General features: G+C 47.9%; 2 protein-coding genes across 6 annotated transcripts; one reads left to right on the forward strand and one right to left on the reverse strand.

Annotated features, from left to right (window-relative positions):
- The first annotated feature begins 1,109 nt into the window (after window positions 1-1,109).
- MFSD2B (MFSD2 lysolipid transporter B, sphingolipid) lies at window positions 1,110-37,621 on the forward strand. Of its 2 annotated transcripts, XM_083178627.1 has the most exons (14): window positions 1,110-1,199; window positions 13,542-13,664; window positions 15,738-15,862; window positions 22,173-22,296; window positions 24,977-25,055; window positions 25,424-25,611; window positions 26,141-26,231; window positions 26,847-26,968; window positions 30,286-30,372; window positions 32,457-32,537; window positions 34,727-34,836; window positions 35,686-35,829; window positions 35,934-36,110; window positions 37,196-37,621. In XM_083178627.1, exons 1-14 carry the CDS (start codon window positions 1,119-1,121, stop codon window positions 37,230-37,232), a joined length of 1,569 nt encoding a protein of 522 aa, XP_083034753.1. In that variant the 5' UTR covers window positions 1,110-1,118; the 3' UTR covers window positions 37,233-37,621. The 2 variants fall into 2 exon arrangements, with proteins under 2 accessions (XP_083034753.1, XP_083034754.1); XM_083178628.1 differs by lacking the exons at window positions 1,110-1,199; window positions 13,542-13,664; window positions 15,738-15,862 and adding an exon at window positions 16,944-17,317.
- Window positions 37,622-45,547: 7,926 nt separating this feature from the next.
- On the reverse strand, window positions 45,548-60,948 carry LOC146064775 (WD repeat and coiled-coil-containing protein-like). 4 transcript variants are annotated; one of them, XM_083178631.1, is made up of 6 exons: window positions 60,816-60,948; window positions 59,894-59,955; window positions 59,654-59,750; window positions 54,431-56,346; window positions 49,075-49,186; window positions 45,548-47,867 (listed from the first exon to the last, which is right to left on the reverse strand). In XM_083178631.1, exons 4-6 carry the CDS (start codon window positions 56,324-56,326, stop codon window positions 47,704-47,706), a joined length of 2,172 nt encoding a protein of 723 aa, XP_083034757.1. In that variant the 5' UTR covers window positions 56,327-56,346; window positions 59,654-59,750; window positions 59,894-59,955; window positions 60,816-60,948; the 3' UTR covers window positions 45,548-47,703. The 4 variants fall into 4 exon arrangements, with proteins under 4 accessions (XP_083034757.1, XP_083034755.1, XP_083034756.1 ...); XM_083178629.1 differs by lacking the exon at window positions 59,654-59,750; XM_083178630.1 differs by lacking the exons at window positions 59,654-59,750; window positions 60,816-60,948 and adding an exon at window positions 60,664-60,774.
- Between the last annotated feature and the right edge of the window lie 47,949 nt (window positions 60,949-108,897).

Genomic DNA, 108,897 nt, shown 5'->3' on the forward strand with positions numbered 1-108,897 from the left:
GGGCATAGCAAGGTAAAAAATCGCGTCGGTCGCATCGCATGCGACCAAAAAATCGCATGCGATGCGACCGACGCGATTACCGTGATTTCCCATAGGGAACAATGTTAAATGTCCCAATTGACCCGATTTTCCATAGGGAACAATGTTAAATGGCCCACAGAGGCCAAATAGGCACCCTGAAGTGTGAAATGGCCCCCCCAATTGTTAACGCCACCCCACGATCAACGTGAACCCGAAGCGTGGTGAGCGCAGCGGTACGCGTCCTACGACCTTTTCATACCCCCACTATCCAGTTGAGAATAGAAAGTGTGGCGAGCGCAGCGAGGCGAGCGGACGCGGACACCTGTGAAGCCCGCGAGGGGACGCGGATACCTGTGAAGGTATCCGCGTCCCCTCGCGGGGCTCGCCACGCTTCAGGCTCGGTGGCTCGCTGCGCTCGCCACACTTTCTATTCTCAACTCCACACCGACGTGGATAGTGGGGGAATGAAAAGGTCGTAGGACGCGTACCGCCGCCGCTCGCCACGCTTCGGGTTGACGTTGATCGTGGGTTGGCGTTAACAATTGGGGGGGCCATTTCACACTTCAGGGTGCCTATTTTGCCACTGTGGGCCATTTAACATTCCCTATGGAAAATCGGGTCAATTGGGACATTTAACATTGTTCCCTATGGGAAATCGCGGTAATCGCGTCGGAAACATTGCATGCGATTTTTTGGTCGCATGCGATGCGACCGACGCGATTTACATTTTAACATGTATTTCTATGTAAAATCGCGGGCATTGCATCGGTCGCATCGCATGCCATTATAATGGCATGCGATGCCCGCGATGGGCGCCCTTCTAGGTAAAGAGTACTAAAAATCAAAATAAACTTAATTTTCCATATGAAAATGTAAGATTTGTTATGAGCTGCTCATTCCTAAGCCACACTTGTTGAAATATATAAACTGTAGTGTAATAGACATTTTTTTTCACACTTTCCCCGTAGCAGCACTGACAGCTGTGGGAAGAAGACAGTTCAGCCTCACCGTTGTCCCTTTAAACCTTCTTTTGCTCAGCCCCGCCCTCTAGTGGTTGCAGGACTCGCTGCACGCCTCAGGCTCACACTGGCTCTGACATGGAAGAGAGAACCCCGGAGCTCCCGCTGAGCACACTGACAGCCAACACCAAGAGGCTTCCCCTGTATGCGGAGCAGCAGGTAAGCGCCCCTGCCCACCAGGGCTAGACCCACCCCACTATGCACACCTTGCAGGGTCAGGCAGACAGGGTCTCTCTATCTGCTTCCTCAGGATGTTGGGACTTGTAGTTCTACAACATTTGCAGAGCCACTGTCCTTGATAACTCTATGAGAGCCACTTGGTTTATTTGGGACAAGTACATAGTAACTAATATGTTACCTCAAACCATATTTTTCTTTGTAAGGATATCACTATGCCTATCCCAAGCTTGTTTACATTGTACTACTGTATTTGCCTCTACCACCTCTGATGGGAGGCTATTCCACTTATCTACTACTCTTTCTGTGAAGTAATTCTTCCTCACATTTCCCCTGAATGCGCAGTCCGCCTGTCGAATCTCGCGTCTCATGATCTTATGTTATATTATGGAGTTGTACGTGCGGTCGAATGCTGTTTTGTGCGCATTCGATTTTTCGAAATGCGATCTTCGATTCCTGAATATTTCTCCTCACTTCCCGGCCACTCCCCCTCCACCCATTGTGCACAGATCTGTTCAATAAACTGGTGCGTTTTTTATACAGCATTTGATGCATTTGCATTCGATCCCGCCCAATTTTTTTAGAGGCATTCGATAAATCGTATGATTGTATGCACAATTGTAAGCCAAAAAAAGCATTTCTGATGCGATTTAGCAAAAGGTGAGCTTCAGGGGAAATGGAACCGGATATTGCGTCGAATGCAATTGCACAAGTGTATGGGTAGCATTAGGAAAGCACGTGAGGAGAGAGGGCCCTGCTCGTGAGAGCTTGCATTCTACAGGGAAGGGGGACATGAATACATTATGCCATGTGATATGTGTATAGCATTGCCAGTATGATGCACATTCCCCACACACTACTATATATGACTGTATATTATCAGGTATGGTCATTTTAGCTTCTAAAGATCAAGTTGTTATTAAACTATTTGACTTGTGTGTGTGTGTAGAATCCAGGTATCACTGTGACAGTACACAGGCGATATCTTATTATTATGCGTCCCTTATACATATGTTCTGTACATTTATTTATTAACCGTTTCTTATATATCGCACACATATTCTGCAGCGCTTTACAGAGTATAGTTGAACACTCACATCAATCCCTGCCCCAGTGGAGCTTACAATCTATATTCCCTACCACATGTACACGCACACACAGACAGTCTAGGGTTTATTTGTTGGGAGCCAATTAACCTACCTGTATATTTTGGGATTGTGGGAGGAAACCGGAGTACCCGGAGGAAACCCACGCAAGCACGGGGAGAATATACAAACCCCACACTGTTAGAGCCATGGCGGGAATCGAACCCTTGACCTCAGCGCTGTGAGGCAGTAATGTAACCATTACACCGTCTGTACTGCCCGTATATATAACACATGGTGGGGATAGAACCCATGGCCTCAGTGCTGTGAGGCAGTAATGTAACCATTACACCATCCGTACTGCCCGTATATATAACACATGGTGGGAATAGAGCCCATGACCTCAGCGCTGTAAGGCAGTAATGCTAACCACTACACCATCCGTACTGCCCCGTATATATAACACATGGTGGGAATAGAGCCCATGACCTCAGCGCTGTAAGGCAGTAATGCTAACCACTACACCATCCGTACTGCCCCGTATATATAACACATGGTGGGAATAGAGCCCATGACCTCAGTACTGTGAGGCAGTAATGCTAACCACTACACCATCCGTACTGCCCCGTATATATAATACATGGTGGGGATAGAACCCATGACCTCAGCGCTGTGAGGCAGTAATGTAACCATTACACCATCCGTACTGCCCCGTATATATAACACATGGTGGGAATAGAACCCATGACCTCAGTGCTGTGAAGCAGTAATGCTAACCATTACACCATCTGTACTGCCCCGTATATATAACACATGGTGGGGATAGAACCCATGACCTCAGCGCTGTGAGGCTGTAATGTAACCATTACACCGTCCGTACTGCCCCGTATATATAACACATGGTGGGGATAGAACCCATGACCTCAGTGCTGTGAGGCTGTAATGTAACCATTACACCATCCGTACTGCCCCGTATATATAACACATGGTGGGGATAGAACCCATGTCCTCAGTGCTGTGAGGCTGTAATGTAACCATTACACCATCCGTACTGCCCCGTATATATAACACATGGTGGGGATAGAACCCATGACCTCAGTGCTGTGAGGCAGTAATGTAACCACTACGCCATCCGTACTGCCCCGTATATATAACACATGGTGGGGATAGAACCCATGACCTCAGTGCTGTGAGGCAGTAATGTAACCACTACGCCATCCGTACTGCCCCGTATATATAACACATGGTGGGAATAGAGCCCATGACCTCAGTACTGTGAGGCAGTAATGCTAACCACTACACCATCCGTACTGCCCCGTATATATAATACATGGTGGGGATAGAACCCATGACCTCAGCGCTGTGAGGCAGTAATGTAACCATTACACCATCCGTACTGCCCCGTATATATAACACATGGTGGGAATAGAACCCATGACCTCAGTGCTGTGAAGCAGTAATGCTAACCATTACACCATCTGTACTGCCCCGTATATATAACACATGGTGGGGATAGAACCCATGACCTCAGCGCTGTGAGGCAGTAATGTAACCATTACACCGTCCGTACTGCCCCGTATATATAACACATGGTGGGGATAGAACCCATGACCTCAGTGCTGTGAGGCTGTAATGTAACCATTACACCATCCGTACTGCCCTGTATATATAACACATGGTGGGGATAGAACCCATGTCCTCAGTGCTGTGAGGCTGTAATGTAACCATTACACCATCCGTACTGCCCCGTATATATAACACATGGTGGGGATAGAACCCATGACCTCAGTACTGTGAGGCAGTAATGTAACCATTACACCATCCGTACTGCCCCGTATATATAACACATGGTGGGGATAGAACCCATGACCTCAGTGCTGTGAGGCAGTAATGTAACCACTACGCCATCCGTACTGCCCCGTATATATAACACATGGTGGGGATAGAACCCATGACCTCAGTGCTGTGAGGCAGTAATGTAACCATTACACCATCCGTACTGCCCCGTATATATAACACATGGTGGGGATAGAACCCATGACCTCAGTACTGTGAGGCAGTAATGTAACCATTACACCATCCGTACTGCCCCGTATATATAACACATGGTGGGGATAGAACCCATGACCTCAGTGCTGTGAGGCAGTAATGTAACCACTACGCCATCCGTACTGCCCCGTATATATAACACATGGTGGGGATAGAACCCATGACCTCAGTGCTGTGAGGCAGTAATGTAACCACTACGCCATCCGTACTGCCCCGTATATATAACACATGGTGGGAATAGAGCCCATGACCTCAGTACTGTGAGGCAGTAATGCTAACCACTACACCATCCGTACTGCCCCGTATATATAATACATGGTGGGGATAGAACCCATGACCTCAGCGCTGTGAGGCAGTAATGTAACCATTACACCATCCGTACTGCCCCGTATATATAACACATGGTGGGAATAGAACCCATGACCTCAGTGCTGTGAAGCAGTAATGCTAACCATTACACCATCTGTACTGCCCCGTATATATAACACATGGTGGGGATAGAACCCATGACCTCAGCGCTGTGAGGCAGTAATGTAACCATTACACCGTCCGTACTGCCCCGTATATATAACACATGGTGGGGATAGAACCCATGACCTCAGTGCTGTGAGGCTGTAATGTAACCATTACACCATCCGTACTGCCCTGTATATATAACACATGGTGGGGATAGAACCCATGTCCTCAGTGCTGTGAGGCTGTAATGTAACCATTACACCATCCGTACTGCCCCGTATATATAACACATGGTGGGGATAGAACCCATGACCTCAGTACTGTGAGGCAGTAATGTAACCATTACACCATCCGTACTGCCCCGTATATATAACACATGGTGGGGATAGAACCCATGACCTCAGTGCTGTGAGGCAGTAATGTAACCACTACGCCATCCGTACTGCCCAGTATATATAACACATGGTGGGGATAGAACCCATGACCTCAGCGCTGTGAGGCAGTAATGTAACCATTACACCATCCGTACTGCCCCGTATATATAACACATGGTGGGGATAGAACCCATGACCTCAGCGCTGTGAGGCAGTAATGTAACCATTACACCATCCGTACTGCCCCGTATATATAACACATGGTGGGAATAGAACCCATGACCTCAGCGCTGTGAAGCAGTAATGCTAACCATTACACCATCTGTACTGCCCCGTATATATAACACATGGTGGGGATAGAACCCATGACCTCAGCGCTGTGAGGCAGTAATGTAACCATTACACCGTCCGTACTGCCCCGTATATATAACACATGGTGGGGATAGAACCCATGACCTCAGTGCTGTGAGGCTGTAATGTAACCATTACACTATCCGTACTGCCCTGTATATATAACACATGGTGGGGATAGAACCCATGTCCTCAGTGCTGTGAGGCTGTAATGTAACCATTACACCATCCGTACTGCCCCGTATATATAACACATGGTGGGGATAGAACCCATGACCTCAGTGCTGTGAGGCAGTAATGTAACCATTACACCATCCGTACTGCCCCGTATATATAACACATGGTGGGGATAGAACCCGTGACCTCAGTGCTGTGAGGCAGTAATGTAACCATTACACCATCTGTACTGCCCCGTATATATAACACATGGTGGGGATAGAACCCATGACCTCAGTGCTGTGAGGCAGTAATGTAACCATTACACCATCCGTACTGCCCCGTATATATAACACATGGTGGGAATAGAACCCGTGACCTCAGTGCTGTGAGGCAGTAATGTAACCATTACACCATCTGTACTGCCCCGTATATATAACACATGGTGGGGATAGAACCCATGACCTCAGTGCTGTGAGGCAGTAATGTAACCATTACACCATCCGTACTGCCCTGTATATATAACACATGGTGGGGATAGAACCCATGACCTCAGCACTGTGAGGCAGTAATGCTATAACCATTACACCATCCGTACTGCCCCGTATATATAACACATGGTGGGGATAGAGCCCATGACCTCAGTGCTGTGAGGCAGTAATGTAACCATTACACCATCCGTACTGCCCCGTATATATAACACATGGTGGGAATGGAACCCATGACCTCAGTGCTGTGAGGCAGTAATGTAACCATTACACCATCCGTACTGCCCCGTATATATAACACATGGTGGGAATGGAACCCATGACCTCAGTGCTGTGAGGCAGTAATGCTATAACCATTACACCATCCGTACTGCCCAGTATATATAACACATGGTGAGGATAGAACCCATGACCTCAGCGCTGTGAGGCAGTAATGCTAACCATTACACCATCCGTACTGCCCCGTATATATAACACATGGTGGGGATAGAACCCATGACCTCAGTGCTGTGAGGCAGTAATGTAACCATTACACCATCCGTACTTTATACACTGTAGAAGTTGGTATCCGATGGCTGATTGGCAATGGATCAAATGCACCAAGCTTTAAAAAGTGATAAAGTGCAAAGAGATAAAGTACCAGCCAATCTGACCCCAACTACCATTTTTTCAAACCAAGCCTGTAATGTGACAGTTAGGAGCGGATTGGCTGGCTGTTTATCACTTCATCACTTTTTGAAGTTTGATGCATCTTGCCCAATGTCAACACAATATGGTCGACAGACATGTGGTCGATGGTTGGGCAAAAGGTTGACAAGTAAAACGTCAACATGGTTATTGCAAACTGTAAAGTTCCTCGGACATGGAGAGTGAAGCGGGACGCTCCTTGAGAGATCACATGCTCAGGTGTCGACACTTACACCAAAAAAGGTGACGTGACAATCTTTTCTGTGCCAGCCTTTTGCCTGTGCTGTGTTGATCTTTTTCCAGGGTCAACATTGTGCATGCCGGCCTTTTGGGGTCGATCTATTGACTCTTGTACTCAGAGGTGGATTTTCCACAAGGTAACCCATGTCCCTGTCTAGGACCCAAGGGGCACCATAAAGATATCCTGGCAGTCTAAAATATTCCCAGAGGAGCATTGCGCTACTGTCACGTCATGACATCACATGGACCATGACATCACATGGACCTGATCACACTCCCAAAGTCCGTTTGATGTTCTCAGATAGGATGAAGAATGTGTGAACACACAGAATGGTGTCATCCACTGAATGTGGGCAGTCAGGTTACATGTGACACAGGTAGTAAGCTACTTCCAAAACACCTAGAGCCTGATTCAGGTTTGTACCCAGTGCCGATGTTCACGCAGCTGCGCATTTATTGGTAGACTGGGCAGGCACCAAGGTTCTCTGTCCATGCAGGCTGCAGTCAGCAACATTACAGTATATTGCTACAGATATTGGCCCTTATTCTAGTTGAATCGGACGGATGCGTATTTTCAGACAGGAACCGAGTGTTCTTAGCCCCGCCTACCGTCCGGATCGCTCACACCGTCCGAATGCGGTAAGACGCCGACCAAACGGACCGCGAGTGGATTTTTCATACGAACGCCTCCTCCATCTGTGGGAACCTCCCTCGTCCTCCGATGGTCGCCAACCATCGAATGCTGGACCGAGTGGTCAGGCAGCACCGAGTGCTCCAGACCACTCGGACATTTCTCTGTGTGAAAGCAGGGATACAGGCGGGCAGCTGTCATATGTCCGCCCCCCACACGTGCATCACGGCCAGATTACCATACATACGCCCAGCGTTTTCATGGGAACGCCCATGAAACGCGGGTGTACGCATATGGTAATGAGCAAAATCAGCCCTTCACGCCCCTCTCCACCCCCTGCTTGGATGGTTCCATACGATCATTTTCTTCATGGATCTCACGCAGTGTTCGGACGTGTGAGGCGTTTGCACATGCGCAGATACGCCACCGCACATGTGCAAACACCAACCATCGGCCGGCCGGCCGCATTCGGAGCCATCCAACTCAATCAGAATAAGGGCCATAGATTGTTTGATGAACCGGTACCTTGTCTAGGGGACCATGAGGACTAAATCTGGCTTTTGTCGACCTATACTATAGGGCAGTGGTAGCCAACCCTAGCCCTCGAGAGCTACCAACAGTTCACATTTTCCAGACAACCTAGCTGCTGCACAGCTGCACTCATTAATCACTGACACATTTTAAAAGATCCACAGATGGAGTTAATTAGCTCACTTGTGATTCTGTGAGGAGACCTGCAATACATGCACTGTTGGTAGCTCTCGAGGACTAGGGTTGGCTACCCCAGCTATAGGGTATATTTAATTAGAGTCGAAAAGCCCTATTCAATGAGCGGCCAGCTCCCCCTGTGTCAGCCCCAGGGCCGGGTGAGCAGCAGCAGGGCCACCAAATGTATTTTCCTTTAATTGAGTGTATATAAAACCAGTAGGTGGCACCCCTAACTGTCACTGTGATAATGTAAATCACACAGAACTGGTTGCTGTATATTCCTCCATTGTCAACAGGGGCGGGCTGGGCCGGGGGACAGGGTGCCATGTGCCCCCCGGGCCACTCTGTCACATACTGCTGCGGGCCGCCCGGTGGTCCAGCACCAGCATATTGCTCACCCCCTCTTTCATTCTGTAAACAGCGCCGGCCGTGGCCTTCAATACATGGCCGCGGCTACCAGAACATGGCCGCCATCCTCCTGCTTGAGGATATGTCCGGAGTCATTAGGGGAGGGCCTCCTGGCAGTGACCGAGTAACAGGATGCCGCCGCCGCCTACCCATGCGTCTGATCTGACATGGAGGAAGAGCTGGCGGGCAGAGGATAGCGGGCGGAGGGCAAGAGAGTGCAGTTCAGACCTGGAGACTGGAAAATTTGCGGTGAGATTGGTGTCCTGCCATTATTATGCAGGGGGAGCAGCCTGTGGTGACCTGTTATTATTATTATACAGGGGCAGCAGCCTGTGGTGACCTGTTATTATTATTATACAGGGGGTGCAGCCTGTGGTGACCTGTTCTTTTTATACAGGGGAAGCAGCTTGTGGTGTCCTATTCTTTTGATACAGGGCGAGCAGCTTGTACTGTCCTATTCTTTTTTTATACAGAAGGAGCAGCCTGTGCTGTCCTGTTCTTTTTATGCAGGGGAGCAGCCTGTAGTGCCCTGGTATTATTATAGATGATGAGCAGCTTTTGGTGTCCTGTTATTATATAGAGGGAGTAGGGTTTTTTTCCCAACCCTCAGCCGCCACCCACCTCACCTCTGAAGGGGCAAATGTTTTAAGTTTTGTTTTTTGACCATGGGTCACGATCTTATCTCTGCCCTCTTACTGAATTATTCTCCACCCACTAACGGCAATGTGTTATTTTTGGGGGGGGGGGCTCCCCCGGGTCACCGCCACCTCGCCGCCGGTCCCCGCCGCATTCCCCAAACAGTCAGATGTAGCGCCGCTCACCAATGGGGGTGGTCTGGCGAGCCCCGGTGGATGAGCGGCGCTACATCTGTACAAAGCAAACGGATACGGCCGTGCTGCTGTGCATAGGCCGTATCATAGTCAGTGAAACTTGCTTGTGTGTGGCTGTTGTGCTGCAAGTGACAGCTGAGCTCATTCAAGTATCTACAGTATAATCAACTCCAGGCCTAATCTTTTTTTATTAATACAGATTTTGTAAACAAAAAAACTCAATTTAACGATGCACTGTTAAGGCCCCCATACACTAGGGTAACTTGTCGCCTCCGACTTCCCCCTGAGCTTCCCCGCTTGCTCCCCGGGGGGAGCTTGATTAGATTGGCACTTGATGTGCCATTTTTTACATGTGATAAATCGTCTCGATTTATCACATGTAAAAAACGTGTGTGTGTGTGGGGGGGGGGGGGGGGGGGGGGCTACAGAGCAGGGCTGCTGGTGGGAGCAGGGGGGGCTGGGGACACTGCGGGGGACACAGGCGGTATAGAGCCGGGCAGAGGGAGCCGGGAGCTGTCAGTGCTAGAAAAAAAAGCCTATACAATGAATGGGCAGCCTGTGATTGGCTGAGCACTCTCTCTGCCAATTGCTGACTGGCTGAGAGAGCGCTCAGCCAATCACAGGCCGCCCATTCATTGTATGGGCTTTTATTTTTTTTATGCAGTACTGACAGCTCCCTGCTCCCCCTGCCCGGCTCAATGCCGCCTGTGCCCCCCGCAGCGTCCCCAGCCCCCCCTGCTCCCTCCGCCGCCCCACTAGGTCCCAAGTCGGGTGGTCGGACGTGCAGCAGGTCCGACCACCCGACGCAGATCCGATGCGCACGGGACCGCGCATCGGATCTGAGGGGACATCAAAACTAGCCGATTTTGGTCCGATTTCGGCCAGATCCGACTGATCTGGCCGAAATCTGACCAAAATCGGCTAGTGTATGGGGGCCTTTACTTATGGGCCGGTGCTCTGGACTTGCCCCCCAGGCTAAAAGTTGCCAGCCAGCCCCTGATTGTCAATAATATGGACATGCCATCCTAGTGCTGGATTTTTATTATTCTGTGGTATTTCATTCCCTATCATCCACTTGGGCGAGGAGAGAGAATAAAAAAGTGCATGGTGAGGGGACGCTATGCACCGACACGCTGTCCATGAACATTTATGTCTACATAAAAAAAGTCAAAAACTCACCATTGCCGACCAAATGATTGTGTTGACCTTAGCCATTCTCGACCTTAGTCATGTCAACCTTTTTTCATGTGTCGGCCTAAGGCCTTTTCGACTTTCAATGGTCGATCCAATGCATGTCGACCTTAATTTGGTCAACCCAATGACCCACACCCAGCCACTCGGTGTCTCCAATCATTCCCCCCAGATTTTACATATAAATGTAGGCAGGTCCAAAGGTTTGAGGCTCTGGAATCCCCGCCTTACAGAGAACATATGTACTGTACACACTGTACGATACGCGGCACCACTGATAACGGCGGTGCCGCAAAACAAATAATACGCGGGTCATATCTGAACAATATCATTAAGTGACATCACCAGGATCCCCTCCGAAACAAGCAACCGCTAATGATATTGTTAGATAATGATCCGCGGGAGCGCACGTTATTAACTATATACGATATGCACGATAATATCATTATTAACGATTTCGTTATCATGCATGTCGTTAGTGTGTACCTAGCTCAAGGATCAAAATGGGTTGAGGTTACCTTAATGATAAAAAAGGGGGCAGACAGATGGGCCAAGTGGTTCTTATCTGCTGTCGAATGATATATTTCTATGTTATTATTATGATCCTTTATTTATATGGCGCCACAAGGGATCCGCAGCGCCCACTGTATTATTGTTGTGTGTATGTTCTGGTGAGGGAGCGCCTGTGACAGAAAGCTCCTGACCAGGGTACAGCCTGGAGAACCGAGTGGCTGAGTTTGCTTACTAAGGGCTTCTGGGAAATGTATGGTGGCAGATAAGTGGAGCTCTTCCCTTATCTGGCCGCTGCAGTTTCCCATAGACTGACAGACCCAGGGCAACTTTCTCTCTATGTCTGTCAATTAGCTGCTGACTGCTTGGTGGGATGGACAGATAACGGCGGCTCTCAGAAAGCCAAAGACTGTTTATAGGAAAACTTGTGTGGTCACCGCACTATCGCACCAAAGATCGCAATCCCACAATGCACGTCTCTAGTGCTTATGGGTACAGTGAGTAACTGAATCTACAATGTGTCTTATTAATATCATTGTTAAGCTGGAAAAACACTTAGGGACAGTTAGGGAAACACTTAGGGATGCACTAAGCTTCAACAAGCGATAAAATGGAGAGAGACAAACAGCCAGCCAATCAGCTCCTGGCTGCCATATTAGGATGGATTTGAAAACTGACAGGTAGGAGCTGATTGGCTGGTTGTTTATCACTTTCCACTTCATCACTTTATGAAGCTTGATTTTGACACTGTATAGCGGGGAGCAGAGCCAGACCCCTGACTGTACCTGTATACTTACTGTAGTGCTGTGATGCAGCCACTGGGATTTGTACCTGTATATCCAGTGCTGTGATTCAGCAGATGAGACTGTACCTGTATACTTAGTGCTGTGATACAGCAGCTGAGACTGTACCTGTATACTTAGTGCTGTAATGTGGTGGCTGGGATTTGTACCTGTATACTTAGTGCTGTGATACAGCGGCTGAGATTTGTACCTGTATACACCATTTACGAGCGTTAGGATGAAGACAGGTTAGGCGGCTGACATCCTGTGACGTCAGCCGCCTGCCCCCGGTGGATATCGGCCCAGCCATGCACCCATGGGAGAGCCCTGTTTTTTCTCCTCCTGTCCACCCCCGGCCCTCCCTCCCCGCTGCAAACGGCTGCCGGACGCGGTCCCGACGTCGGGATCCCGACTGTCAAAACGCAGACAGACGGATGCCCGACAGCCACCCGCTATTTTCCCTCGTGGGAGTCCACAACCCCCATAGAGGGAGAATAGATTAGGTGGCTCGCGTAGCCCGCAAGGGGCATTGTTGCGCTCACCATGCTGGCTGAGTCCGGGCAGTCGTGATCCCGATGTCGGGCTAGTGACTGTCGGGATCCCAACTGTCGGAACCCTATACCACACCCCCTGCTAAGTCGCATGGGACCTTGTGCCTCACTTGTGCAGCTTGGTATATTGAGGCTGGGTAACACACCCGTATGCACTAACACTGTTGGTGAGAGCACTATGTATGCAGACAATAGATCACTGTGTAGGAGGACTGTCTGTGCTGCACTGCGCATAGCCATAGGAGCTTAGAAGATCTCAGAAAACTGGTGGTAATCCTGTTACCCCTTTGTCTGAGCTCCGTGGGGTATAGTGGTCCAGTAGCCTGGATTTCGATGGTCAGTATAACAACATCAGTATCCCGACTGCCGGTACTCCAACAGGGGAGCGAGCACATTGAAGCCCTTTACGGACTCGCCACAGGTTCTATTCTCCCTCTATAGGGGTCGTGGACTCCCACCAGGGAGAATAGCCCCTGTAAGTTGGGATCCTGACTATCGGGAGGTCATTCGGCACCCGTGTGAGCTCTGGGGGTTGTTCACACCTGATCACATAGCTGCAATCAGGTCTGAATAACCCCCTCTGTCCCATTCATTTGAACGACATTCCCTTCTTGCACTGAGGCTTAGGAAGAGAACATATACACTGGTAGAAAGAACCATTCCATTATACAATTGTCGCCGAGAGCCGCACGTGGACTCCTGGAATATAGTCACTGTTCTGCCACAGATCCAGCCGGTTCTTCCACTACCACGGGGACGATGTCACTGGCACAGACAGAACTTGTGTATTTCAGATCTCTATTAACAATGCTTCCGTCTTCCTCCAGGTCAGGCACTGCAGACTGTCTGTGATCAGCAAGCTGTGCTATGCCGTAGGGGGGGCCCCTAACCAGGTGGCAGGGAGCGCCTCCGCCTTCTTCCTGCAGATCTACCTCCTAGATGTAGCTCAGGTAAGGACAATGGAACCCTGTACAGGCTGAAGATATATTTTACATTTGTACCTATGGGCTGCGTAGGGCTGCAGTCCCCCTTATCTGGGCACATCTATAAAGTGGTCTCTATCGCTCTCCACCCCCACTGCGGGGGCAGAGCAAGTGGTGCTGACAGGTCATCCGGGCCTCGGTAAAATGGAGGGGGCGTGGACAAACCTCAGTGGAAAAAAAAATAAACAAAAGGGAGAGAAAGGACAGGCTGCCGCTGCTGCTTTCTCTCTCCCCAGCGCAGCACACGGCACTGAGCAGTGTGTGCTGAGCTGGTTGGTGAGGCTGTGCTGCGGTGGCAGCCTGACCTCTCTCTCCCCACTGCCCGGCTCCCTGCAATGGGGGAGCAGGACCTGGGACCCTCCAGTAGACCCGGCCCCGGGTAAAAAGTACCCCCCTCTTGACGCCACTGGACAGAGCATGCACGGATACAGGACCCATTCCGCACACGTAAACAAAAAAACAATATGATGGTTTCTCCAATGGCGCTCTAATCGCTTACTGTCCACAAAGTAAAAAGGATAAATGAGTTTTTCCTCTTCTTCTTTTCTTCCTCTCCTTGTTTCCTCAAGGGCATATAAAACCAAGAAAGAGAAGAGGGAATATAGTTTAGTAAAATAATATCCAATATGGGGAGAAAAAGTTATTTCTTTTTTCCTTATGGGTGGGTGTAAACTTCTTTGTAAAGGGTCACCACAATGTGCAGACACGAAGGGTAGCTTACATCAAGCTTACATTCTTTCCAATTTTTATACACACATAAAGGTATCTTTATGTAATTCCACCCCAACCACAGACCAATAATAGTTGCTCACACAATTGCTTACACCAACGAGATGTGTCGACTCCTATCAGGGTTTCTTTAAAATAACTCCTCCTGGCTCCAAAACAATGGTCCTTTTATTTTCTTTTTATTAAAAAATCATTTCAAATACAAGATCCACATATGACGATACACAGTACAGAATGGCAAAAATGGGCTGTAGTCAAGGCGACCAATGAACCCGGACAAGCTCACCTCAACCAGCGCCCAGACTGTATATGTGGACCTCCTAAAAACACAGACACCATTCCGCACACGCACAGTGCACTCACAATTGTAGTTGTACACAAACTGTCAGGTCCTATGAGGGTTATTCTAAATCAATCGTCTCCCCACGCGTTCGCACGGGGGACCGATTGTTTGCGACTGTGCATGCGCATAGGGTTTTATGCGCATGCCCTCGCACACAGAAGTCCGGGCTGGGGATGCGCTTAGGGGCGTGGGAGGTGGGTCAGGGAATTTGCCTATGGGAACACTCAGCGTTTAATGGGCGTTCCCATGATAATTCCCCGATGATGCAGGTGCGGGGGGCGGGCTGCCTGCCCTCTCCTCACGCAGGGAGCCCGCAGGTCTGAGACACCGCAGAGGGATGCGATGTTGCTGGCATGACCCCCAAAATGTCGGCATGATTGACATCCTGCTGACTTTTTGGTGGCAGCGGCGGGGAGCGTTCCTGGGAACAGGGGTGTTTCTGAAGCCAGTGTTCTGCGTGTGAGACTCAGGTGACAGCATACATTGGTAATTATGGGGCCCATTCAGACCGATTGCTCAGGTCCGAATTCGTCTCTGTCCCCGATGGTCGGCGTTTGCGCATGTGACAACCCCAGGAGAGAACAGCTTCGGCGAGTTCTACACTGGCCAAGCCGTCGCTCCTGGAGGGGCGGGCAGGGAGCCGCAAGGGGGAGGAAGCAAGGCGACGTCTGGCCTTTTATGGGTGTTCCTGCAGAGGCAGGTGTGACAATGCCTGCTGGGGGTGGGCGTCGGACATCACATGACACCAGTGCCCGCCCCCTTTTCAGCCATCTCCGTCCCGAATAAAGGTAAGTATAGACCTACGTTTATCCAGGAATGGAGGAAAAATCATTCGATGGTGAGCATCCATCAACTGATTTTTCCTCCGGGCGTTCGGTCAGGCTCCGTTAACCTGTTCGCTAGGTCTGAATCAGGCCCCACGTACTAGATTTTAGGAACAGTAATTCATCGCTTCTTCTTTATTCCAGATCACGCCGTTCCAGGCCTCTCTGGTGCTGTGCATTGGGAAAACCTGGGGTGGGATTACAGATCCCATCGTGGGATTTTTAATTAACAAAAGCCGATGGACGGGAATAGGCCGCTTGATGCCATGGTAAGATAACGAGCCATCCTGTCTGTATGTCGGCCTCTACAGGGATAACACTGTGATTTATATCCTTCTATCTATGTTCTTAGGGTCACCAGGAGAATATCAGAAGGAACCTGGGGTTTACCTAAGATGGTTGGCTTTGATCTATATTAGGGATGGGGAACCTTCGGCCCTCCAGCTGTTGTTGAACTACACATCCCAGCATGCCCTGCAACAGTTTTAGCTTGGCCAAATAGCAAAGTTATAGCAGGGAATGATGGGATGTGTAGTTCAACACCAACTGGAGGGCCGAAGGTTCCCCATCCCGTATCTATAACTGACATATAGATAATTACATTTGTGTTACAATCGTGTTCTGTCATGTTGCATACAATGACATATTAATAACCTAAAGCGGAAAACCCCATGTCGACCTTTTGACCGTCGACCTTCCCCATGTCGACCTAATGACCATGTCGACATAACCCATGTCGACCTTCAGTCACGTCGACCTAGTGGTGTCGACCTAGTTCTTGTCTATCCTATGATCCGTACCCGTTGAATGGTATTATTATTCCCAGTAGAGGGCGCTGTTGCTGCAATGCTTTATAAAGTCATTTAGGGCCTGATTCAAGTCCAAACTTACCTTTCTGAATCCGGTCTGGGGTCCGATGGTGCGGGTCTGCGCATGCGTATCAGTGAAAATACACATGTGCATGTCCGACGTATGAACGCCTTCAGTGACTATCACAGTCGCCAAAGTCTTCGCACACATCGGGAGGGTAGTGGGTGGGCAGGGGGCTGTCGCATAGGGATGCCCAGAGCTTTCTGAGCGTGCCCACAAAAATGCTGGGCACTCCCATGCGAACACAGGCGTGGCGAAGCCGTCACGGGTGGGAGGCTGATGTCACGTGACATCAGTGCCCACCCCCTGCTCTCCCATCTCAGGTCCAGATAAAAGTCAGATCAGACTGCGGGTGAAAAATCATTTGATGGTCGGTGAACATCGAATGATTTTTCACCCGTACGCCCGCATGCCGGCAGGCGGTGTTTACCGGCTCGCTAAGCAGCAAATGTACGCTGCTTAGTGAGCCAAACCGAATCAGGCCCTTAGTTTGCGGCTAAAGTTGTTTGTAAATGACGTAAGGGGAACATCACCGCCAAGACAAAAATATGGTTCAAATATAATAAAAGGCTGAAGGTCCTCACCTCTTTGGGGGGAATTTAAGTGTATTGCTCGCAGGCAGCCACTAGATGGCATCTGACGAAACAATGCCATCCAGTGTTGCTCTGTTCGGGCGCGCACAGTTGCAGGCGCTAACATTATTGTTATATTATTTCATCATTTTGACAGATTGGTAACTAGTTAGAATTATTTGAACTTTTTTGGGATCTACCCAGGACAGGGGTGATTCTTGTATCAGATGCCGATTACTATTGTGTCGACTCCACGTCGGTAATGATTACCAGCGCTGCACTGTAAGTGTTTTAGCTTCGTTATCAGCACTTTACTAAAGATGGGACTCGGCCGCGCAGATGTAGATATACAGAGGACTAGCCCCACTTATTATCCGCAGTGCATTGGTTAAGACCTGTCAGAGCAGGGAATCTATATGGGACAGCTTTTAGGCAAACACAGGCATCCTGTGGATCTATAGTAGGAATTACTGCAGCATGTATGAAAATGTGACAGTAATGACTACAGCTGTGCGCCAGCTAAGTGATCTGGGGAATGTGACAGTTAGTGATGACTACAGCTGTGCACCAGCTAAGTGATCTGGGGAATGTGACAGTTAGTAATGACTACAGCTGTGCACCAGCTAAGTGATCTGGGGAATGTGACAGTTAGTGATGACTACAGCTGTGCACCAGCTAAGTGATCTGGGGAATGTGACAGTTAGTAATGACTACAGCTGTGCGCCAGATAAGTGATCTGGGGAATGTGACAGTTAGTGATGACTACAGCTGTGCACCAGCTAGGTGATCTGGGGAATGTGGCAGTTAGTAATGACTACAGCTGTGCGCCAGCTAGGTGATCTGGGGAATGTGACAGTTAGTGATGACTACAGCTGTGCACCATCTAGGTGATCTGGGGAATGTGACAGTTAGTAATGACTACAGCTGTGCACCAGCTGGGTGGTCTGGAGAATGTGACAGTTACCAATGACTGCACCTGTACACCAGCTGGGTGGTCTGGGGAATGTGACAGTCATTGATGACTACAGCTGTGCACCTGCTAGGTGATCTGGGGAATGTGGCAGTTAGTAATGACTACAGCTGTGCACCAGCTAGGTGATCTGGGGAATGTGACAGTTAGTAATGACTACAGCTATGCACCAGCTAGGTGATCTGGGGAATGTGACAGTTAGTGATGACTACAGCTGTGCACCAGCTAGGTGATCTGGGGAATGTGACAGTTAGTAATGTCTGCACCTGTACACCAGCTAGGTGATCTGACAAATGTGACCGTTAGTAATGACTACACCTGTACACCAGCTAGGTGATTTGGAAAACGTGGACCGTTGGTAGATCTCGAGGACCGGTTTGTCCAGCCCTGGTGCAAAATAACAGGAACTCTGGAGGAAAGAATGCAGCAGAAATCACTGTTGCGGGATTTTAACCCTTATCCTGGTGGCAATAGCATTGCTTAGGTCAAAGTCTGGCACCATGAAGCCAAAGGACAGAGCAAACATTCTCTTTATAGAAATATAGATCATATTCTATTGGCTGCTCTGTAAGGTGGATCAGTTCAGCACCCGAGCTTGCGGACAGCGACAGTGGTGGTAAACCCATTAGTTTATCTGTATCACTGGAACTGGATGGCTGATGTCTCAAAAGTGATAAAATGGAGAGTGATAAACAACCAACCAATGAGCTCCTACCTGCCATGTCACAGACTGTGTTTGAAAAATGTCATACAGGAGCTGATTGGCTGGCTATTTATCACTCTCCATTTTATAACTTTTGAAGCTTATTGCATCTGGCCCTCAGTGAGCCAAGAGATCTGTCAGTGTCGAGCCCTGGGGAGAGGTGGTAGTAGAAGTATGAGGCCGCTCTATGCAATGCATACTCGGAAGGTGAGCAGGTGAAGGAGGCTTGGTCCCGCACTCTTGGGTGTGTGGTTACCCATCCCTGGCAGGTCTTTCCCCCATTTTTGTACCCCTGAAAGTGCCCTATGGAGTGTGGCCGACCGAGTATCCTGTGTAAGGGTATCTGGGTGATATCTCAGCCATGAATGGTCCACTAGAACAAGAGGTCAACATGCACTATGTCGACCTTGCCAGAAAGTTGACACAAGCAAAAATCATCATGGCAATGGTCAACACCTGAAAAGGTCGACATGAGTTTATCACGATTTTTTAGGGACTTTCGTGCTTCGGAAGTGCAAGGGTACGTGCTACACCAAATCAGGGTCCATGTCAACAGATGTTGACATTGACAAAAATAATAGGAAAATCGCATGTAGACCTTTTTATTTGCTGACATTTTGACCTCTTGATTCTGTCGACCTAATGTTAACGTTGAGCTAGTGCATGAGACATTTAGTCGACCTGGACACTGTCGACCCTATGGTTCGCACCCTGGCCCTTATTCAGATCTGATCGCAGTACAAATTTGTTCTCAAAATGGGCAAAACCATGTGCACTGCAGGTGGGGCAGATGTAACATGTGCAGAGAGAGTTAGATTTGGGGGGGTGTGTTGAAACTGAAATCTAAGGTGCAGTGTAAAAATAATGCAGCCAGTATTCACCCTGCACAGAAACAAAATAACTCACACAAATCTAACTCTCTCTGCACATGTTACATCTGCCCCATCTGCAGTGCAGATCTGAATAAGGGCCATTGTGTGAGGAAAATAACAGGTGGCTGCCTCCACCTTACCGCATGCTCTAATTCAGAGTTCCCCAAAGTCTGCCATTACAGTTGGGAAACTCTCCTATTATTTATACCTTGTATGTAACGTATGCTCTGTATAACCCAGTTACAGCTCTGTACGTCCCTCTCCTGTGAAAGCCAACCTGGCTTCCTCCAGGACCTTAAGGCATAAGAGGACCGATCCTTGTGAACCAATAAGAATCCACCCATAGCTTCCCCTTCTGTACGTAGCATCCTTCCTGAGCACTGGGGCTGCTATCACACATTACATGTCCCCCCATGTGGCACAGGGTGAGCTCCGGCAGGCACTGCTAGAACTGTCTATATTCATTATCACTGCACATTCAGCCGACGTAAACACGCTCACCCCGACTCTACCCATTATTCTGCAGAGCATCATGGAACTTCCCTCAGAGGGTCTCCATTGTGTCACAGGTCTGGTGACCGGCATTGTCCATTTGTTCTTTACACAGATTGATTTTTTTACAGCTCACTATTTGCAGAACAGTCAGATTCCAAAAATCTGCCAGGGGACGGCTGTGATGTTGTCTGACACGGACATTATTTACATGAACATATATAATGTTGTATAGTTGTGTATGGGGTTGGTCTACAGAAAGTTGGTCGACAGTCATTAGGTCGGCAATGTTAATTCCACATGGGGAAAGGGTGACATGGGTCTAGGTCGACATGGGTTTAGGTCGACAGGTCAATAGGTCGACACAAGCATTAGTTCGACATTGTCTAGGTCGACAGTCAAAAGGTCGACATGGGGGTTTTCACAGTTTTTTTACTCAAATGTCGTCACCGTCACCATGGACGCTGTTTTCAGTGAACCGCAGCCCCTCGCAACGCTCGCTTCACTCGTGATGCTTCAAACACGGTGCATCGCTACGCTCGGCACACTATTTTATTCTCCCACCACGCCCTAGTGGATGGTAGAGCATGAAATACCGCCTGTCGGCACATGTCAGCTAAAAAACAGTGAAAATCCCCATGTCGACCTTTTGACTGTCGACCTAGACACTGTCGACCTAATGCTTGTGTTGACCTGTCGACCTAAACCCATGTCGATCTAGAACCATGTCAACCTAATGATTGTCGACCAACTTACTGTAGACACAATGACCGTATCCCTATGTATGGGCATTGCAGTTATGATTTAATTATATATTGGGGGGTTTAATGACATGAAGTGAGCCCAGTCCATTTTTGGCCCCTTTTTGTACTAACTGCCAGGGTACAGTGGAAACATCATGTTGTATAAAATAGTATAAATTAAACAGGGCACTAAGTTATTGACACAGTTATAGCAACAGCGTATGACCATCCGACCCCCCCTGAGCCATACCGGACCTTCCCGGGCAGCAGGATCGCATGCAGTCCTTTCATATGCGATGTATTGCACGTGACGCCATTCCTCAGTGCCGGGAGGTGAGGCCGAGTCGGAGGTCGGACAGGCAGCGAGGATGGGCACCAAATTTAGAGATGTACACAAACCTGAAGGCTTCTGTACATCTCCAGAGCCAGATGCACTAAGCTTCAAAAGTGATGAAATGGAGAGTGATAAACAGCCAGCCAATCAGCTCCTGCCTGACATTTTTCAAACACAGTCTGTGACATGGCAGGTAGGAGCTGATTGGCTGGCTGTTTATCACTCTCCATTTTATCACTTTTGAAGCTTAGTACATCTGACCCCCAATGTTTAACAATCTGTGCAGTGTCCCTTAGTTACAGCATGACTGCGGCCTTTTGGGGGTGGGGGAACGGTGGTGACGGTCAGTGTTACAGAAAATGGGCGCATCTTCACTGGCCCTGGGAATATAAAAACATTAGTTGTATGATGACTTCTAGGACAGCCGCAGATCGCGCAGATGATCTGGTTCTGCGTCTTAAGATGCAGCAGCAGAGCTGACAAGGTGGCAGGAGGCATCTGTTTACACAAGATGCCTCCTGAGTAATTAGCATATGATCCCTCAGCCGCTGCGCACTGGCGCACATCAGAGGACGACCGTGCTGCACTGGAAGAGAATCACGTTGTCCATCAATGAAGTACAGCAAGTGTCATTTTGCTATATTCAAGTGTTGCGTGGAGGACACGGCGGTGGGCCGGACATGGAGAATGTATATACCGGTTCTGCATGAATCGTGAGTGCCAACTATACCCATAAGTGTATATAGGAAACTACTGTTCCAAGGTTATAGTACAGCCCAAGGAGGGAAATTTGGGACTTCTATTTCAGATGGGATGTTGCTGTAGTCAACCAATCAGATACTATCTATTATCATCTAGAATATGCTAAAAAAATCGAATTGGTTGCCCATAGCAACAGCCCATGTAAAATAGAACTCCCATCTTAGTAATTTCCCCCTAGGAGCCTGACGGACTGTTCTACATCAGCTCAGCAGGAGTATGCTGGAATGTGCGTGCAGTTATTCTTGTCTCTTTGTGCCGCAGGATGCTGGGGTGCACACCATTCCTGGTGCTCTCCTATTTCTTCTTGTGGTTCGTCCCCCCCTTTGTGACCGGGAGAGTCTTCTGGTATTTGCTCTTCTACTGTTGCTTTCAAGCTCTGAGCACGGTGAGTAACCAATCAGATCCACAATAGTGCCCGCTACGTGCAATCTCTTGTTCTATCGACTGACTCCATGATTTGCTGAGACAGACCCCGCCCACAGCATTCTCTGAAGTGGGTGGAGTCTTGGGATCAGTGTTGGCTCAAGGTATGGGACCACCAAGTGAGCGATAAAGAATATCCTAGGTCAAAGTCGATCTAGGGTATGTCGACCATTCTTAGGTGCCAACCATAGACCAGCGCAGCCCATTCGCTGTGGGTTGAAGGCTGGATGCGGTGTCGGAAGCAAGGGTATGTGGGTGTGTTGGGCAGTAGGGGGTGCCTGGGCACCCCCCCCCCCCCCTGGGGACACCTATGTTGACATGGTGACTGTCAACCTAGACATTGTCAACCCAGGGACTGCATACCAAATACTGCACATACTGTATTACTCTGGTCATGGAATAAAAAAACGGTACTTGTTTCCTAGAACGGCCACAATCGTGAGTGATCGTGGCTCTTAATTAAGGGACACGATCCTCACGATGTGGCCGATTTTTTACAATTTTTTCCCTTTGATTGACAGAAATCGGGTCAATCGGTCGGTCGCGACCAATTAAAATCGGCCGCGATGCGACCGACCGATTGACCCGATTTTTCCATAGACTTCAATGTTAAAAAATCTTTTAACATTGAAATCGGGAGGATCTTGTCGGTCTTGTGCCATTATAATGGCACAAGATGAGATGGACTTGATTAAGTCCATCTCACATAGGGAAAAATGATAAAAAAGGTGAAATGGGCCAATATGACCCATTTCACATTTTTTATGTGCCCGCCATGACCCCACGATAGACGTCAACCCGAAGCGTGGCGAGCGCAGCGAGCCCGCGAGGGGCGGCGGTGCGCGTCCTCCGACCTTTTCATTCCCCTACTATCCACTAGGGCGTGGAGTGAGAATAGAATACGCGTCCCCTCGCGGGGCTCGCTGCGCTCGCCACGCTTCGGGCTCGGTGGCTCGCTGCGCTCGCCACACTATTCTATTCTCACTCCACGCCCTAGTGGATAGTAGGGGAATGAAAAGGTCGGAGGACGCGCACCGCCGCCCCTCGCGGGCTCGCTGCGCTCGCCACGCTTCGGGTTGACGTCTATCGTGGGGTCTAGCCCACTTAGTAACATTTGGGGGGGCAATTGAAAATAATCAGGTGAAAAAAAAAAAAAAATCGGGTGAAAAATCGGTCGGTCGGATCGGTCGCATCGCATGCGACCAAATCGCATGCGATGCGATCGATCCGATTTTTTATCTTACGACCACAACGATCTAAATCGTTGTGGCCGTGCTAGGAAACAAGTACCAAAAAAACTTTGTAAAACCCTAGTATACAGTATGCAGATTCTACTTTTATAATTCTCTGCTGCCACCTGGTGGGGATTTAGTAAAAAAGCATTTTGAACTTCAGACTTTGGGCTCAATACGTACATTTACACCACACTTTACAGCTCGCTGCCCTGTAGGGCTCTGAGTGTTTTTGGGCGAATTTGGGCTGATTTTGCCTCTAATTGCATTAAGCCCTAAATTGGTATCAGTATGAACAGTGGCAGCTCTCACCAGTATAGAGGAGGGGATGCCTTGAGTGACTGGCAGGTCGGACTTTCAATAGGAAGTTATTGCCAGTCACAGTGAAGCCAGAGCAGTCTCACAGACTACATCTGGCTTCACTTTAGGCAGAGAGAGTGGCGGATCTTACCTGGCGGGGCTGCAGCCCATAGGTAAAAACCGCCACTGAGTATGAATAATAAACATGACTTAGGCGACTATTAATCCTTGGAAATATCAATGTTTTTGTACGGACGAATGTTCCGTGTTTCTACAATGCACATGCTGCGTAGCTGAACACCCGCATCTACAGATCACATCCGCACCCGCATCACTGTGCAATTACTTTGCATCTCCACTGGCAGCAGGAGGATGTAACTGATTGGTCTTGGGTGATTCGCATGTGGGTTACATATTGATGCAGACCTGGGGATTAGGTGGAAGCTGGAATGGTCCGAACCGGACAAGCTACCAGCAGATGTGCACTCCCTGTGCACATCTGCCATCACATACAAGGGGACACACACTAGGTAGACATTGATAAAAAGGTTGACACACACACACATGGAAAAGGTCGACACATGAAAAGGTCAACATGATTTTTTTCATGTTTTTGTTGTCAGTGTCGACACCTGAGCTTGTGTAACTTCAATCACCATGTTTCGTCACACTTTACCATTCCCAATCGTAGCCACCTCGACATTTTGCTTGTGTCGACCTTCTGTCAATGTCGACCTATTAGATCTCAAAGTGCAGAAAGAAGATAGAAAATAAGTTATATATTTTGTCAAAGTTGCATGAGGGCACAAACATCAAACATGTCAGTAAATTAAAGTCACCTGAAGGTGTACATCTATACCTGACTTCACTAATGGCAGGATTAGAGCTCCACAGTCTTTGTGCAGTATGTGGAGGGAGTTGTATCAAACCTTGGAGAGAGATAAAGTGGAGTTGCCCATAGCAACCAACCAGTTTTGTCATTTTATAAACTGTGTCAGACAAGTTAGAAGCTGTCAAGAGAAAACGTCTCTTTATATATTTATATATATTTATTAAATGAATAGTACACCTTTACATTTGTACTAAGTAATACTTCTGTGTTTCCTGTAGATTTATCATGTTCCATACACAACTCTAACGATGTTTCTTAGCACAGAACAGACAGAGAGAGACTCAGCCACTGCATACAGTAAGTGCCATACTCTCACTGTCATGTCCGTTACACGCAAGCCCATAAGCTATCGGCGGCCCTGCACCTAGCTCGGCCTCTATAAATAAACCAACTACTACTACTACTCTATCACTGTCCTGCTTGACAGCAGACATCTAGTGAGCCCATTGGGTTCCCCCACTGTTAGCGCCAATCCTGTCTTGTAGGTTCATGGAAAAGATTGGGGTACCCATTAGACTCAATTCCTGGGATTTAACTTAGGTTACATGCATAACGCCTGTGATGAATGTGCACAATCCCTTTTTGTGGAGTAAAAAATAATGTCATACAGGAATGAGTTCAAATGGAATTTCAGCCCCTCTGTGGCGCCCTGTGTTTTCCTGCAGGAATGACAATGGAGGTGCTCGGGACCCTTATTGGAGCAGCACTGCAAGGGCAAATAATTGCCAGTGCCCACACTGCCCATCACTGTCATGTGACTAACGGGACTGTAAACGTCACTGTGAATGTCACAGACTCTCTGGTAAACACCACGTTCTTGGTTCCAGGATCAGCAGATTACCAGCTTCACGCCGTAAGTAAGAGCTTGTCTGACAATAGCTTTAAATAATGCATATGCGCCAATGCAGATTTGCTCTATTCTGGTGCTTATGTTTGCATGCACCTTGAAGGGTGGGATGGAGGAGCAACAAGGCTGGAATTACACAACCTTGTAGTCCAAAGTATGATTACTTATAGTAAGTTTGGATAATTGTGAAACATTTTCCTTTTTCTCTGGGGGGGGGGGGGGATAAGAATTTCTTTATAGAAAAGTTTAGTTTAGATTTGGGTCAAAGGCCAACCTTCTACACTTTGCACTGCCACATAAAAGTTCACAGTTGTTGCTTTAGTCTTGTTTTATTGCAGCCAGGAGAGCAGGGTCCGAGGTATATTTGGCGTCACGAGCAGGATGAGTAACTTCTGTGCAGATAGTATATTAGAGCAGATTGGTCATATGATATGTTCCATCCATTCATAAAGTGTTTGTATTTATGAATAATTAATTAATTTACATTTCAATTATGTACTAATGGATTAAATGTTTAAGTGGTATTTACTTGTAGAGAAATGTCTACATGATTGCTGCCGGTGTGATCGGATGCGTGTATTTATTCTGCACAGCTGTCCTCTTTATAGGAGTCAAGGAGAAAGATGGTGAGAAATATTTTTTATCTCCATGTTGTTCAAAATAGGATCTGTCATTGATAGAGATTGGAGACAGCCATTTTTTAAATGGCTTCCCCGCCTGGTGCTTGGGCCTGGTGCTGGTTGTCATTTTTTAAATTATTTATTTATTATATTTTTTAAACAGGGCAGCATTGCACAAATCTGACTGCTCCGTGCGATGCTGCAGCTTCATACGTATTTGGCGGCCGTATACAAATTGGATACGAATACAAACGTGTACAAACGTCTACGACATCGGAGAATACAAATGAGGATTATACGGCAGCTTTGTAAATTTGTTGTATTCTTCATTCGTATTTTCGGGTCATATACGGCCAATCCCGCTCGTATGAGGATTGGCCGTATACGATTCAGAGATGTACATTAGCCCGGTTGTGGGACTGCGTAAGCAGAAAAAGTTCTGTGTGATGGCATGCAGTGCCCTCTGATTGACAGGCTGATGCCATTCGAGGTCATAGAGGTGGTGGTGCTATCACAATGTGGGCAGACATTGCTGTAACTTGTATATACCTGCAGTAAATGTATATTTTATAACTGCAGTAATCACTGTATATTACAATTTCATTTTTTCTTATTTTCCAGATCCATATGCATGGCTGTCGGGGAAGGTTTTGCCATTTTGTAGCGGTTTCAAACAGTCCATGCAGCACGGCCCATACTGTTACCTGATAGTCTCCTTCCTGCTAATCTCCGCTGCTGTCCAGGTAACTCGTGGTCTGTGGTGGAGGAACATGTTGCTGCAGCAGGCTGGCTGGAGGCTCCAGGCTGTGACACTAGTGAGATTTGGGGTCAGATGTACAATGGAGAGTGATAAAGGAAAGATAAATACGCTACCAACAATAAGCTACTAACTGCCATTTTCTAACACAACTTGTACTGTGGAAGTTAGGAGCTAGTTGGCTTGTACTTTATCTCTCTCCACTGTATCTCTCTCCAAGGCTTAGTACATCTTTACATTAAAGAGATTTTAGTAATTCACTACTAGTTACTGGTACACAAGTAAAAATGTGTAAAGCAGTATTTTCGCATTGAAGAATACCCTGAACACGTAGCTTATACCTTGCACACTCAACACATAGAACTACTCTACCATTCAAAAGCTTAGGGTCATCCCGTCAACTTCGTGTTTTACATGAGAACAGAATTTATGAAATAGAGTTGCAAAATGAATAGAACATATAGTGAAGACATTGGCAAGGTTAGAAATAATGATTTTTATTTGAAATAGTAATTTTGTCCTACAAGCTTTGCTTTCGTCGCAGAATGCTCCTTTTGCAGCAGTTACAGCATTGCAGACCTTTGGCCTTCTAGCTGTTAATTTTGTTGAGGCTGAAGAAATTTCACCCCACTCTTCCTGGAGCACCTCCCACAAGTTGGATTGGCTTGATGGGCACTTCTTGCGTACCATACGGTCAAGCTGCGTCCACAACAGCTCTATGAGGTGACTGTGCTGGCCATTCCATTACAGCCAGAATACCAGCTGCCTGCTTCTTCCCTAAACAGTTCCTGCATAGTTTGGAGGTGTGCTTTGGGTCATTGTCCTGATGGAGGAGGAAACTGGCTCCAATCAAGTGCTGTCCACAATGTATGGCAAGATGTTGCAAAATGGAGTGATAGCCTTCCTTATTCAAAATCCCTTTTATCTTGTACAAATCTCCCATTTTGCCAGCACCAAAGCAGCCCCAGACCGTCACATTAACTCCACCATGCTTGACAGATGGCGTCAGGCATCTTCCAGCATCTTTTCACTTGTTCTGAATCTCACAAATGTTCTTCAGTGTGATCCAAATACCTCAAACATTGATTCGTCTGTCCATAACACTTTTTTCAATGTTCCTCTGGCTAATGTTTGTGTTCTTTTGCCCATATTAATCTTTTCCTTTTATTGGTCAGTCTCAGATGTGGCTATTTCTTTGCCACTCTACCTAGAAGGCCAGCATCCCAGAGTCCTCTCTTCACCGTAGACATTGTGGGTACCATTAAATGAAGCTGTCAGTTGAGGATCTGTGCGGCGTCTATTTCTCAAACTAGAGTCTCTAATGTACTTGTCATCTTGCTTAGTTGTGTATCAGGGCCTCCCACTTCTATTTCTACTCTGGCTGGAGCCTGTTTGTGCTGTTCTCTGAAGGGAGTAGTACACACCGTTATAGGAAATGTTCAGTTTCTAGGCAATTTCTCACATGGAATAGCCTTTTTTTTTAAAGAACAAAAATAGACTGTCGAGTTTCACATGAAAGTTCTCTTTTTCTGGCCACTCTGAGAGTATAATCAAACCCAGAAATGTGATGCTCCAGATACTCAACTAGCTCAAAGGAAGAACATTTGTATCGCTTCTCTAATGAGCAAACCCATTTTCAGCTGTGTTAACATAATTGCACAAGGGTTTTCTAATCATCCATTAGTCTTCTAATGCAATTAGCAAACACAATGTACCATTAGGAGTGATGATTGCTGGAAATGGGCCTCTATACTCCAATATATTCATTTAAAAAACAGACGTTTGCAGCTAGTATAGTCATTTAGTACATTAACGATGTATAGAGGGTATTTATAATTAGTTTAATGTTATCCTCATTCAAAAATAAGGAAATTTGTAAGTGACCCCAAACTTTTGAACGGTAGTGTACATCTCTGCGCTTATCTACTCATAGTAATGTACCTCCACACTTATATCATGCCCAGTGCACTCTACTCATAGTAATATATCTTGCTTACCAGATTATGGATGTAGGAGCAATTGCATTATTTCTGGAGGGGGCGTCCAAATGTTTGATTTTAGAGCGATGGTCACCAGCCCATGACGGATGCATAATTAGTATGTAACAAGGTATAGAAAAGAAAAGGATATAGATGCCCACTTCAGCCATCGCTAAGTCCTCAGCATTAGCGTACAGGAACATCGGCTACTCCAGTAGGTCTACGGCAATTCAAAATGGCTGCGGCAGTAGTGACATTGGTGCCATGTTTCTCGGCGTACATGAGCATAGCTGAAGGCAAATAAAGGTGTAGCCTCTTTCTTCTTGGCCTTTAATAGGATTATTTGGGAAAGACCAGTCACACTAATCCCCTGTTAATCCCCTTGCTTTATTGTTCTCTCTATTGTAGTGCAGCTGAGAACAATAGATGACAGGAAGCATTTTCTGTGCCTAGGTGCAGAAGCTTAAGGTGCCCATACACGTTACAATTATTGTATACAATATTGTATACAATATCGCATCTCATAGCATATCGGTTTAGCGATGAGTACAAAAAGTATGTGCAGCACATACTTTTTGTACTAGATCTCATCTAATCTGATCTCATCGCAAAACCGATATGCTATGAGATGCAATATTGTATACAATAATTGTAACGTGTATGGCCACCTTTAGTCAAGATGAGCTTGGCCCTATCTGTACATTCCCCAGAGACTGGCCTGCGTTTTTGCTGCTGTTCCCCGTTATGGTCCCTACCTCTCATTTATTCTTGATTACGCTTGAGCGAAATCGCCAAAGCACCTCGTCGCTGCGCAATTGTGGTGAATGCGCAGTCTGCCAATCTAATAGCTCCCTTGCGTGAACATTGGCATTGTGTACAAACATGAATTAGGCCCGTCATTCTGAAATCTCATCAGCCAAGTAGACTATGTATTCTAACTAACAATTCTTGTAAGGCAGGCATGGCCAAACGATGGCCCTCCGGCTGTTGTGAAACTACAAATTCCATCATGCCTTGCCACATTTTTGCTATTAGGGAATGCTAAAACTATGGCAAGGCATGCTGGGATGTGTAGTTTCACAACAGCTGGAGGGCCACAGTTTGGCCATGCCTGATGTAAGGTGTACGTTCAAGTATCTGCTTCAGGAGCGAATGTCACTAATCACAGAGCTTATAATTATTACTAGGCCTAGTTTTGGAAGGATCCAGGTGTTCAATTCTAAGAATCCAGATGAGGTGATGGCCAACCCTGCCGATGGCCATACACACTGCCCCACTGCGGTCACTGTTGGCGCTATTCACTGTTTACCTTTTCATTTATCAGCTTCAACAGAGCAACTTTGTGCTATTTTGCACCCATGCTGCGGCCGACTTGCGTGACCACTTCCAGAACCTGGTGCTGACCATCCTGGTAAGTGTCTGACTGCCGTTAATGTCAGCGGCGTAACTATAGCACCGCAGCCCCCGCCACCGCGGGGGGGCGCTGTGCATGTGGGGGCGCCGGGGCTGCGGTGCTATAGTTACATCCCCCCCCCCCCAATCCCCCGCAGACTTACCTATCTCGCTGGTCCCGGAGGCTCCGTTCTTCTGATGAGGACCACCACAAAATGGCCGCCCCTATATAGCACACTGTTCTCTGAAACTGTCTGCTGTATGGGGGCGGCCATTTTGTGGTGGTCCTCAGCAGAAGAAGAACGGAGCCGCCGGGACCAGTGCGATAGGTAAGGCTGCAGGGGATTGGGGGGGGGGGGGGTTTGCATGGGCGGCGGGGGATTTGGGGTGTGCGGCGGGGCGGCGGGGGGGGGGCGCCCCCACTAACGGCGGGGGGGCGCCCAAAACTTAGTTACGCCACTGGTTACTGTTCATGGCCCAAAGGGAAAATGAGTAATTTGGGCGAAGTGCATTGGCGCGACCACTAAAAGTCGACAGGCCTAAGGTCGACACAAGTATTAGGTGGACAATGAGAAGGTCGACAGTCAAAAGGTCGACAAGAGTTTTTCACGTGTTTTTTTTTTTTGAGCTGACATGTGCCGTCAGGCGGTATTTCATGCCTTGCCATCCACTACGGCATGGTGGGAGAATAATATAGTCTGCCGAGCGCAGTGAGGCTCCGTTCCCCAAACATTTGAGGGGACGCGGTACACTTAGACGGTGTCCATGGTGATTGTGTCGGCATTCAGGACAAAAAAAAACTTGAAAAGCTCATGTTGATTTTTTTGACTGTCGACCTTACCCATTGTCGACCTATTTCAGATGTCTAACTAAGGCCTGTCGACATTCAGTGGTCATCCAATGCATGGCAAGTTAAATTGACCGATACTCTGCAGCACTGTCCTATCTAGTGACCGGGGGACTGCATGTGGCTGTCAAGTTCACTTTTATTGCACATGTATCCAGAGATGAGCTGCACTAAGCCTGGGAGAGTGATAAAGTAGAAAGAGACATAAAGTACTAGCCAATCTCTTCCTAACTGCCATGTTACAGGCTGTGTTTAAATAACACAGCCTGTAGTTGTCACTCTCTGAGGCTTAATACATATGCCCCTGAAAGAGATAAAGTTGAGGGAGATAAAGTACCAATCACTTAGCTTCTGCCATTTTACAGGCTGTGCCAGATAAATGACAAAGATGCACTAAGCTTCAAAAGTGATAAAATGGAGAGTGACAAACAGCCGGCCAATCAGCTCCTGTCTGTCATGTCACAGACTGTGTTTGAAAAATGTGAGGCAGGAGCTGATTGGCTGTCTGTTTATCACTCTCCATTTTATCACTTTTGAAGCTTAGTGCATCTGGCCCACAAACTGATTGGTTGCTATGGGCAACTTCTATACTTTATTACTCCCAAAGGTTTGCTCTTCCTACTACAGCATTGGCTAAGCAGGGGCAGCTGGGTCCTTAAGTGGTCCATGATTAACCCTGGTTCCAGTATATGGCTTATCATTTAAGATATATATAACCATGTCACATGTGGCAGCTATGATAAACTAAGCTGTAGGGTCCCCTAATTTCCACCCTACCCCTGCATCCATGTACCTACCCCTGCGTCCATGTACCTACCCCTGCGTCCATTTACCTACCCATGTGCCCATGTACCTACCCCTGCTTCCATGTACCTACCCCTGCACCCATGTACCTACCCCTGCACCCATGTACCCACCCCTGCACCCATGTACCCACCCCTGCGTCCATGTACCCACCCCTGCATCCATGTACCTACCCCTGCACCCATGTACCTACCCTTGCATCCATGTACCCACCCCTGCGCCCATGTACCTACCCCTGCGCCCATGTACCCACCCCTGCGTCCATGTACCCACCCCTGCGTCCATGTACCCACCCCTGCGCCCATGTACCTACCCCTGCGCCCATGTACCTACCCCTGTTTACTTATAACATAGAGCTGGTTATAATTCCAGGTGTGCGTTCAAAGCAATAACTTTCCTATGTAATAAGGCCCCTCACTTTCCTATGTAATAAGGCCCCTCACTTTCCCCAGGTCTCCGCTGTGCTGAGCATTCCATTCTGGCAGTGGTTCCTGCAAAGGTTCGGCAAGAAGATCGCAGCCTTTGGGATTTCGGTGAGTTCTGTTGCCCCTGGTAACTCTTCCTGAAATTCACAGTAATCAACATTTGTATTAGACCCGTGCCTAATTATTGACTCTTGAATTACAAAGCATGCTGAGAACTTTCTATATATCCTAACATTTGTCACTGATCAGGGACACATTGCTTTCCGTGTATCGCTAGTTATTCATTATATATATTATTTTATTTTATTATTATTAAGCAGCAATCCCACCAAGAAGTTTTATCCGAATTATTATGCATCTTGTAGTCTTAGCTATCCAAAAAATAATATTCCACTTAATGGCAAACAAGTATAGTGCCTGATACAGACATTGGGGGGTATTCAATGTCAGGGGCACGGCTGTCGAGCTAGCGCGACAGCCGTGCCCCTGGAGCTCGGCAGTCGGGATTCAATGTCCCGGCCGCCGAGCGGCGAGAAGGGGGCGTGGCCGCGAGTTGCGGCCGGGAAGTGACGAGTTGCAGCCGGCAGCTCGTCACTTCCCGGCTGTTCTCGGCAGAACGAGCCCGACAGCTAGAGATGTCGGGCTCGTTCTGACAGGAAACCCTGTTCAATGCTGTCGGGGAAGACAGCATTGAATAGGGCCCGTCGAGCATCTCCCCCACGGGAGATGCTCGATGGCGATTGAATCTATTGACTCAGCACATGATGGCAGAAAAGGAGGAAGCCCCAGAGAGCTTAGATGGGCATTCCAAAGTGCCTCTGCTTACTAGACCACATGTCATGTGACTGTGGTTGCCATAGTGGTCAATTCACACTGTGGAAGCTGCAACATTTGAGATGAAACAAACAAGGGAAAAATGTTTAGTAGCATCTTTTTTATGCCCTAGCACAGGGATTTATTCTTTATTTTGTCCCATGTGATAACTGCTTTAAGACTTACAACTACAATGGCCATGTTTGAAGGCCCCATACATTCTACATTATTAGTTTCCACACCACTATCCAGTGTTTTAACCAAAATTGATGTCATGCCAGGTATCCAGATCATGTTGTTGAACCCGGTGTCAATGTAGGGAGCAGATATAGATGGAGGAGCATCACAGTAGGGAGCAGTTGCATGTTGGAGGAACTTCACAGTAGGGAGCAGTTGCATGTTGGAGGAGCATCACCATAGGGAGCAGTTTCATGTTGCAGGAACATCCCCATAGGGAACAGTTGCATGTTGGAGGAACATCCCCATAGGGAGCAGTTGCATGTTGGAGGAACATCCCCATAGGGAACAGTTGCATGTTGGAGGAACATCCCCATAGGGAACAGTTGCATGTTGGAGGAACATCCCCATAGGGAACAGTTGCATGTTGGAGGAACATCCCCATAGGGAACAGTTGCATGTTGGAGAAACATCCCCATAGGGAACAGTTGCATGTTGGAGGAACATCCCCATAGTGAACAGTTGTATGTTGGAGGAACATCACCGTAGGGAGCAGTTGCATGTTGGAGGAACATAATTGTAGGGAGCAGTTACATGTTGGAGGAACATCACTGTAGGGAGCAGTTATATGTTGAATGAGCATCAATGTAGGGGGTTGTTGCATGTTGAATGAGCATCAATGTAGGGGGTTGTTGCATGTTGGAGGAACATCGCCGTAGGAAGCAGTTGCCTGTTGGAGGAACATCCCCATAGGGAGCAGTTGCATGTTGGAGGAACATAATTGTAGGGAGCAGTTGCATGTTGGGGGAACATCACTGTAGGGAGCAGTTACATGTTGAATGAGCATCAATGTAGGGGGTAGTTGCATGTTGGAGGAACATCCCCATATGGAGCAGTTACATGTTGAATGAGCATCAATGTAAGGGGTAGTTGCATGTTGGAGAAACATCACCATAGGGAGCAGTTGCATGTTGAATGAGCATCAATGTAGGGGGTAGTTGCATGTTGGAGGAACATCACCATAGGGAGCAGTTGCATGTTGGAGGAACATCACCATAGGGAGCAGTTGCATGTTGGAGGAACATCACCGTAGGAAGCAGTTGCATGTTGGAGGAACATCACCGTAGGGAGCAATTGCATGTTGGAGGAACATCACCGTAGGGAGCAGTTGCATGTTGGAGGAACATAATTGTAGGGAGCAGTTGCATGTTGGAGGAACATCACCGTAGGAAGCAGTTGCATGTTGGGGGAACATCACCGTAGCAGTTACATGTTGAACTACGCTGTCTTCCTTTTTTCCATTGCAGTGGATGATCCCATTTGGCGTCATGTTGGTAACCATCCCAAACCTCATTGTAGCGTATGTGGTTGCCGTGACATCGGGATTCAGCATCGCTGCATCTCTGCTCTTGCCATGGTCAGTGTCCTGAGTAGTACGTATGTCCCTTGTCTGTAATCAGAGCTCTCAGCTAGAATATATGAGACATAAATACCAATTAAATTTCCCTGTGTAACATCTCCTTCCTCTGATGATTGAAATGTTCACAATAAGGATCCAACCCATTGTAGGGGTGCTTGGAGTTGGGATCATGGCCCCTTCCCCTTAGCTTTGCACAAACCATATTTTCCAGGTTAAGATGCACAACCATCAGACACGATAATATTAATGGTGAAAGGTCATCTTCTGGGTGATGCTCAGAGCTGGAAGTAAAACCAGGCCCCATTGCCGGTAGAATATTGTGAGCATCTCAAGCGCAAATAAGTAAACGTCCTCTAAATATGCCCGGTCCAATCCTTTATAATCTTTTAAGAATTTGGTTCTACAAAATGAAATCTTGATTTTGTATGTGGGTGACTCCATCTTGTCCCACAAATTTATGAGCTTCACCATAACATAGAGTACCACAAAACATTTTGCTTGCAAATGAGCCTTAATGTAAACTACTTGATGCTGTTGTAACTTATCCAAGCTTTGTGATGGTTATGAAAGACTCCAATACCATATACAAGGCTCTTCCAATACAAAGACCACACATAACCTGAAAACAGTGGAGGCAGCCATTTTGTAAACCAGTGTCTAACCTATAAATTACTTAGGATGAGTGGCATCACTGAAGCATGAATATGTATCTAGGCTACAAAATGGCTGCTTTCACTGCGTGTAGGCAGTTTATCTCACATTGTGCATTAGTATACAAATAAAAGACCACAAATATTTGTGTTAGCCTTGTTTGGCATAATTCGTCATCTTATTCAATCTCACAAGGTCCATGCTTCCCGATGTTGTGGACAATTTCCGTCTAACAAATCCTCATGCCAGGGGATTGGAGGCCATTTTCTACTCTTCATTCGTCTTCTTCACAAAGCTGTCTGCTGGGATTGCGCTAGGAATTTCCACCATGAGCCTGGAGTAAGTTATTGTATTGCTATATTCTCCAGTGGTCATTTATCTCCAACTCATTTGCAAGGACTTTATACAATGAATAATGTGTTTTCTCTGTTTGCACGCCACAGATTTGCTGGTTACAGCAGCGCGGCGTGTAAGCAGTCCTACCCGGTGGTGCTGACGCTCCGCGTGCTAGTCGGCGCAGTTCCAGGTGTCCTCATTATTATAGGATTAATCGTCTTGATCTTCTACCCAATCACAGAAGAAACCAGAAGGGAAACGGAGCTTGCGCTAGATGTGATGAGGTAACAGTCATTGAAGACACAGATTTCATTTATATTTGTCTTTCCCTTTTGATCTAGCTTTTAAGGCAGCCATTTTGTTGACTGAATCCAGTCATTTCACAAAGATGGGGGGGGGGGGGGGGGGTGTGTGTGTTGAAAGGACATGACCCATTTTTGAGCTTGGGGTCCCAGATTTTAAGATCACATATATTGGCAGATTTGGACATGGATCAGGTCCACCAGCCCTAGTGATACCACTGATTCACATCGAACACTAGTCTAGCTCACAAATTGGCTGCCTCAGCTGTGTGTAATGGGCGAAAAAGTGCATTTTCTACAGTTGACATGCAGTATCCCATAGCAACCATAACATTTATGCGCCATGGTCACACAATTTGGGCCTTATTCTGGTTCACTCTTAGAGGCAAATTCCTTCTCAAATGGACAAAGCCATGTGCACTGCAGGTGGGGCAGATGTAACATGTGCAGAGAGAATTAGATTTGGGTGGGGTTTTTCTTCAAAGTGAGATCTATATTGCAGTGTAGAAATAAATCAGTCAGTATTTTCCTTGCACAGAAACAAAATAACTCACCCAAATCTAATTCTATCTGCACATGTTACATCTGCCCCACCTGCAGTGCACATGGCTTTGTCCATTTGAGAAGGAATTTGCCTCTAAGAGTGAACCAGAATAAGGCCCTTTGTCCTAGTGTAACATTAGTGTAACCCAGCCTACTAAGGAGATGACAGAACATATATAAACAGTAAAACTAATGAAAACACAGTGAATTTACTTAATGACAAGTTTTTATATTAAAACAGTGGTTCTCAAACTCGGTCCCCAGGACCCCACACAGTTCACGTTTTCCAGGTCACCAGACAGGTGCACTCATTACTGACTGACACATTTTAAAAGATCCACAGGGGGAGCTAATTATTTCACTTGATTCTGTGAGGAGACCTGCAAAACATGCGCTGTGCGGGGTCCTGAGGACCAACTTTGAGAACCTGTGTATTAAAACACAGAAAAGCTCCTAGTCTTCCTGGAATAATAAAGAACTAGCATCAAATAACCTCACTACCATTGTTTACGTATTTTTACCAGGTTGCGAACACGGCGTTCAACCCTTATTGTCATCTGAAGTGACATTCTTCCACCATGGAGTCATAACCACCACATACCGAGATCTTCTCCAGCCAGACGCTGAATGCCACCCACTGGACTGTTCAATAAACTTGCCAATGGCGTCAGCTGGGGTAGACATCTTGGTTACACCAGTGCCGGCGGCCTTTGTAGCATGAGAGCGGTTTAACCAATCAGATTCCAAGCTGGGATGTTGCTTTTATAAAGCTGTGGTCGCAATTCATTGCATTTCACTTCTGCTTTTCATGACCATGTTCTCCTCGCACTGATGCAGAAATTAATTTATCAAAGAAACAAAACTGTTACACTTGTAAAAGGAAGTTTATTTTAATTTAAATTATGTCTGAAACTTATTTTTAAAACAAAATATATCTTATTAACGCATCATTCCGACACATGGATGTTTGTGTATAGTAGAAATGTGCAGTAAATATGGAAAAATGTGTATAAAGGATACTGCCATGATATTTTTTTTTTCTATACTTGATTGAAATGGAGGCAGCCATTTTGTAGGCGTATCCAATTTTCAAGACAATTGCTCACCAGGAGCATTATTGAATTCATTTTTAATGATTTTTAATTATTTAGGTCTTCATGCCCTATACTATGATGTGAGGTAAAAGTTATTATATTTATGGTAAAAGGATAACCTTAGTCACAGAATTATCAAGCTTCATAAAGTGGAGAGTGATAAACAACCAGCCAGTCAGCTCCTACCTGCCATTTTTCAAACCCAGCCTGTAACATGACAGTTAGGAGCTTACCACTCTCCATTTTATCACTTTTTGAAGCTTGATACATCTGGCCCTTAGAAGTAGTGGTAAACCATGGTAACCTTTACCTGCCAGTTTATTATAATGCACCAGCTCTAGTTGGGCATTTATACCAGTGCTGTTGTAGAATGAATGTCAGGATGTGACATATATTACACTATAGGGCTTGTTTATCAACGAGTATTAAAACTCGTTGTGTATGATAATGCTTCGGCCAATCAGCTGACAGGAATGAACACGACAGTTACAAGCTGATTGGCTGAAGCACCATTTATCAGTCACACTGGGGCAGATGCATTAAGCCTGGAGAAGAGATAAACTGGAGATAAAGTGAAAGGAGTTAAAGCACCAGCGAATGAACTGTGTTTGAAAATGACAGTTGGGAGTTGATTGGCCGATGCTTTATCTCCTTTCACTTTATCATACCTTCCAACAGTCCCGATTACCACGGGAACATCCCGGTTTTTGGGGACGTTCCCGCGTCCCTCCCGCGGCCGGCAGTGTCCCGCGGTGGGGGGGCTGGCTTTTGGGAGTCCCCCCTGTCAGCTGCTGGGCGCATGGCTAGAGGCCTCTGGGCCATTCCCCCCACAGCGTCAAAACGGGGGCGTGGCCTTGCGGGTAGATGCAATTATAGGCCACGCCCCATTACGCATAGCCATGCCCCCTAATCTTCGGGCGCACGCCTGTGTCCCTCTTCAAGCAGCTTCATAGTTGCAAGGTATGCTTTATCTCTTCTCCAGGCTTAATACATCTGCCCCAATGAGTTTTATCACTCATTGATAAATGAGCCCTAGTATATTAGATTGCACTTTGTTTAGCCGATGGTACTGTACACACTGTACTGTAGATAATGACCATGACCATTTTCTTCCTCATCTACATTATGACCCTCATTCAGTTAGGATTGCACCTGATAAACTACCCCCAGCAGCTTAGCATATGTGATCCTTAAGCAATGCAAATGCAACATGCCCCCGTTTTGAGAAATGCCAACCACCCCCTTCAGACAAACGCCTCTACCTGTCAGTCATAGGTGATTGCGATGTGAGCCCAGGACCCAAGTGTGCAATTTCCCAGTCATCTGGAAACTGGTCAGGGTGTCGCAACACTCCTCCATCACCCTGCCATCAAGTTCATTAAATATCTATATTTTACATCTGCCATGGAAAAGCTACTTTGAACAGAAGCCAAATATTGTACCTTCATAGCCGCCATCTTGGAGAACTGAGCCGCGCATTCATCCGTGTCAGTCTGCCCAACAATCAATATAAGAGGTCACAAAAGATGACAAATATCATCTATGCTGATGACACACATGTCCCTGTTTCTAACGCACCCTTTCTGTGTGGCCACAAATATTTCCCATGAGTCTACAGAAAATCCTAACATAGCCCGATAATAGGATCTGTGCGGCCTAGTCATCAAAATCCTAATGTACATAATGAGAGAGTGAAGGAGCCATTGCACAGACGGTAGGATGTCACCCCGCTACATCCACCTGTACAGCGTAATAGACAAAGAAATGTTTTCCCTTCAGCGTATGAATTCTCTCTGAAGATCAGTAACTGAGTCGTTATTTAATTGAACATGTGAAAGATTCTCCTCATACATTTAACATGAAAGCAGCGCTATTGCGGTCTGCAGAGACTCTGATGTTTGATGAAGAATACATTTATACACACGTGGTAATAGAAATACCTAAGGAACCATCTATAGCTGCAAGAAAAACTATGTGAACCCTTTGGAAACACCTGGATTCTGCATAAATTGGTCATATCATGTGTTCTGATCTTCATCCCACACAAACAATTGTATGTTCTCATGTTTGACCACTCTGCACGGTGAGTGTGTACATGGTGTGTGCAATAAAAACATGAGAACATACAATTGTTTGTGTGGTATTAGTTTAAAGAGACCGTGTTTGTCTATTGTTGTGACTTAGATGAAGACATTTTATGACTAATTTATGCAGAAATCCAGGTCATTCCAAACAGGGCCGCCAACAGGGGGGTGCCCTGGGTATAGCTGTCTCGGGCCCCGGCCTCAGGAGGAGCCCGGGCAGCTACTCACAGCCCCCCCCCCCCCACACACACACACAGCCTCCCCCCGTAGCGGCACCGGCGCCAGGCACGCACAATACATAGTGCAGCCTGCAGAGCGCCGAGCCTAGAACACAGAAGGGCTCGGCGCTCTGCAGGCTGCACCGTGCAGTGTGCAGTCCAGACCGTGGAGGCTGAAGGATACGGAGAACGTTGCCGCGGGTGATGGTAAGTAATCGTAATGGGGACGGGGTAGGCGGTGGAGATATGGCGCTGTGCCGCTGGTATGGATCATTAGGGCTACAAGAAGATGGTCGACAAGGATTAGGTCGACATGGGTCTACGTTGACAGGTCATTAGGTCGACATGGGCAAGGTCGACATAGGGTTTTTCACTGTTTTTTTTTACCTGAATGTCGACACAGTCAACATGGACACTAAAACGTAGCACCGTGTCCGCTCGCCATGCTTCGAGCACGGTGCCTCACTACGCTTGTCACACTATTTTATTCTCCCACCACGCCCTAGTGGATGGTAGGGCGTGAAATACCGCTTATCGGCAAGTCGGCTCAAAAAAACTGTAAAAAAAATCCCATGTCTACCTTTTGACTGTTGACCTTGCCCATGTCGACCTAATGCTTGTGTCAAATAAATGACCTGTCAACCTAGACCCGTGTCAACCTAATGGTGTCGTCCCAATGCTTGTCGACCTAATGACCGCGTAACGAAAAGAAATCCTTGTCCATTCGTCATAAGATGCTGCAGTACTACTATACAGTGATAGGTACACGAGGCAGTACTACTATACAGTGATAGGTACACGAGGCAGTACTACTATACAGTGATATAGGTACACGAGGCAGTACTACTATACAGTATAGGTACACCGAGGCAGTACTACTATACAGTATAGGTACACTGAGGCAGTACTACTATACAGTAATATATACACACGGAGGCAGTACTACTATACAGTGATAGGTACACTGAGGCAGTACTACTATACAGTGATATATACACACTGAGGCAGTACTACTATACAGTGATATGTACACCGAGGCAGTACTACTATACAATAATATATACACACTGAGTCAGTACAACTATACAGTGATATATACACACACTGAGGCAGTACTACTATACAGTGATAGGTACACACTGAGGCAGTACTACTATACAGTGATATATACACACACGGAGGCAGTACTACTATACAGTGATAGGTACACTGAGGCAGTACTACTATACAGTGATATGTACACCGAGGCAGTACTACTATACAATAATATATACACACTGAGTCAGTACAACTATACAGTGATATATACACACACTGAGGCAGTACTACTATACAGTGATATATACACACTGAGGCAGTACTACTATACAGTGATATATACACACACGGAGGCAGTACTACTATACAGTGATAGGTACACTGAGGCAGTACTACTATACAGTGATATATACACACTGAGGCAGTACAACTATACAATAATATATACACACTGAGTCAGTACAACTATACAATAATATATACACACTGAGGCAGTACTACTATACAGTGATATATATACACACACTGAGGCAGTACTACTATACAGTGATATATACACACACTGAGGCAGTACTACTATACAGTGATATATACACACTGAGGCAGTACTATTATACAGTGATATGTACACCGAGGCAGTACTACTATACAATAATATATACACACTGAGTCAGTACAACTATACAGTGATATATACACACACACTGAGGCAGTACTACTATACAGTGATATATACACACTGAGTCAGTACAACTATACAGTGATAGGTACACACTGAGGCAGTACTACTATACAGTGATAGGTACACACTGAGGCAGTACTACTATACAGTGATAGGTACACACTGAGGCAGTACTACTATACAGTGATATATACACACTGAGGCAGTACTACTATACAGTGATATATACACACACTGAGGCAGTACTACTATACAGTGATAGGTACACACTGAGGCAGTACTACTATACAGTGATATGTACACCGAGGCAGTACTACTATACAATAATATATACACACTGAGTCAGTACAACTATACAGTGATATATACACACTGAGGCAGTACTACTATACAGTGATAAGTACACTGAGGCAGTACTACTATACAGTGATATGTACACCGAGGCAGTACTACTATACAGTGATATGTACACCGAGGCAGTACTACTATACAGTGATATGTACACCGAGGCAGTACTACTATACAATAATATATACACACTGAGTCAGTACAACTATACAGTGATATATACACACACACTGAGGCAGTACTACTATACAGTGATATATACACACTGAGGCAGTACTACTATACAGTGATATATACACACACTGAGGCAGTACTACTATACAGTGATATATACACACTGAGGCAGTACTACTATACAGTGATATATACACACTGAGGCATTACTACTATACAGTGATATATACACACTGAGGCAGTACTACTATACAGTGATAGGTACACACTGAGGCAGTACTACTATACAGTGATATATACACACACACGGAGGCAGTACTACTATACAGTGATAGGTACACTGAGGCAGTACTACTATACAGTGATATATACACACTGAGGCAGTACTACTATACAGTGATAGGTACACACTGAGGCAGTACTACTATACAGTGATATATACACACTGAGGCAGTACTACTATACAGTGATATGTACACTGAGGCAGTACTACTATACAATAATATATACACACTGAGTCAGTACAACTATACAGTGATATATACACACTGAGGCAGTACTACTATACAGTGATAGGTACACACTGAGGCAGTACTACTATACAGTGATATATACACACACGGAGGCAGTACTACTATACAGTGATAGGTACACTGAGGCAGCACTACTATACAGTGATATATACACACTGAGGCAGTACTACTATACAGTGATATGTACACTGAGGCAGTACTACTATACAATAATATATACACACTGAGTCAGTACAACTATACAGTGATATATACACACTGAGGCAGTACTACTATACAGTGATAGGTACACACTGAGGCAGTACTACTATACAGTGATATATACACACTGAGGCAGTACTAATATACAGTGATATGTACACTGAGGCAGTACTACTATACAATAATATATACACACTGAGTCAGTACAACTATACAGTGATATATACACACTGAGGCAGTACTACTATACAGTGATAGGTACACACTGAGGCAGTACTACTATACAGTGATATATACACACTGAGGCAGTACTACTATACAGTGATAGGTACACACTGAGGCAGTACTACTATACAGCGATATATACACACTGAGGCAGTACTACTATACAGTGATATATACACACTGAGGCAGTACTACTATACAGTGATATGTACACTGAGGCAGTACTACTATACAATAATATATACACACTGAGTCAGTACAACTATACAGTGATATATACACACTGAGGCAGTACTACTATACAGTGATAGGTACACACTGAGGCAGTACTACTATACAGTGATATATACACACACGGAGGCAGTACTACTATACAGTGATAGGTACACTGAGGCAGTACTACTATACAGTGATATATACACACTGAGGCAGTACTACTATACAGTGATATATACACACTGAGGCAGAACTACTATACAGTGATATATACACACTGAGGCATTACTACTATACAGTGATATATACACACTGAGGCAGTACTACTATACAGTGATAGGTACACACTGAGGCAGTACTACTATACAGTGATATATACACACACGGAGGCAGTACTACTATACAGTGATATATACACACTGAGGCAGTACTACTATACAGTGATATGTACACTGAGGCAGTACTACTATACAATAATATATACACACTGAGTCAGTACAACTATACAGTGATATATACACACTGAGGCAGTACTACTATACAGTGATAGGTACACACTGAGGCAGTACTACTATACAGTGATATATACACACTGAGGCAGTACTACTATACAGTGATAGGTACACACTGAGGCAGTACTACTATACAGTGATATATACACACTGAGGCAGTACTACTATACAGTGATATATACACACACGGAGGCAGTACTACTATACAGTGATATATACACACACGGAGGCAGTACTACTATACAGTGATAGGTACACTGAGGCAGTACTACTATACAGTGATATATACACACTGAGGCAGTACTACTATACAGTGATATGTACACTGAGGCAGTACTACTATACAATAATATATACACACTGAGTCAGTACAACTATACAGTGATATATACACACACACTGAGGCAGTACTACTATACAGTGATAGGTACACTGAGGTAGTACTACTATACAGTAATATATACACACTGAGGCAGTACTACTATACAGTGATAGGTACACTAAGCAGTACTACTATACAGTGATATATAGACTGAGGCAGTACTACTATACAGTGATATATACACACTGAGGCAGTACTACTATACAGTGATATATAGACTGAGGCAGTACTACTATACAGTGATATATACACACACTGAGGCAGTACTACTATACAGTGATATATACACACACGGAGGCAGTACTACTATACAGTGATAGGTACACTGAGGCAGTACTACTATACAGTGATATATACACACTGAGGCAGTACTACTATACAGTGATATGTACACTGAGGCAGTACTACTATACAATAATATATACACACTGAGTCAGTACAACTATACAGTGATATATACACACACACTGAGGCAGTACTACTATACAGTGATAGGTACACTAAGCAGTACTACTATACAGTGATATATAGACTGAGGCAGTACTACTATACAGTGATATATACACACTGAGGCAGTACTACTATACAGTGATATATAGACTGAGGCAGTACTACTATACAGTGATATATACACACACTGAGGCAGTACTACTATACAGTGATAGGTACACACTGAGGCAGTACTACTATACAGTAATATATACACACTGAGGCAGTACTACTATACAATAATATATACACACTGAGTCAGTACAACTATACAGTGATATATACACACACACTGAGGCAGTACTACTATACAGTGATAGGTACACTGAGGTAGTACTACTATACAGTAATATATACACACTGAGGCAGTACTACTATACAGTGATAGGTACACTAAGCAGTACTACTATACAGTGATATATAGACTGAGGCAGTACTACTATACAGTGATATATACACACTGAGGCAGTACTACTATACAGTGATATATAGACTGAGGCAGTACTACTATACAGTGATATATACACACACTGAGGCAGTACTACTATACAGTGATAGGTACACACTGAGGCAGTACTACTATACAGTAATATATACACACTGAGGCAGTACTACTATACAGTAATATATACACACTGAGTATTGTGGAATCATTCTGTAAGGACAGACATCTGCATGGATCACTCTAGACCAGCTTTATTTATGAAACGGAACCAATAAGAACGCCCCCCTTACCGCCCTCAGGAAGGGGGTAGAAAAATCAGAAGACATGGATCGGAAGACAGCAAATATCGAAATAAGAAAATCATTACATGTTGAGTACATTCAGTTACATTCTCCTAGTGGATACATTGTTATACATGACAAATCACAGCACCATGCCAGTGCTTACAATCAGCGTCACAATCACTGCTGTCCTTGTACCTGCTTATGCCTTGCCCAATTACTGCTGGCTGTGTGGGCTCCAATCGCCTACAGGTTGCTGAAGTGCAGAGATTTCGGCTATTTAGTCTCCAGATATAAAGCAGCAATTTTGTTTTTATTTTTAATCAAAATCAACAGAATTTTTGCAATTTCTACAACCCGCCGGTTATTACGTATGACCCCAAGTCTTAAGACTGGGTTACATGAGACGTGGTGCTTGCAGTGCGCTCTAGAACAATAAAAGATTGTCTATCGGACCACGTACATACAGTAGCTGGTAGTTCCAGGTAGCGGACCGACTCAGACCCGCCAATACTTTTTGCCCAGGAGACAATCTGAAAGTCAGTGCTAGGTCCAATCTCCCAGGTGAAACGGGTCAGGCTGCCATCTCCGTTTCCTTACCAATCATGTTGGGTTTGATGAAGCCAAGACTTTTTTCCTGTAATCAGATTTAACACTTGGGCACAACTCTACATTCATGACAATATAAAGCAGTTCGCTAAAACGTGTAACATTATTGAGGCACGAGCCACAAAATGCCTCATGACTCAATAACTTTTCTTGTTCCTAGTAATCAGTAGGCTGCAAGCAGATAGAGAATACTGGGTACAACCTGGTGGCCTGCACTGGACGTACTTTACAGAGCAACCGCGCCCATCGCAAATTGCCTTGGTTTTGCACTGCGTGCCTCGATGTGCAGCACAGTCCAAAATTCAAAAATCCAACTGCCAGTGAGTCCCGGCCAGTGATGTTTAGTAGCGTTTGGGGGGATACTCCCCTATTTGAATTTTGGATTGTGCTGCAGCCCCACATCTGGTGCCACCACTGCTGCAGACCAAGGGGTCCATTTTTTATGGCTCACATCATGGGTCCTCAAACTGCGGCCCTCCAGATGTGGTGAAACTACAAATCCCAGCATGCCTTGCCACAGTTTTCCTATAAGGGAGTGTTAAAACTGTGGCAAGGCATGCTGGGAATTGTAGTTTCACAACATCTGGAGGGCCGCAGTTTGAGGACCCATGGCTCACATATTTAATGCAACCTGGGTGGGATCTTACAGCATTCTGCAAGCCCATAAGTGATATGATTTACTGAGCAAAAGCAGAGACAGAGGCTCCGAAAGAAGCCCATTCCTGCAATGTTCTGCCGGGTGTAGTGGTGGTTAGCTAGACTGCGCTGCACTACCGCCGCCCTTGTAGAGGATTCTCTGGTGATACCAGAGCCCGCACTTACTAGAAATATTGCCAGTGTGTCAGGCGGTTCCCTTCTGCCTGCGCAAACCTCTGCCCTCCACAACATACCCAGCATGCTCTGCAGATCTACTGGCAGACATCTCGGTACACTCAAACAGATCGAGGCAAGCAGCTAGTCCAAACAGTCTTTTGCGCTGTGGCTGCAGGTTTACCATTAATAGCAGCTGATAGTCCCCAGTATGTAGTCTGCGAGTACAATCCGTTTAGGAACATGCATGTGGCTTCTGTAAACAAAACATACATTCGTCATGCATGTCAAATAGCACTTCCATGTCTAAAGAGAAATACTGCAAATACCGACGAGAGTCAGTAACACGACCACCGTACAAATACTTATAAGGGTCTATAAAAAGGGGCAATTCACCCACGTAGGCGCCACCTCTGCTTTCTGTGATATGCTCCATGTTTGCGGCTATCTTGTACGTCCTGGTCTCTGGCTCCAAGTCCAAGTGATCTCAGACGTGACATCACTAATGCTGGGACAACATCCCGGCAGCACCGGAGAGAATAATGAGGAATCCTTAGTTTGGGCCTTACAGCATATTCTGTATTTCATTATACATTATATATATATATATATTGGAAATAAATAAATGATCCTTTAGAAGTCATCATCAGTTAAACGTCACTGCCGGCAGGCTTGGCGCAGAAGGCCCGCATTAAGTGATCCTGCTGGGGGGCTCGGCATTATGCGCGCTGTCTGCATTCAGCGGTGAGCGGGGTGAGCTCCTGGCATCTCTGATACACAGTTCCTGATTGGCTGAAAATGTCAAAGGGATGAAGCCTTCGCTGTCTGCGGTCAGTGTGATCCAACAAGAAGAACCTGAAAAGTAGAACAAACTGTATTTATTGGTTTATTGACCGGGACATGGGAAGTTTGTTACCCATCACAGTACAGCTTCAGGCTGCTGAAGGATTGTCTGAATCCCCAGGGACTCTGCCGCAACGGAGGGTTCAGTTGTTGTAGATTATGTTACCGGTCTATAGTTATTTATGTGTCAATAAGCTGCCAGCAGTATCTCAGTGTGACTTAATCTGATCTCTCAGACAGGCAAGGGTTCACATCATAGGGCGAACAGCTATGGGACACACCCAGGTTGCTTGTTAGCAAAGCAAAAAAAAAAAAAAAAAGGCGCACAACTGGGCAAAACCATACTGTACTGCAGGTGGGGCAGATGTAACAGGTGCAGAGAGAGATAGATTTGGGTGGGGTGCGTTCAAACTGAAATCTAAATTGCAGTGTAAAAATAAAGCAGCCAGTATTTACCCTGCCCAGAAACAAAATAACTCAAATCGAACTCTCTCTGCACAGGTTACATCTGCCCCATCTGCAGTGCAGCATGGTTTTGTCTATATTACCAATTTTACACCAAGATGCCGAGTCGCACCCGGGTTTTTGGACGTGGCTCCAACCCAGCCTTTGACGCGTTTTACACAGCGTCCCCATCCGGCATAATGTCGGTTTAGTTGACGCCGGTGCAGGCGGTCCTGAGCAGGCGCTTGGAGATAACATCTCCAAGCCCCGAGAAATCCAGCAGCCGGGACCCCCGCGACGCCAACCAACACACTGGGAGCAAGCCCAGCACCTGGGAAAGCGGATGGGCTGCCCCCAGCCTCTGTCTGTGAGGTGAATGGACGCTGCACACAGGCATCCATTCACCTCCTCCCTGGCTCTGCTGCTGTCTGCAGAGTACAGCAGACAGCATCGTATGGACCCCCTGCCAAACCTCTGGACTGACCACAGGATGCTGCTGTCAGGAGGTATGGGTTCATTGGTGGAAACGGGTCCGACCCTGAGCATTGCCAGGGTTGGATTCTCGCGGACCTGGGATATTTTTCCTGGCCCCATTTACACCAAGCCCCGGCCCGGAGTGGTGCCCCAATAACTCGGATCGAGGCTCTGTTGTTAAAGGGGTATTTGTGTGCTTTTTCGCTTTATCAAGCTGTATCAGCCCCTTTGTACGATACAAATGGATTATCAGTGTCATTACTTTATCTATGGGCAATTTGCAAGGTGACATGTAACTCACCCAGCTGCATCTCTACCAGCGACAGACAGAAGAGTTCCTGCAGGGTGTGGAGCCGCAGCTTGTTGTCACACAGCAGGATACACTTCCTCACCGGAGGACAGTCCGAGTGGTACTTTTATGGTCAGGAGAGAAAAACCACAGTTATCAGTTTTGTACATTTTAAAAAACGACAGAAAAAAAATCATTTATTTTAAATGCAATGAACAATTTGTAGCTCAGTTGTTGAATGAAACACAGATTCTTCAGCAAGTTACCGACAGTTACAATCATTTGCCTTTAGGGGGCGCTGTTTTACTCTCAACAGAAAACAATATCTGAGAAATAAGATTTTATTTGACTTCAGCTACATTCCTACACATATCTCATTGATGAATGGGAGCAGAACGAGCAATCAGAGATTTTATGTATTAAAAGATTTATTGGGAAAAAGAACAGCACCACTCCATCAAGTTTTCATATGTTCTAATTGTAGGTGAAGGGAACTCAATTTAATCTTATAAAAGTTATGGTACTTGTGTACTTTCATGGCTCCCACGATGTGCATCGTACAGGGAAAAATCGCATTGCATGAGATCGCATGCGATCTGATGCGATGTAATTTTTCACTGAAATTATGGACATGAGTTGACATCATGTAAAATGCACCCCAAATGTAATTTTTCACACTGTACCACCCCCACTATCAACGCCAACCCGAAGCGTGGCGAGCGGCGGCGGTACGCGTCCTACGACCTTTTCATACCCCCACTATCCACATCAGCGTGGAGTTGAGAATAGAAAGTGTGGCGAGCGCAGCGAGCCCGAAGTGTGGCGAGCCCCGCGAGGGGACACTGATACCTGTGAAGCCCGCGAGGGGACACGGATACCTGTGAAGCCCGCGAGGGGACACGGATACCTGTGAAGGTATCTGTGTCCGCTCGCCACGCTTCGGGCTCGCCACACTTTCTATTCTCAACTCCACGCCGACGTGGATAGTGGGGGTATGAAAAGGTCGTAGGACGCGTACCGCCGCCGCTCGCCACGCTTCGGGTTGGCGTTGATAGTGGGGGTGGTACAGTGTGAAAAATGACATTTGGGGTGCATTTTACATGATGTCAACTCATGTCCATAATTTCAGTGAAAAATGACATTGCATCAGATCGCATGCGATTTTAGCAAAAATGCACAAAAACACGGGAAAATCGCATCGCATGCCACTACATATGGCATGCGATGGGAGCCGTGAAAGTACACAAGTACCAAAGTTATTAATTGGATTTGTCACCAGTAGGGTGGCCAATCCCGGGATCGGGATCGGCGGGATCCCGGGATTTGGCCCCCAAAACGCCGGGATTTCAATCCCGGGATTGGAATTTCCAATCCCGGGATTTCGGGATTAAACTGCGCATGCGCAGTTTAATGCCGGGCAGCGTCTGAGCACTCAGACGCTGCCCGGCTTCCCCATACCCCGCAGTGCGCAGCGTGACGAGGTCACGCTGCGCAGGGCACACGGCACAGCCGCACATCCACGACTGCCCGCCCGCCCAGCGCTGACGGCCACCCGCCCGCCCACCCAGCGCTGACGGCCACCCGCCCGCCCACCCAGCGCTGACGGCCGGCCACCCACCCAGCGCTGACGGCCGGCCACCCACCCTCCCACCCAGCACTCACGGCCGGCCACCCGCCCGCCCACCCAGCGCTCACGGGCACCCAGCGCTCCCTACCAACCACCCACCCAGCGGTCCCTGACAACCACCCACCCAGCGGTCCCTAACAACCACCCACCCCCCCCACCCACCCGTCCCTGACAAAACCCCAGCGGTCCCTGACACCCGCCCACCCACCCAGCGCTCGGGCGGCCAGGGTGTTTTTTATTATTAGGGAAGCCAATCCCGGGATTGAGCATTTTTCAATCCCGAATCCCGGGATTGAAAAAATGCCCCGGGATTGGCATCCCTAGTCACCAGTGAAGGTATACTACAGATAAACTACCCTTACCGTAAAGATCCCCTGCCTATGCTCATGGGAATACAGTTAGAACACCTATTATCCGGCACCTCTCCAATCCGGATACATCAGGCACTGGGGAGAATTATTATGGCCCCCATACACTATGCGATTTGGGACAGATTTCTCCCGCTTCTGGCGGACCGGACCGAGAAATCGGCCCAAATAGCACGTGTTTGGTGTCCGATCCGATGCGTGGTCCCATGCGCATCAGATTGGACCCGCAAGATCATATCTGCTGGATGTATGATCTCTGGGTTGGACCCCCTCCTGGCGGTAGGAAGCAGGATGTAACGCATACGATCTGGGCAGCGCAAGGGGAATTGGATGCGTCTTCTCCCATAGGAGAAGTCACATAGTGTATGGGGGCCTTCAGGGAGTGGGAGGTATGATGCGGTGAGGGGAAATGGCCGTGCTCTCACAAGCTTGCATTCAACCAGAATCTCAACAGGTTCCGTTCAAGGCTACCTTCAACCAACTCTCAGTCCATACCAAGATATACGTGGAAGACTAACGACCACTGTCGTAAAACCATCAACCGACAGCACTACCAAGATCCAGTTGAGATACTAAACCAATAAAAATGGCCTCTAATTGGATTCTGGAAAAATGACCATCGAGGCTAATAGGATACTGCATATAGTTGGAAATAGCAGCCTAGATTGAATTCCCACAGGGCAAAATAGCGGCATTTGCCTATTCAATGCTGCCATTTCCAACAGCATTGAAGGCAGATTCCGCAAAACAGATCCGACTTTAAAACAAGTCGGATCTGTTTGGTCGGAAACAGGTTGTCGAATTCATGGAACATTGAATTCAGACTGTCGAATTCCTGTCGAGTTAAGCAAAACGACTCGGGGTTCCGACATTCGGAATCCCGGAATGAATACTGCCCATAGTTTTCATTCTAGCATCCTGCATCTGTCACAACCCGAGCAGTTCCTCTTTCCTGCCTGGTTTGGTGCTTCTAGCACACTCTGGTCTGTATCTCGCCACTGAGATACAGAATAGAATGTGCTAGAAGCACCAGATTAGAGAGAGACACCTTGGGCAGGAAATAGAAACAGAGGCAGGGTGTAAGAATGAACGCTTAGATAATTAATCCAAGGTAGAAATCCAACTCACAGACGTAACCTTTCCTGGTTTTACATTCCCTTTGGGAAGACTGGTACCACGTTGGCTTTCTGTGGCCACACCTGAAGATTAGAAGTGGTCTACTGACCTAGTTCCTGATCATCCATTATCTACTGTATAGGTCATTGGTACGACCTCACCTAGAGTATTGTGTTCAGTTCTGGAGGCCATATCTCCAGAAGGATATGAATACATTAGAGACTGTACAAAGAATGGCAACTAAAAAGGTGCATGGCCTACATCACAAAACGTACCAGGAAAGACTAAAAGATGTTAATATGTATACTTTAGAGCAGAGAAGGGAAAGGGGGGACATGATAGAAACTTTCAGATATATCAAGGGTTATAACCAGGTACAGGTGGGAGACATTCTTTACAGGAAGAGGAGCAACAGAACACGAGGACATGCACTGAAACTACAGGGAGGAAGATTCAGGGGAAATGTGAGGAAGAATTACTTCACAGAAAGAGTAGTAGATAAGTGGAATAGCCTCCCATCAGAGGTGGTAGAAGCAAATACAGTAGTACAATGTAAACATGCTTGGGATAGGCATATTGATATCCTTACAAAGAAATAAGGATCAAATATGGTTTGAGGTAACATGTTTAAAAAGAATGTTTCCTTATATACAGGTGAGCACCGCGAGCTGCCAGGTTCTGAATGACTCGGCCTGTCTTTTTTGTCCCAAAATGTAAATGTGCTAAATGACGCACTACGTTGCTCCTCAAATGTATGCTCCACCTTCTATCACTAACCACACTCTGGGGCGAATGTACGAAAGCAGTGATAAGGGAGGAGAAGTGGCCCATGGCAACCAATCAGCTGCACTGTATCATTTTATATTATGCAAATTATAGATGTTACTTCCGTGCTGATTGGTTGCCATGGGCCACTTCTCCTCTGATTCTCATCTCCCTTATCACTGCTTCATACATCCATCCCTCTGTCACTGGGACCCCAACACTGTACTGCTCCCACTCTATCTCTGCCCACCACCGAGGGGGCTACCTCATACTGCTGGCCACCATGACAGTTACACAGGCCGTGATGGCTGCAGTCAGGTCCTCTTAGAAGTCTCACGCTACTTATTCCAGGATTAGATATATAATTGGATCTGGTCTTCTGCTAATGCCTGCTCTTAGCAGGGAATCGGCTGCCCGTTACAAAACAGAAAACGCATTTAGATTTCTAACGAGAACAAGCAACAACATTCCCTGCCGTACACAATACATGCACCAGCGCCCAGTGATTTCTAGCTAAACCACCTGGAGCGGAGAATACCACCGTCACCCAATTCCATCCCTGATTTATTAAACAGCCATGCACCAAACATGACGCAAACGGGAGAGAAATTATTTGATGATTCGCTAAAGAAAAATCCCAAAAACCCCACGTCGACCTTTTTATATGTCGACCATTGTCCTGTCAGCCTTTTGTCAATGTCGACCTATGATTGTCTAGCTAGTTACTTGGTATGGCTAATGACACAATACCGGCTAGAACATAGCTATTCTGACGGAACACCAAGCACAAAATCCTTACAGAGCGGCAATTAGATTGTCAGCTGGACAGCCGAGTCTTATATAACGGATGCCTCTTCTTGCTTTAGCTTCCCCACACCAAGGGAGTTATATTTCTCTAGACCAGGGAATGGGAACCTTCGGCCTTCCAGCTGTTGAACTACACATCCCAGCATGCCCTGCTACAGTTTTGCTACTTGGCCAAGTAGCAAAACTGTTGCAGGGCATGCTGGGATGTGTAGTTGAAAAACAGCTGCTCCAAGCAATAAGCAGGGGAGGAGTTGCCATGTCTGAATAAGCAGCGTCAAATAATAATACTAGAAATAAAGCAATAGAAGAAATATTGATTGGAAAGCCGTCTTCCCGAGTACATAAATGTGCCTTAGAAATCATAATCAATGCCTACACCAGGGAGCAACAATGCACTAAGATTATACCCAGTAACTACATAAATAGACCATTTAACTGGATCAAACTGTCCTGCTCTAGAATAATTATAGTTTAGCTCTGAAAAGCTCTAAAATACTATTGCCAGAACATGTAACGAGTGTTACAGCCGGAGCCCCATGGCGTACAATGCCAGTCCGTCTCAGAATCCCTGGCTTTATAATCTTATTTCCCCTCACTTTCCACCTTTATAATGTAATCCCTTCAGTGGATAAACGCCACAGACAATTCCCAGCAATCTGCCGTACAAATCCCAGGAGATAATTACCTGGCATATTATGGTCACGTACGGAGACTCCTTTACAGAGGGGTACGACAAATACGACTTTCTTCCGTTTTGCGCCATGTCATTCAGATCCAAAAGCCGCTGCTGCAGATTCGCCATGTTGCAGCAGAGGCGCTCCAGGTTGCGGGACATGTGCTGAATGTCTTGGCCGGGGAGCGGGGTACAGTTCTTCGTCAAGTTGGGAAGTTTGTGGCTGGACTGGTAATCCAGTTTAGGCGACGTAGGCCTGCTAGCCGGTTTACGGTGCGCCTCCAGGCCCAGGGACACGGCCCGGTTCTTAGGCTCGGTGTCCAAGTTGTGAACTGGCATGGAGTTCCGTCTATCCTCAAAGTCACTTGCGGTAGAGGGTAGACTTTGATCGCAGTTGTAGCCTCGAATCTCTTCGATGAGCTGCTTTTTGCTGAGAATATGGCGCCCGGTGGTGCTCCCTGGGATCACTATGTCGGAAAGGGGGTGCTCGTCTTTGAAGAAACTATTGACGTATTTCTTCTTCCCGTGTGAGATCATGGAGGAGTCATAGCTAGAATGTGCACTTGGAATATCGGTGGAAGAGGTGGAGGAGTCTTCGTCAAACATGACTTCTTTCACCATCAAACGGATGATGTACTTATCCGAGCTGGAGGACGGCAGAAATGCTGGATCGCATGTTTTCTGCCTTCCCACCAGCACGAGCAGCATTTTTTCGGTCAAGAAGTACAAGCCTTTCGGCCGCTCATTCTTCTCTAGTTGGATTTGCTGTATATTGGGCATGTTGGTGGAAGTTAATGAATACACAAGGACATGGCTACATGTGTTGGATGCAACAGCAACAATGTGGGCCCCTTGGTCAAAGGCCAACATGTCCGGGACTAGGATCCCGGGGATGCTCACTTTCCGTGTGGAGGTCACTTTTTTCTCGAAGTTCACAAGGATAAGATGAGAGGAATCCTGCCCACTGCCGGTTATGTAGTCCTTGCGCTTCAAGTTAAGTAGTGGGCTGAGATCAGATTTTTGGTTAACCAAGATATGGGTTAGATCCAAAGTCCCCGGAGATGTAATGGGAGAATCCGTGGACAAAGAAGTCCCAGAGTCCGTTGACTTTCGCCCAACGTCTAGAGAGAACTCTTCATCCATAAGCAGCAAGGCAGGTTGGGCAGAAAATGATATTTCGGAAGCGGCTGGAACATCGAACGCAATGCCGGCATTTAAAGCACATAACCGGTCTAGAGGAAGCTCCGTGGCCACAGCCACTTGGGAATCAACAGTTGATTCAATAGCGCAAATGTATCCGCCAACATCAAATATAGGACAAAAAGCACAAGCGCTTAGCACTTTGTTCTTGCTGTCCCATATGTAGGAGTGAAGGGCACTGCTGATGGCGACCACCAACCGGCTTCCATCTTTAGTCCAGCAGGCGCAGTGCACAACACCCGTACTTTTAATGTCCGCTTTAACACTGGCATTGTCCGACCGGGCAGAATACAAGACCGAGACATCCCGCTTCGTTAGAATAACCAATATGTCTTTGCTTGGGTGCCACACACAGCCCTGCGGGAGAACGGGGAGGGGATCCCCGACTTCACAGGTCTGAGAAACAACCAACTTGTTCTTTTCGGAGTTATTATAATACAGTTGCCAGACGGTAACGTGTTTCTTGTGCTGGACAGCCAGCAGAGCTGGGATGTCGCTGGAGTGCGCCGGGCCCCAGTAGAGTCCATGGACATGTTCAAACTGTCCAATCACCACAGAGTTACCAAATTTGGGGTCTTCATTCTGTAGGTGTAAGGCGGTCAGGATGACCTGCTTGCCGTCTGTCCAGGCTAGACCGTGCACGGGGTGGATGGCTTGGTACAGAGCATTGAGGCCACTTCTCAGGAGTTTGCCCTTTCCTAACTCCATATTTTTCTGGAACAGAACATCTGCAGATACAAAAAAAACAAAAAACAACAATAAAAGATATATAGTTAGTTGTATATTTCCACGTGGTAACACAGATCCTTACAGCCCTGCACAGCAGCATAACAGTTACATAGTTACATAGTAGGTGAGGCTGAATAAAGACTTGCGTCCATCTAGTTCAACCTATGTTTATAGTAGCTTATCCCTTGTTGTATAGTATGTTATGATATTTTAAAGACAGATTTTGTTACTTATTCGTACCCATGGATGTTTTTAACCAATAAATGTTTATCCAAACCTTATTTTAAACATATTTATAGTGTCTGCCGACACCACTTCTCCAGGAAGAGAGTTCCAACGTTTGACTGCACTGACTGTAAAGAATTTTTTTTCTTATAGATGAACAAAATCTTTTTTCTTCTAATCTAAACTCGTGCCCTCGCGTCCTAGATTCCTTTCTAGTAGAAAAAAGGGCGTTTGACAGTTCCTTATATTGGCCCCTAATATATTTATACATGTTGAGCATGTCCCCCCTTAAATGTCTTTTCTCTAGTGTAAATAGTCCCAAATTTTTTAATCTTTCCTCATAGTTTAAATTCTCCATTCCCCTAATAAGCTTTGTTGCTCTTCTTTGGATTTTTTCTAATTCTATGATGTTCTTTTTATAGTGCGGTGCCCAGAACTGCACTGCGTATTCGAGGTTGCGTGCGATTGCTGGGGCGGCGTTAACCTGCTCGATAAGCTACGAATACTAGCATCCTAGCGATCCGGTCTGAATGAGGCCCATTGTTTGTAACCCTGCCAGGGGTTACAACCTGTGAAGTTTATTACTTCCTGCCAGGGGTGTCGCCCTCTGCTCTGGTGCTTCTAGCACTGGGGAAGATGGATTAAGAGAATAACTGGGGAAGAGATAAAGTGGAGATAACGCACCAGCCAATCAAGGCCCAACTTTTTTAAATGCAGTTGATTGGCTGGTGCATTTTCTCCTTTCATTTTATCTCCACTGTATCTCTTCAACAGTCTTAATCCATCTGACCCACTGTCTGATCTGTATTGTAGTACTGAGATACAGACCAGAGTGTAATAGAAGCACAACAGCAGACAGCAATGCCCCAGGCAGAAAAAATTAACTGCACAGGTTGCGACAGGTGCAGAGTAATAGAATTAACGCTATTTAATACATAAGGATTTATTTATTTTTGCCTCATATTACTTACATCTACTGTATTTTGGGCCTAATTCAGACCCAATTGGAAAAGCGACTATTTCTGTCCTTGATGACCCGATTGCCCTCTGGCTGGCGTGCCATGTGGGGCACTGTAGTGTCATACAGCAGAAGTGCCCCCTTTTGCCTATCTATTCTATACCTTTAGGGGGTTATTCAGACCTGATCGCATGGCTGCAAATTCGCAGGAAGGGCGATAATCGAGAGACTGTGCGTGCATACGGATCATGCGCGAGGCCGTCCTGCAATAAAATCCTGCTTTTGTTTTTGATTGCTGGCCGCATGCCAGTTGATTGGCAGGAAGACGGTGTATGGGTTGGTAGCCAGCCATTTTCTGGGAGTGCCAAGGAAAACACAGGCCTGCCCAGTTTTAGGTCATGTGGAAATCATGTGATGTCAGCTCTGCCCCAGATCATAGGTTACACACACTGGGAACATCATTCAATGGTGTGCGGCCGGAGAATGGATTTGCAGCTAATCGTAGCCTTGTACAAGGCGGAATTTCCCTGTGGAGGGGCTGCGTACACCGGATTGCAGGGCTCTGCAAGGCAGCAGCTGTGCAATCAGTTCTGAATAACCCCCTTATTACAGTGATTATATCTCTGTAACCCGCCAGTAATCGGAACATCTCCATTTCAAATGCTTATGTTTTGTCAGTATTGCGATGCAGTATATAACAGAACTAAGCAGGCCATAAAAAGGGGTATGTAACTGTGTGTCATGGCACAGGGAACACGTCTGAGGCAGAGTGATGGTTGGTACCACAACAGCACACTACCTTACTGTTCTACATTGTGGGATGCCTGGAGGGGCTACTTGCTTCATGAAAGCCACAGGGCGGGCCATTAGGATGCACCAGACAGCCACCTTTCTGCTATTACCACAGTTATCCCGGAGTTGGCTCGGTGATGATATGATGCCAAATGTGTGTTTGTGTGTGAGTGTGTGGTTGCCACTACACTACAGTTATGCGATATTTGACCCAGAAAAACTTTTTTTTTTTTTCAAGAAAATTCAGGCAGATTTATAAAACAAAATCAAAAAAATAATTTGTTGCTGCGGTTCAGTGATGACATGACCACAAGAGCTTGATGCAGAGCTGAACATATAATATACCACTTTGCAGAGCATATCTTGCATGGTCAAATGTATGGAGCATACTACGGTGCGGGTGATGCAATGCGCATTTCTGTGGCATCACAATATCTGTAACGGTTCTAACATAAACTAAGTCAATTGAGGGTGCCGTAATGCTAACTGCAGGCTACAGATGGAGCTGGCCTCTTCATTGCAGGGGCTGGTTTCGCCAGCACCCACCAGGGGGCGTGTGCAGGAGACGCTCCCGCGCCCCGTGGCAACTGAGCTTCCCCCGGGTCCCCGTCACCACTGGTCCCCCTCGCCGACCCCCCCCCCATAACCCTGCACGTCTCCCTGAAGCAGAGACGGGCAGGAAGACGCTGCCCAGCAACCGTGATACTGGGATGCATGTGCGCGTGAGACGCACGCGCGTCCCAGTCCCCGTCCGCCGGCGCTCGCCAGAGGAGAGGATCTGGCAGGCACCGGGATTGAAAGAGGCCAACTCCATCTGTATGCAAAAGCATTAAACATTTGCACCAAGAAATAAAGCTGGTGCAAGTGATCTAGAGGATGGGTGCACCGCAAAGAGGTCTTACTACTCCACCCACACACCCACCCACCCAAGAATGCTTGCATTCAGTGGTCAATCAGGCCCCAAGCATCTAAGCTTACTGTCGCTATGGGGAAGGACACGGGTCACTCTTAAATGTATTTATTAACAGTTTCTTATATAGCACGCATATATACCGCAGCGCTTTACAGAGAATAGTTGAACATCAGTCCCTGCCCCAGTGGAGCTTACACTATATTCCCTACCACATGTACACACAGACATTCTAGGGTTAATTTGTTGGGAGCCAATTAGCCTACCAGTATATTTTTGGATTGTGGGAGGAAACTGGAGTACCCGGAGGAAACCCACTCAAGTACGGGGAGAATATACATGTCATTTAATACATTTTTAGGACCTAATCCCCAAATCTGCAAATTCCAAGCGTCCCTCTTATTATATTTCAGGCACTCACCGGCACAAGGACAAACAGTGTTGCAAATATCTAGAACTCAGCACCGCAGATTTCATTGTAAGAGGGAACACCATTCAGAACTCACGAGGAGGAGATCCTACATACATAAGATCCTAGTGAAAGCCCACATAGTACAGTCACTATGAACAGCAGGTTACATAAGACATAGTACATGGCATGGACACAGGAAACGCAACCGCCACACCAAGGAAACAACAAACGTAGGAATAGGTTCCTTACCTATCAGTATTAAGGAGACTGCTACATGCAGCAACAGGTCACCCCGGCGTTACGTCTGCTCTCTAAAGGGAGAGATGCAAGTCAGTTATCATAGCAGCCTATAAGCCTATCTGCATTATCGCCCAACAGGGAAGACATACTAAGCTCTTTAAGCCATCTGGGGATTTTGCCATCAGGGAAGGGGAGGAGAACAGTGGAACAGCCCGAGCAAATGAGGTGTGCAAAAAAAAAAAGTTATGCGTTAAAAGGTAGAACAACAAATATAAGTGACGTACAGAGAGGCCGCTAACACATACCTATCGGAAACATGTAACAAGCATGGACCAACATACAGTAGGTCTACACCACCCCTCCCTGCTATACTTATTCTGAGCAGGGTTCTCCCGTCACTGAAGTGGGAGTAAGGCACCCCCACTGCGCATGATGAAAAAGGTCCAGTGCACACTGCAATGTTATATAGATATTATCAGGATTGCATTAATATCCCTTTCATCCAGGGCACCTCTGATTAACACAGGTTCAGTGGCTGATGGTGACATGCAGGCTTGACTTTAGCCAGCCACAGAACCTGTGTTAGTCATAGGAGACCTGTGTTAAAGGGATACTATGGTAAGCCCAGGTACTAGCATAATAATATATACTACCTCTGCTAATGTTATTTATGTCATATTGGCCAGCAGTCATGGAGAATTGCTAATTTCCTGTGTATACATCTACTGCAGCCTGAGCTGCACATGAGTCTCAGTGTGCCCTACGAGGTCATGCTTCACCTTGTAGTCCCACAAGAGCCACTGCTCTGCTTCCCTGCAGTGGGTATATGATTGTGTGCATGCAAGGTTCAATCAATGAGCTATAAGGCAGCTATCGGTTATCTATTTGCTGCGCCTGGGGCACAGGCCGGGTAACAGCACCATAATCTCACCTGCTCCCGCACACCTCCGCCGTCCGTACAGCCGCTACGTCACCAGCCACTCTCTGCCCGCTGATTGGCGCGTTCAGCCTTCTTCCGTACACTGCCGTCCTCTCCCAGCCTGCATCTTAGCAACGGGCGCAATATTCGCTCAACTTTATTGCGACCCTGTGTTGGTGAACACTGGTTAAAGAAGTTGTAAAGAATGTATTTCATACAGTGTGTACTACAAATGTGCGTGCAATAGATCCTCAATAACATTGTTCATAGGAAGTGACTTTTCTACTTATCAAGTTATATTGGAATTAGGGAATGTTATTTTTGATGTTAGTTTATACTGGGACTTTTAACTTGTATTTTAGCTTACTGGGACTTTTAACTTGTATTAGGCTTTGATTGATATAATCTTTCTTATTATAACATCCGTATTATTATTATTATTATTATTATTATGGTACTTGTGAGTTATCCGGGCGTCCGATTTTTTGATTGTATGCCTTAAGTTAAGGCATACAATCAGATGCGATGCGATGCGATATCGCATCGCATCGCATGCGACCATCGGATGCGATGACCCGATTTTTCCATAGGAATCAATGTTAAAATGATTCCTATGGAAAAAGGGGTCCTTTTTATACCCCTACTATCCAAGTGGGCATGGAGTTGGATATAAACCTGTGGCGAGCGTAGCGAGCCACCGAGCCCGAAGCGTGGCGAGCGAAGCGAGCCCCGCGAGGGGACGGTATTCCGTGTCCCCTCGCGGGGCTCGCTACGCTCGCCACGCTTCGGGCTCGGTGGCTCGCTACGCTCGCCACAGGTTTATATCCAACTCCATGCCCACTTGGATAGTAGGGGTATGAAAAGGACCCCTTTTTCCCATTGAATTCCATGTTAAAATGGACTCAGTCCATTTTAACATTGATTCCTATGGAAAAATCGGGTCATCGCATCGCATCGCATCGCATCCGATGGTCGCATGCGATGCGATGCGATGTCCCGATCCGACCCGATTTAAAAATCGGACGCCCGGATAACTCACAAGTACCATTATTATTATTATTATTTAATTTTTATTTATTTTTTATTATTATTTTATTATTTGTATTGTTACATTATTATTATTATTATTATTAATGATAATAATAATAATAATAATAATAATAATAATAATAATAATAATATCATTAATATTATATTGCTTTGTAGGAATGTTTGGTTTTTCACTGTATGTATTGCTATATTAGGTACTGTAATGTATTTATGATGTTACTTGGAGAGCAGGATCACCCCAGGGATGAGTGATCGAAGAGTTCAGATCAATATGGGAATGCTACTTGCTTATTGATAATTTTTTGGTAATATCACTAATCATATCACTAATTTCCTGCATGCGCGCAGCGGACCATTTTCCTCCACACACTGCATAAAGAATTTGGCATGCGGAGAGAGACAATTTCAGTGGGCATATCTGGATCTGGATGGGGTGATGGTCAGGCACGGGCGTGCCATATTCATCGACTGAGTTTATAGTGGCGTGTGCGCCCGAGTTCCAATGGACATTCTGAGCAACCATATGTTCGCTGGTGCAACCCATATGAGGCCAATGGTGCGACTTTTTGAGCAAAACGGTGGCTTAGAGCTGCAGTCAGTTGGCAGCTGGGTACTGCTTTCCTAGCACGGCGCCCGTCTCATTGATTGTATGCCTTAAGTTTAAGGTACATAAGGCATACAATCAACGCGATGGACCCGATTTTTTAATCTCATGGATCTTATGCATACAGGGGCGAGGGGCGGCTGTACGCGTCCTCCGACCTTTTCATACCCCCACTATCCACGTCGGCGTGGAGTTGACTTTATATAGTGTGGCGAGCGCAGCGAGCCCGAAGCGTACGCGGACTACTTTACATGTATTCCGCGTCCACTCGCCACGCTTCGAGCTCGGTGGCTCGCAGCATTCGCCACACTATATAAAATCAACTCCACGCCAACGTGGATAGTGGGGGTATGAAAAGGTCGGAGGACGCATACCGCCGCCCCTCGCGGGCTCGCTGCGCTCGCCACGCTTCGGGTTGGCGTCAATAGTGGGGTGGCGTTAACAATGGGGGGCCATTTCACCCATGAGGGGGGGTTAGCAAATAAAATTGGGGTTTTGGGGACTTTTTACATTGATTCCAATGTAAAAATCTCGTCGATCGCGTCAATTGCATCATCTCATGCATCTTATGCCGCACAAACACATAAGATGCATGAGATGCTTGAGATATCAGCCCCACACATACAATCTAGATCAGGGGCGCCGTGCTAGGAAAGCAGTACCGGCAGCTGTACCAGTTCCGCCGGCTGCAGCATTAGCATAGAGACGCGCCAATCTCTAAAGACGCCCACTGCATGCTTTTGTTATCCGGTGCTGCATTCAAGACTGAGGGCCCGATTCAGACCTGATCGCACTGCTGCAAATTTCCACAGCAGATGATTATGAATACACTGCGCATGTGTACGGTTCGCTATCCTGCAACTAAGGAGGTCATTCTGATCATTACACACCGTTACGAATTCGCAACAGTGACTGATGTTTTGTCGTTGCTTGCTTGTCACGGGCGCATTTACATGGGAGCACCCAGCAATTCATGGCGTTCCCATGATAATGCTGGGCGTTCCCATGATAATGCTGGGCGTTCCCATGATAATGCTGGGCGTTCCCATGATAATGCTGGGCGTTCCCATGATAATGCTGGGCGTTCCCATGATAATGCTGGGCGTTCCCATGATAATGCTGGGCGTTCCCATGATAATGCTGGGCGTTCCCATGATAATGCTGGGCGTTCCCATGATAATGCTGGGCGTTCCCATGATAATGCTGGGCGTTCCCATGATAATGCTGGGCGTTCCCATGGTAATGCTGGGCGTTCCCATGATAATGCTGGGCGTTCCCATGATAATGCTGGGCGTCTCCATGATAATGCTGGGCGTTCCCATGATAATGCTGGGCGTTCCCATGATAATGCTGGGCGTTCCCATGATAATGCTGGGCGTTCCCATGATAATGCTGGGCGTTCCCGTGATAATGCTGGGCGTTCCCATGATAATGCTGGGCGTTCCCGTGATAATGCTGGGCGTTCCCGTGATAATGCTGGGTGTTCCCATGATAATGCTGGGCGTTCCCATGTATATGCTGGGCGTTCCCATAATAATGCTGGGCGTTCCCATGATAATGCTGGGCGTTCCCATGATAATGCCGGACGTTCCCATGATAATGCTGGGCATTCCCATGATAATGATGGGCGTTCCCATGATAATGCTGGGCGTTCCCATGATAATGCTAGCGTTCCCATGATAATGCTGGGCGTTCCCATGATAATGCTGGGCGTTCCTATGGTAATGCTGGGCGTTCCCATGATAATGCTGGGCGTTCCCATGATAATGCTGGGCGTTCCCATGATAATGCTGGGCGTTCCCATGATAATGCTGGGCGTTCCCATGATAATGCTGGGCGTTCCCATGATAATGCTGGGCGTTCCCATGATAATGCTGGGCGTTCCCATGATAATGCTGGGCGTTCCCATGATAATGCTGGGCGTTCCCATGATAATGCTGGGCGTTCCCATGATAATGCTGGGCGTTCCCATGATAATGCTGGGCGTTCTCATGATAATGCTGGGCGTTCCCATGATAATGCTGGGCGTTCCCATGATAATGCTGGGCGTTCCCATGATAATGCTGGGCGTTCCCATGATAATGCTGGGCGTTCCCATGATAATGCTGGGCGTTCCCATGATAATACTGGGCATTCCCATGATAATACTGGGCATTCCCATGATAATGCTGGGCATTCCCATGATAATACTGGGCGTTCTCATGATAATACTGGGCGTTCCCATGATAATACTGGGCATTCCCATGATCATACTGGGCTTTCCCATGATAATACTGGGCATTCCCATGATAATACTGGGCGTTCCCATGATAATACTGGGCGTTCCCATGATAATACTGGGCGTTCCCATGATAATGCTGGACGTTCCCATGATAATGCTGGGCGTTCCCATGATAATACTGGGCATTCCCATGATAATACTGGGCGTTCCCATGATAATACTGGGCGTTCCCATGATAATGCTGGGCGTTCCCATGATAATGCTGGGCGTTCCCATGATAATGCTGGGCGTTCCCATGATAATACTGGGCGTTCCCATGATAATGCTGGGCGTTCCCATGATAATGCTGGGCGTTCCCATGATAATGCTGGGCGTTCCCATGATAATGCTGGACGTTCCCATGATAATGCTGGGCGTTTCCATGATAATGCTGGGCGTTCCCATGATAATGCTGGGCGTTACCATGATAATGCTGGGCGTTCCCATGGTAATGCTGGGCGTTCCCATGGTAATGCTGGGCGTTCCCATGATAATGCTGGGCGTTCCCATGATAATGCTGGGCGTTCCCATGATAATGCTGGGCGTTCCCATGATAATGCTGGACGTTCCCATGATAATGCTGGGCGTTCCCATGATAATGCTGGGCGTTCCCATGATAATGCTGGGTGTTCCCATGATAATACTGGGCGTTCCCATGATAATGCTGGGCGTTCCCATGATAATGCTGGGCGTTCCCATGATAATGCTGGACGTTCCCATGATAATGCTGGGCGTTCCCATGATAATGCTGGACGTTCCCATGATAATACTGGGCTTTCCCATGATAATGCTGGACGTTCCCATGATAATACTGGGCGTTCCCATGTAATTGCGCCTGTGACTCGGTGGCGGGCAGCTGACATGGGCAGGCAGCTGCCCGCCCACTTCACGTACAGGGAGCCGGCAGATCGAAGACACCAGAGAAGGGGGGAGATTCTCTAACAATCTCCGGCCCCCTTCGCCGCCCATCGCATATTTAATTATCGCATATGTTGTAACATATGCGATAATTAAGGCAAAGGACAGCTCTTGCGTTAAGAGCTGTCCTTTGCGGTGAGAGTCGCCGGGTCCCAGCAGGTCCCGGCGGCTCCCCCCTCCCTCACACACCCGGCGCTGCTGCTGCGCCGGGCTCTCCTCCTCCCTGCACCCGGAAGAGGATCAGTGCAGGGAGGAGGTCACAGGTCCGGGCAGCACAGCTCTGTGCTGCCCAGACACAGGTGAGGGGGCGATGCGGGGTGGCGGAGGGTCGGCGCGGGGTGGCGGAGGGTTGCGGTAGAAGCCCATTGGCGATGCCCCCCGCCGCGGTAACCCGGCGGGGGATGCTTACAGCATCCCAAAATGCGGTAAAAACCCAGATAACGGGTTTTTACCGCATTTTTCGCTTAGAGAATCTCCCCCAGTGTCTTAAACTACGAGCGCTTGCAAAATCATTTGATGGTCGGCTGTGAATTTTGCAGCTTTGCGTGTGAGCCAGAATGACCTCCTAAGCCCTGCAACTTTTTCTATACGTACACCATGACGCCATTGGTGTTAGTAAGGGGGGTGCATACCAGGTGATACAATCTGAGAGGGTTACTACAAAATGGAAGCCGATTATTAAATAGACAGTTTCTACATAGACAGTCAATGGGTCTACCCCAAAAACACAATCGGTAGACAGGGTCAAAAGATTGAGATGGTCAAAGGGTCAAAGGACAGGTGAAGCCTGGGGGGGACCCCTTTATTGGGGGGGGTCCCCACTCCTCCAGGTACCCCGTCCAAGGCTGACCAGTCACGGTGCTCATGGTACGGCCAGGGGACCTTATGTAAAAATGTCCCCCGGCTGTGGCATGACACCGCGGGCTGTTGGAGCCCGGTTCTGGTTTCAAAATTTGGGGACCCCCAGATTTTTTGTCCCCTGTATTTTTGGAACCAGGACCGGTCCAAGAGTCCAGGGCTGGTTTCAGAAATACGGGGGACCTCTACACTTTTTGTCCTCCATATTTTTGGAACCAGGTCCAGCTCAATGAACCCGGGGCACATGAAAATGTGCCTAAAAATTGCACATTTTCATGACTAAAATTTGCACATTATCGCACTTTTTTGCCCGGCATATGCACCTCATTAAATATGCGAATTCGCGGCAAAAAATGCGATTTTAAAAAGTGTGATAATGGGCGAATTTGAAAATGACTAAAAATCGCATTCTATTAAATGTCACCTGTGATGTCCATTTAACCCCTTCCTGACAGAGCCTGTTTTTGCCTTCCTGACAGAGCCCTTTTTTTCAATTCTGACATGTCTCACTTAAGTGGGGATAACTTTTTTTTGCTTTTACTTATCCCAGTGATTTTGAGATTGTTTTTTCGTGACACATTGTACTTCAAGTTAGTGGTAAATTTTCGTCGATACAGTCTGTGTTTTTTTGTGAAAAATACCAAAATATCGTGAAAAAATGGAAAATTTAGCGATTTGCAAAATGTTAAATTTTCTGCTTGTGAGACAAATAATCTTACCACTCAAAATAGTGAATAACTAACATAGACCATATGTCTACTTTATGTTGACATCATTATTTCAACTTCCTTTTAATTTTTTGGGACACTAGGAGGCTTACAATATGAATAGCAAATTCTCAAATTTTCAAGAAAATTTCAAACACTGATTTTTTTAGGGACCAGTTCAGTTCTGATGTGACTTTGAGGGACTTGTATGTGAGACACCCCCATAAATGATGCCATTTCAAAAACTGCACCCCTCACAGTATTCAAAACAGCATTTTGGAAGTTTGTTAACCCTTTAGGTGTTTCACAGGAATTAAAACAAAGTGTAGGTGAAATTTCAAAATTTCTTTTTTTTTGCAGATTTGCAATTTTAATACATTTTTCTAAGGAACACAGTACATTTTACTAGAGAAATGTGACTAAAAATTGATTCCCCCAATTCTTTTGTTTTCATAAATATCCTATATGTGGCCCTAGTGTGCACGGTGACCAAACCACAGGCTTCATAATAGAAGGAGCACCTACTTGATTTTGGAGCCTCCTTTTTATGAGATTATTTTTTAGGCACCATGTAGGTTTCTAGGCACCATAACATGCTAAAAGTTAGGAACCCCCCCACAAGTGACCCCATTTTGCAAACTACACCCCTCAGGGAATTCAGCTAGGGGTATAGTGTACATTTCAAACCCCCAGGGGTTTCACCAATTTTGATACAAGTGGGCAGTGAAAATGAAAAATTACATTTTTTTACACAAAAATGCAGTTCTGGCTCAAAATTTTTCATTTTCAGAAGGTATGAAGGAGAAAAAGCACCCCAAAATCTGTGCCCCAATTTCTCCCGAGTACGGCAATGCCTCACATGTGACCAAAAAATACCAGTTGGGTGCATGGCAGGACTCAGAAGGGAAGGAGTGATTTTTGGATTTTGCAGCACAGATTCTGGTGGAATGAATGGTGGGTGCTATGTTGCACCAATACAGTGGAACCCCCCCACAAGTCACCCCATTTTGCAAAGTACACCCCTCAGGGAATTCATCTAGGGGTATAGTGTACATTTCAAACCCCCAGGGGTTTCACCAATTTTGATACAAGTGGGCAGTGAAAATGAAAAATTACATTTTTTTACACAAAAATGCAGTTCTGGCTCACAATTTTTCATTTTCAGAAGGTATGAAGGAGAAAAAGCACCCCAAAATATGTGCCCCAATTTCTTCCGAGTACGGCAATGCCTCACATGTGACCAAAAAATACCAGTTGGGTGCATGGCAGGACTCAGAACGGAAGGAGTGATTTTTGGATTTTGCGGCTCAGATTCTGGTGGAATTTTGGTGGGTGCTATGTCGCATTAGCAAGACCCCCCAAGCACCAATACAGTGGAACCCCCCCACAAGTCACCCCATTTTGCAAACTACACCCCTCAGGGAATTCATCTAGGGGTATAGTGTACATTTCAAACCCCCAGGGGTTTCACCAATTTTGATACAAGTGGGCAGTGAAAATGAAAAATTACATTTTTTTACACAAAAATGCAGTTCTGGCTCAAAATTTTTCATTTTCAGAAGGTATGAAGGAGAAAAAGCACCCCAAAATCTGTGCCCCAATTTCTCCCGAGTACGGCAATGCCTCACATGTGACCAAAAAATACCAGTTGGGTGCATGGCAGGACTCAGAAGGGAAGGAGTGATTTTTGGATTTTGCAGCACAGATTCTGGTGGAATGAATGGTGGGTGCTATGTTGCACCAATACAGTGGAACCCCCCCACAAGTCACCCCATTTTGCAAAGTACACCCCTCAGGGAATTCATCTAGGGGTATAGTGTACATTTCAAACCCCCAGGGGTTTCACCAATTTTGATACAAGTGGGCAGTGAAAATGAAAAATTACATTTTTTTACACAAAAATGCAGTTCTGGCTCACAATTTTTCATTTTCAGAAGGTATGAAGGAGAAAAAGCACCCCAAAATATGTGCCCCAATTTCTTCCGAGTACGGCAATGCCTCACATGTGACCAAAAAATACCAGTTGGGTGCATGGCAGGACTCAGAACGGAAGGAGTGATTTTTGGATTTTGCGGCTCAGATTCTGGTGGAATTTTGGTGGGTGCTATGTCGCATTAGCAAGACCCCCCAAGCACCAATACAGTGGAACCCCCCCACAAGTCACCCCATTTTGAAAACTACACCCCTCAGGGAATTCATCTAGGGGTATAGTGTACATTTAAAACCCCCAGGGGTTTCACCAATTTTGATACAAGTGGGCAGTGAAAAAGAAAAATTACATTTTTTACACAAAAATGCAGTTCTGGCTCAAAATTTTTCATTTTCAGAAGGTATGAAGGAGAAAAAGCACCCCAAAATCTGTGCCCCAATTTCTCCCGAGTACGGCAATGCCTCACATGTGACCAAAAAATACCAGTTGGGTGCATGGCAGGACTCAGAAGGGAAGGAGTGATTTTTGGATTTTGCAGCTCAGATTCTGGTGGAATTTTGGTGGGTGCTATGTCGCATTAGCAAGACCCCCCAAGCACCAATACAGTGGAACCCCCCCACAAGTCACCCCATTTTGCAAAGTACACCCCTCAGGGAATTCATCTAGGGGTATAGTGTACATTTCAAACCCCCAGGGGTTTCACCAATTTTGATACAAGTGGGCAGTGAAAATGAAAAATTACATTTTTTTACACAAAAATGCAGTTCTGGCTCACAATTTTTCATTTTCAGAAGGTATGAAGGAGAAAAAGCACCCCAAAATATGTGCCCCAATTTCTTCCGAGTACGGCAATGCCTCACATGTGACCAAAAAATACCAGTTGGGTGCATGGCAGGACTCAGAACGGAAGGAGTGATTTTTGGATTTTGTGGCTCAGATTCTGGTGGAATTTTGGTGGGTGCTATGTCGCATTAGCAAGACCCCCCAAGCACCAATACAGTGGAACCCCCCCACAAGTCACCCCATTTTGCAAACTACACCCCTCAGGGAATTCATCTAGGGGTATAGTGTACATTTCAAACCCCCAGGGGTTTCACCAATTTTGATACAAGTGGGCAGTGAACATGAAAAATTACATTTTTTACACAAAAATGCAGTTCTGGCTCAAAATTTTTCATTTTCAGAAGGTATGAAGGAGAAAAAGCACCCCAAAATCTGTGCCCCAATTTCTCCCGAGTACGGCAATGCCTCACATGTGACCAAAAAATACCAGTTGGGTGCATGGCAGGACTCAAAAGGGAAGGAGTGATTTTTGGATTTTGCAGCTCAGATTCTGGTGGAATTTTGGTGGGTGCTATGTCGCATTAGCAAGACCCCCCAAGCACCAATACAGTAGAACCCCCCCACAAGTGACCCCATTTTGCAAACTACACCCCTCAGGGAATTCATCTAGGGGTATAGTGTACATTTAAAACCCCCAGGGGTTTCACCAATTTTGATACAAGTGGGCAGTGAAAAAGAAAAATTACATTTTTTACACAAAAATGCAGTTCTGGCTCAAAATTTTTCATTTTCAGAAGGTATGAAGGAGAAAAAGCACCCCAAAATCTGTGCCCCAATTTCTCCCGAGTACGGCAATGCCTCACATGTGACCAAAAAATACCAGTTGGGTGCATGGCAGGACTCAGAAGGGAAGGAGTGATTTTTGGATTTTGCAGCACAGATTCTGGTGGAATGAATGGTGGGTGCTATGTTGCACCAATACAGTGGAACCCCCCCACAAGTCACCCCATTTTGCAAACTACACCCCTCAGGGAATTCATCTAGGGGTATAGTGTACATTTCAAACCCCCAGGGGTTTCACCAATTTTGATACAAGTGGGCAGTGAAAATGAAAAATTACATTTTTTTACACAAAAATGCAGTTCTGGCTCAAAATATTTCATTTTCACAAGGAATGAAGGAGACAAAGCACCCCAAAATCTGTGCCCCAATTTCTCCCGAGTACGGCAATGCCTCATGTGTGACCAAAAAGTGGCAGGACTCAGAAGGGAAGGAGTGATATTTGGAGTTTGCAGCACAAATTCTGGTGGAATTTTGGTGGGTGCTATGTCGCATTAGCAAGACCCCCCAAGCACCAATACAGTGGAACCCCCCCACAAGTCACCCCATTTTGAAAACTACACCCCTCAGGGAATTCATCTAGGGGTATAGTGTACATTTAAAACCCCCAGGGGTTTCACCAATTTTGATACAAGTGGGCAGTGAAAAAGAAAAATTACATTTTTTACACAAAAATGCAGTTCTGGCTCAAAATTTTTCATTTTCAGAAGGTATGAAGGAGAAAAAGCACCCAAAAATCTGTGCCCCAATATCTCCCGAGTACGGCAATGCCTCACATGTGACCAAAAAATACCAGTTGGGTGCATGGCAGGACTCAGAAGGGAAGGAGTGATTTTTGGATTTTGCGGCTCAGATTCTGGTGGAATGAATGGTGGGTGCTATGTGGCATTAGCAAGACCCCCGAAGCACGGTGAAATTATGAACCTAATATTCCATAGATGTGTGGTATAATTTAAAACACTCCTTTATACATAGGCCGGGTTTGTCGGGGCAAGTGTCACACTGGAAAATAGTTTGCTTTCTTATTCCCTTTTTATAGCAAACTTTGCACCTTTTTTGTGTCCTGCCCTTTTTTCCAGTGGAGGGGATTTCATCAGGAAAATGCTGCCCTGGTACAATACGGGGGCCAGTACTAGAAGTACTGGGGCCCTCTGCCTGCTGGTTCCCAAATATTAGGCCCTTTATGACTTCCTCTTGAAAGTGCATAAATGTCCCCCTCTGGCCGGTAGAACGGAATAGCACGTAAGCGTTATACAGTGCCATCTGGATGATATACACGGCCACCTTCTTGTACCAGATTTTTGTTTTCCGCAGGGCACTGTACGGCTTCAGTACCTGATCTGAAAGATCCACTCCGCCCATGTACCTATTGTAATCCAGGATACAATTAGGTTTTGAGGTGTGGGTACTGGTACCTCGTACAGGGACGGAGGTGGTACTGTCTCCGTGAATTGTTGTCAGTATAAGGACATCCCTCTTGTCCTTATATTTGACCAACAACATATTTTCGGTGCATATTCCCCTGCTTTCACCCCTTCTCATTACTTGGGCAATGTGCGTTTTTGGGAGGCCTCTTTGGTTCTTGCGCACAGTACCGCAAGCTGCTGTACCTCTTGAACCAAGGGCCTTAAACAGGGGGATGCTAGTGTAAAAGTTATCCACATAGAGGTGATAACCTTTATCCAGGAAGGGGTGCACTAAATCCCAGACAATTTTCCCACTAACACCTACGAGGGAGGGGGGGCATTCTGGCGGTTGAATTCTTGAATCCTTCCCTTCATAAACCCTAAACCTGTGGGTGTACCCTGAGGTGCTTTCACACAGTTTATACATTTTTATGCCATACCTTGCCCTCTTACTGGGAAGGTACTGGCGGAATTTAACCCTTCCTTTAAAATGTATAAGGGACTCGTCGATACAAATAAATTTTTCAGGGATGTACACCTCTTCAAATTTGGCACTGAAATGATCAATGACCGGCCTGACTTTGAATAGCCGGTCAAAGGTGGGATCATCTCTGGGTGGGCACTGTGCATTATCGGTGTAATGTATGAATTTAAGAATTGTCTCAAATCGAGTCCGGGGCATGGCCATACGGTAAAATGGAGTACTGTACAGAACATCTGTACTCCAATATTGCCTAATTTCTGGCTTTTTTACTATGCCCATATGAAACACCAGACCCCAAAACGTCATCATCTCTACTGCATCTACAGGGGTCCACCTAGCAAATGATGACGTGGGGTTTTGAGCAATAAACTGCTGGGCATATAAATTAGTTTGGTCCACCATTAAATTTATAAAATCATCAGAGAAAAATAATTTGAAAAAGTCAATTTCTCTGAGACCTGTGGAATCAAATTGGATTCCTGGCATGGCCAAAAACTCAGGAACCTGGGGCTCAAAATTGTCTGGTGGTGGGGTCCATACTAGATCAATTATTGGGGGGGGAATCTCAGCTGATCTACGGGGGCGTCTTTGAGGGGGTCCCTCATCAGCAGAGGAGGAAGAGGAGCTTAAGGCAAATCCTTCAAATTCCCCGCTTGCATCACTGGCTGTGTCAGAGTCAGAAGCAAGCATGGCATATGCCTCCTCCACTGAATACATTCTCCTGGATGATTGGGAGGACATTTGGGAGGACATTTGGGAGGACATTTGGGATGCCATTTTTATTTTTGTGTTACCGGTAGTGAAATGTTTCAACACGTGTATAGTGTAGGGGGGGGCACAAACTTTATTTCAATCCGGGGGGTATGTAGTGTGTAGTGTGTATGTGGTGCAGAAAAAAAAAAAAATACTTTATACCAATAAAAAAAAAAAAAAATGAAGGGGTTAAAAAAAAAAAAAAGGAAGGGGTTAAAAAAAAAAAGGTCCTGCGCCAAAAATTGAGCACAGATGTTGGTCAGTAACGTCTGTCACTGAACAGCGCTCAAAGGCAACAGGAATTTGATCAAAAAAAAAAAAAAAATAGATCAACCCTGTGCCGAAAGAGATGATCAGTGATGTACGTCACTGATCAGCGCACAGCGGCCACAGGACACCCACAAAATCACAGTGTGTGTAAAAAAAAAAATTAAAAAAATACCCCACAGCACACACACAAAAAAAAAAGGTGATCAGTGATGCGACACTGATTACCAGTGAGGTGCAGCAGGTGCACAACCTTTGGTGCAACTGACAGGTATATATAAAAAAAAAAAAACCTCTGTACCCCCAAAAAAGTTGCTGATCACCTCAGATATAGTGATCAGCACAAAAGGCGGGGACAGCAGACACAAAATTTAGCACTCTCTATCACTATCTCTCTCTATCTCTCTATCTCTCACTATCTAACACTATCTAACACTCTATGACACTGCAGCAGCAGCACTCACAGGTATATCTATATATAAAAAAAAACCTGCGCCCCCAAAAAGTTACTGATCAGTTAATTTATACTGATCAGCACAAAAGGAGGGGGCAGCAGTCAGTTATATAAAAAATATATAGCACAATCTGTCACTATCTCTCTCTATCTCTCTCTATCTCTCTCTCTCTATCTCTCTCTATCTCTCTATAACTATCACACTGCAGCAGCACAAAATATAGCACTCTGTCAGTAGGCCTCTCTCTCTATCTCTCTCTCTCTATCTCTCTCTCTCTATCTATAACTAGATCACACTGCAGCAGCACAAAATATAGCACTCTCTGACACTATCTCTCTCTCTATCTCTCTCTATCTCTCTCTATCTCTCTCTATCTCTCTCTATCTCTCTCTATCTCTCTCTCTCTATCTCTCTCTATCTATCTCTATCTATCTCTCTATCTATCTAGCTAATACTAATACAGTGCAGCAGCACAATATCACAGTATGGCACAATTATTGCACAGGATCCAGGAAGCAATCAGCAGCGATCAGGTAAGTATTGCAGCAAGTATTTCTGGTCAGTATGGCGGCAGGGGGGTACGGTGACCGCACTGCACGCTTTCCAGACCGGAATGGCGTCTGCAGTGCAGTCACCGTTAGTTTAAATCTCCCTCCTTGGCTGTGATTGGTCCGTCGGTCCGACGGACCAATCACGGCCTTTGGGGGCGGGCGGGGTGAGGTGGGGTGACACCAGTGTCACCCTTACACCCCGCGGTGATTGGTGCTGTACTTTACAGCACCAATCACCTCTGATCCCGTGTCACCGGCGAACGTTATTCGCCGGTGACACAGGAAAACGCTGTGAATGGCTGTTCACACTGAACAGCCAATCACAGCGATCGCCGACGGGGGGGCGGCATCGCAGCCCCCCCGGGGCATGCACGGACATGTCTGCTGTCAGGGACAGCAGACATGTTGAAACTGTCACCGCGTCTATAGACGCGGTGACAGTTTAAATCCATGACGTACATTTACGCCATGTGTCGGGAAGTGCTTCCCGACCATGACGTAAATGTACGTCAAATGTCGGGAAGGGGTTAATGCTGCAGAGAGGAGATGAGACATGGCGCACTGGAAGGATGAGGAGGTGCTGGAGCTGCTGGCTGTGAGAGGGGAGGAGGAAATAAAGAAGCAAGCTGATTGGAGAATGAGATCAGGTGACATTTGGGGGGATGAGGAGGTGCTGTAGCTGCTGGCTGTGAGAGGGGAGGAGGAAATAAAGAAGCAAGTGACTGGCACTGTCAAGGATTCTACCGTGTACTACAAAATATCAAATATACTGTCTGCCTGTGGCATCCATTAAACCCAGCAACAGGTTGTGAACAATCTTAAAGCACTTTGTAAGAAGCACTCCAACATGCATGATCTCAAGCGGAGGGCGAGTGGTGGTGCCCGTATGGACAATCACACTTTAACCAGCCAATCAAAGCTGCTCTTTCAACATCCAATAAAAGCTGCTCTTAGATTCCTCACACTTGTTGGTAGGGCAGACCCGGGAATTTCCCAGGTCCAAGGTGCAGTGTGAAGGGGGTCTGTGAGCTGAGATGATCTGTGCCCCGTCAAAAACCCAGGATAGAAATCCCGGGTTTTTGCAGGGGTGGCAATAAGAACATGGTATAAGATGGGATTTATATTGAAGATCTGGGGCGAAATGTAATAGAGTGCGATTTTTTAGACATGTGCGATTTTTGGTCAAAAACGGCCGAAATCGCACATTTTCCGAAAATCGCACATTTAATAGGTTGAAAATCGCGGTAAAAAATCGCACTTTTTACCGCGAAATCGCACTTTTAGAAGTGCGATTTTTAGTCACATTTCAATTCGCATCCAGATGTTTTCCCATTATAAAGTATACAACTCGCAAATGTAATAGGGTGCGATTTTTGGTCAATGTTACCAAAAATCGCAAAAAAAATAGACCAGGTTCTGACAGGCGAATTTGACAGAACCATGCACAGATCATTGAGATCTGTGCATGGTTCTGTTAATAAAAATGTGTAAAAGTGTTTTTATAAAAAAAAAAAACGGCGTGGGGTCCCCCCTCCTAAGCATAACCAGCCCCGGGCTCATTGAGCCGGACCTGGTTCCAAAAATACGGGGGGACAAAAAGCATAGGGGTCCCCCGTATTTCTGAAACCAGCCCCGGACTCTTGGACCGGTCCTGGTTCCAAAAATATGGGGGACAAAAAATCTGGGGGTCCCCCGTATTTTGAAACCAGCACCGGGCTCCAACAGCCCGCGGTGTCATGCCACAGCCGGGGGACACTTTTTATACAAGGTCCCCCGGCCAAAACATGAGCACCGTGGCTGGTCAGCCTTGGACGGGGTACCTGGAGGAGTGGGGACCCCCCCAATAAAGGGGTCCCCCCCCCAGGCTTCACCCGTCCAGGGCTGAAGCCCGGGGCTGTCACCGGCGTCCGTGGCCAGTGGACGCCGGCCTGATAGGGTTAAATCCATCATACATATCATTACATTGCTTTTTACCGGCGAACTACAAGTGCCAGCAGACCTCCCCCGCATGCTGGGACTTGGAGAACCACAAGTCCCAGCATGCAGGGCATTAATGGGCCCGCTGGGACTTGTAGTCCACCTGTAAAAAGAATGTTTATAAAAAACACACACACAGAGAAGTACAAGTTTATTACACACACACACCTCAATTTTACACCAGCATACTTACCATTCCTGGATCCAGCGCTGGTCTGGCTGCTTTACAGCCGGCTCCCCCCGCACTGACAGGCAGCGGGGAGAACCGCTTTCTCCGTTGCCTGTCCCCGGCTTTCTCCGTAGCTTCTGTAGCTCTGTCCCAGTGCTACAGAGGCTGAGAGCGTGATTGGCTGAGCTACAGTATGCGTCTCCATGGAGACGCATAGCTCAGTCCTGATTGGCTGAGCTATGCGTCTCCATGGAGACGCATACTGTAGCTCAGCCAATCACGCTCTCAGCCTCTGTAGCACTGGGACAGAGCTACAGAAGCTACGGAGAAAGCCGGTGACAGGCAACGGAGAAAGCGGTTCTCCCCGCTGCCTGTCAGTGCGGGGGGAGCCGGCTGTAAAGCAGCCAGACCAGCGCTGGATCCAGGAATGGTAAGTATGCTGGTGTAAAATTGAGGTGTGTGTGTGTAATAAACTTGTACTTCTCTGTGTGTGTGTTTTTTATAAACATTCTTTTTACAGGTGGACTACAAGTCCCAGCGGGCCCATTAATGCCCTGCATGCTGGGACTTGTGGTTCTCCAAGTCCCAGCATGCGGGGGAGGTCTGCTGGCACTTGTAGTTCGCCGGTAAAAAGCAATGTAATGATATGTATGATGGATTTAACCCTATCAGGCCGGCGTCCACTGGCCACGGATGCCGGTGACAGCCCCGGGCTTCAGCCCTGGACGGTTGAAGCCTGGGGGGGGGGGACCCCTTTATTGGGGGGGTCCCCACTCCTCCAGGTACCCCGTCCAAGGCTGACCAGCCACGGTGCTCATGTTTTGGCCGGGGGACCTTGTATAAAAAGTGTCCCCCGGCTGTGGCATGACACCGCGGGCTGTTGGAGCCCGGTGCTGGTTTCAAAATACGGGGGACCCCCAGATTTTTTGTCCCCCGTATTTTTGGAACCAGGACCGGTCCAAGAGTCCGGGGCTGGTTTCAGAAATACGGGGGACCCCTATGCTTTTTGTCCCCCCGTATTTTTGGAACCAGGTCCGGCTCAATGAGCCCGGGGCTGGTTATGCTTAGGAGGGGGGACCCCACGCCATTTTTTTTTTTACTTTTTTTTTTTAGCACAAAATCGCATTTATGAAAATGCGCACATTTTCATGACTGAAAATGCGCACATTTTCATGACTAAAAATCGCGGCAAATCGCGGCAAATCGCATTTTTTGCCGCTAATTCGCATCTCATTACATATGCGAATTCGCTGCAAAAAACGCGATTTTTAAAGGTGCGATTTGGTGCGATTTTTTTTTAGTCTAAAAAAACGCACCCTATTACATTTCGCCCCCGATGTTTCCCATAGCAACCAGATTCTACGTCTTATTCATTTAGCACGTTCGAGAAGATAAATATATATATACAGATACAGTAGCCCTGGGGACACTGGTCCCAGTAACAGTTACCTTACAGCTTTGCCGTCATGGCCGCCACCTGCATAGGTGTGCAACAGCGAGCTGACTTTCAGATTTCGGCTTCCTTGGGGATTTTTTATGCTTTAAAACAGAATTCTATTCAAATTAGTGACACATACACAGCACCGGTCCTGCTCATTAAATAGGTTTCCCCATGCAAAGGCAATTTATTTATTATTTATTTATTAACAGTTTCTTATATAGCGCACACATATTACGCAGAGCTTTACAGAGCATAGTTATGAGCAAAAACACATTGACAGCACAAGACAGTTTAGGACAAGTACATGGTAAATATGGATAGTTGCATCAGGGGACAGGACACTGAAGCAGTCATCAGGGTGGCAGAGGTTTATATATTCTAAGAAAGGTACACGAGGAGAGAGGGCCCTGCTCGTAAGAGCTTACATTCAAAGGCAATGGCACGTTTGCTGTGGGGTTTTTCATCCTTTGGTAAATCTGCCTCCATGTCACGGTGACTTGTTTGTACTGTGCTGGATTTAATGAACATAGCTTTCCATACTGTGATCATTTCTATCTGAAGAAAGTTGGCAGCCGCGGCCTGTTCTCACTGACTGTGCAGTTCTACATTGCTGAGGTAAAATTCCTTCCAGATACCAGATTTGTACAGTGCCCCTGCTAAGCGCCAATTGCTTTTTGAAGTGTTAATTGAAGCATAAAAATGTATCGTTTCAGACGTAAAACTTTGTGTCCCCTAGGGCCCGATTCAGACCTACACACTTAGCGGTCTGAATTCGACCCCTCTTTCGATGGTGGGCCACTGCGTATGCTGCCAAATTTCTCCCTTGCCAAGGCGCTCGCAGCCTGAGTGACATGCAGGGGGGGGGCGTTCCGGTGTGGACCCCCCCGATGTTTCATGGGAGTGGCCACAAAAACATGGGTGCGCCCATAGAAATGCTGGACAGGCACATGGGAACGCAGACATTCCCCTGCTTGTTTGGAGCAGGCGCCCGCCCCAAATTTGAGTTACTACAAGCAACTGCCGAGCTGACTCCTCGGCGGCTCCGAGTGCCGGGCAGGGGAGGAGAATTCCTTCCATGTTAAGTAACCATCTAAGGATTTCTCCTGTGTGCGGGCACTAGAGAATGGATGTGTACACCTTCGCATCAGTTTGCAGCCCTGCAGATCGGCTCTGATGGAGGGGGAGGGGGGGGGGGCAACCTTAACCTGCCTGCTGAATAGATGAGCTTTACACTGTCGCTTTTTTAATCGCTTTTTTAATCCACACCCGAGCAGGGGCTGGCTGGCAACTTTCAGCCTAGGGGGCAAGTCCAGAGCACTGGCCCATACCCCCCCCCCCCCCCAACTTTCTGGAAAACGGAATGCTTGTGCGCCTATCCTAAGGGGGCGTGGCCTGTACCATGATTGTATTGTGTACCTGCAGATTGCACATTGTGATGCTAATTACACATTAGGCCGCACACCTTGATGCCCATTACACTCCATACTGTGATGGCAATTACCCAATGCTCCCCACACCGTAATGCCTATTACGCCCCATACCATGATGCCCATTACACCGCACAATGTGATGTCCACAGTGCCAGATTTGCTCCCACAGTGCCAAATATTCTGCCACAGTGCCAAATACACATATGCCCCCACAGTGCCAGATATTCCCCCACAGTGCCAGAGACACATATGCCCCCACAGTGCCAGATATTCCCCCCACAGTGCCAAATACACATATGCCCCCACAGTGCCAGATATGCCCCCACAGTGCCAGAGACACATATGCCCCCACAGTGCCAGATATTCCCCCCACAGTGCCAGAGACACATATGCCCCCACAGTGTCAGAGACACATATGCCCCCACAGTGCCAGAGACACATATGCCCCCACAGTGCCAGAGACACATATGCCCTCACAGTGCCAGATATGCCCCCACAGTGCCAGAGACACATATGCCCCCACAGCGCCAGATATTCCCCCCACAGTGCCAGAGACACATATGCCCCCACAGTGCCAGATATGCCCCCACAGCGCCAGATATGCCCCCACAGTGCCAGATACACATATGCCCCCACAGTGCCAGATATTCCCCCACAGTGCCAAATACACACATGCCCCCACAGTGCCAGAAACATATATGCCCCACAGTGCCAGAATTTGCCAGCAGCAACTCACCATTGTTGCTGTCTCTCGTCTCCATCTGCTGCTGCTGGGGGAGGGGGGGGGGGCGGGGGAGAGTGCAGTACATGCCCCTCCTGCCCACACCCCAGTCCGGTGCATCCTGCAGCCCTTATCTCCATGCCATGTTTAGCCCTCCTGCGCATGTCCTAAGTGCAGGGGGCCGGCGGCCATTTTCCTGTGGCCGCGGCCGTGTTCTGGAAGCCGCGGCCAGCGCAGGAGGGCTGAAGGAGGTGCGCGACCCGCAGCAAGTGGCTGTGTAAGCGGCCCAGGGGGCACATGGCACCCTGCCCCCCGGCCCAGCCCGCCCCTGCACCCGAGTAAGGAGTAAATTTACCACTAAAATAAAAAAAGTATGTTGCCCGTAGAAACCAATTAGTTCACCACTTGAGACAGTTTGTGCAGGAACCAATTCGATTCTGAATATCATTCTCCAGGATGAAATCCTGGAGACATAATCTGGTTGGTTGCGATGGACAACATCACCTCTTTTCATTTTTAGAAGCTTTAGAAAATTTACCACTAAGAATTAGAAATGAATTATTTCCCCCCAGAAATATGGCAGCATGCGATGAACAACTTCTGAATGAGTCTCTCAAAAACAAAACCTTGCCACTTTAATTCCACCGTAAGTCGCACCTGTGGCTCATTGTAAACTTCAACCGAGTCGCGGGTGCGACTTGCAGCGACAAGCGGGCGCCAGCGGCCATATCACAGCACCAAAGAGCGTGGCCAGAGGAAGAACTACCACTGTTGCAGCAGATGCGTTGGATACGGAGAATGATACACAAAAATGCGCAAATTACTGTGAGGTATTCAGAAACAACCGGTTTTATATAAAAGTCAAACATTTATTAGAAGACAGAAAAAGGATAAATGACATACAAATCGGGCCAAGTGGGCCAGCATTTGGTCCCGAACGTAAATAAAGCAAGTCTCTCACCAATTGTAGTGGCTGCGGTGGGCTTTGCTATAAAAAGCTGGGTCTCGGCGTAGAAACGCTTGACACCACCGCAGAGGGCTTGTAGAGGTGGAGTATCGGGAACTTCAGATGCTGTTTCTTACAAAGTGCCTGGTGCAGTCCAAACGTGCTGAATAAAGTGTTGGAATAAAAAGTGCAAAGTGCTGGATCCAATAGGTCTCAAATCCATCAAGCAACGCGTTTCAGAGTGTATATGCTCCTTCTTCAGGATTGTGGATACAAAGTGAAAAAGCCCTAATATTTACACACCTCCTTATTAGTGAAAAACGGTGGGAAAATACAGATTTTCCAGATTTCCGCTGACCGAAAGTGACGTGTGCGTTCCACCTGCCAATTCCGGTCTGCATTCCATTTGGCGGCTATCTTGGTGCATTGCACCAAGGCTCCTGAGGACTGAGGGCCCACTGCTGCCCCTGTCACCATCTTCCTCTTTTTTGCCCGTCAAACTCTATCTCCCTCTGCCTTTCCCTGTCAGCCACTGCCATGTTGCATATTATGAACCCTTTTGGGCCCAAATTATATTTCTTGCACCTTGGCTCACCCCTCACAAGCATGGCTGTATGATCTGTACTATAAGGATGCTCAGAGAAGCCATTTCCTGCATTTCTCTCTTAAGTGCACTTACTGTAGATAACCACCAGGTCTGTAGCATGGTGACATCATGGCCCTTATTTTGGTTCACTCGCAAAGGCAAATTCCTTCTCAAATGGACAAACCATGTGCACTGCAGGTGGGTCAGATGTAACTTGTGCAGAGAGAATTAGATCTGGGTGGGGTTTTTCTTCAAAGCTAGATCTATATTGCAGTGTAAAAATAAAGCACTCAATATTTTTCCTGCACAGAAACAAAATAACTCACCCAAATGTAACTCTCTCTGCACATGTTACATCTGCCCCCCTGCAGTGCAGCATGGTTTTGTCCATTTGAGAAGGATTTTGAACCAGAATAAGGGCCCATGTGGAGAGGGCTGAGGCACAAAGATCAGGGAGGAAAGAGTATCAAGAGTGTTGCCCAGGCAGCTCGGCGCCAACGACTGATGCTTCTTGAGTACGTAGCCTAGCTACTGGGTGCTGTACCAGACACCCTTTTGCAAAATGCTGGTGCATATGGTGGAGCGACAGTGCCATCCCCTAGGCCTCACACCCCAGGGGTGCTCTCCCAGCTGTGGCCCTGTCCATGACGCTGCCTTAAGGCACCTAGAGAATTATGCTGTTTTATCTTATACCTGTTACTTAACACTTAAGCCTAGAAATAACTCACACTGACACCTTAACTAATAAATAAAACACGGACACCAACTGCGTAAGTTTAAAGGTCATCTAGGATATTTATTTAAAGATGGTATGACCCTAAATTGTTTAGGGATGGCAAGAAGAAGCACTTGAGACCAGCACCCTCAAAACGCGGATGCCCCTCATGGCGGCGACCAGGTCGCCCCACTCGCTGGCATCACTCAAATAACTTGTGTGTACAGCCCGCTCCGCAGCGGCATGCCACGCCCCTCCTATGGCCAGACGCGGGCACTTCCAGGAAGTGTCCAGCGGCCCACCGCGTTGAGTCGGGACTCGCCTACCTTCTTGTCAGAGGGGCGGGCCATACCCCACGGAGACCACCTGACACCACACTTGAGTGCTGGTCGAGAGCGCTCAACCGCCACTGCCTTGGCACTCATACCCCGCCGGGTTAAACTGTGCCACAAGGCCCGTCACCCTAAAACAACTACCTACGCCCTAACTACACTAAACTAGCGAGAATGTCCTGCAGAAAAATGGCCATACCGGGGTCCGATAGGTGAACCCCGTCCGGCCCATACAACTTGGGGTTGGTTTTCACAATGGTGGGATGCCTGACTGCTTTACCACCCTTTGCCACTATGTATCTGGACACGGCATGGTTCACTTTCTTTCTGGCCTTCTCAACAGCCTCTATGCTCCGACACCCCCGCCATGTGAAACGGGGCACTATGTCAGACCAAACCAGCAATACACCTGGCCAACGCCCCTGTATCCTTGCCATGTCTTTCTCAATTTGTATGGTTAATGCAATGCCTGTCCGCTTGACCAAGTCATTGCCTCCCAGGTGTATTATTAAAACATCAGGTACGCCTAATCTCCTGGCTTTGGAGATTAGCAGGTCCCACAGGCCATACCACTGAAAACCCCTAATGCCCAGCCAGTGCACCTCCCGTGTCTGAGACAGCACCGGGGCCGCGGCTGCCAATGGGTGCCTAGCAGCCCAATATATGTATGAGTGCCCCACTAACCAAACCCTGCCCAGAGTCCGTGAGGAAGGGGGAGGGGCTGAAAAAGAGAAAACCTAATGTTAGCATATAACATTATACTGTAAGACACAACTGGAATGCATTGACTATAGACCCGAGTGAAGGGGAAAAATCTTAAAAAACCTCTGGTGGACTGTTGGGGGGGAGCCAATTGTAATTAAGTCCCCTGCAGAGGAAAAAGTAAAAAAATTCCCTTCACACCGTCGATTCCGGAACGCTAAAGTTCCAAAACCGATTGTAAACCGAATGTTTTCGGGTCAGCGCAACAGGCGCTATCTACAACTTATCTAACCTTATATATTTTTTATAAGCGGCTGACTTCCACCTCCCCACCGCTTGAACTGAGGATGGTGGAAGCCCCGCTGCGGCTGCGCAAGTTGCCGCCCCGATTCTGAACGAATGCGTTCCATACTCTTTCTCGGGGAGACCCAATGCCGCGACACACCTCCGAAACACAGCCGCAAACTGGAATCGGGTAAGTGGCCCCACCTCTTTGTGTGCCAGGAACTGTGCCGCGGTGCCCGGTCCGCCCGAGACATACTCTTTAGCCAGGGATACAGGGCATATCGCCTTATTGCAGTGCGCTTTCAATGTAATCCAGACGCCCTTACCCGCTTGGTCTGTCTTAGACCTCCCTATCTTGCAGAGTATCTTCCCCTCACGGAAAACTACATTCTCCTTAAGGAGCCCAGATAGCGCGCGCTTGTTAGCTGCCACTAACTCGCTTACCCTAAAGGCCCCAAAAAATGCAAAGGAAAATGCCACCTTGAAGAGCGCCGCCTCATATCTGTTCTCAGCTACTCCGTTTAAACACTGCATAAGGTCCCCCAGCATGCCTTCATCCACAGGGCGACGTGAGTCTGGAACCCCTGGCTGTGCCCTAGCCCACCCTTTCAGAGCTTTAGACAGTACAAAAGACCTGGTAGGATCTGGCTCGCCTAGCAACTTGGAATGGAAAGCTATCCCTGCCAAAGCCGCCGCCATAGCCGACTTTGACCTGCCGTTTTTATAATGATCCCAGACGAAGGCTAGTAACCGGTCCTCGACCGACTTACCCTCTGCCTCCGGTGAGACCTGAAAGGCTGACCAATCCCTCCAAGCCGCCCCATAAGCTCTACGTGTGGACGGGGCCAAAGATAGCAGGGCCAGTGACTTCATGCCGACTCTATGACCTGCCATACAAGAGGGGGACATCTAAGCCCTGTGATAGCAGCCTCTGGTGCCAGCTCGCGAAATCTCTCAAACTGGAACCTCGAGAGTGCGTCTGCTATGCTGTTGTCGACACCCGGGACGTGTCGGGCCCTGAAATGGATATTGTGTTGCAGACAATGTAAGACTAGGTGTCTTAGCAAGCGCAATGCCTCTGGCGATGTGGCCCTCTGGTTGTTAATCGCATGAACAACTCCCATGTTGTCGCACCAGAACACTATGTTCCTGTCCGCCAACTGGCTGGCCCACAACTCGACCGCTACAATTATGGGAAAGAGCTCCAGCAGTAACAGGTTGACCGTGAACCCACGGTCGATCCATGACTGTGGCCATGGCGCGCAGCACCACTCCCCCTGCAAGTAGGCCCCGAATCCCGTAGAGCCTGCCGCGTCCGTGTAGAGTTGTAGCTCCACGCTGGAGGCTGGTTCCGCCGGCCACAGCAGCTCCCTGTTAAAATGCTCCAGGAAACTGGACCAGACCGCTAGGTCACCCTTTATCTCCTGCCCTAGCCTGACTGTATGGTGTGGGTCTCTTACCCCCGCTGTGGCCCTCTCCAGTTTCCTGCAGAACACCCTCCCCATAGGAATGATGCGGCAAGCGAAATTGAAAGATCCCAGCAGCGACTGAATCAGTCGCAACCGGACCCTCCCCCTCCGCCGGCACTCCTCGATCAGCGCCTGCAGCTTTGCCACCTTATCCTCTGGCAGCCTGCAACATCCACCCTCAGAGTCTATTTCGATACCCAAATATGATATCACCCTGGTGGGACCCTCTGTTTTGTCAGCTGCTATGGGAACCCCCATTGCTGTCAATATGTCTTTGGCCCCTTCCAGAATGCGCTTACATGTGTCGTCGTCTCCTGGTCCCACAAAAAGAAAATCATCCAAATAATGAGCCACCCCTTTGCAGCTCGCACCCTCCTGTATGCACCAATGCAGGAAGGTGCTGAATCTCTCAAAGTAGGAACAGGAGACCGAGCATCCCATGGGCAGGCATTTGTCTATATATATGCCCCCTTCTAACCTGAAGCCCATAAAGCGGAATGACGTGGGGTGCAAGGGGAGCAACCGGAAAGCGGACTCTATGTCCAGTTTCGCCATTAGTGCCCCTTGACCGAAGCCCTTCACAATCTCCAGAACTTCATCGAAGAGCTGGTAATGCACGCTACACTGTGATTCCGGTATGGCGTCGTTGATCGACCTTCCGGAGGGGTAAGACAAGTGTTGTATCAACCTGTACTTCCCCGGCGTTTTCTTAGGGACTACGCCTAAAGGGGAGAAGCACATGCGGGGCAAGGGTTCGGCCGCAAAAGGGCCTGCCATCCTTCCCAGTTCTATCTCTGCATCCACTTTCTGTCTCACGACCCCCGGAAAATCCCTCGCCGATTTGAGGTTCTTATGGGATCTCACTATGACTGACTCGGGTATGGGTAACTGAAAACCAAACTTAAAACCACTAAATAAGAACTGTGCCGCCTCCCTATCGGGGTAAGAGGCTAGGCGGCGAGCCAACTCGTCCAGGACTATGGGGGAGGGTGCCTTACTTGTTGCTAGGCCCTGCCTCACCCTGCTCCTGGGCCTTTCCAGACTTGCAGACCTTTCCTGAGTGTCCTGCCCCGCACCAACGGCATTCGTGCCTGTAGCGGCACTTTTGCTCCTCTCTCACATTTGCCGTCGTTAAAGGCAAAACATCTACCCTTGCCCGGGGCCTTCGCCCCGGGTTTCCCCCCGAGAAAGGGCTTCCTGCCTGCTTGCTCAGTGGATGGCTGACCTTTCCCAATGACCTCCAGCCATATCTCCACATGTTTGCACCCCATAGGCATGTTTGTGGACCCCTCGTGAGCCCGACGAAACTTCTCGTCATAGTCCCTCCATGCCCCATTCCTGTAGCTAATGAACGTCTCGTTTACCAAAAATAGGTAGCGGAGAACGTTCAAGTGCTCATCTGGTCTTGTGCTAAGGTAGCACGAGGAAAAGATGAGGAAACCCCTGAGCCAGTTGTGGAAGCTCTTGAATGCGAGCTCCCCGTTGTCCGAGGATTTCTTGGCCTTGTCGAATTCCTTTTTCATATCGGCCGTCAAAGTGAAGAAATCCACAAACTTCCCCTTCTTAATCCTCTCTTTCACTCCCCTACGGAGCCCCCTGGCTATGGCTGTATTGGAGCAGTGGACCTTATCCCCAGCCGTATCTGTAACGGGGGGGGGGGGGGTGCGCGTCCCTCTGTTTGCGCTTTGTGCCTTTGACCCTCTTAGCCACGGCTCGCGCAACCAACTTTGCAAGCTTACGCGGGCACCCAGACTGACCCTCGTCCCCGCTACTAGCTGTGGAGTGATAAGATGAGGATTCACATACCGAATTGTCAGTGTTCTCACCATCCGTGGATTCGGCCCCGTCCTCGGGTTCTGCCTCTGCCTCTTGTGTCCCGGGCTGCTCTGAAAGCCTGGGCCTTGACGACCCGCCCGACTGCCCTTCATCCCCGGAGGCGCCCCCGGGGTCCCTGCCGCTTGTGACCGCCGTGGCGGCCGGAGTAGATGACCTCTGACCCAACCCTGAAACTTGCAGGATTCCTTGCGTGGCACTCTGTGTCGAGCTCATGGCCCTCCCGGCCCGGTCCGAACCTGTAGACGTTTCGGGAGACAAATGCAAGGTATTACCCATAGAGTCTGACGTTGCGGCAAAAACAGCCTCCCCCCTGGGTGCCCTACCCCTTTCTGCACCCCCTGTGGGTGTATAGTGCGGATGTGTAGGGGTGAAGTTTGGCTGTTGCCCATATGGGTGTGGCTGAACCCCGCTCTGATAGGGATGCTGCAACCCTGACGCCCAGCTAGGTGTGGGCTGCTGCTGGAACAATGGCCAAGCCGACCCGTAAGGCCCCTGTGGCGTCCCACCGTGTTGGTGGAAATATGGGAAGGATGGCTGTTGTCCCCAGGTAGGCTGGTGTGACATGGGTTGCTGCGCTGGTGTGTACCCTGGGTGGCCGGTTGATACCGCCGTAGGAAAAGGCCAGACCCCCTGCTGGTGTGAATTGCCCGTGGGCTGCTGAAATTGCTGTAAACCCGTGTAGAATGTTGACTGACCCAAGCCCTGGTGCCCGTGCTGTAAGGGAGCCGAGGGAGGGAACATCCCTTGTGGTGCCTGGTTCTGCCCAGGGCCCTGGTGCCACGCTGCTTGCTGCCCCGTATAAAACTGTGCTGTGGTGGGCCCTGTGCCATCCCCGCTGCCGCGGGTTAAGGCCGGTGGCCCCCCGGAAAACGCCCCCGTCTGCTGGGCAAAACTGCCTGGCAGTAGAGGCTCCCCAGTGTGTGCCAGGGAGGCCTGCAGCGTGACCAGGGGCGGCCCCCTTAGTATCGCAGGAAGCCTTGCCGGGCCTCCTGTAATCACCTGCATAGGGCTGGAGCTGGTTGTGTGCGGGGTGGATGCCCCCCCTCATAAGGCAGCGCGTAAACGGGAGCCCCAGGAGCTGGCGGAGGTGTACTCATCCTCCCTTGTTCCTCCTCGCGGTGAACCTGCAATCTGTGTAACCCTGCCCTGGTGCCTGGTGACCTGTCCTGAGCTGTGTGGGCAGCCAGCGCCTCGGCCGAGGTGCCTGGCATGCCCCCGCGTGTTGGTGTGCTGCTGACCTCGCCAGCCGCGCTAGACGCGGTCTGGCGTTGTAATCCGGCAGCCGCCGGGGACCGCGTGATCCCCGCGACGTGAGCTCCGCTGCTGCTGGGACTGACTGCTGACAGGGGAACAATTCCGCGCTGCAGCGCCGGGGAGAGAGGGCGCACAGCCTCGCGCTGGCGCTCTGTGGCCTCCGTGTACTGGGCCGTGGCTGGCGTTTTACCACCCCCACGCCCTGCTACAGTGATCAGGGGGCGGGCGGCATCCGCCAGCCAACGGGGGGGGGAGCGCTGCGCTTGGGACGCCCTGACATCTTTGAGGTAAAGTAACTAGCTAAAGAAACAGATAAGTAGAAATACTTAGCTTCGTTTGTCCTTGCGCTTGGTCACACAGGATTGTCCCAGCAGAAATCCAGACTCAAAGAGGAAGTCCTTCCTGCCTGTTTGCCTATAAGTACCCCTCTCTAAGCTGACGCCCCCCAGCTACCCGATAGGGCAGATCTAACTGCCACTCAATATTTGCCTCCGGCCTTATCTTGATGCTTACAACTTTATTTAACTTTTGCAAATTCACAGGCTCTTAATTACACTCGGGCCTATGCAGCCCTCGTTACATCTTATCCCTGACCAGTAGAAATGAAGCATCCATGTTATGTTTTGTTGCGCCTGGTATTTGGCCTTTCCCAGCATCCTTGTCATAATGCAGCTTGGTCACAGCTACAGTAGGTGTGACTCCTGTAATAATGCGAATCTGAGCCGGCATGTGTTACGGTACTGGTACATCGCAAGTGTTGGGTGTGCTTGGCAGAGACTGACTGGCAGATGGTACCTCATCAAATGTCACATTCTGCACTGACAATTTACTTCTCCTTTCGTGCGGATCAGTCATTGTCACAGTGATGGCTGCTGCTTCACAGAACTTACATGTAGCTGAAAGTAATACCGTTCTCTGAAACACCGCAAGGTAATGTCTGCAATGATCACAGTACTGTGGTGTATGGTGTAAAAGTAGTTCAATTATAATTTTTTTTTCTAAAACCTAAGTAAAAAAAATACCTGAGTCCTGTGATCATCTTGTGAGCTGCAGGAACAATGGCTGCATTTGTGGCACTGGGGGGCCGATTCAGGCCCGCTCTGTGAGGGACGAATTCACTACCCCGTCTGATGTTAGGGGTTTGTGCATGTGTGTGCGTGAATATGCATTTGGAACGAATGCCTTTGGCGAATTTCACACTCGTCGGGGCATTCGATCCAGAATGGGAGGGCATGCAGCGGAGGCAGGGGACTGCACAGCCTTTTATAGGCATCCCACAACAAAACGGTGGTTGTACACGTAGAAATGCTGGGCGTACCCCTGCAAATACATGTGTGTCGATGTCTGCTTGGTCACATGACATCAGCAACCGCATGACATCAGAGCCACGCATGTCATCGCTGACTGTGTCATCCCCAGGAGCCATGCATGCCATCACTTAGTATGCCATCTGTTACCAACCAGGAGCCATGCATGCCATCACTTAGTATGCCATCTGTTACCAACCAGGAGCCATGCATGCCATCACTTAGTATGCCATCTGTTACCAACCAGGAGCCATGCATGCCATCAATAACTGTTCCATCTGTTACCAACCAGGAGCCATGCATGCCATCACTGACTGTGCCATCTGTTACCAACCAGGAGCCATACATGCCATCAATAATTGTGCCACCTGTCATCAACCAGGAGCCATACATGCCACCACTGTGTATGCCATCTGTTACCAACCAGGAGCCATGCATGCCATCACTTAGTATGCCATCTGTTACCAACCAGGAGCCATGCATGCCATCACTTAGTATGCCATCTGTTACCAACCAGGAGCCATGCATGCCATCACTTAGTATGCCATCTGTTACCAACCAGGAGCCATGCATGCCATCACTGACTGTGCCATCTGTTACCAACCAGGAGCCATGCATGCCATCACTTAGTATGCCATCTGTTACCAACCAGGAGCCATGCATGCCATCACTGACTGTGCCATCTGTTACCAACCAGGAGCCACGCATGCCATCACTTAGTATGCCATCTGTTACCAACCAGGAGCCATGCATGCCACCACTGACTGTGCCATCTGTTACCAACCAGGAGCCATGCATGCCATCACTGACTGTGCCATCTGTTACCAACCAGGAGCCATGCATGCCATCACTTAGTATGCCATCTGTTACCAACCAGGAGCCATGCATGCCATCACTGACTGTGCCATCTGTTACCAACCAGGAGCCATGCATGCCATCACTTAGTATGCCATCTGTTACCAACCAGGAGCCATGCATGCCATCACTGACTGTGCCACCTGTCATCAACCAGGAGCCATACTTGCCACCACTGACTGTGCCATCTGTTACCAACCAGGAGCCATGCATGCCATCACTTAGTATGCCATCTGTTACCAACCAGGAGCCATGCATGCCATCACTGACTGTGCCATCTGTTACCAACCAGGAGCCACGCATGCCACCACTGACTGTGCCATCTGTTACCAACCAGGAGCCATGCATGCCATCACTGACTGTGCCATCTGTTACCAACCAGGAGCCATGCATGCCATCACTTAGTAAGCTATCTGTTACCAACCAGGAGCCATGCATGCCACCACTGAGCATGCCATCTGTTACCCTCCAGGAACCATATATGCCACCACTGACCATGCCATCTGTTAGCAACCAGGAACAGTCAGTGATGGCATGTCAGTGTGGCATGCATGGCTCCTGGTTGGTAACAGATGGCACAGTCAGTAATGGCATGCATGGCTCCTGGTTGGTAACAGATGGCACAGTCAGTGATGGCATGTATGGCTCCTGGTTGGTAACAGATGGCACAGTCAGTAATGGCATGCATGGCTCCTGGTTGGTAACAGATGGCACAGTCAGTGGTGGCATGTATGGCTCCTGGTTGGTAACAGATGGCACAGTCGGTAATGGCATGCATGGCTCCTGGTTGGTAACAGATGGCACAGTCAGTGATGGCATGCATGGCTCCTAGTTGGTAACAGATGGCACAGTCAGTGGTGGCATGCATCGCTCCTAGTTGGTAACAGATGGCACAGTCAGTGGTGGCATGCATGGCTCCTGGTTGATGACAGGTGGCACAGTCAGTGATGGCATGCATGGCTCCTAGTTGGTAACAGATGGCACAGTCAGTGGTGGCATCCGTGGCTCCTGGTTGGTAACAGATGGCACAGTCAGTGATGGCATGCGTGGCTCCTGGTTGGTAACAGGTGGCACAGTCAGTGGTGGCATCCGTGGCTCCTGGTTGGTAACAGATGGCACAGTCAGTGATGGCATGCGTGGCTCCTGGTTGGTAACAGGTGGCACAGTCAGTGATGGCATCCGTGGCTCCTGGTTGGTAACAGATGGCACAGTCAGTGATGGCATGCATGGCTCCTAGTTGGTAACAGATGGCACAGTCAGTGGTGGCATCCGTGGCTCCTGGTTGGTAACAGATGGCACAGTCAGTGGTGGCATGCATGGCTCCTGGTTGATGACAGATGGCACAGTCAGTGATGGCATCCGTGGCTCCTGGTTGGTAACAGATGGCACAGTCAGTGGTGGCATGCATGGCTCCTGGTTGATGACAGATGGCACAGTCAGTGATGGCATCCGTGGCTCCTGGTTGGTAACAGATGGCACAGTCAGTGATGGCATGCATGGCTCCTAGTTGGTAACAGATGGCACAGTCAGTGGTGGCATGCATCGCTCCTAGTTGGTAACAGATGGCACAGTCAGTGGTGGCATGCATGGCTCCTGGTTGATGACAGGTGGCACAGTCGGTAATGGCATGCATGGCTCCTGGTTGGTAACAGATGGCACAGTCAGTGATGGCATGCATGGCTCCTAGTTGGTAACAGATGGCACAGTCAGTGGTGGCATGCATCGCTCCTAGTTGGTAACAGATGGCACAGTCAGTGGTGGCATGCATGGCTCCTGGTTGATGACAGGTGGCACAGTCAGTGATGGCATGCATGGCTCCTAGTTGGTAACAGATGGCACAGTCAGTGGTGGCATCCGTGGCTCCTGGTTGGTAATAGATGGCACAGTCAGTGATGGCATGCGTGGCTCCTGGTTGGTAACAGGTGGCACAGTCAGTGATGGCATCCGTGGCTCCTGGTTGGTAACAGATGGCACAGTCAGTGATGGCATGCATGGCTCCTAGTTGGTAACAGATGGCACAGTCAGTGATGGCATCCGTGGCTCCTGGTTGGTAACAGATGGCACAGTCAGTGATGGCATGCATGGCTCCTAGTTGGTAACAGATGGCACAGTCAGTGGTGGCATCCGTGGCTCCTGGTTGGTAACAGATGGCACAGTCAGTGGTGGCATGCATGGCTCCTGGTTGATGACAGATGGCACAGTCAGTGATGGCATCCGTGGCTCCTGGTTGGTAACAGATGGCACAGTCAGTGGTGGCATGCATGGCTCCTGGTTGATGACAGATGGCACAGTCAGTGATGGCATCCGTGGCTCCTGGTTGGTAACAGATGGCACAGTCAGTGGTGGCATCCGTGGCTCCTGGTTGATGACAGATGGCACAGTCAGTGATGGCATCCGTGGCTCCTGGTTGGTAACAGATGGCACAGTCAGTGGTGGCATGCATGGCTCCTGGTTGATGACAGATGGCACAGTCAGTGATGGCATCCGTGGCTCCTGGTTGGTAACAGATGGCACAGTCAGTGGTGGCATGCATGGCTCCTGGTTGATGACAGATGGCACAGTCAGTGATGGCATCCGTGGCTCCTGGTTGGTAACAGATGGCACAGTCAGTGGTGGCATGCATGGCTCCTGGTTGATGACAGATGGCACAGTCAGTGATGGCATCCGTGGCTCCTGGTTGGTAACAGATGGCACAGTCAGTGATGGCATGCATGGCTCCTGGTTGGTAACAGATGGCACAGTCAGTGGTGGCATGCGTGGCTCCTGGTTGATGACAGATGGCACAGTCATAAATCACTGCAAGCTGGTGGTGACTCAGGAATAGGTTCCTACTTAACCTACAATAACAATGTTGTGTTACAAGATGAATATTTAAGTTTTGAGTAACTTGAAAAATAACTGTAACCGATGAATAGTAACACACAGACAAAAGGAACGTGCACACATACAGTACGTGGGCATCACAGCTGTTCTGCTGTATTTAGGTGCTGACGTGATTGGCATTGTGTTGAGAATAAAACCAGCATGGAAAATTTTTTTTTACATGTAGCGCTGTTTAGGGACACTCTGTGATTTGAGCACATTCTCTTTAAATATGTAAGTGAGTGCATTTAAATATAATGGAACGCTGTAACTTATTTGATTGAGAATAACAAAGCACCTTTATTACATATGCTGTGATGAATGTGCTGCTTCCCCCTCAGCATGCTGCTGCAATACCAGCTGTCTCCCTGAGCAACAGTGGTGATACCTGCAGACCATAATGTGACAGCCATGTCTAATACCCCTTTCACACTGACAAATCTTTCCTGGGTTATTGCACGTGAATGAGCAACAACCTGGGAATTCGATTAGTGTGAAAGGGTTCTGAAAGAATATCAAAGGGTCCAGTGTTCTGGTACTGTATTTCAACCCGGGTCTTGATCGCGGTTGAATGCTGAACATTCGCGGGTCCTCCTTGGCAGTGTAAACAGTTAACCTGGGTGGAGGGGACCTGGGTCCTGTTCACTGCACTGTAAAGGCTCCGCTTGGAGATGCTGTCATCTTAATTGACACCTGTTCGCACCTGTTAGGTGCAAACAGGACGGCTAACAAGCAGTTCGCAACGCCATCTCACATGAACCATCTGCACATGCGAATGACACCCCCATGTGTACACCCCTTTTGTTTCACTTGTTAAAATCAATCTAAATAATAATTTAAATCCAAAAATGTCTGAGAGACAACGCATTCATCTATTTATACAGATCTCTCAGACTGGAGAAAGGAATTGGGACAAGGGCTTTAGGTAGGGTACAAGACAAGGGACAGCTGGGGGAAGCGCCTCCACATCTAGGGGCTAATTTTACTAAGATGGGAGTCCTATTGATGATGGAATGTTGCTATGGGCAACCAACCAGATTCTATCTAGTATCTTCTAGAACATGGGCCCTCAAACTGCGGCCCTCCAGATGTTGTGAAACTACAATTCCCAGCATGCCTTGCTACAGTTTTAACACTCCCTTATAGGCAAACTGTGGCAAGGCATGCTGGGATTTGTAGTTTCACCACATCTGGAGGGCCGCAGTTTGAGGACCCATGTTCTAGAAGGTGCTAAGATAATAAGAAGTAGATTCTGATTGGTTGCTATGGGCAACATTCCAGTTTTAATAGAACTCCCCATCTTAGTAAATTTACCCCTAGGTTACCAGAGGCCTGATTCAGACCTGTTCTGTAGGCAACCCCCCCCAGCCGAGCGATTACACTCACATGCACAGACCCCCACCATTGGCCAGGGGACCGAATGTTGGCCTGTTACGAGTGGTCTGAGTCACACACACCCCCCCCCCCCCCTTCAGGTTCTGCAATCTTTCTCTGATCATCTTTCTAGCTGCGGTGAGTAATGTAGCTCTGCCCTTGAATCAGCGAGGTGAAATAACATCGCTCTGGTGGCAGGCACGTCGCAGTTGTTAATAACAATGTCTGCAAAGCTGATCCAATTTGTTAATGACACAAATATGAAATATTAAATAATGAAAGATAAGATGGAGAAGGCGGGAGATGACGGATTGCAATGAATCAGAGCGCAGGGCTGGTCATAGATGAATGCAATCGACTAATATATTGCTAGTAAGGAATGAGGAACAGATCATCCTGAAACGTATTTGTCATCTCCGTGGTATTCCCAGCCGGAGGAGTGACAGGTGTCATTCCCGGCAGCAGCCAAGTTGTGCGTTCATCTGCCCACTGCTCCGCGCCAGTCTCTCCTGTCATCTGTGCACAGGGCGCACCCTCCCTCCTCCTGCTCTTCTTTACTAATCACACTTTAGTCTATTCAGTATATGAAATAAAAGCTGTATTACCAAAATATGTTCATGCAAAGAACAAATTGTTTTTAGATTTTTTCCCCGCTGAATCGGCTTACCATGCTATGGGGCAAATGTACTAAACCGTAGAGAGTGTTAAAGTGGAGATACAAAGTACCAAGCATTAAGCCTTAACAAGTGATAAAAAGGGAGAGTAATAAACACATATAAAGGACTGGAAAATCAGCTGCTCACTGTGTGATGAATGGAGCTCAAAACACGGGATCAGATAAAGTCTTGGTCTTTAATTTTCATAGCAGGTAAACAGCATACAACATAATCAGCACAGTAATTGCGGTTACAGCATTTGCAGCATACAGGTCACACCATACTGTAGTACAGGCATGTCCAAAGTCAGGCCCGGGGGCCAAATGCGGCCCGTGCTGTCATTTCAAGCGGCCCGCAGCCTCCAGCTGGAAGCGGGCAGAGCATCAGATGTGAGAAGCACAGCACAGGACACTAAAGGTGGGGCCCCGGCGAGCACGGCTTTACCTTGCTGTCTGCTGCAGTGAGGAGGTGCCGGCCGCCACAGTCAGATGTGTTTGGCGTTCTACCCCTGCTGCTGCAATCGTATATCACCCTACTCCACAATCACAGTAACAGCAGTGTTTGGTGGGTACATAGTGAATGGGGGTCATACAGTGAATGGGAGTCATACAGTGAAGGAGGGTCAGGCTTGGGGACATACAATGAATGGAGGCACTGATGGACATTAAGAGAAGGGGGGCAGGCTGGGGGACAGAGTGAATGGGTGCAGAGTGGGGAACATACAGTGAAGGAGGGGCAGACTGGGGGACATACAGTGAATGGGGGCAAAGTGGGGGACCATTCTGATGTGATTAATGATTCAAAGAATGTCAGGCTGAATGGTCGGCTTCCACACATTTACACTTCACCAAATCTGGCCCTCGTCGCAAAAAGTTTGGACACCCCTGCTGTAGTATAAGCACCAGGAAGCTCCAGTGGTGCCTACCATAGCCCACATCCCGGCCTATCACTTGGGCAGCTAATTCACCATCAGGAGCATTTACTCCCTGCCCTGGAAACACTTTTATCAAGAGAGCACAGGTGCTGCTGATTACACAAGCTTGTTGCTGCTACTGCTCCAAAACCTGGTCTGGATCCAGTGGCGTAGCTATAGCCCCGCAGCCCATGTGGTGGCGGGGTGGCGCTGAGAAAGTGTGGGCGCTGGGGGGTCGGGTTACCCACTGCCTTCTGCCGGAATCTGCCGCCGGTGCATCTGTCTGTGGTCAGAGACTCAAGGCTTTCCTGGCTCTTGCTGCTAGTAGAAAATGTGACATGCACAAAATGGCTGCCCCCATACTGCAGACCATTTTTGAGGATGCTAGAGGAGGCGGTGGCGGCCAACTCTAGCATCCTTAAAAACAGTCTGCTATATGGGGGCAGCCATTATCTGAGTGTCACTTTTCATAAGCAGCAGGAGGCAGCCGGGAAAGCCAGAACCACAGACAGATGCGGTAGGTACTGTAATACCGGCATGATGCGGAGGGGTTGGGGGGGTGGTTAACCCTACTTTGGGGGGCGCCGTCAAAATTTGCGGCAGGGGGGCGCATATTTAATAGTTATGCCACTATCTGGATCATCCCCATTACTCTCATGTGAAGAGATGCTGTCCCTGCTACACTCCACCCTTCTTAGCTTCAACCACCCTGGTGAAGCTACTAAATTTTCAGGCAAGCTCTCTGCCTCGCCCATCTCTACTTGTGTCATCTGCCCGGGTACACAGCCCTCCACCACTTTCCAGAGGGTTGCTTGGAGGAATGGGACCTACAATCCTCCTGGAAAGGGCATCGGCATTGAGGTGCTGTTTCCTCGGATGATGCTGCACTTCAAACTTAAATGGCTGTAAGGCCAAAAACCAATGGGTTACATCAGCATTCACCTCTTTGTTTGTATGCATCCACTGTAAAGGCCCCCATACACTAGGGCGACTTGTCCTTAGGACAAGTCGCCCCCGACTTCCCCCTGAGCTTCCCCGGCTGCTCCCCGGGGGAGCTTGATTAGATTGGCACTTGATGTGCCATTTTTTACATGTGATAAATCGTCTCGATTTATCACATGTAAAAAACCCGGGGAGCAGGGGGGGGGGGGCTACAGAGGTGGGAGCAGGGGGGCGGGGGACACGTCTGTGTCCCCCGCTGCTGGGGACGCTGCGGGGGACAGCGTCTGTGCGAGGCGGTAGAGGGAGCAGGGGGGGCTGGGGACGCTGCGGGGGACACGTCTGTGTCCCCCGCTGCTGGGGACGCTGCGGGGGACAGCGTCTGTGCGAGGCGGTAGAGGGAGCAGGGGGGGCTGGGGACGCTGCGGGGGACACAGGCGGCAAAGAGCCGGGCAGGGGGAGCCGGCCGGGAGCTGTCAGTAATGAATAAAAAAAAAAAGCCCATACAATGAATGGGCAGCCTGTGATTGGCTGCTGAGCGCTCTCTCAGCCAATTGCTGACTGGCTGAGAGAGCGCTCAGCCAATCACAGGCCGCCCATTCATTGTATGGGCTTTTTTTTTTTTATTCATTACTGACAGCTCCCGGCCGGCTCCCCCTGCCCGGCTCTATGCCGCCTGTGTCCCCCGCAGCGTCCCCAGCCCCCCCTGCTCCCTCCACCGCCGCACCGCCCCACCCCACTAGGTCCCAAGTCGGGTGGTCGGACGTGCAGCAGGTCCGACCACCCGACGCAGATCCGATGCGCACGGGACCGCGCATCGGATCTGAGGGGACATCAAAACTAGCCGATTTTGGTCCGATTTCGGCCAGATCCGACTGATCTGGCTGAAATCTGACCAAAATCGGCTAGTGCATGGGGGCCTTAAGGGTGCATGGTCTGTAACCAACAAAATCTCACATCCCAGATAATATCTTAAGGACTCAATGGCCCACTTAATTGCTAAGCACTCCTGATCTACAGTTGAGTACTTGCCTTCTCTGGGTAGTAACTTACAGCTAAGGTAGAGGATGGGCTTCTGCTTTCCATCTACCTCCTGGGAAAGGACTGCTCCTAATCCTGTCCCAGAGGCATCTGTCTGTAACACATATTGTTTCATACAGTAGGTGTGATTCCGTCAGAGCTGAAGATAACATTGTTGTCTAAATATGCAGCTGCATATTCTCTGTGGGGCCGCAGCAACTTATTCATAGCTCTCTGGAAGCTTGCTGGGGCACCATGTTAACCAAACTGCAGCACTTTGTACTGAAATAAGCCCTCTGGGATTGAAGGCTGTTTTTGCCTTAGCAGCTTCTGTCAAGGGAATCTGCCAATAACCTTTACCTGGCCTGCTGGACTTGAAAATTCGACAACTAGGTGTCAAGGAAGGTCTATGCTCGTGGGTGTTAAACTACCTAACAGAACAGGAGCCAGGATGGGTAATTTCACCTCTGGCTTACGATCCACCAGCACGGGAGCCCCCCAAGGGTGTGTCCTCTCCCCCTTCCTCTTCTCTCTTTATACCAATGACTGCACTGCTGAGGAAACGTCTGTAAAACTCATCAAATTTGCAGATGACACCACGCTAATTGGTCTGAGAACAGATGGAGTAGAGTCTGCCTACAGGCAAGAGGTGAATCGGCTAGCCACATGGTGCGGTGCCAACAACCTACTGTTGAATACATCAAAGACGGTTGAGATGATCATAGACTTCAGGAAGAACCCCCCTACGCTCCCCCCACTAACAGTTGAGGGGAGTGCAGTAGTGGCAGGGGAATCCTTCAGATTTCTAGGCTCCACAATTGCTAAAGACCTGAGTGGAGGGTCAACATAGACGCTGTTGTGGGAAAAGCCCAGCAGAGGCTGTTCTTCCTACGACAAATCAGGAAGTTCAAATATCCCCAGGAACTCCTGGTGCTCTTCTTTCTTCTACTCAGCCATTATCCAATCCGTGATCAGTACCTCCATTATAATTTGGTATGGCTTGGCCTCAGCTCACGACAGGAAGAGGTAACAAGGAATTGTAAAAGCAGCAGAAAAAGTCATCGGTTCAGATCTCCCTGCGATTGAGGACATATACAGGTCTAGGGTTACGAAGCGAGCTGGAAGGATTATAAGTGACCACTCTCACCCAGCTCTTGACTTGTTCAGAAGGCTGCCCTCTGGGAGGAGGTTCGGCTCTCGACTGACGAGGACAGCCAGACAGCCAGACACAGGAACAGTTTTTTTCCCCAAGCAATTTCCCTAATAAACTCAATGGAAGGCCATCCCACCCTATCTGCAACCAAAAAAATAATAATAATTGACACATGTACCTAGCAACCAGAATGCCCTCGTTTATTGGTCCTGATAGTCTGTTATTTATGTATACTGTATGGGATCAGCAGTTTTTCGAAAACAAATTCCTCTTGTATTGTGTATTGTGTGCACTGATATACTTGGCAATAAAGTGATTCTGATTCTGAAATTTTCTACCAACTTCGGGGGCATAGGGTATGAAGCAAGAGACGATTTTAATTTATGGAAGTCATTACAGAATCTTAAAGCACCCTAGGTGCTAAAACAATGGGATTATTCCACTCGCTGATTGACTTCTCTATATCCCCTAGACTATTCTTCCAAGGTTCTAGCAAGTTTACATGGTAGATTTGGACCTCCCTCCTGCTACCCTCCTGTTGAACCTTGTAATTGACCGGTCCCACTGCATACATTTTACTCTCTGTAGTGGGCACAAGCACTAGCACCTCGTCTCCCGGTTTAAAGGACTGGTTGACTGCGGTCCACACACAGCAATAGTGTCGGGAGTGGACCTGCCCCAGTTTTTGAGGATCCTAGAGGAGGCTGTGGCATCCTTAAAAATGGTCTGCTGTTAGGGGATGGCCATTTTGTTAGGGACATTTTTCATAAGGACGCTGAGCCGGGAGGAGCGCAGAGACCAGGCTAGTAAATCTGCGGGACCCGGGTCCCGGCCACAGCAGATGCGGCGGCAGGCCAGTGTCCCGACTTCTGGCCACAGACCATCGCGGAGAGGTAAGGCAGGGCGGGGGTCTTTTCTGGTGGTCCCCGCAACTTTCCTGAGGGGGGGGGGGGATGCACATAATTTGTTGTTACACCACTGCGTAATACTTCTCAGTGCCATATGGACAGGACTGCAGCACCTGAACCATAGTGTTATTGTATGCTAACGGTGCAATACAATGCACCAAGCATTGCGCTGAGTGCCAGCAAATCCTGATACACCAACGCATCACTGGGCAGCTTAAGGGCCAGATGTACTAAGCTTCAAAAGTGATAAAATGGAGAGTGATAAACAGCCAGCAAATCAGCTCCTACCTGTTGTTTTTCAAGCCCAGCTTGCAACATGACAGGTAGGAGCTGATTGGCTGGCTGTTTATCACTCTCCATTTTATCACTTTTTGAAGCTTGATACATCTGGCCCTAATAATGATGTAGCTGAGTGTTCTAGATTGCTTCCATTGTGTCAGTATAAATCGTATAAACAGCTACATCTATTTCACGAATCTGTAATGGGTTCACTGCCTTCTTCTCATCTCGTATACACCGGGGAGGGGGGGGGGGGGGGGGGCGAGGGTCAGGGCTTGCTGATTTTGAACTATTTCTCTTCCCTCCGACACATGATAGATGTCATACGTGTAAATCACTGCCGATGGAAACACATGGGCATTTGTCACTGTCCCCTGAGAGATTAATGTCAGGCAGGTTCTGCGGGTCTTCATATTAAATACTGAGGCTGTGTGACATCCAGTGTAGACCCAACAAGCTCTCGGCCGACTGCGTGCGGGAGAAATATGAGCAGGATCCCCCTGATTTTATTGACGTTAACGTCTACGTGCGGCAGGTAATCAATAGCGGAGTCATATAAAGAGCTAGAAACTCGCACTTATTACATTCTGTCTCAATATTTTTGCATTGCTATAAATCATGGCGGAGTATTGCTACAGGCCGTCCATCGGTCTGCGCTGACGTACGGCGAGGAAAGAACGTCTACAGAAACGGGAACATTATTTTCAGGAATAAAATGTTTATAATTCATTAAAGCTGTGCGTAAGGGAGATTGTGAATAATACATAAACCCTGGTATGATTATTAAATAGCAGACACCAAAGCTTAGGCCTACCTAAAGGACTAGCCAGACGTGGCCATTGACTACAATGCATCTTCTCACGGGCAGGGCCCTCCTCCTCCTTCATCCTCTCCTGCCAGCACTAATCCTGTCACTAATGTGCATGTGCCCCCCCCCCTCCCCGCCTATCCCTAGAGGGTCTTTCTATCCTTTCTACCCTCTTTTTAAGGGCCTAATTCATTACAGTTCGCTAAGCAGCAGTCATTCGCTGCTTGGCGAGTGGCTTAATGCCGCCCGGCGGAACGCCCACCCCGACCACCAAATCCCCTCGGATGAACACATCCATTCGCATGTGACTGTACGGGGGACAAATGATTCAATGGTCGGCGACTGTCAGATGATTTTTCCCATGTTCGCAAATAAAAGTCAGTCTAGGCAGCACGGACGGTGTAATGGTTAGCATTGCTGCCTTACAGCGCTGAGGTCATGGGTTCTATCCCCACCATGGTCCTGTGCGGAGTTTGTATGTTCTCCCTGTGCTTGTGTGGGTTTCCTCCGGGTACTCCGGTTTCCTCCCACAATCCAAAAATATACTGGTAGGCTAATTGGTGCCCAACAAAGAATTAACCCTAGAATGTCTGTGTGTGTGTGCACTGCTGCACCATTTTCCTGGTGATTGTCTCAATGCTGCTGCTGAAGACTGAAGTAAGACCAGTAGCACCCAGTATAGATATGACAGTACCTCTACTCCCACTACCCCATACCTCCCAACAGTCCCGAAAAACGAGGGAATGTCCCAGTTTTCGGGGACATTCCCATGTCCCTCCCACGGCCGGCAGTGTCTCGCGGCGAGGGGGGGGGGCTGTTGGGAGTCCCCCCTGTCGGCTGCTGAGCAACTGTGAATAAACGCTGTGCACATGCGCACAGCGTCTGTTCCCGCAGCCAGGGGGCTGGCGGTATGGCTAGAGGCTCACAGAGCCTCTGGGTCATGCCCCCATAGCGCCAAAACAGGGGCGTGGCCTTGCGGGAGAGCCACGAGTATATGCCACGCCCCAAAATTAGGCCAAGCCCCCGAAATTTTCAGCGCATCACTCTGTCCCTCCTCCGTCTCCCTGGAAGTTGGGAGGTATGCTACCCCAACTGTCTTTGCCTTTCTTTTTATTATTATGATGATTATTATCAGGACTAAAAAAGGTCCTTGACAGGTGGTGGAACTCATTTCTTCTGCCATCTACCTTCCCCCATTAGAAGGAGACAAGGCCAATGCCCGGGAGCCGACGGTGATGCCTGCTAGCGGAGACCTGGGAAAGCACAGACTTCTACACTGGAGCTGATGATGGTAAGCAGAAGTGAGTCTGGCAGGTGGGAGTCTGGCAGGTGGCGAGGAGGTTTGCTAGCAGCCAGCAGCACAGGTGCACACAGGTATCACTGGGAGAAATAGCCTGGAAGCCTTGGACGCTAACTCTGGAGAGTATCACAGGAAACAGACAAGTTGTTCAAGGCGACTTGCAACTGCTGGAGGCTTGACTTATATCCCCTATGCCTGTCTGTGATGTGTTGCAAGTTACATCATCAACTAACCTGGGAAGTACCTGTGCCCACCTAGATCATGTGATCAAGTGCACAGGTCAAGGAAATCAAGGTTAGCAGGTAGCATGATTGGAGCAAAACTGTCAGCTGACCATGTGTCATGGCGGCGCCCATGCAGTGTAGAATCGGTGTGGAAGCAGTGTGGGACGCTGACTAGGCCCTTGGTGACTACAGAAGGGTATGGGGGACCGACAGTTGGGATCCCGACAGTCATTAGCCCGATGTCGGGATCCCGACTGCCCGGACTCAGACAGCATGGTGAGCGCATCAAAGCCCCTTGCGGGCTCGCCATGCTGCGGGCACGGTGGCTCGCTACGCTTGCCACCTAATCTATTCTCCCTCAATAGGGGTCGTGGACCCCCCACGAGGGAGAATAGAAGGTGGCCATCGGGAACCCGGCTGTTGGTGTTTTGGCAGTCAGGATCCCAACGTCGGGTACATGCCTGTCGGGATCCTGACTGTCGGGACCACGTCCGGCACCCCTACAGAAAGCATCCTGCCATGGACTGCGGCTGAGCACAGAGCTGCCCGCAGGTCTGCATCGCAAGGCACACCAATGCACAGGTAAGAGATGTGGCCACAGGTGCGGACGCACACCGCGATTCCTGACATTGCATAGTATGCTGCCATTGATGGTCACTTACCCTTTCATAATTGATGCCAACCATCAATGGCGAACTCGTGCCTATTTTGCGGCTTATGCCACTGCTCTGCTGTGTATAGTGTGCTTGTGAGTGCACGCGGACACATGCATACGCACCCACTCCCATTGAAAGCAGTAGGGCGGCATAAAATTGCTGCCGCGTCTGTATGCTTCATGGCAAGCTATTATATGTAGGATGAGCGGGGACACATGTATGTATTGCATTGTGCCCCAGTGTCAGTATTTTCTTTTCCTATTGTACTTCACAGCTTAGTTATTTTCCCATCTTGTATGGTGGCCTTATCAGTTCCAACATAGCAGCCTTGCTGGGGCAGATTGTGGAGAAGCAGTCAGTTGCTGTTGCTGCTGGGGAGCTGGGACTCAAGCACCTCTTGAGTCCGCCAGGCACGTGTAGGAAGTGCCTTGAGAAGAGGAGGAGCCTCAAGGAACCTTCTAACGCCTAAGGAAAAACATCAGCAAGGAGGAGGCAGCATTCTAAGCCACTCCCATTCTTAAAAATATCCCACCTGTCCGTCTGTGCCAATCTGCTAATAAGATATCCACCACTTAACCACTATTGACGTTTCACCTGTCGATCTTGTGCAGCTGTCGATCTAATGCATGTCGAGCATTTGTGGTTGACCTATTAACTGTCGAGCTAAACATTGTTGATCTTTTATGTCACATTCGCACTACGATGTTCACAGCTATAGTATATATTATGCCAGTATGGTACAGATATATCATTACATAAGCGTTATATATTGGCCGCAGATGTCATATGAATGTGATGTCACAAGTGGGTGGGGACTTTCAAATGACCTCTGCAGGCCAGACCTATCGGGCAGACAATTGATAAGTAGCCTATATACAGTATGCTCAAAATTTTGGGGGTGTGGTCTAGCAAGAAAGGGGCATGGTCTGTACTAGTGCCACTGCCGGGAGGCTGCGCCCCATTTTTGCCACTGTGGGGGCATGCTTAGCAGCTTCGTGAGCTGCTGGCTATGTCACCATCCCCTCTGGCTGTAGGAATAGACGCTGTGCGCATTAGCACAGCGGCTGTTCATGAGTGACAGGGGGGACTACCAACTGACACCCCCTCACCCGCCGTGGGACACTGCCGGCCCCGGGAGGGATGCGGGAATGTCCCAAAAAAACAGGACGTTCCCATGCTAAATGGGACAGTTGGGAGGTATGCTATTGAAGATAGAATGTTGTGCATAGCAACCAATCAGAATCGACTTCTTGTTTATTTAGCACGTTCTAGAAGATAATCTGATTGGGTGCCCGTAGCAACATCCCATCTTAGATGGATGGTCCTTCGGCCGAGCGTGTTCCCAGTATTTGCCGTAAGTGAGGCTAAACCAAATATTATAAGCAAAAAAAACTGAAATATTTTATTCTATTTAAAGGACCCAGACTTGCAACATCACCATAGAGTGCACTCGTATATCTGAGAGACTGAGATGTGCTTTACCGCTGATCTCCTAAAGTCCATCATTACAAGAGCTCTCAGGGGCTCTGCACGTAGATTGCATTACAGCAGCAATATTTGTGCTTGACCTTGGCTGCCCTCCGCTCATTATGGGCTGTTATTTGCAGGAGAGGATAATTACTTTCCCTTGTCATTTTTGAATACATGACCTGGGATGAAACTTACTGTAATGCTGGTTTCTTGTATCGCGGAGCCCGCACGCATCAGTTTCTCCTGTAGCTGATCTGACACCGTCAAGCACTCCTTAGGGATATAAAAGAGATACCGGGGGATATTTTATAAAATAGAAGGAATGGGAATTTTACAAATAACAATTGATGAGTAATACCCCTATTGCACCAAAATCCCGGATCCATCCCGGTATTTGGAACACGGTTCCAATCCTTCGCCCCATTTACATTGCAGTGCTTACCCGGAATATTCCTGGACCGGCACCGTTTACACTGCACTCGGGTGCAAGGGGCAGTGCTTGGAGATCACATTATCTCCAAGCGTTGGAACCACCAAATGACGCACCTGGACCACTGATCGCCATGCTGGGCACCAAGGTAAGCTGCTGGGCTACCCCCAGTCTCCGTGTACCCTTAGCCCCTGTCCGCACACAGGCATCCATACACCTACACCCCGGCTCCGCTGCTGTCTGCACAGTACAGCAAACAGCATACTTCATACTGACCGCGGGATGCTGCAGTGGGGAGGTTGGGCTCCCCCATTGGTGTAAACAGGAGCCGGATAGGATGACCCCGGCATACCCGGCGTTCACACTCCCCCTCACCCGGGTCCTCCCCGGGTTCCACCCTGGTCATAACCTGGGTAGGATTCCCAGAAAAATGGACCCAGTTTTTTTTTCAGGTACCCCATTTAAACCGCCGCTGACCGAGTCAAAGAGGCAAAAACCTGAGTTTTGCGGTGATGTAAAAGGAGTATCAGGGTTTTTTTTTAGACCTGACTGCGGTAATTTCATTCCAAACAGGTTGAGGAGTGATCAGGAGGAGGTATAGCATTAGTGTGTTGGGAGCCTGTGACATTGAGAAATACAGTGTACATACACTTGGCAAGATGGCCTTTGCCTAATCAAGAATCAAAGTGCCCACACTGGTTCCTGAGATGTACATCATTGTGGTCTATGATTGGCAGTCATGGCTGTGTGTCTTATGTGTCCCTCCCTCCTTTCACCTGAGAAGCTTACATTTACCTGGCCGGCTTCCCATGAGGGACCATGTGGCTGTGAGGTGGCAGGACTATTGAGCCATTAAACTTGAAATGCAAATTCACTGGAATAGAAGGGCTACTAATCAAATTCATAATTGTATAGCATGCACAGAGTTCTGACTGTTATGTGAGGTGGTCTTAGTGGCATGCAGGGAGATGTGAGGGCACACAGGGGGTCTAAGGGTTATGCGAGGGTCCTGTGGGGTGGTCTTAGTGGTATGCGGGGAGATATAAGGGCACACAGGGGACTGGGTGTTATGTGAGGGTCCCGTGATGTGTTCTTAGTGGCATGCAGGGAGATATGAGGGCACACAGGGGGTCTGAGTGTTATGTGAGGGTCCCGTGAGGTGTTCTTAGATGTGGGGAGATGCGAGGGCACACAGGGGGTCTGAGGGTTATGTGAGGGGTTCTGTGAGGTGGTCTTAGTAATATATGGGGAAATGTGGGGGCATGCGGGGAGGTCTGAGTGTTATGTGAGGGTCCCCTATGGTCTTAGTGGTATGTGGGAGATATGAGGGCACACAGGAGGTCTGAGTGTTATGTGAGGGTCCCTTGAGGTGTTCTTAGTGGCATGAGGGAGATATGAGGGCACACAGGAGGTCTGAATGTTCTGTGAGGGTCCCATGATGTGTTCTTAGTGGCATGTGGGAGATATGAGGGCACACAGGGGTCTGGCTGTTATGTGAGGGTCCCGTGAGGTGTTCTTAGTGGAATGAGGGAGATATGAGGCACACAGGAGGTCTGGGTGTTATATGAGGGTCCCGTGAGGTGGTTTTAGTGGCATGTGGGAGATATGAGGGCACACAGGGGTTCTGGCTGTTATGTGAGGGTCCCGTGAGGTGTTGTTAGTGGCATGCGGGAGATATGAGGGCACACAGGGGGTCTTGCTGTTATGTGAGGGTCCCGTGAGGTGTTCTTAGTGGCATGCGGGAGATATGAGGGCACACAGGAGGTCTGGGTGTTATGTGAGGGTCCCGTGAGGTGTTCTTAGTGGCATGAGGGAGATATGAGGGCACACAGGGGTACTGGATGTTATGTGAGGGTCCGGTGAGGTGTTCTTAGTGGCATGAGGGAGATATGAGGGCACACAGGGGGACTGGATGTTATGTGAGGGTCCCGTGAGGTGTTCTTAGTGGCATGAGGGAGATATGAGGGCACACAGTAGGTCTGGGTGTTATGTGAGGGTCCCGTGAGGTGTTCTTAGTGGCATGAGGGAGATATGAGGGCACACAGGAGGTCTGGGTGTTATGTGAGGGTCCCGTGAGGTGTTCTTAGTGGTTTGTGGGGAGATGTGGGGAATATGGTGGGGTCTGAGTGTTATGTGGGGGCCCTGTGTAGTGAGTTGTTAGTGGCATGTGTGGACATGTGAGGGCATATGGGGGTGGGGGTATAAGTGTTACATGACCTTTGCTGTGGTCTTAGTGGCACATGGAGGATTTCTAAGTGAGAGCAATGTGGCTGCATTATGGGGTGTGTAATGCAAGAGAGCTGATATTATTTTGGACTCTTTATTCTTAAAATGAACGGTGACGGGGTGCGCCTTTGGGAGTAGGAGAGCTGTGTATGTGGAGCTTATATATATCAGGTTGGTTATCCCTGAAAGAAGACGTCTTTTTTACTGAATGAACTTTAATATACAAATCTTTAATTCCCCTTTGTCTGGTTTTGGAGTTCCAGGCTATGGCTTTTACTGCAGGATAATCATGGAGGGAAGTAATTTAATATAATTTATAATTCATAGGTTTGGGTCAGCATAATATAATAGTAGGTCAAGTAGTTGATTACTTCTAATGGATGCACAGAATACCATTATCTAAATGAAAACCCCAAACTTGGCAGGCTAGGGATGATTACCTAGCATTCAGAAGATGCACGTCCCAAGGGGGCAGTTTTCTCATCTTAAAAAAGGTGGGTGGGGGGGAGGTTCTGTTATTTTCATAATCAACTTTTTTTCATTATGCCCAAAATAAAGATTACCCTGCGGTGTGCGGTTACAGCCGGTAAAATATAATGAGAACGCTCCTGTTAGACGTTGGGATATTTTAGAAAGAACATACTTCCCACAAGTGGTATAATCAAGCTTTAACTTATTCATTGCCTCAGTCAGTGACTACAAATGTGGGTCTTGCTCAATAGAGAGCAACATTGCCCTTGGTTAATGCCAGTGTACCTGGGAGGTCCACTCAGAGTCCAAGCATATACCTAGTCTGATTCCTAACAGCCAAATACCATGAGTTAGGAGCAATGGCGGCTCCAGAGGAGGGACAGCAGCACAGTCCAAAATTCAAATAAGGGAGCCACACCCACTGCCAGTGAGTCAGTTTGGAATGGCAGTTGGTGTGGCTCCCATATTTGAATTTTGAACTGTGCCGCAGCCCTTGTCTGGAGCCTCCCCCCGA

Source organism: Crinia signifera, chromosome 3 (genome assembly GCF_055691185.1).
Source record: "Crinia signifera chromosome 3, ASM5569118v1, whole genome shotgun sequence".
NCBI classification, from domain to species: domain Eukaryota; kingdom Metazoa; phylum Chordata; class Amphibia; order Anura; family Myobatrachidae; genus Crinia; species Crinia signifera.

Excerpts from the sequence above, each read along its gene's own strand:
- MFSD2B (XM_083178627.1), top strand. The coding sequence starts at position 1,119 with ATGGAAGAGAGAACCCCGGAGCTCCCGCTGAGCACACTGACAGCCAAC. Across the intron at positions 22,297-24,976 it reads GCTTTCAAGCTCTGAGCACG|ATTTATCATGTTCCATACAC; the intron begins GTGAGTAACCAA and ends TGTTTCCTGTAG. Across the intron at positions 35,830-35,933 it reads ATTTCCACCATGAGCCTGGA|ATTTGCTGGTTACAGCAGCG; the intron begins GTAAGTTATTGT and ends TGCACGCCACAG.
- LOC146064775 (XM_083178629.1), bottom strand. The coding sequence starts at position 56,326 with ATGGAGTTAGGAAAGGGCAAACTCCTGAGAAGTGGCCTCAATGCTCTG. Across the intron at positions 49,187-54,430 it reads ACGTGACCATAATATGCCAG|TACCACTCGGACTGTCCTCC; the intron begins GTAATTATCTCC and ends TGACCATAAAAG. Across the intron at positions 47,868-49,074 it reads GCTGGTAGAGATGCAGCTGG|GTTCTTCTTGTTGGATCACA; the intron begins GTGAGTTACATG and ends TCTACTTTTCAG.